A 144,179-nucleotide genomic window follows, 5' to 3' on the forward strand; every position below is an offset into this window, starting at 1 on the left:
TGATGGTCCGGTGCACGTTCGTCCACCTCGCGGGCGCTCACACTCCAATGGACTGCCCAGTTCCGCTCAACACCACACCACGGTCCCGAGCTTCTAGACGACAACTCACAGCTGTCGGCTTGAGCCCAACGCTGCCCTCGACACTTCCGGCTCTCCGGTGCACGTTGGTCCTCCGGCTCATGTCGGCACTGTGCGGCATTCACTACCAAGAACCTCTGCAGGAGGCTAGCGCGTCAAGCTAGCCCGTTCGAGCAAGACCCCCTCTTTCCCCCTCACAGCACTCTCATCGCAGCGAGAGAAGAGGCGGGCATCCTGATGAACACCAGGGCGGCATACGGTTCCAGCTTGGGCACCCAGCTCGACCTGACTGCTGAAGATGACGCGTTCATCACTTTGTTGCCTCCTCAGCCCGCCCTGCCGTCTCAACGCAGTTCTTCCGGCTGACCCGAGAAATCTTCAGCCCCAGCTGCAGCTTTGCCGTCACAGCCCGCTTAGTACATCCAGGCTAAAAGAGAAGAAAGGAACTGCCTGACCGCTCTCCTCTCCTCAAGTGAAGCAGCAGAATGTTGCCTGTCCCCCAGCTACATCTGTTCTGCTTTCATATGTGCACTCAGGGGCCCTCCACGCCCCAGTCTTCATGCTACCACAGCATGGTCCGGTGGCAGCCGGGAGAGATGGACGTTCTAAGGGAGGTTCGGCTGTTCCCCCCCCATGTCCACATGCACGCACATACACACATGTTTTATTAGAAATAACAGTGTGTCCCACTGTCGCACCCAGGCCAAAGACCGAGGGTGCAACAAATGAAAGCAAATTCTGCCCGCTGTTCACCCTCAGTGGGATGTCTCACCAGACAACCCTTCTTGCTTGGACGAGTGAGAAGAGGTGCTTATTTTGAAAGATGTGTGCCTGTCAGCCATCTCCTCTTATAGAAGGTGGGAGTGTCTCTGGCGGACAGACACATTTCACTAGCCAATCAGAATTGGCAGATTTAGAAAAAGGCTTCTGAGGGCTGCAGATGAGAGTGCATCCCATAGTGAGACATCTCACTCATATTACTCATAGAACCGGGGTTATGTAAATAACCTAAAGTTATTGCCAGCTACAGATGAACATGGATTTTTGTTTTTTTTTTTTACATAATTGAAAAGATTTGTTCTTTTTAAAACCAAAAATACAATCATATGATGGACACATTAATTTCATATTTGGGGCAAACTTCACATTTGCTTATTAACGTGAACAAAATCTGCCTCTGATGTGGAATGATGTCAGAGAACAACAAATAGTCATGTCCTGTTGCTTATGAGGTTATTTCCAATTATAAGAAAGAAAAAAAAATCAACTTTCACTAAGCAGCCAGTCATTTCGTTGTGTCTCATTAAACAGCTGACCCCTTTTCATCAAGCTGTTGTAAACATAATTTTCTGTTCTAGGTTCATGCTGGCGTGTCTAATCCGCACACAAGAATAAATTGACTTTTGGGCCTGTTCATACAAGCCTTTGCCCAATCTGACCTGAACAAATACAGCGAACCAACACAAAAATACAAGCGTATCTGCTTGACTGTTGAAAGAGATAATTCCTCAGCACTACGTGAAGATCATTTTATTGCCCCTGCATTAAAATGGACACTTTTCAGTTGACATATAACAGGCAATCACCAGAGTGATGACACAACTCATATAACCATGGCTTAGCAGAAAGGATTGTCAAACAAAGGCTTCTGTGGGCAAACACTCTCTCATTGAGGATAACTAAAGGGTATATCAGTGAAGACCTCCAGTGAAAACAAACACCAAGGACAAAGAATGTGTTGTCGATGAAAAAAAAAAAAACCTGACCACACCTGATTGTTCAACTGTCTGTAAGACAGAGCACGTAAGAACAAATTACATAAAATACATAGTCTTATGAAGTTAGAATAATATAATTAGATTTCAAGAAACTATTTGTGGTCTATTACCTTGACTTTTGCATGGAACATTAGATATTTTTGAGCTAATATATTTCAGTCTTCCACTGTTTCATAGACAGTTGCAGGACTCCCATGTAAAGGCTCACCAACAATCATATTTAGGCATGTCGGAAATGGAAATGTCACAGAGCATCCATGCACATAAAGATAGTTGCATGTGCCTCTCACACTGCATGCTGGTCCACATGTGTTATATAGCTGTCTGTTTTCTGCATCATAAATCTCCTGATGACTCTTCGCTTTTCAAAGAAGCTTCAAACTAATTAGCTCAGGGAGCTGGTTTGTCTGGAGTAATACTTTGAGAAGAACCAGGCCCGCGACTCAGTATGAAGCACTGTAAATTATTGTAACGTGTCAAAAATGTATGCAGTGACAAGAAAGAAAACAAGAAATCACCATTTTGACAGCTTCTTCTAAGAAATAGATAGTCCACAGGCCAGATATGCCCCTCGTGCACCCCCCTAGGATCTCTTGAATACAAAATCAACTGGTGACAGTAAAAATATTGGGATGCATAACAAATGACATGTTTACTAGTACTTGGAAGTATTTTCACCATGAAATGTAACAATGTGTAAGATTGTGAAAAATATGTTTTAAATAGTGAATAAGTCTTGGTGTTAACATATTTCCAAATGCCATAGTTACCCTCAGAATATGAATATTGACACCAAATGAAAGCTTAGATTCTATTTTTTCCACTTGATGCTTGCTGTAAATCTTTAGGGAAAATTGGGAACCACCTAGAAAAATTATTTGCGCTTTTTGAGTTTGCGCAATGACAAAATTTAGTTTAAGGGGTATCATCATGCACTTAAACCAGTATAACTCTTCACATATTACATGTTGAGAAATACATCAATATGTTCTTGATTTGGTATTGAATAACCTTTATTTTGGTGTATCATATGTCAGAATATGAAACATTTGGTATTCTATGACTTGATATCTTCAACATGAATCAAACATTTTCTTTTTTTAAGAGTAGGTCAACAAAAGGGTCCGATTCATATAGTGCATCCTAAGATTTTTAATGTTACCAGTTGATTTCATATTCTTGAGAACCTAGGCTTTCCAGTGACACCAATTTTATAGCGTTGTGAGAGTCTGTGGCCTAAAACATTTGTTTTTAAATACCACATTTAGAGGAAATGGAAGACAAACTTCAAGTGGTTGTAGTTTAAAACTGGCATACACCTTTTACAACCTTGCCTTTTGTTCTACAATCCAAGTTATCATTGTTGGTTTTGTACCAGTCAAAACATTGGTGTTTCTATGCCAAAATTAAACCAAGGTATATTGAGAAAAAGAAGAAGTGCAAAGAAAACAACAGAGTCAAGAGGACAATTTGAACCTAGAGGAGAACACAAACAAAGCTTGTCACTAATAGAGAGTTTTATGAGCTCCAAACTGGTTGAAATGGAGTGCCGCACGCGTGCAGCAGCTCTTATCGGCTCACTGGCAGTACAGGGCAGGGGAGGGTGAGAGCATCCACACTTGTGATCTGTAAAAAATGGTCTGATTCATTTTCCGCATGAGAGGGTCTCACAGGGGCGGCATCAGACCAGCCAGTCCGCACAGATTTATGGACCATTAAAGCAGCAGGCCTCCCCACTGCCATGCCACTATGGGTTGGCTGCAAAGACACACTGCTGCACCCTCATTCATGGATGGTCACTACCCTCCTATTCCTGTCCAGGACTGGCATCTACATTGTTCATCCCTTTATCAGTACCTCTTTTACTGCTTCACATGAACTCCTCTTACAGTCTGTAATTCTTCTATCCCTTACTCTCTTTCATTTAAAGAGAGTTTTTTTTTTTATAGTAACTGTTCCAAACCACAACACATAGAACACATTTGTCACAACTGTTTTTCATTCGCATTATATCCCCATAAAAAGGGATAATTCCTTGGGTATCTCGTCACTGGTACATTTAGAGTGTTTCATAGTCCAGAAACTACCCTATACGTCTAAAAAAAAACCTTATAATGGCCAGTTCTTTTAGTCTAACTGTTTTAAAATCAGATTAGTGCCACTGCAGGCACACAGACTAATGGGTCTGTCTTTACAAGGCATCCTCAATCAGCTGTTTCCGTGGTGATTAATGCATCTTGTTCTCCTCTGTCTTTCATTTGCTAGCTTTGCAGCTTCATCATCCCTAGGAGTGATACTGGAAGGAAAAATGGGGCAGAGCTTTGCTGCTTGCCGGCCCTAAGAATAGCTCAGTGCGCAAAACGATGCCACGGCAACCTGAGTAAAGGCACAAAAACATGAATGAATGAATAGAATGGCCTAGCGATGGCAAGATTTTTGCAATATATGGATTATAAATATGTTATTTCTTACAATAGAAGTGCATTAGTGCATTTAAAGGCTTCAAGTTTTATTTGTAGGGATCAAGCTACTACTAGTTTTGCAGAAATAAATACCTTTGGAATGTCATAGCACAGCTAAGCCTGTTTGTCCTGTTGCAAGAGAAGAAAGTAAAAGTGGCACCATGGCTGCTGTGCAAAACAACAACAACAAGTAGTGGTTGGTACTTGGGTCAGTTTACAGACAGTTAATCATGTATGCTTATGAAATGGAGTGGCTGGAATGAGTAAACTGTCATTGGTGTGTGAATGTTACACTTTGGTGTGAAGTCGGTTGACCAGTTTAACTGCACTCCACTGATAGCCAGACACACACACACACACACACACACACACACACACACACACACACACACACACACAATGTCTGACCTGCTGGGTAGCTCCAGTCACACATTTTCATCATTAATTCATCAAGATAAACATGTAAATAAATAGCAGACTTGCACAATGAGTTTCATTGGCAGCTGTAAAGGGGGTCGATAGTTCTTCTATTGTTTAATTAACCCCCAAATGTCTTGTGTTTGCTTTGTCTATATACTCAGAGGTGACCCAGAATGTGTAGGTTGAGTATGCACGAGTGTGTGTGTGTGTGTGTGTGTGTGTGTGTGTGCTGGCTCCTTCATTTATCGTTGGTTTTAGGAGGGGCCCTGCTCTGGGTCCACTATCGTCACGAGGCTGGGTGTGGTGATCCATCCTCTGTCCCCGCCCCTAGATGTTGTGCTCGTGTGGGACCCGTCCGACTTGATAATCATTGAGTCACTGGATATTATTGAGACACGTGCTTTAGCTGATTTTTAATTTGATTAATATAACAGACGCAGATATATTATAGGTCATGTTTCAATGTAAAATAAAAAAAGAAGAAGAAAAGAAAAGAGAGAGAGTGAAAAAAAGTGAAAGCACATTTTCAAGATGCGAAAACTGGAGTGCGTGCGCGCTCTCGGAGCTCCTGCGCTGCAGCAGTTGCCAGGGGAGATAGGAGGGGAGGAGTTTTGATTGGCTGAAGTGGACCTGTTGCCATGACGACGGCTAGGGGTTTGGTAGCGTTGCCGTGTGCGCTGAGCGATCTGCGCGCAGCATGCATGGAGGAAGCAGCTGCTGATCTGATCTCTGACATTGTGTGAGACACAAATCGACAGCGCGCTGACGTATCTTTTAAACTCACCAGTATCGAGGCACGCCGTGGATGATTGTGAGTGTGTTACTGAGCTTTTTTATTTTTATTTATTTGTATAGTTTGTTGTTCGGTTCGCGGTGACGGTGTCCCTCGGCCAGTGGACGGGGTTTGTGTTTCGAACAAGCTAAAAGTAAATGTGGTCAAGTGACGTTGCTCGTGAGCAGCCAGCATGGCAGAACAAGCGACAGCATGTGGCCAGCTAGCTAATGGCAACTTCTCTATTATTCGTCTCCAAAGCATAAAGGACACGGCAGTAGTTGAGTAAAAGCCTACTTCCTGTTTTTACGTTCTTTGAAATGTTTTACTTTTGTTTTAATCCTACGCGAAAGCTCGCTTTGTACAGACCCACCGACTCACTTGCTAACGCTACTAAGCTAACCTTGTTCATTTTAGTGAACTTTGTCCTGAGGGTTAACAAAGCGAAATGATAAAGTTCCCATAGATGTGTCCCGTGTGTCGGTGGATGTTGTGAAACAGTCCACGTCATGACGTGTAACTTTGTGTAGAGCCTCTGTCTGGTTGTGTGTTACATTACAAAGCAGCACACACCAGTATTTGCTTCTAAACAGCAGCACTTTCAGTTCATTTTCCTAGTCTGGCTTTAATTCCTGTGTTTTATTAAGTGGTCTGCTTACACAAGCCAACAGCGACCTCAAACCACGTATTTTGTTGGTGAAATAGTTTGACTCATATTTCCCCTTGGATCTATAAATAGATAAATATTGCATGTTATATAGCGATGGTACAGACTAGGGCTACACTGGTAGCTAAGAACATGATGTAATGAATGATCACAAAAATGACCCAGATAAAGAAAGCTTTATGGATAATATTAGTGTCCTTGTTTGCTAAAGTTGGAGTTATTCCTGTCAAATATGGGTTGGGTCTTCCTTTTGATTGTCTTGATAGGTTGTTGTTGTCTTTAGTGTGTCATTTCCTTTCTTTTTATTTACTAGCCCCCCCCCCAGTTGATAAAGCCAGACATCAAGGCTTTAAGGAGCAGAAGGGTGAATAAAACAGATGTTTGAAATATGGCATATGTGTTTTTTTTTTTTTTTAATTATTGTTTTTATCCCAATGGTTATATTGTAGGTCAAACATCTGTTGTCTTTGTGGTGCTGTGGTGAGCCTAAGCCCTTGTCCTCTCATGCAATGGCTGTATATAAAGAAGTGTCTGTAGGGTATGTACCGTTGTCTCACGGACAAGGGTATGCTAACTTTAGTGACCGCCACTACTATAAATAAGATGTGCCATGACCCAGTATTGACATGACAATGAGAAATGGAGGCAAGGAATGAGAAAAGTTTTCCATAGAGTTGAATGGGCAGCGACATATGCCACTGTTTGCTTGACCTCAATTTAAATGAGTGTAATGTAAGGATTATTCTTTGTTTTTGAAGGTGTTTTTGTTCCTAGAGCAAGCCATAACATAAAATTCAATTCAACTTTATTTATAAAGCACCAAGTACAACAATACACCCTCTCATGGCACTCAATGATTCATGTTTGATGTGAGAACACGTAAAATAAAAAGTGTGCCTCAGAGCCAGCAGCATACTGTAAATAATAATAAATAATATAAGGAAAAGTAGACACAATTATAGTATAAAATAGGGGTGGGAACCTCTGGGCACCTCACAATACGATACACGATACAAAGCTCACGATAACAATTATCAATATATTGGTCAGAAATCCATTTACGATAATCTATGACATAACAAGAAAAAAAAAGATTAAGTGAAAAAATACAATTTTTTTTATTTTATATCTCTGAAAGACAATAAATTGAAAAAGTGTCCTATGAATAGTGACACTATTTTAGTGCAACATTTCTGTAAATAAGTGTCAACATACCAATGTAAACGAATAAGTATCTACAATAGTGCTTTCTGTAAACAAAAAATAGGGTCTTTCTTACCAGTGACACCATTATAGTGCAATATTCCAGTAAACAATATATTGGTTCCTTCAAGAGTGACAAAATTTATGTGAAGACCTACCTGCACATTTTAGTGAAAAAGCAAAAAAGGTTTTTATAATAATATAATAAATCTTAAATCCCCTCCCAAAAAATCGCGCAAGCATATAAATAATCAATCGTGCGGAAAAAAATATCGCGATATATCGCCGTATCGAGATATTGTCACACTTCTAGTATAAAATATAGTTATGGTGAAAAAAGTCATCAGTTCCACAATGAAAGAATCAGTCACATGGAGGAATGGAAACTACATGTTGTGTAAATATTATGTTTTCTATTGTACAGTCAATAGTATGACATGTTTCATTGATTACTGTAGAGTAGATCTGCTCTCACTGTTGATGTCTGAATAGCTAATCATTGTTATTGTTTATGGGACTCATCATTTCTGACATGAAGCCCTGGTATTTTTGCTAACCATATCTTTAGCTTTTGTCATTATGAATGTATAACCTCCCAATTTTTAGGTTCATAATTATAGTTTTCTTTGTCTTACCCAGTCAGCAGTCCATCGAGCACAACTTTGTAAACACTGGGTTATCAACCTAAGGGGAAGTTGCTCCATTGCTGGCAGAAGAGAAATTATTATGATGAGACGAAGTCGGTAGTTCAGCATATTATTGTCTGAAAATTTAGTGTATTAAATATTTAATGTTAGAAACTGCAGACGTAAATTGCTAGACTAAATGCAGATATTGGTAGCATGTGGTCAGTATCCTATAAAAAGTGGCTGAACATTTTCATTTTAAATGAATGGTGTTGCTATGTAATGTGTGTAGTCTCATCATAGTGCTCTGAACTGGAGAAAATGAAAAGGTTGTCCTTCTATGTCCACCATCCTTTTTGTAGATAAACACATAAGTAGTGGTTATGTATTTTTATTTATTTTTTGATTTCCCTAGACAAAAGTCCTGTGCTTTAACTATTAGAATTGATTACCGGTAGATAGAAAAGCTCAAATAGTTTTCAGTTCAATTTCTGAACATTACAGACTAATGGTAAATATTTAAGGAATATTGGGATAAAAATGAAATAGGAAAGTTATTCTATATTCATTTTAGATGAGTTTTCTTTATTCATTGCATTGTTATGAGGAATATTTTTTATTTTCTCACAACCAAATGTCTTATTATTATAGTATGTATTTGGCCAAAGAAAATAGCGAGTCACAGTACAGAATTAAATTTAGTTGTTTCATATTGTTTACAGGTAGGGTACCATCTTTTTATACGTTTGAAGCCAGGACTTTCCCACCAAAATACTCTTAAGCATCGTTTGATATTTTGTCAATCCATCCTGATTTTTCTTTGTCATTAAGCTGTCTGGATTAGTGCAATCAAGCTGTTAAGAGAAATCCACCAGGGGATTGAACCCACAACTTTCTGTGAGGCTGCAATGGTATATCCTCTTTATCCAAGCAACACCAGATGTTTTCCAGTTCAGTTAAAAAGACGAAGCGTAAGGGTAGATTTTCAAGGTGTGTCATGCCATTTAGCATCTCCAGAGATTGCAGCACAACCACACTGCTTCTATTTATAAGATTTGCCCTTAACTTTTCACCGTTGTACAAATTTGGGTCAGCTGACAGTGCAGTAATTACATCACAGGTTTTACATTAAAAAAAGAGCACGAGACTCAGGTTTTAAATTTGTTTGCCTTCCATTTGTCCAGAATATTAGGATCATACACTTATCTTTTTTTGGTAGCAGATTCACAGCGGTCGTGTGCCATTTTTTTTTTTTAGTGTGGAGCTTTTTTGTGCGTCTTTTTTCTTGCTCCTCCCCGACCCTATTGACTGCTCTTATTCATGGCCTACTGAACTCAAGACATGGCCCAATAGGTCTCTGCTTACTGTGAGTAGCATCAGTTGAGGGAAGGGAGCTGTGTCATATGATTACCGTAGTTGTACTATATATTTCAGAGCAGTATAACAAGAGTACACATTTGATCAGGATTGTTTCTTTCATAATGTATCAAATTAGAAAAGTATGATTTTTTTTTTTTTTTCAACAAGCACTTGTCAAAGTGTCCCGAAACCTGACTGATTACAGAGGTTGGTAGATGAATAGAACCTCCGATTTTCCATTTAAAATTGAATCATCATTTGATTGGCTCTCCTTAATTTGATATACAGTACTGACATACCACTGGTTAACATTGTCAAATCATGCCAGACATGCTTAATGGGGATTAATTGGGTTAAATCTTGTAAATAATTTGAAATTTTTATGCTTAAGTAGCCAAAAAGGTTTGCTCAAAACCCACCAAATCTCGCGCGATCTTAAACGCCTTTGTGTTTAAATCTTCCAAACACTTGCTAGCAGCTACACGTTTAGGCACATATTTCACAGGGAAATGTGTGGATTTTCTCCAGAAACAAGTCTGTAAACGTATATTTCCATTTTTGTTTCAGGGAGTTATTCCGTTCGATTCATTTTCTAAATTATATTAACTCATAATGGCTTGTCTTGATTGCCTTTTCGAGCCTTAAGGACCATGTAATCTCACTTGGACAACATTCCTGGAAGGGTTGAAGTGGAAAACCTAGCTAATGAAAGAAAGGCTCTGAGTTTGAACAGATAAAATTCACATCACAGCTGTTTTTCTCACGATTTATCAAGAAAACACAAACATAAATGTATTTGAAAGCACCAGTGTTAGTTGTAAGTGTTGATCAAGAGTGTTTATACACTGACCACATGATCTAAGAGATAAGGTTACATTGTTGGCACAGGCAGGTTTGTACTTTGGAAGGCCTCTCCTCTAGTCAAAGTGCAGTCTCTTCTATTTCAGTAGTAATATCACTGTGTGTGCTTACCGTCACCAGTGAAAAACACTCATTATCTTTCATTTTCGTTGTTTGTTTTCCACAGACTGATTGAATTACTTAACACATTAGCTTCAAACTTGTTTTCTTCAGCTGTGTCTCATTTACATGATGATGAGAATCAGGTTCCTTGATTCCAAAGTACAGATTTGACAACTCCTGCCTCTTGATGTTCCATTTCCATTGCTTTTAGGGTAGGAATGGAGTCTATCTGCCACTGTTTCAAAAGTCTGAATTTGTTTTCTGAAAATGAACTTCCTCAACAGGCAGGAGGTGTTTCCTTCCCACCCGCTCCACTGTTTGAAACTGCGAGGTGAATACTGAGTACTTCGGAAACATGACTAGAGCAAAAACAACTGCTCCTTTGTATAAGCAGAGCGTGGGGCCAGTTTTTAAAGCTTTGTGCGAGCTCTTTCGTTTTGCTTTCACCTCAGGTGCAGAGTAGATTGTAGCTTGAGGGACTTGGGCTGAAGCTTCATTTAGAAACACATTCTTTAACAGTAGCACGATTAACCTTTTTCACTAAACCTGGATTTATTTGTTTTGACATACTTCTACCCTCCCCTTTATTTAAAAGCTATGCCACTTGGTTACCTCACAATAAAACAGCCTCTCTCTCTTGTTTTCCTTTGGTCTCATTCATATTTCCAGAGCTGCAGCCAGTGTTTTGTCGTCTAAATATCAGTTAGGGTTTCAAATTACAGCTGTCATCATCATAGGGCTTTGCAACACACCTTGTATCCGTTACAGACTAAGAGGTGTAACCGGTTTTTGTTGACTGTTTCTTTTTTTTCTCTTGTAAATGGGGTGTGGCATTAGGACATATGTCATGAAGTGTAGCTTTTTCACTTCAAAATCCAAACGATTTAATCCACAAACTGTATTTAAATTAATTTGCTACCTCAATCATTTTTGGAAACATTGGATTTGCTGTTTTACAGTATGGCTTTGTGACTGTCAGTCACAACCAGACGTGAAGGTTGGCGGTGGCCTTTTTCCCACTGCTCTTTGTCAGACAGGTTTGCGGAGAGCAGCAACAGACTGCTAGCCTCAGCAGTTTCTGCCTGTATTGATCGCTTCACATTAGTGCACTCTTCATGCACAGACATGAGCACAATTGCCTCCCTTACACTGTTGGCTGCCGTGGCAACTGGATCCTGATTGTGAGATTTTGCTCCCACAAAAAAAACAAAAACATTTCCAACCAGTACTTCCTCATTTTATCACAACTATCATCCCCTCAGCATTCCCACATACATATCTGACACATCAATGGCTTGATTTGCCACTTAAAGCTATCTCCATATGTCTTTATGTATTTTTGAATGGGCTAAGTGCTTAACAGGATAAAAGAGCAGTTTGAAAGAGGGGGAAAATGTGCCTTGGCACCTGCTGTTTGCCTGCCTGTTTGCACATGAATATGACGAGGCTGGCTGTATGAACGGCTATTTTAACTTGCAGATGAGCCATCAGGTCACCGCCGCTACAGCTTTGGTGTATTTTCAGTTATGAGCAGCAGTCAACAGGCCAGTCCGGCTTATTAGCTCCCTCTTCCCTCTCCACTTTCCAAACACTTGTGTCCCATTATATATTGTGTTCCCAGCCGCCTCTCTTTGATGCACTTTCATAAGAGCAATGATAACTGTGATCATCGCTGCAGCAGTGGTAATTGACCAGCTGCAGTCAAACACTTCCTGTATTTGGCTGGATGCAGGACCAGCTTTCTCATCCGTCCACCCGGGCTCTCTTCATATTTAAATGACGGCCATTGGAGGAGCTTCTGAAAAGAGGATAAGCTCCTTGTGGCGCTGAGGGCTCAGCTGAGGGGTTAAGTTTGTTGAGAAAGCCTTGGGTGAAGCTCTCTTGATCTTTATGAACACCTTAAGGGAGGCATACACTGTGCAATTCTTGGCCCATTTTGAGCTGATGTTTGACTCGTGCGTCTATTTTTGGGATTGTGCGAGTCTCTGCTAAGTAGTGTGTCGTGCATCGTGTAGTATACATGGGGTCACGAGAAGTGATGAACACTTCATGACCAGCTCCCGATCAGCAATCGTGTGGTCGTAAGGAAATGAAACATGTTTGAAATCCAGTCGCTCCTCGTGAGGGTATCTCATAGTTGAAGCAGTGCCACGGACCGGCTTACCGTAAACGCTCACACTGTACTGCCCACATCTTTCCAGCCAGCTCCTGGTCCATCACATCGCCGTCTTTTTTTTTTTAAAGCTCTTTTTGCGGAGATTTGCGAGTGTCTTTCCACTTCCAGGTTTTTCTTCTTCGTCTGTTTTAATGGTGACGCTTCAGAGTTCTTCTTCTAATTTGTACGTTGCATTCCCGGAAACAAGACCCCCACGTGTCTTGTATGAATGTACAGTGTGAGCAGTCAGATCGTGTCAGAGTGTCGGTCCATATAGTGTGAGAACATGCATCGTGCGCTGCGCACATTCGGGTTCTGCACATGAGTCGCACAGTTTGAGCTGGAACTGAGTACAAAGATTAAAAAAATCGCACAGTGTATCCCAGCCTTTAGCCATTAAGCTATATATATTTGTGTCTGTTTACATAATACAATGTGGAGTGTTGACTACTCACTGGAAAAACCTTTGTGATATACTGTATCATTTACAATTCCTGACACAGTTATAATAATGTATGACACACCTGTAATGGGTTGTGGTTTAATGTGATATAAACAGATCACGCCTGAATGCAACATGCACTGAAAAAACACTGACGTGTATTTTATATGCAAAAGTAAAGGCTTCTGTTATCAGAACTTTTGGTTATTTTGCAGCAGATGATTTTGTTAATCTGAATTTGTGATTTTTGTATTGTGAATTATTCTTCAGTCTGTTAGAAATAACCATGAGATCATGTCAAGGTGTCGGGTTTCTGTGTTTATGTTACATGGTTAATAATGTTCATGCGTCGTTGGGTCAAAAAGTCATCATTACCTGAATAAGTCAAATGACAGCTGGCTGGAAAACCTAGCTTTGCCGTGACTTAACTCAGCACAACAGCATTGAGGACTGTTGTAAGCCTCCAAAAATGCATCTGATAAATGACACATCAATATTCTAATATATGCCTAAAAAAACTTTTATATGTTAAGCAAAATCTTCAGCTCAGTTGGTGTTCTTTTTGTTGACATTTTGAATAATAAAAAAAAAAACATTATTGTTTAATTCAGGGAATGTAATACTTAATAATGAAAGTCTGCTGGCACTCGCCAAGCATTCCTGATGACATTTTAGCAAGTAGACTTTTTTGAGGTTTGATTCATTCGTGTCCAATACTGAGGTTTCACATTTTTTTCTGCAACCTGGCAGCTACACACATACCCACAGTAGGTCTCTGCTATAGGTCATATAGCACAGACTTGATAGGTGGGAAAACTTTCAAAGATTTTAAAGGAATTAACTATTTATTATGAATTATGATGTGATTCACTCTATGTACTCCCCTGTATTGGTTTTGACCCCCTAAAGATCCTAAACCTCTTTTCTTCACATCATCATGGAATCATCTTTCTGACTTAAATAGATCATTTACAAGGTGTCTTTTAGGAAAGAATGAATAAATTAGATTAGTGAATTTATTCAGAATAAAGAATAAAACTCAGGTATTGTCAGCAGAGTCTTTTTTTCTAAAGTAAAAATGAACATTTCCAAGCTGGTTGACATATCTATTGCCTTATTTGCAGAGAACTGGGTGATTCATCCTGCACTGAGGTTAACTTGTGTAGCCTCCCTCACTTGCACAATTACAGCTACTGCTTTTAGTCTCTTTGTTTCTTTTCTACAAGGTTTTATTAGTCTGCCAAATAAAATAATGGCGTAGTGTATTATCCCTGCAAATGGATGATTACATTAGAGGTATCTGAACAAAAGTCCCAGTTGACTGTAGTGTGCACATACACTCCCTCTCTTGTCTCAGCCATCGTGCAAACACTCGAGTTTGACCCATTTTACTGAAAAGAAATGCCTATCCACCAAATTGTGCGACTTTAACTCCACCAACCTTCAACCACTACATTGACACACACACAGCAGAATATCTAGTGTCCACACACACAAATTCTACAGGGGTATCTGCTTGGTATTCCTGGTAAAAGTGTTTATTAAAGTTAGCAATTTCAGCCAAGATTGCTCACTTATTTTTGTTTGTGGGATTTTTCCTCTATTTAATATAAGATGTGGCATCGTTGCCATGGTGACTCTTAGGACATAAAGCTTGTTGTGAGCTGCGACAGAGAGCTCACTCTTTATGCTCTTGGCATTAACAAGCAGCATGCAAAACCACTGCTCGTGTCTTCTGGTGTATAGAGCGAGTTAATGTCTGGTTAAGGTAAGCTTTTGGTAAATTGGCAGTTCAGCAGGTGTCCTTGTAGGGAGGATGATCTTTTTCTTTGCACAACTGAAAACTAAACTAAGACACTGTTACTCTATGTCCACTGTCCAAGGTTTTTTTTTTTTTACAGCCATTAAAAAACCATCATCGTTACCTGATAAAGGAGAAGTTGTTGGTTTGGACTTTTTGGAATGGTCTGCTGTGACCACATTGGATGTTTGTGTGCTATTAAGTAACTGAGTAGTAGTAGTAGTATAGTAGTTCGGCTGACATGTGCATTAATGAGCGAGATCCACTCTTTAGGATGGAGGTCCTTCACCTATTCCTACCATTACTGAATGGTCTCATGCTCATTTACACATAAGGAGTGTCTCCGTCTGGTCTGAAATGAGGTGGGCGTTTGAGTGGAGCCTTAAGTCAGCTCACTTGCTTGAGAGGATGTCCTCAAAGCTCCTCGGCTTGAAGTCAAGAGGTGTTGTAAGGGTGCGGGATGGGGCTGAGAGTCTTTCCGTTTTCACCAGGCGAGGAGGAGAGGGCAAGAAGAGGGTCTGTAAGTGCAATAGCTTCAGACAGGCTCGGCTACAGGGTTTGTGTCCCCAGGGACGCTAACAAAAACAGGTCAATGCTTGAGAGCGCATCATTCCAAAATGTCTCATCCATTTATTTCATGCTGCAAACTTCGTTTTGAATTTCACAATCAAATTCTTACCTTGATATGCATCATGTTCATACCATTGTTTTTCTGTCTCCTCACAGACCTCTGTGTGATTTAATGGGTCCAATCATTGGGATGTCACCGGATAAGAAAACGGAAATTCCGGGTATGCAAGAGGAACGGACTGGGCTGAGAGGGGTATGTGGTATGGGGACTCTGCCTGAGGCGGAGTGTGCATCCAGTCCGTTGGCGACCAGCGTGGATCGTACCAGTGGTCCCGAGGACGAGGAGCTCACCAACCTTAACTGGCTCCATGAGAACCTGCTTCAGAATTTTACTCTGGGAGGTCCTGAAGCTCAACCAAGCGGCAGTCCACTCTTTGACATAGAGGGAGACTACAAGTCCCTCCAGGGCACATCATCCTCTTCATCACATGGCAGAGTTAGGGAGAGAGACTCATTGAAGTCCAAGCCACCGTTCTCATTTTCCCTTCTCATCTATATGGCCATTGAGCAGTCTCCCAGCAAGTCTTTGCCTGTTAAAGAAATCTATGGCTGGATTCTCGAGCACTTCCCTTATTTCTCCAACGCTCCGACTGGCTGGAAGAACTCTGTCCGTCACAACTTGTCCCTCAACAAATGCTTCCGCAAGGTGGAAAAGAGTTTGGGAAAGGTTGGTTCACTACTCCCTTTCTAGTACTTTAAAACCTGTTTCAGAAATGTAGTGAAAAGCAAGCATGTGAGTCAATCTAAGTGTGAAGAGCAGCTGTCAGCCGTGACTGTTAACTCTAAACTAAAAAGATATGCTTTGACTTGTATCACACAGCTCGGCTAGGACTGTGCCAAGTATAAATGTGGAAAATCCAGTAGCCATTGCTAGACTTGGAGCTGCAGTGTGAATAACTCTGCCGTGATAACTGTGGAATTCAGGCAAGGTCACAGAAACTCCCTCAGAGGAAGTGCAAACAGCACACTGAAAGATAGGACATTTACTCCTGGAGAACTAAAAGGCAGCACAACTACTTTTACCTCAACACAATCTCAGAGCTGGAAGTTTGCAACATTCAGAAGAGACGAACTCATCGTAAGGTGTCGAGGCTTCTTCTTTGATCTGATAGAGACAGAGCATGTGTAGTTTTTGGTATTTTCCGCCTCCTCTCACTTGCTTCTTACATTCTTTTTCTTAAAGCTGATAAGCACATGTGCGTTACTAAAGGTCAAACACACAAAAACAAACACAAGCTGCATGCGCAGACTGTGCAAGAAGAGTGTGTGTGCTGACGAAGCGTTAATTTACCTGCTAGCTACTGTTAATTAGCTTTGATTGATTCTGCAAACCAAATTTTGCCACAGTAATATGAAGGTAATTTTCTGAGTTCATCTGATGTAAACAAAGCAGGGTCTGTTTACATTGCATAATTCACTCAAAGAAGTGCAGAAGAAAGAGGAGCTTTTGTTACTGCAAGTTGTTAATGTCAACCAAATAGGGGAGCCTAGTCATTGTACGTGACATACGTGACATTCCACATCCTAATGTCAGAGAGGTGTTAAAAAAAGTGAAAACATCTCAACAACTACAAGAATCGGTGCATTTTTAATGCTTTTTGTATTGATATGATATCAATCCAATGCTGCTTTCTCATGACAAAAAAACCCTCTTCTGAATCAAGAATAAGAGGAATACAATCACTAACTCTTTCACAAAGGGGATATTGGAATTATTTTTATGTTTCGATCAATCAATGAAACTTTATTTTAATCGCACCTTTCTTACAAATTCAATTGTAAATTAAAGTGCTTCACAGGAATGTGTTCATATGATTGACAAAAGTTAAACACGATAAAAAGGTTTAGAGACTAATGCACACAGAAGTAATTTATCAAAATGATTAAAAAGATTATTAATAAGGAGAGTCAGAAATAAAAACAAAGGAGAGAAGGGAACAATTTTTAAAATAGAAAATATTAAATAAAAATCATAAAGCACTACATAAAAGCCAGACGGAATAAATAGGTTTTTAGCTTAAGTTTAAAAATCGTGATACTCTCAGATCCCCACGCATTAGTCTACAAACTTTTTAGTTTTTCTCTTTGGAACAGTTAAAAGAGCAGTTCCAGAAGATCTGAGATTCCAGCTTGGTTCATAAACTAAAACATCTCTGATAAATTTTAATGTTTAATTTTGTGTTGTTGCACTTTATTCTTGGTAAATATCTGTAAACATAAGCGACAGTTTGGGTTATAAAACAATTATTCAAGGGAATCAAGCTTCACACCTATCAATCCTTTGTCTTCTATTGGTGCTGCTCACCGTGATGAGGGATCTCAGGCTTTCCAGCACATCTTGGTTAGGGTCCCAGTCGAAATATATCACAAGGTCTAACACACACACACGCACACGCACACACACACACTTCCCTTGTCAAATTTAGAAAACTTCTCTTTCGTGTTTGATGCTATGAAACTTGAGTACCCAGAGAAATTCCTTCATCCTTGGGTAGAACATGGAATGGCTTTACAAGAGATTAAACGGACTAGATGACAGGAAGAGCTGCTAACCTTTGTTCGTCTGTGTCGCCCCTCATAAAACTTGTAGTTTATGTCTCCACTACATTACTGCTGTGCACGTGTCCCGGTTTCCAGCCCGTTTTTATTTCCACCTTGGTTGGGGCTGAACTAGTAGCAGGCTGTGATGCAGGTGCACAGCATGGGCCCTTTCGTCTGCTGAGAGACCAGCACATGACACTGGCTGGTGGTTTCCGTTGCCATGGTGATGTTTCTTCCTGCATCGGGGCTGGCTGGTAATCTGAGTCAAGGTTATTCTCCTCCCTCCCTTGATTCTCCCAGACCGGGCAGGAGTAAGCACCATCAGATAAACTGGTGCACACACCTCTAGACAATGTCATCACACACACATACGGCACTGCCAAGCACATTTTTCTTTTGTTTCGAGGCTCCTATGAATTTATTATTCAGTAGTTTAGTTGTGTAAACTAATTTCCAGTCTAATTTTACTGCAGTTTAATCTACAAAATACTTTCTGTTTTGTGTAAATGAATGTATTTATCACATATTTCATTATTATAGCTACTGTGTTATTTATTTATAGATCATTTCAAGAAATGTAAAGAGAAATTACTCAAAGGTTTGGTCAGACATTTTTACTGGACAAGTGACGATGGTGTTATTTGCAGAGGTGTAAAGAGTACTGGTATATCTACTCAAGTAGAAGTACTGTTACCTGATTGAAATTGTACACAAGTACAAGCAAGTCATGCATAAAATATTCAAGTTCAAGTAAAAAGTAGCTCAATTAAATAGTACTTAAAGTAAAAGTTACTAGTTACTTCCACCCCCACTTTTACTTTTGGTAATAAATCTTGCCACAGTTCCCTTACATACGGTAAACAGTTCATTTATGAACTTAAAAAGGAAGAGATGAAATCTTTCCCTATTGGAACAAAGGCATCTGTATGAAACGAACAGTTTGTCAAAATGTACAATTTAAAAAAAAAAATTAAAAAAATAGCACCAATGAATTCATTTCAAAATTAAAAAAAAAATTCTGTGGCTCTCAGTATAGCTACATTTATGAACTCTAAAACAGTGCCAGGCTAAATGTGCCAAGTGGCTGGGCGTTGATCACAACTGGCATGTCTAAATCATCACAAAAAATAATAATTTACTCAGTAACGGTTGGGTGTAGAAATGTAACAAATTATTTACTTTACTTCTTTTAAAATGTACTTAAGTACAAGTAAAGTTACTGATTTAGAAATATGCTCAAAAAAGTACAAGTACCCACAAAAGCAACTCAGTTACAGTAACTTGAGTACTTGTACTTTGTGTGACCTTCAGTGACTCAGCAGTATAGATCACCGTTCACAGCTCACGTTTATTCTTCACAAACTTGATACAGTTTAATTTGCATCCTTCATTGGGACCTGAAGACATGTTACAGCAATATGATACGTGCCTGTATTCTGTCTTATCAGCTGAAACATGCTTGTTGGTTTCAATATGACACATGGTAGGGTAATGATTTACCTAAAGAGAGTAAAGATTATCCATATAACTATGTAAGATGAGGCCATGTGTTAACCTGGTGTTGAAGAGAGGGGAAATTGCCTTAAAGGTGTCAGTGATGGATTACACTCTGATCTGAAATGGTGAATGAAAAACCTTTCAGATGATCAATAAAGTTTTTGAATGTAGAATCTTCTCAGAGTTACAGTAACATACACAGCATGCTGTTTGTCGTCCTTAACATTCCTGCTCTCTCTCACACAGGCCAATGGAAAAGGCTCTTTGTGGTGTGTGGACCCTGAGTACCGCCCTAATCTAATCCAGGCCCTTAAGAAGCAGCACTTCCCGGCTGCACATGCCTTCTGCACACCACCCGCCTCTACACCCAGGTAAAAAGAAAAAAGAACACCATCCACTCTCTGATCCCATGAAGATGGTGGAGATCATTGTTGTCGACTGATTCAAGCACTAGTGGCTCACTATAAGTGTTCAGTAACACTTTGCTAGAAGTTTTATTCATAAGGCTGACATTATGCTGCCATTATTATGACATGATTCCTGTCATTAGCATGAATGAGTTGTCATGAAGGCTGTCATTAAGTGTCGTTTGTTACCCAAATCCTACTAAACCCCACTAGATCCTTACACCTAACCCAAAAAATGCCAACATAGCTCCAAAGTTGTCTTAAGAATCGGTGTACATTTCGTTTTTTGGTTATTCCGTTTTAAAACCAAATCAAAATAACAAATAAACAGTGTGGTTATTTTGTTTTTCTGACTTAAAACCAAAACAGAAATACAGAAAAACCAAACAAGCAGTGTTTTTCTGTTTTAAAATTAAATCTTGTTCTGTTTGTGTGATATTTGGATAATTACAGCGAAACTAAGACGAGAGCTTCATGTTTTAATCTCACCACACAGAACGACCGACAGACGGATTTTTACTCTGCTGCGTTTGATTAAAAAATGATCTTGTATCATGTTGTCCACCTCACACTAATGGCAGGGGTGTAATTTGTGTGTCGATCACGTTTCGTTAAAGAGTTACCGATGCTGGAAGTTTGAATCTGTGAATATCTGCCAACTTTACCGAACAGTGTTACAGTTAAACTGGTGACTGGGCAGACTTTTGCTCCCGGACGAAAAAGGAGCAACGCATAAGTCACATTATTGAAACATTATTACTACATTAATAAATTAAAACCAAAAAAATGGATGTTACGTAAAATATGTGGAACTTGGGGCGGTGTAATGAATCTACTAGTGTTACTCGTTTCTTGTGATCAACTTCCGCGTGTGTTGACGGCTTCTGTTAGTGGTATTTATAACGTGCAAAATTAAAAAAAAATTACTGCCCTCAAAAAAGCTGTAATTGTTTTTTGCAAAAGTGTCAAATGGTAGAAGTTCTAACATCTATTGTTCCTCACACCAGCCTCAAAAATAAATGTGAGCAGTTTTTTATGAGCTAAAACATCCACAGACTGAATGAAAACAAGAGCAGGACCAGAAAACTGCTGAAATAAATCCTAAACCGTTCTATTATGTGAGGAGACCTGATCCAGGACCTGGGGAGGGAAACCAGGTGCAGCGGATTTCAGTTCTCAGCTCGCTCTAATTTCTCCATAAATATCCAAATATCTCACAAACATAAATTAAAAAAAAAACAGAAAATCACTGCTTATCTAGTTTCTGGTTTTTCTGTATTTCTGTTTTGGTTTTGAATCAGTAAAACAAAATAACCGTTCTGTGAATTTGTGATTTTGATTTGGTTTTAAAACGGAATAACCAAAGAACGGAGGGTACACGAATTCATAAGTTAGCGAGCGACACTTAGTTCATGCTAATGACTGATAATGACAGTGTAATGTCAGCCTTATGTATAAAACTTCAAGAAAAGTATGACCGATTGTCCTAATTCAGAATGTATTTTTTTCGAACATTGTATGGTTGTTTGTTGACTTCTGATCACATTGTTTGCTTTGATTTCCACGGTGGAAATTTGACTTTTTTTTTTTTGCATGTTATTTGTAAATTCAAACTTTGTTCCTCCCTCGCTCTCTCTGCAGACATCTCTTTCTACGAGGCTGCTCACTTAAAGGTAAGAGAGCCCATCTCAGTTCTTCAATGTTTACTCATACAATAAAAGCTGCCGCCCCAGCAAGAATCTGCGGGTGTGTAGTTTTTTTTTTTTTTTTTATCTCCAGCTCGTCTTTGTGCAGTGTTTTGATTCTGTTGCCTTCGCACATTTCACTCCCAGCGCATTCAACATCTCTGTGCCGTGTTTTATCCTCAACTCTTGGTTTGATTTGTTGCGTTTCAGTCATTGATGCTTCATGTTGACCACAGTGGTAAAAAAATCTCTCAGTCAGCCTCCTCTCGCCCCTCGCCTCTTGGATTTGTAACCTTGACGACAGGCGGAGGTTTTCCCGGTGCTCAGAGTCGAGCACTCAGTCTCACTGTAATCATTAATAATTTAGACCCCCAGAAGTGAGCTATGAGGCTCTTAGACACTTTGTCAGCCCCTGAAAGGATTGGATACACCTACATTATCAGCAACTTGAATTTATCCTCTTACTTATCTCTACTCTAAGTCTTGTGTCTCTAGTTTTTTTTTTTCAAATGAAGCATCCCAGTCCAATCAGAGAAGGCGACAAAAAAGTACCAAAAAAAGCGAAGGACTGACCATCATGCATGTTCTCTCCTTTTCCAGAGTCTGACATTGATGCTGCCACTGCCATGATGCTCTTAAACTCTGCCCCAGGGCACCACGTTGACCCATGTAAGAGAATCCACAAGCAACCATACGTTCACTTTCTGTTCCAATGTTTAGTCCCACACCCCCAGACATACCACCCCATCATTGCTTGGTTTAATCATTTATCTTCATGTGTGTGCTTTTATATTTCTTGTTGAAAGCAAAACAGTGGCTGTTACACCTGATACACCTGAGGTCAGGGTTGGGGTCAATTACATTTTTCAATTACGTCTCCAATGTTCAATTACAACTCAATTATGATTATGGTGGCTGACATTTTTTACAATTAGGGCTGGTTATCGCCAGGTACCTCGCAATACGATATATCGCAATATTTATTTATTTATTTTTGATAACGATATTATCATGATACAGCAATTCTGCGATGATCGGTATATCGTGGGAGATTTAATCTACGATACTTTACGACATCTGTGTCACTGAAGAAATTCTGAATTTATTGACTGCACTGAATTGATTTCACAGGAATTACAAAACATTGTCGATCAATTTCACATGAATGACAGCCCAGTAAAACAAAGTGTATATTGCACAGTGGCTCTTCTTCACACACACTGACCACGACTAGTCACATGTGCTTGTTTTATGTTTAAGTCTTTAAGGGTAGACTGATACAAAATAATGCTTTACCAAAATATTGTTAATGATGTTTGTGCAAATTAACTTTAAATCATGAAAAACAAAATGAATGTAGAAAATACTCATTTCAGTGCTGGTATTATCAACTTCTCTGTAAACATGGACACAGATCAGTGCTGTTTAACAAGCAGAATTAACTTGTTTTGTGAAAAATGGAAAATTTCCCTGCATGTGAAAAATAAACATTTCCGTCCGTGGATTATGATATAAACAACTGGGTGGTCTATGAAAACCTGGGCTCTCATTTTAACTTACTTTAACATACCACCATGTGAAAACTTAAACCTGCACTGCAGACTGCACATGTCAGTGCTAATACTAATATCAAATTGTTCTTTATAAACTTAAAAACCTGAGAACATTTAACTTGTGCTTAGTACTTAACTTGTCTCAAAAGGATTTTAAAAAAAATAATAAAAAAATCAATATTCGGCTCCAGTGTATCAAAAACGTACCGCAAGATGAAATATTGCTATATATCGTATTGATATTTTAGCACACCTCTGCTTACAATTAAAGTTACAATTATTATTTTTCCCCTGAAAGTCGATTACAATTACGTTCTCAATTACAATGAAACACAATTATTGAGCCATCAATAAATAATAACCTTTTTCTTGTGTTTGCTTTCTGTTAGCATCTCTTATGATAACGGGTCAGTTTGACCATGTCTTAAATCAGCTAAAAAAATATTATCTATCATCTAATTTGTTTCTCATCTCTTGGTTACCTTGTTTGGCTTCCTAATCAATGAAAATATTAGTATTGCTCTGAGCATTTTTTCTGTCAGTATACCCCTCAATTTCATTTTTTTTTTTTTCAAATGGTAAAATTATCCTGAAGAGAAGTGACAGATAGTGGGGAAAGTTGATATGAAACATGTTTTAATAATTAACTACGTATGTGTAACCATAGAACTAACATGGTTCCACAGGTTGGAGTTAAATTAAATGTAATGAACAGTTTTTGTAGAATTTCCATGAAATTCCATAGAAATTTCCATAGAAGTACAAAGTTAATTATCTAAACTCAGTTACATATTAATTATGGTTACAACAGAAACAGATTTATAAATACGCCATAATTGCACAATTGTCAGATATTAATTGACCACAACGCTGCCTTAGGCAGCATTAGATTTTCATACTTTTGCAATACACTGGATAAAGTGGCAATATCAACTGAAGGTTAACTATTTAATTCATGTTGTGAAGGTACTTTTTTAAATGGGTACCTGTTGCATAAACTTTAGGTGTAAAATAATTCACTTAATGCATGTTTCTACTCATAAAAGCCATTGGAGACACTTTTGCAGTGCTTTGGCCAACACAAGTACGGCACAATTCTGTGTAAGCCTAATCTTCACTTTAACACCAAACATGGCATAAACAACATCTTAGCCAAGCTGAATCGGTAGCATGCAGCAATGGGGTCAATTACATTTTTCATTTACAATTACGTTTTCAATTATCCGTGTTTATTTACAACTCAATTACAATTAGGGTGACTGGCATTTTTCCCCAATCACAATTAAAATTACAATCATGTTCTCAATTACTAAAGTTCACTTTCAATTAATCACAATTACCGAACCTGAAATAAATGAGCTCATAAAACGTATCTTTCCTTGTGTTAGCTTTCTGTTAGCATCTCATGTTTTAAATCAGCTGTAAAATACATGGTTACCTTGTTAGACTTCCTTATTCATGTAAATATTGGTATTAATATTTTTGGTGTGGGTGTCTGAGCCTTTTTTTTTGTCAAAAATGGTAAAATGATCCTGAAGAGAACTGACAGGTAGTGGGAGTACGTATGTGTTCGCCATAGAACTCTAACATGGTTCCCCAGGTTTGCGTTTAATTAAACTGTAATTGACAGTAATTATGGAGTTGTCCATGGCAATTACAATTACAAAGTCAGTTATCTGAACCCAGTTACAATTCGATTACGATTAATACAATTAGAATTCGAATAAGATGTACTTGATTTATCTCTAGGGAATTTTTTTTGTTTTTTTTTACAGATGCTCCAGAATACTGAATGAAAAAAATAAAAAACACTAAAACATAGAAAAGAAAACATACATAATTAAATAAAATAGGGTTAAATACAAGTGCATCACCTTCAGGAAAAAAATAATACAAATATAATACCGATAAATACAGTAACAGTACAGTGAGCCATCTACCAACTCCACTGTAAAATCAAAAAGCCATTGTGCTAAAGTGTAATATATTATATTTACGTCATAATTGTAATTAGTTACAAATTACATGATTATAATTGATCCCAACCTGGGTAGCATGTTTGGTCGATCATGGAATTTAAAGTTAAGAAATAAATGTAAAATCTGGTCAGTTTCTCTGCCTTTGAAACTATATCCTTTCCCTCTGAATGTAGTTTATATCCGATGCAGTTAATCAGCTTTAAATGATCAGATTTTATTCTATCTGTTTCTCTTCCAGGTAATTCTGACGGCCCTCTGGACCTCTCTCGTCCTGACTCCGTGCTGGTGAGCAGCGACCCAAAGCAGGACCACAACTACAGCAGCGTAGCTTTACAGCGCTGCTCCTCCCGCTCCTCCTCCTCCTCCCTCTCCTCCCTCGACGAAGGCGGCTGCGAGCGCAGCCAGTCCCGCCGAGCCGGCAGCGAAGGATTTCACAGCGACGAGGACTCTGACCTCTGGGACGAGCGGGGCGTCCACCAGACCCTGCGACGCCCGCCCGCCATCAAGTGGCCTTCTGGCAAGAGAGCCCGCTGTGAGGTGAAGGTGGAGCTGGATGAGGAGCTGAAGGAAGCCGCCGGTTCCTTGCTACACCTCGCTGGTATACGCAGCTGCACAGAAGGATCCAAACGCACTATCAAGAGCACAAAACTTAACAGGAAATAGTTTTCTCTCTTTTTTTATTTGCCTCTATGAAACATTGGACCCTGTGAGTCCTGACCTCTGACCCCGAATCATTTGTCCCAGTGTGCCTCCTTCTCCTTATCTGATCATACTTTGACCATTTTGAGCCTTTTTTGTTTGTTTGGGAGGTGTCTTGTCCAACAAAACTAATGGCAATAGTATCGTTCACACAGGAGAACAAAGCCATATAAAGTAACTCGGGGTAGGTGACCACTGAGGAGGGCTGTCTGGACGTATGGACAACTTCACGACACCCATCTAAAACAACCTGCCTGCTTGGTTGGATTAGAAAATTGTAATTCAAAATCTGCTTCTTTCTAAAAAAAATTAAAAAAAAAAAAAAAAGATGAGGGGAAAAAAACCTGAAGGTTTTATACTCAAAGCGTTGCATGCTTCCTCCTCAAACCTGTATCCTCTTCCAAGTGAATCTATTTATAAAACGAATGAGTGCATGTTTGTAACAGGCAAAAAAAAACAAAAACAAAAAAAAAAAAAAACCCTTGTGGTGTTAACTCATTTTTGTGCTTAACATAAAAGAAAAAAATCACTACCATTTAGAAAGGAGCGCCAGTAATCCTCGTTTAGGAAAAAAAAGAATGCAATAACAATCCACCATCTTAACTTTCTGCTTTTGCTCCACGGCGGTATTTTCCATTAGTGGAACCTTTACTACCAAGAGACAGAACGAAGTAGTATTAGGACATATGAACAATGTAACGTGAACAGCCGCTCTATTTCAGGATTCCAAGATGTGGGACTAGTATTACTCTTCCACTGCCAAGATAAGTTGCAACCGTTGCTGTACTCCTGTGCTCAGTTTTTGCTGCCATCCCATTCTGAGCTGTTTTATTATTTTTGTATTTTTTAGGCCCACTGCATGTTCTGTTGATTTCATTATTCATGTCCAATGACAGCCTAAGCAAAGTGAACATCTGCAACGTTGGGCCACATGTTCGCCGTGTGTTCATACAGTAGGTTTGATTCAGCGTGTTCGTCATAGTCCATGGAAACCTCAGCCTAAGATGACAAGTTATGATTAATTGATGCTTCTCAACTACTGCCAAATGCAGCTCCAGTGAGTTTATGGTTTACTGACGTGACATTAAATCGCGCTACAGCTGCTCTGTGGGTGATGCAGGTTAATATTATGAAACGTGAGCAGGTAAATGACCAGTGTCCAATGTTTTAGAGGTTGCCAGAGGAACTACAGTTGTTTGGTTTGCTGTTTTTGTCACTAAAATGAGTTCCAAGAAATGAGCACTTCTGGTTCACAGAGCAAAAAAAGAGCTTATTGAGCATTAAAGAGGAGGGCAGCGTAGCCGCAGACAGAAGGAAGTGACCTGTTTATGTGCAGTCGCTCGCAGGCGAGATACTGAAGACTTGCTGCTGCTGCCATCACGGGCCCTCAGCTGGTGTTTGGTCCTTGTTCTTCCTGCTAGAACAAAATAAGGAAGTGCCCGTTGTTCTTTTCTCAAGCTGTGAAATGGAGTCTATTGTTTTTTGTTTTTTTAAATCAGTTGATTTCATACAGTTTGCTAAGAGGAAGTTGCACTTGTACAACTGTTTTCATTTGAGCTTTTATTTCAAGAAGCTGCAGAATACAAAGCAAAGAGGATAAGTGGAAATCCCTTCTCGCCACAGTGCACAATAACGTCACTGTGCCTGTTAGTATAGCAACGTGCGTGATCAGTGCCAACATTTCTTTCTCGTGCCACTGAAGTAATGTGCAAAAGAGCCATGGCCACGATGTTCTTTCACTGCCACAAACGTAATAAAAATTTGGGATTTATTTTTTTTAAATTTTTTTTACAAGTGCTCTTCCAGAGGAAATGGGAGATAATTGGTCAGTATATGACTTAACCAATCATTTGGTTTCAATAGTTGTTGCTTTACAGCGAGAACCTTCAGGTGAAAGTAATATTTGCATACACTGGTCTTGTTTAGCTGTGAAAAAGAGAACAAATTATTGTTCGTTAATCATCTTTATTTATGACTTTAATTTATGGGATGCTTCTGAAAGCAGACTCTTTCATACACTGGTCGTTTGAAGCAAACGACGAGGGTGCGTTTTAATTTTTCTCATTCTGTGACTTCTGGATACGTTTGTTGTTCTCCTTGTTTGTTTTACAGCAATACTTTGTTCTATTCATTTTGTTTTATTAATGAAGCATTTTTGCCAATGTACGCGCTTTTCCCACACATTTTAATCATCACGACTGCCATTTTTTTTTTGTTGCCCTCCTTGATGTTTTGTTTAGCTTAGGCTTGATAGAAGACAGAAAGGATTGAGGATCAAAGTTAATCCACTGTTTGCCAAAACCGATTTACTGCCGGGTTTGAAAATGAAGATAAATTACCCATACACTGTAGAACCTGATTAAATCACTTTACAGTCTTTTTATTTGTGTTTTATGTTTAGGTATTTTTGACAACAACAACAAAAAAAAAAAGTAGTCGGAAATGAATGATTAGCACTCAGCATCTCATCATCCCACTTTAGACCATTAAAGAAGAAAACTGCCACTCAGGTTTCATGCTTCCAGATGTTGAAATGTTTTGAATATCACTGGATTAAACACAGTTCCCCCTGCAGCTGTTGTTGAAACCCACGTTGGAGTGCATGGACAACTGCGGAGAAATTATGGAATGACTTGTCAAAGTTTGAATTGTATTCATTTGTTCTGTAGCACTTGAAAATGCCAAGACGCTGTTCTCGAGGTGACACTGAGTCAGAAGAAACGGAGCTAATTTGGTAACGAGCTACTACTGAAACATTTAAGGGTCAAAGTGGGGATAACGGATTTTCTTGCATTTGACAAAAGCTGCCAACCTAGTATCAGTTTGTCTGATGTGTCTATTGGACTGACACCTTTTGGTTTTTGTATGCTAACCTCTGTTGATAAAATGTTTATAAGATTTATTTTCGCCAAAGATATGCAATTGCATTATATATGGTATTACGAAATATTAATAAAAACCTGTCCTTGATGCTGGTGTGTAAATTTTTGTCCTCAATTCAATGCACTTTATCCAGATTAGTGTTGTGAGCTGCTGGAGCCTGTAGAGGACAAAGAGAACATTCTTAGTTTATCTTTGCACTTATTTCAGCTTTTTTTTTTTTTAACTTGTTTTTGGCCAGTTTCAACAAACTTCATGAATTACAGGGTCCCCACGGTCATGGAAACGTTATGGAATTTGAAAAATCGATTCTTCCAGTCTTAAACTCATGGAATAATTTAACTGTTTTGGAAATCTAGCCTATTTATTTCATTGTAATGTTTAAAATCCAACCTTCACTATTAATATGAGGCGTTAAGCAATTCCCTTAACCCTAACAGATTGTGTTGTACAATAAATGTGTCTGCAAATTGAATTTGTAATCTTATTCTCTTATAATTAAACATGGTAGCACTTAGTTGTTGTTTAATGTTACATTCAATAGCTGATGCATTGTCATTTTAAAAATATTTCAAAATGGGTGTCAAAGGCAAATTGCACCATTGTAGGATGCTATATGTTATGGACACAACTCACATTCCCTGTTCCACATTTTTGCTACTAAGCGTGGTACATTCGCACACATCTGTCACTGGAAAGGCACACTCATATTTGGTAGAATAGATCTTAGCGGTTCAGAACTGACTGATGGATATTTTTATATTTTTGAAAAGTGAAAAAAAGTGTGGGGACCCTGGAATTAACATCTGATAACTGAGAAATTATTCAAGTAAGAGTGTTCCGAGCCGATTTTGATATCGGTTCCAACCGCCTGCTCCTTTTTTCAGGGTTTTTTTTTTTTTTAATTTGGATTTATTGAGGCTGTTTTTCAGGGTCCTAAAATGTATTTATATATATAATTTTATTTTTTATTATCATTATTGAATTACAGAATATAACCCATTGGTTAATAATAAATAGATCAGTTTTTCCTCATGTACGTATGCTGTTGTTAACTATTGGACTCATTCTGAGTCATATCACTTGATTAATCATTTTCTAACATTCCACACTACAAAATAGGTAATAAAAGTGGGAAGTGTCTATTGATACGAAAACGTATCAGTTTTCCCAGGACTGTATGGGAACGTTTTCCAAACCTTTTAACACGGCAAATTCCACCTTTACATATATGAATAAAAGATCAACATTTTAGGGTATTTCCTGGGTTAGGGATAGGTTAGGATAGAGATATTGTTGGGGTTAGGGCTAAAATAAAAGGGTTAGCGGGGTTGTTAAAAATAAATATGAGCTAAAATAAAACTGACGGAACTTGAAGTCACGTGGTGCACCTGTCACATCACCGAAACTGGCCAATGAGGGGCGGAGCATATGAAAACTGGTAGTCTATTAGCCAAGGCCATAAAAGTATGTGGGATTTGTGCCGATATTGTATCTGATCGACTTTGGTATTGGCCAGTACCCAAGGATGCAATCCCTGTATCGTATCGGAAGTGAAACACATGTATCAGGTCAGCCTTAGACTCAGTAGATTGTAGGTTATTTTAGTTCATGAGTCCTGGATTAACAAATCCACTTTGTTTGTTTGTGTTGTGGCTGGCAGCCAGTTGTACATAGCACTCATTAATGTAAATTCCAGGGCGGTTCTAGTGATGGATGCGTGATCAAATGTGCTAACGACACTTCTCGATGTAAGTCAATTAGTCATGGAGGGCTCTGGGATGATCACGGTGACCCTGGACAAGGGCTCGTCTGACTAGCCTGAGGCCGACTGGCAGGGCCCTATTGTTCAATAGAGTCCTGTGTGTGTGGACTGAGAGAGGAGAGGAGGGGGTTTTACCCAAACTGACTGCCTCAATTCAGCTGGAAATCAGAGCAGCATCACCTCCCCCCCCTCCCTCCCACACGGCCCTAGCAACCACGCCACGCCGACAGTTTCCAGGCAACCAGACAATGCTGGAGCCGCTGGCTGTGGTGTGAGAGAGTTTGTGTTTTGTCTGTATATGTTTTTTTTTTTTTGTTTTTTTTTAAAGACAAGTAACAGTGAAACAGCAGCAGAGGAAGATGAGGAAAAAGTGATAGCTGAATGATGAAAATCTGCAGAGATTATTGTGGATTAGGTGAAATTAATCATGTAGGATTTGTGCTGTGATGGTTGCATTAGCAACATGTCATTTCACTTTGAGTCTAAATGAGGTCATGAGCGTTTTAGAGGAGAAAAAAAAAAATCACATGGACTATCTCTCCCTCTGCAGCTACCCCTCTGCAGGGGTTTCAAAGCTTCTTTTCTTTAGTTAGACCATCCACGAGCCAATCTATGATAGCTAGAATATGATTATGATTATTGATATTATTCAAACATATTTAGAATATTAGTTGTCATGGTTTAGATGAATTAGTTCTCCTCCAGACATCCACCAGACAGCAGCAGCTGATTCAGAAAAAAAGGACTTCACAAGCCAAGTTCCCAGATTTTTTACAAAAATAATTAATATAATCCTGCTGAGTGGTGAAGCCCTGTAGTTTCAGTCTAAAAATATTTGTGGCGTCTTATTATGCTGCTCAAATCAGCAAACGGAAATCTGTTTTTTGAGCGGCGTTACATTTTCATGAAGACATTATTAAGTTTCATAAACAATGATAAATCCAAGACAGGCTGTATGCATGGTCCTGTTATCAACTACCTCTGATTATGTTTGCTTATTCGGAGACTGGAAACTAGCCTGAAGTGTACTTTGCAACTATAGAAGTATAGATTTTATATTTTTATTTAATTTTCTGACAACTATGTAAGTAAAAAAATAAATATATATATATATATATATATATATATATATATATTTATTTTTTTTAAATTTTAGAATAAATCAGGGTCTATTTTCTTTTTCAATCATATAACAGAGACGCACATAATAACAAAACACTGAATATAGTACACAAATAAAGAAGCCGATATAAGGTAAATTTGTTTTCAAAAAAGACTGAAATCTTACAGAAATGATTTTTGTTTTGTTTGGAAAAAAAAATCAACATAAGTGAATTCATTGTTCTACAAATATAATAATAATAATAATAATAATAATAATAATAATAATAATAATAATAATAATAATAATAGTATTTGTTTTATCAGAAAATAAACACAATACAATGTAAAACCGTTTCAATCTGCTAAGAATATAATTTTGGGATGGATAAACTAATGTACCATGTATCAGTGTAGCTGCCTTCTATCTACCCACCAGTAGAGGGCGCTGTTTTCTGTCAGATGACCGCTTCTGTGTTTCCTGAACTCTGACCCTGAGCTCGTGCACAGACTCGGCTTTCTGTAATGACTGTTTTGACCATCAGCTGAGCAATGACACGATTCCTACCGATTAAATTATTTTAGGAATAATTTTTTTCGTCCTGCTGTAGCTGCTTCTTCGCGGTAGTTTGTTCGGAGCTTTCGCGACACCTGTCATATGATAACGAGCAAACGACTGTGTTCGGGATTGTTAGCTATCATCCAGACCGCTACAGAGCTAGCGGCGCTAGCCTGGTGTACAAATAATGAACAGCTAGCGTAGACCAACTAGTCCCCGAGCGTCATACCACTAATCTGGGTGTCATGGCAGTTTTTGGCGTTACAATGTGTCCGGGCTCGGAGCGGAGTTAGCAATCCGCGGCGTACCGTGACCTCCGCCTCTCTTCAGCCGAGAGTCTGTGTGAAGTCCGGGGCAAAGAGAGGCTAACCGGTGATCACAGCTAGCATTCGTGCTAACGTTACTAGCGACCATGGCTAACGTCACTGACCTGCAGGCAAAATACAGCAAGCTGGCACAGGAGTATTCAAAGGTAAAAAATACTGCTTTTATTTTGTTTATTGCACAGAACCAACAATTAGGTGATGCAACACTAAACTCAGCAGCTCCTCGGTGTTTGAACATGCATTCAAAAATACATTTAATATTTTAGATTTATTTTTATACTGTGTACTTTTATTTGTTGTTATTTTCCATCACTAAAAAGTTGGTTGTGTAACGTGCGATATTAGTATGTTTTCAACCCTCAAAACGTTTTCAAACAACCTATTAAATTATCAGATTGCCCCAATTAAAGTTATATAAATGAGATATGTATTGAATTTATTCTACAGCTCAGATCTGTGTTATAGTTTTTAACTAAAACAACTGTACAACTTAGTTTGTGCTGTGTCAGCTGACATCACATGGATTGTGGGGATGTTTCCTGTTTAACTTTGATTCCTCTGTTAGCCAACAACCATATCCTGCACAGAAAGGGCTGACTTAGCTCCCACAGGCAGTCCTAACTGGTTTAATGTAGTTAATATGTTATTAAAAAGAAAGGTGTGGTGTTGAGATAAAAAAAAAAATAAAATCATAGTATTTTATAGAATAAAACATGAATGAAAGCAGTGACTGACACAGTTAAAGTGTAGTCCGTCATGTGACTTGTTGATTTTTATCCCACTGATAATTTGCAATTTGAACTCTATTTTGTCATTTCAAATTCTGCTTTTTGCCAGATGTTTTTTTTTCTTCATGTGTATTGTTTATATCTTTCCTGCATAAGCAGCATCAATATTTCAAGAACACACCACTGCTACGTTAACCATAATCAGCCTCAGTATGATGTGAACTTCAGTTATAAAAGACATTTCAAATAATGTTATTTTCAATCAGAAAATAAAAAAAAACTAAAAAAAAACAACTTATTTCACTGTTTTTTTTCAGCTCCGTGCCCAAAACCAGGTGTTAAAGAAAGCAGTCGTGGATGAACAAGCCAACTCTAACTCTATGAAGGTAAGTCAAGCAAAAAAAAAAAAAAAGAAAATGTTTGATTGTATTTATTTTTTTGAAAATATAAAAACAAAAACAATACATATAAAAAAAGACAAAAAAACAAGATTATTTCTAAAACAAGTCAAAAACACAAAGTAAGAAGATTTCAATAAAACATTTACACGTAGTAAAAATCATGTCTGTGTACATTGTCAACACAATTAAAATCTTAACTGTATTTGGCAGCTTTATTCCATTTCCACCCTAAATATGTCAAACAGAAAAAAAAAAAAGTTTTTAGTCTAACTCATAAATCAATTGGTGAGTAAAGCATTTTATATATTTAGGATACAGAACCAGAATCTTCATTATGAAGAATGAGATGCTCGTTGAATTGCAAAGAAAATGTGTTGTCCAACCATATTTTTTTAAATGAACCTATCCAAGGTGAACAGGTCTATCAGATTTATCACTTAATAATATGATACAGTATTCATTAAGCCTGGTGTGAACTGATCTTATGATCTTAGGAGCAGTTGAAGCAGAGGGACCAGAGTCTGAGGAAACAGGAGCAGGAGATGGACAGCCTCAGCTTCAGGAACCAACAACTGGCCAAAAGAGTGGAGCTGCTACAAGAGGAACTGGCTGCTAGTGAAGCCACCAGAGGCAAAAGGGGGAAGGTGATCATGAGCTAACTTAGTGACTCACTGGCTGCACAGTCGGGTAGAGGAAACCGGGTGTAGTTAGTAGAGGCAGCTCATTTCAAAACATAATGATCCACTGTTGTAATAGAATGTTATAAACAAGTGTCTCTGTGCCTTCTGCAGAATAAAGGAGACTCTCCCTCTCAGCGTGTTTTACACACTCAGAGTGTGTTTGACGAGGATCTGCAGAAAAAAATAGAAGAAAATGAGCGACTTCATATTCAAGTAGGCAGCCTTGTTGTGATCATAGTGATGAATAGTTTTTAAATTAGAAATACAACATTTACATTTGGTACACGTTATGTGTAATTGCGTTCCTCAGTTTTACGAGGCAGACGAGCAGCACAAGAGGCAGGAAGCAGAGCTGCGCACTCGACTAGCCGAGCTGGAGAAAGACGCCACGGAGCACCAGGCTGTGGTGGACGGGATTACGTCAAAGTACGGGGAAACAATTGAGCGGCTGCAGAGCGACAAAGCACGACTCGAGGTGAGGAAATGTTTATAGTGAAGGATGTACGTGATGCAGTCAGTCAATCAGTTGTAAAAATGTGCAGTAACGTGTGTCTGACTTTCCTTTGCTTCAGGTAAAAGCACATACTCTGGAAAGGGAATCAAAAGAGTGCAGAATGCGAACAGATGAGTGGTAAATCTGCTTTTTTTAAATTAAAAAAATATGGCTACTTGTTACTGAACTTTGAAGGAACCATTATCCCTGAAAGTACCCCAAAAAAGCAACTGTTTTACAGGCTTTATATTGACCTTAATGACAGCGTTTCCCCCTTAATAATTAATTGCATAGCACCCCCCAATGGGTAGTTGCTGTATGTTTTCCTGCTTATCAGCCAATTTATAGACATGGTTGACAATTCTAGTCTACTGCAACAGCGTTACCTCTATAATACTATGTGATTTACTGAAATGTCATACAATAATGTGCAAACCACTCTTTTCTCTCTGTCTTCCTCAGTCAGCAGCAGTTGAGACGGTGTCAGTCAGAGCTTAACAGACATATGAAACAAAGCAGCAGCGTTATCCAGGAGAAAGTGCCCTTCAATGACACTAGTGAGTATCTAGAACATCTAGGGAAGTGGATTTACATTTAGGCCATGTACAATATATGAAGATAACCCAGTCAGTCACAGCAAGATTATCGCATTGATTCAAAAAAATGTCCAAATTGATTTTTTAATCATGTTTTTTTAAACAAAAAAATAATTTAATTGTGCCAACATGCATAGTACACGAACGCTCGGCCACTAGGTGTCAGTGAACCTCATCAGGCCTCGTTCAACTATCTCACTTTTTGCATTTTACCTTGGAAATTTATTGCACTTTATTTTCATAATACATTCTGGGCACTTTCATAGTACACATATTTATGTATGTGTAATATAGTAAGTATATAAGTAAATTTAAGAACTTAACAGCATCAGAATCTGTTATAGAAGCAAAAGTTCAACTTGTTTGAAAAATGTAATTTATATTTAGTTACTTTTAACTTTTCTTGCAAGTTTAAAAAAAATGAAATGAATTTTATTTCATAAGATTTTGCACTTGAATTGGTAAAATTTGTAATTATTGATATAGTGATATATCATATTTAGTATCGGGATTTATCGTATCATATCATCAGATTCATGGCAATGCACACCTCTACTGTACACGGTGTAATGCTGCACATAATTTGGACCATGTGAAACTGTTGATGGAAATCAGTGTAGAAGGAAAATGGTGAAGATTAAACTGTTCTTCTTTCTTTTCTTTCCAACTCTGCAGAATTCAGTGACTACAACAGCCTGAATGTGCCATCCCACAACAGAAGGCATCAGGTAAGTCACAGAGCAGACTTCTATCCAACAGTTTGTTGTTTATAGAAAAAAACATTGAGTTAAATACTTCATCTAAGGTTGATGTTAGTTCTGTTGCTACCAAAGATGCCAAAATGTTGTCTTTCTGTGGATTCAGCTGAAGTCTCGGGACGTGGCGGGCCAGGCTCTGAGCTTCATACAGGACTTGGTGGCTGCTCTGCTCAACTTTCATTCCTACACGGAGCAGAGAGTTCACATCTATCCACGGGATTCTTCCATTGAGCCCATCTCCCCACTCAACCAAAAGGCAAGGCTGCATTAATGAGAAAAAAAAAACTATATATTTACAATATCATTTAATATTGATAATAGGGATGCACCGGTACCACTTTTACCCCAAACTGTTACAATACTGATATTTGGGTATGAGTACCGGTTTTTATACCACAGTTTTCTTCTCTGCTCGTTACAACAAATATTTATATAATAGAAAAAAAGTAATTTTTAAATGACTATAAAACTGACTTTTCAAAGCAATTCCTGTTAAAATAGGTCCCCCTGGCGGCCAATCCCAGAAAATACAACAGAATCAATAGGCCAACATTCAAATTCATTAGATGCTATGAGTATCGGTTCCTGATATGGGTAAACTTTAACGAGTATGAGTATATTGGTGCCGTATTGGACCGATACCAGTATTGGTGCATCCCTTAATTTTACCCACCAATGAAATTACCAACTGGTTTTGCTTAAGTAGTAAACAGGCCTTTCTAATTGTTCTCAACAGTTTTCTCAGTATTTACATGAGAATGCAGCCTATGTGCGCCCCCTGGAAGACAGCTTCCTTCAACTATACCAAAGCATCACTGAAGACACCGTCACAGTACTGGTGAGTTTTGCTTAAATTCAGCTAAATATTCTTAAATACTGAATATACTAATGGTTGTTGTGTGTTTCTTTTGTTTTTTTAAAGGAGACTGTGGTCAAACTGAAGATTTTTGCCGATAATTTCTCCTCATACACCCACTTTCTACTCAGAATTCTGCCCTACCAGCTGAAAAGGTCAGTGCTTTGTGTGAGCGAGAGGGAGATAACTGTGGTGGAGGAGGCTGCGCTGATGGGTATCTCCTTTTATTCCAGCCTGGAAGAAGAGTGCGAGGCACCTCTTTGTACTGCTGCCCTTACTTTGAAAAACCAGGAGCTGCAATGTGACATCAAGAGTGTAACGTCCGTGTTTGAGAAACTGCAGAGCTACATTAACCTTTTGGCCTTACCTAGTAGGTTTAACCTGACATTTCAGCTTTTCTTTTCAAATCAATGTGTGTCTGGTATCTCAGGCTGCACAGCCGTGGGATTGTGTCCTATCCTTTGAGAGGATTTGTGATTTTCCTGATGAAACCTGTGTGTAGGTTGTGACTGACTTGTTTTACCAAAGTGTGTGATGTGTTCTAGGTGTGCGGCAGGATGCCATGCCTCAGACTAGCACCTCAGCAGTCTTCACTCAGCTGGCTGCTTGCCTACACAGTCTGCATGATGCCATTAAAGGTGAGCCTACAGCCAAACACAAGTAAGCTAAACATCTACCTCTACCAGGGTTGGGGTCAATTACATTTACAATTACAATTACATCTTCAATTATCCATGTTCAATTACAACTTAATCACAGTTACAGTGACCAGCATTTTTTCCACTTACAATTAAATTTGCAATGATTATTTCCCCTCTGAAAGTAAATTACAAATACATTCTTTATTACAATTAATCACAATTACTGAGCCTAAAATGATAATCCCATAAAACGTAACCTTCCTCTTGTGTTAGCTTTCTGTTAGCATATATTATGATAACCGGTCAGTTTTGACCCATGTCTTAAATCAGCTGTAACATGCACAAAAAATATGATCCCTATCATTTAATTTGTTTCTCGCTTGGTTACCTTGTTAGGCTTCCTAATCAATGAAAATATTGGTATTAATATTTTTCGCGTGGGCGTCTGAGCCTTTTCTCTGTCAGTATACCTCTTGATTTCAATTTATTTTTAAAGGAGACATATCATGCTTTTAAATCCTTCCTTTTTACATATAAATCATACAGTTGTGGTCTATATAAATCGGAACTGCAATGCTTTGGTCTGAATTCCTCATTATTATAGCTCCACAGGCCCCTTTTCTGATGTGCTTCTGAGAGCAACTCATTTTGGTGCGGTCTCTTTAAATGCAAATGAGACACTTCATACCCCGCCCCCTCTCCAGGTTGCAGAGGTGACACTCGGTTCAACTCCACCCTGTTCGGCCATTTTTGTAGTTTGATAGAAGAGATACGATTGTCTAGCGGCGCAGAAACTTTTTATTCAGAGGTTATTTACAAAATGTCAACAACAGAAGACTTGTCCATCCAGCCTTACATGTTCTAGCCAGAGTCGGACCCGGCGGAGCGAGATGAAAATGAAGATGATGAACCTGCAGAACCCTAACAAGTGAGCTAACACAAGCACCGAGCTAACGCTAGCGCCAAGCTAACGTCACAAAATGCATTTTAATACAGTCTTTTCTGAGACAAAAATGGCAAAATGAAATGATTAATGAAAACTTTAGACTTAAATTAAATCACGTAGGCCATATCATCAAGGATCTAAAATGAGCACACAGCGCTAACATATGAAGAAGGTGCAAATGCTAATGCTTACAAAACAATGACAGGGATGTCTTATCACACTTTTTAGCGTTATTTACAGCTTACCGCAGTGCTCTGTTCGTCGTCTCCAAAGATAGAAGGAATTGAACCCTCAATCAGACGAAGTCTTTCTGCAAATCCTTCTTTATACTGGCGAAGCAGTCATCCTTGAAGTGCTGCGTGCACACCAAAATGACCTTACCCACAGATGTGATTATATTTCCATAAAAAATAAAACTCAACCAGGCACTTCAAAAAGGTTCGGTGTAATGAAGCGTGTGGGTTACTACATCCAACAACCGAACATTTTGACTTATCCTCTCGTAGCTTTGGCATCCTTGAGCTTGGACTACAAAATAAAAGCGAGAAATAAAAATGGCGGATTGCTCGAAGTGTTGGGCCTGGAGTCGATGTCCTAATTTGGCAGTTCTGCTGCAAATACTGTGACGTCATTGTTCAAAAAACGTAATAGAGAATCGAAAAATCGAAACAGATTGAAAAATATGACCAAAACAGAATATAAAGATATCAACGGGGCACCTGAAGAGACTAATTTGAACTTTTCTGTACTTCTAAACACTCTAAATATACAACAAAAAGCATTTAAGGGCTAAAAAAGTGGATTTAGCATGATCTGTCTCCTTTAACGTTAAATTGACCCTTAAGAGAACTGACAGTTAGTGGGAAAAGTAGATATGAAACACATTTTAATAATTGTTAGCTACGTATGTGTAAACCATAGAACTGTAACACGGTTCCCCAGTTTTGCATTTTACGTTTAATTATATTGTAATGTACAGTTTTTGTAGAAATTCCATGAAATTCTATAGAATTACAATTACAAGGTAAATTATCTGAACTCAATTACATCTCAAATATATTTACAACAATAACATGTTTTTTTCAATTACTCCATAACTGTAATTGACTATCAATTACGCGATTACAATTATAAATGACCCTGATCTCTACCACAGCTGCTTTGTAGTTCATAGAAATACTGCATCACCCAAGGTAACTGGAACACTGATTAATGAAATGTAACCTATTTGGTTGTGTGTGTGTGTGTGTGTGTATGTGTGTGTAGAGATGTCTAAGCATTACAACCAGAAGGGCAACATTGAGCAGGAACTTCCCACTGTCACGGAAAAGCTCTGCACCACGACTGAGTGCCTCCTTGGATCCTTGGGTTCACTGACCATCAGCACTGGCAAAGTATGACCAACAGGGGGCGGGGTTCTCTCCATCTGTGTAGAAGCGGCTCAGGATTCTTTTGTGACATGCAGGATTAAATACCTGAGTGTTTAATACACATGGTTGCATTTTTATTATATCACTAAGCAGCTGGATTCATGTGTTCTGTAATGAGAAGTTCACCGAGATCAGTTTGTACAGCTTCTCTTTCAAACAGAGCGATAAAGGATTTTTCTTGGTAATCAATGGAATTGTTGGATGAGCTCAGTTTACTGATTGCAGCATTAAATAACACTGGTCTAGAGTTTTGAGAACAAGTGCTGAGAGATTTCCGTCTGAAAACATTTCTTTGGGTTAAAAAAAGCTTCTGAATGTATGCGTTTATTTAACCTCCAACAACATAAATGACAAAGACACAATACTCCGTTACAGATCGCCACTTTCTTCAGCAACAACTTGGACTTCTTCACATCATCGGGCTACAGTCAGAGAGGGAGCGCACTCGCCCTCAGCCCTTTGCAAGCAGAGAGTATGCTGACTAACAAAAAGAAGGCAGCAGCTTATATGAATGCTGTCAAAAAGGTTAGTGTGTTTTGAAAGTCTGCAGCTCTAAATTCTTACAATTAGAAGCACTAAGGTGTTATTATTTCCAACCATTTGGAAAACAAAAATGCACAAAGCTTTTTAAGCCCACTCATTAACTCTTTTATTTCTTCTTTTGGCTATTTTACTTTAAAAATAACTTTTAACTTAAGGTCTGTACAAATAAAGTAAATAAATGTGTCAACAAACTTCAGTTATATTTCTTTTTCTTACAGGTGAGGCCACAGTCTGTTCCCTACAAAGAAGCCCTCTCTAATCGTCGGGTACTTACCAGCTCCACTGAGAGTAGAGAAGGCCTCGCGCAGCAGGTAAACAATAGTTATTTGTAACAGAGCCATATTTAAAGGGTACCTGTAGTGAATTGGTATTGCAAGTTCTAGCAAAAGATCATATTTAATTCTAGAGGTTTAGTCATGTTATTCTCTTTAAAAGTTCTTGTAGAGCCGCCAACATTTAACAAGACCACATTTAAGCGAACGATAGATGCTACAACAAACCAGCATAGAGATGGATTTTTAATCAATCTATAAGCAACTGGAGATGAGATAAACCAGTTTGGAGCAGGAGGTCGATGTGCCCCCGAGGAAATGTGGGTCAACTGGATCAATCTATTAGGGAATAGATTTTTAACTGCTGTCACAGTCCAGACCAACTGTCATTTGACACATATTTTAAAGCAACATTACACATTCCTGATCTTTGGAATTTATAGCAGTGCCGCTTTGTTGGTTAGAAATCAAAATTCACAGTACTTACGGTAATAAATATGGAGACTGCTTACAATGAACTTAAAGTAGAGCTTAGTTTAACATTAACCCTAAACTTAGATTTATCCCATTGTAAACAAAGCAACTCAGTTTACTGGGAAGATATGTTCAAATTAATGTCATAATTAGCAAACAGACGTGTTTGGGTTGGAAAGTGAAGTGTGACATGTTTAGCTGCTCAAACATTCTCTCAATTTTGTCACAGGCTGGTCTGTCAGGGATTTTAAGGAGGGATCATGCAAATTTGTCTAAAAGCATGAAGTTTGGCACACTTATAGTTAGGTCAGGCTTCTATGTTGTAAAATAAGGACAATTTTGTCATGTTAAATATACCAAATGTTAAATATTCACAGGTGGCCATATTGGATTTTATTGGATCATTGGATCATATTTAGAATCCCTAAGGTCCCAAACCTTAGAAAAGTGTTTTTGACTTTAATTATGTGACTTTTGGTTGGTTAGTAACAGAAAAACCTGTTTTTGGTTGGCTGCCATTTTGACTTGACTAATATGGCGACCTCATTGAGAATTAGCTCCAGCTCCCAGCAGCTTTGAATTCAGCAGATCAAACACTATAAGTGTGCCACATTTGAATATTATATTTGATAGTTGCTCTTCAGGGTCTGGGTGTGAGAAAACATAATGTTTGGCGTGTGGATCAGTTTTTTTCAGGACTGTATGAAACACACTAAACTTAACTTCAGTTTGAGACTTTCACAGATAATGTTTGTCCTGTAGATTTTTTGGAAAAGCATCAAGAAAAGCCAAAACAGGAAATTTTAACTGGCTCTTCATTTCTAATTTCTGTGAATTTTAGTCGGCATTAGTGTGTAACTTCTGTCGTGTCTTCTGTTTTTGTTTCACTTATTGATTGTTGATAATCAGCCAATCTTTGCAGAGTCCTTGCTTCTTAATCCATAAATCTTTTGGCTTCTTCAGGTGCAGCAGAGCCTGGACAAGATTGGCCGTCTGGAGCAGGAAAAGGAGCACTGGCTCCTGGAGGCCCAGCTAGGGAAGGTGCGGCTGGAAAAAGAGAGTCAACGCATTGCAGACCTGGAAGCGCAGCTCGCAGCAGCTTTAGGGCAAAGTCCAAGCTCTCAGACAGCTGCTGCTGCTGCTGCTAGCATGCTAGCACAGAGCAGCGAGGAAGCAGAGAACGAGCTGAAGGCTACAGAGAAAGAGACGCTGTGCACCAGTCTGGTACGCTGACGCGATGAGCTGCTGTTCACTTTTAAACCCATGGCTCTAGTGTCTGATTTACTTCAACAAAGGGAGTATTAGCATCCTTTTTTCTGTTGCTCCCACTCTTAACAAGTTTGTGCATATCCAATGTGCTGATGCAGCAGAAAATCACAACACTGTTTCCTTCAGGCAGTGCATAGTTCACTGTTCTGTCACAACATGAACCGTCTGTTTTACTGTTGTTTTAGCCTTCATTCACTATGTTATTAAAGTCAGATGATGTCAACATTTGTATTTCTTAAACATCAGATTAATCATTGGATTTGTGTTTTTGTCAGCAGGTTGGTATGCTGTGCACTTCACCTTCAGTTGAGCATGTGAGTTTGTCACACACCTGAATACGTCACATGAAGAAGTCTTGCAATGGAATTGAAACCTAAAACACAAACTCCTAAACATTGCCCTGATGGATCTGCTGTTGTGGCTGAAGTTGTGTCTTTCTGAGCAGGCGGGGGATGAGGAGTCCCGGGAGAAGCTAATAAAGACTCACTACATGGCCAGAGTCGGAGAGCTCACCACCCAGCTGCAGATCTCAGACAGCAAAGCGGTGCACTTCCACTCAGAGGTGAAACTCTTGCTGGACAGTTTATCTCCCCAAAAAGCTTTTTGTAACAAAGAACTGACCTGACACTCACACACACACACACACACGATATGTTGGGCCGATACAGTATATGAAGTTTTTTCAAGATCGGCCATCGGCCAAAAAAAAAAAATACACCACCAGCCCTCCCTTAGGAAGGGACAGTAACACTTTATTACAGGGAGGATATAAAAATAAAGGGAAGTGTTACACCTAAGTGAGGGGGAAGGGAACAGGGAGGAGAGACTCAAGGTAGGAAATGGAAAGGGTGGGGAAGAGTTGATTATTGTAAAGTGAGAGTGAGATGTGATGATGTAGTTGTGCATATGGTGACAAGTGTGAAGCTTAGGTATAATGGCTGTGAACAGAGGGAAGGAGTGAGTGGTTATATCTAAAATAGGTATTTAGTTTAAACCCACTACTTGCACATTGTATATTGTTGTCATGCTTTACTGCTATTTACCCGTCCTGTACTTTTTGTTTTACTTGGTTGTGTACAGGTATATTTAAAGTTCAATAAATGTTGAGTTATATTGGTGTATTTAATTTAATTTCTAGTATATACATTTACATCATATGAGTGTTTCAATTGTCTTTCATAATCAATGTGCTTCCAAAATGGGCTTTAGATATCAGCTGAATTTTTTTTTTTGTTTTAATCGGTATCAGCATCGGCCTTTGAAAATCCCATAACAATCAACCTCTAATCAATTGTACCCGTCAAATTAGGAAAAGTCATGAATTATCTTTCGAATGATTAACATTGAATGGGGTCAAATTGACCCCAAGGGTAATAGGAGGTTAAAAAAAAACTATTACTAATTATCTTACAGTTCTCTACTGTGTTTGATTAGGGATGCAGTAATAATTAATTTTCCTTTCTCTGTAGTGTCGAGCGTTGGCTAAAAGGTTAACCATTGCAGAAAAATCCAGGGAGACTCTGAGTGAGGAGGTCAAACACGCTAATCAGAACGTCACACGCCTACAGGTGAGGGTTTTCTGCTGAAACGTTCGCTTCCTGCTGACTTTTCACACATTCAGATCGTGACAGTATTCTGTTCGTCTCCTTCAGGATGAATTGACTACGACTAAGAGGAGCTACGAGGACCAGCTTAGCATGATGAGCGACCATCTTTGTAGCATGAACGAGACCTTGAGCAAGCAGCGAGAGGAAATCGACACACTCAAACTAGGCAGCAAGGTGAAGCCTTTTTATAGTTTGCCTTTTACTTCTTTTATATTGGGTTTGTCTGTGTATTACAGGGTTCCTGTGGATTCTTAAGAAGGCTTAAAAGGCATTCAGGAATCTAAAAATAAGGCCTTAATTGTGATTATGATTATGATTTTATGATTTTAATTAGTCTCACATTTCAAAATAAATGGTAACATTTATTTTGAAAAGAATATATACTTTACCGTAACGTTGCACAATCTCGACTGCGGAACCAACTACTAAACAGTGACGTGGTTGCTGCGGGACTCTGCAGATGTGCATCATGCTTGTAGCAACTTTCAACAACATGAGTAAATGTAAACAAAGATTTTTTTTAATGTTTTTTATATTTGTCTTGTTTTATAGATTTCTGGCAATTTTTGTAGTGATTTTTTTTTTTTGTTTTTTTGTGTAGTTTACTGACATTTTGTGTATTTTTGTGTGTTTATATTTTGGGCCGCCAGTTGCACATCTGCACTGGACCCTGGAAAAAATTGGCCCTAACCCTATGTAATTGATGTGGCATTTTTTTCCCCCCCAATTTTTGTTTACTGTAAAGTTGGTCTTAAATTTAATTTCAAATGGCATTAAAGAGTCTTGAATTGAATTTTAGTGAAGCTGTAGGAACCCTGTATTAGTTCTCATTAAGAAGCGTGAAGCACACCCAGGCAATGCGTGCAGTAAGAGATCACGTTTCTGTCAGATAGGAGTCGACGGTGCAGGTCACCCACAGTTTTGTGGTAGCTGTTGGATTTGATGTAAAAAGCACCTGTCGCACCATCTGAAGAAGTCATTAACCGGAGGGCGCTGTAAAAGCAAATGCCTGGGTTTCAGGCGCGCATGTTCCTGCATGCACGCACACAGCCGGCTGCATGCACTGAACCTGCAGGACAAAACACGTTTTTGCCCACAATGCCAAGTACTTGCCTCGACATGATTTGCTTTTACTGCTGTTGAAAGCAGCAAAAGAAATGTTTCCTGGATGTGGATGTCTCTTCTTTATTTTTATTATATCACTGTGACTTTTATTTCTTGTTTTATAGGGGAACACCAAAAAGAACAAAGGTCGCTAAATCCCAGGCTTCAATTGGCATCATAATAAACTGGAAGCTTGTGAGGATTGTCAGCAGAAAACCAACCTGCTCACCACTGGAGTCTAAGATACGTCGGTTATCAAACTAATGTGCAGATGAACATTTTACACTCTGTGACTGATTGTGAAGTTCTCAAACAGAACTGGCTTCATTTGAAAGTTTTCACAACACAATTGTTTATTTTTTACTCTCTCCACCTTTGTGTTCACCTGCAGTTGATGAAAACTAGCTTCTCTTAAACAGAGGAAGGAGGATAAACAGGTGAAGTTTGTAATACTTGCTGATTTTCAGACTGAAAGAACAAACTGTGTGTGTGTGTGTGTGTGTGTGTGTGTGCGTGTGAGCGAAAGATAATCCGCACTCCAAGGTGTGTTTGGTGGAGGCAAACAGAGCAAACGTTGGTGTGGCTGTTTGTGTACACATGGTCGTCCCACGGTATGACTGTGGCTCTATGCTTTACAAAATCAAAGTATTGTTTATCACTTGAGCTAAAGAACCTGTATGCTCACGAGAAGCATATTTCTCTTCTAGCATGTGCCCACAGGACTTCTGAGCAGAAGGGCATTAAACCGAAAAACCTGAAAGACAAACAGAATTTGAATAGATTTCTAATTTGGGGGGGAAGGTAATTCTGATTGGAGAAAAGAAGTTAGTGTGCACTGATGGCCTGTGTCTAATGAAACATTAAGGCAAGTTGGACTTTGTTGGTTTGTGTCGTTGTTTAAGCAGTAACCTTTTTTTTTTTTTTTTTTTTAATCTCAAAAGTAACATTGCTGTTCAGTCCGAAGCCTCTGACGCAAATGGATCAAAAGGGTTAATGTAAATATACACTCATTTGAAATAATGATGTAATTGTATAGTTTCTAATATATGTGCACACATACATGCGTTTACCTAGAGTTTACACACTTTTAAAAGAAGAAAAAAAAAAGAAGTTATCTGCCACTTTGTTTGTCTTTTCTCATTGTCGCCCAAAAAGCGAGATTACTGTTATAGAGGGATGGTCTCCAAGTCTCCACTATGATATGATTGCTGAAACATGTCTGTGGGCAGGTGACGTTTACAGGGATGTACAGCCTTCTCGGCATGTAGTAACAGGAGTTTTTTTTTTTTTTTTTAAAGCTAGGCTAAAGAAGCCCAGCCATGTTTCAGACATTTTATTTGCCAGTTCCCAGCAGTCAGCTGACCTTTGATCAGAAACATTTGCCAACAAATGTACCGGAGAAAGCTTGTATACTCACCATGTAAACCTGTTTAAAAGCACATGTAATGTGAACCCAGATTTTAAAAAGTGCTCATAATTTTGATGCAAATAAATTCAGATGAACTGTTTCTACTGTGAACAGTCAACACTGAAAATGTTAATCTCACATATTGTTATTGTGGAGTTAGATTGTTGAAGCTGTTATTTAAGACACCCTTTAACACGCCCTAACCATTGGGAAAATAGGGAGCACATTGCTGACAAAACAGTTTTTTTTCCTCTATGCAGTGAAGTCAGTTGTTTGGATAATGGTAATGGTGCTTTCAAGTGCTGAGTGTAGAATATGAGGAAAGATTAAACTGTTAAATAAATGCATTTTTGATATAATGTATGAAAATAAACAATTACCATTTCATCCATGAAGTGAGTAAGGAGTAAGTAAGTTTGTTAAAGGAAAAAAAAAAAAATTTGGACAATTTGTTGTGCCCAACTTTGTGGGAATAGTTTGATGTTTTTTTTTCCTTCTGGCTTCATACAAAAATCCCATTAACACATTTCTACTCCTAATAAATATGAAAACCTTCCACTAAGAAATGAAAAACCATCTTTGATAGACTTTAGTCATTGTTTGGTGGCACAATAAAAGTGAAGATGGTTATGTAAAATCAATGCACTATAAAAAAAAAGGCAAGATTTTACTATATATGATGCAAAATTCACACAATACATATTTTTTTAAAGCCTAAAGTTATGAATTCAAGTACAAATGTACATGTATGTGTAGTGGTGGCTTATAAAGGTCATGCATCTTGTCCATGATTGTTTCAGAGTTAAATAAATAATTTAAATTCAAACAAACACAAATATGTTGCAGTTTGATATAATACAAACTATTGTAATATCACTGTTAATCACATAAGCTGCTATGAAGTAGAAGTTTGTTTTGGTTTTTCCCTGGAAAAATGAATACATAAAAAGTATATATTATCATCAGTAGTTATCTATTCTGGGCAGCTCTGAAAAAACAAAAAAAAAAACCCAAAAACTGAATTACCAAATGTCCTCCTCCTATTGTTTAATAGATGGTACAACATAGATAAGTTTGTTGAGAATTTCTGCTCCTGTCAACATTCCTGTATCCTCCGGTGTCCAAATTTCCCATGGCCATGAACGCATCAGCGCGGCGTCCCGCTGGAGGACCGCGGCTCTGAACTCAGGAAACACAACGCCGTCAAAACTCGTAGGATTTACACTCTGCCATTTTGAAGCAGCTCCACACACTCTGTCTCTCTCTCTCTCACACACATTCGTGTATTAAACATAAGTCATGGCCTGAAGTAAAGGACGTCCACTGGCGACGAGTGGTGAGTGTTTCTGCTGTGTGGTGTTTGTTTTTAGAGACAGCTGTTGTTAAGTTCGGGTCAGTTAAGAAAAACACCTGAAATGTGCCGCTGCCGGGTTGTGAACTAAGAGTGTTTGTGTGTTTGGGGCTTTAATGTGTGCAGAGCAAAGCAGAGCGATAACTGTTCCTTCATTAAGGCAGACAATAGCAGAGCAGTGATCCCGAGCTGGGCCTCTGTGTCCGGGCTGTGGGTGACAGCACTGCTGCTGTTTGTCTGTCCCTCTGACCGTAGGGACGCCAAATAATAACATATTTATCTGCAACTGGTGGCTGCTGCTGACCCACCTCTGTCTGTCTGTCTGCGGCTCTGACACACAGTTACACCGTTACACACACAGCTGTGCATGTGGCATTTGAAACACAAACGCACATTAAATAACACGGTCTAGAATATTAACGCCTATTAAGTTTTTTTTGTTTGTTTTTAAACTAAAGTCCTATCGATATGTGATTTTTTTTTTTTTTCTTTTTTTTTTCTAGAGCCGATACCAATAGTGGATGTTTTAACAGTCAGTGTCTGACATATCGGCCGATAACCGATATATCGGCCGATATATCAAATCACAACATTGATATACACTCTATGGATACGCAGCGCCCCTCATTGGCCAGTTTAGGTCACGTGATAGGCGCACCACGTGACTTAAAGTTCCATCATTTGTAGTTTAGCTCATATTTGTTTCAACCCTAGCTCTATCTCTAACCCTAAAATGTTTATTTTTTTCCAGAAATGTATTTTTAAAGGTGGAGTTTGCCGTGTTAAATATGTTAAAATGAATTTCTTTTTTTTTTTTGTCAAAGGTGGGATTCGAACCCACGTTAGCGGTGAGTTCAGCTCGACTATCCGGCATAGTAGATGGATAGGTTCAACGTACCTCCAGACACTTTCTACTGCCTGGTAGCCTCTTTTCCTTTGGTTTACATTCAAACCTTGGGATTTTTTAGATTATATCAGGGGAAATGCTTTTAGTTCATTTTCAGAAATTTGTAGTTTTTCACCACGGCAGACGTCACTAACCTTCATGGCCGTCAGATTATTACGTCACCTAGTTGAAGTGCGTCTGATTGTCAAAACAAACGTGATGGCCGTTTCCTTACTCCTCTCCTTAACCCCGTGACGTCATCCATGGGGTTAAGTAAAAGTGGATAGGAAAGGAGATAGGAGGGACTATTTGGACGCAGCCTTAGTCTTAGTCACGTGACCTAAACTGGACAATGAGGGGCGCTGCGTACGGATAGAATGTCGGTATATTGATACGGCAACCGTATGGCTAGTCACTGCCTTAAAATACCCCCAAATATGATTCAAGATAAAGAAGAAAAAAAAAAACACTACTAAATTATAAGAAGAAACTTTAATTATTAACACTAGTATCAACATTATGACTGTAAAACCACTGATAAGAAGGACAAGGCCAACCTTGTGCAAACTGTATTTCTGTAATAGAATGTAAAAAATAATAAATCACAAATTAAAAAAAATAAAGTTGCTCAAATCTCAAACAGTGAACATGGATAAATGATTGATTATCAAAAACAGATGATCTAATTTGAGGGCCACGTTATCAAACTTCATGTGAGCATTTAGAATTATGGTTAATCTGAACAGTGATGTACTATTTTGTATTCCTCTCTTGTTTTGTTAATTGATTTTGTCGTTTTGTGTATTTTTGGAATTTAGTGTGTTTTTGTAGCAATATTGAAGATTTTTTGTTGACTTTTTGTTTTATACATTTTTTTTGCATCTTTCTGTTGTTTTGGGTTTTTTTTGTTGTTGTTTTGTTGTGTATTTTTAATTTGGTTTCATGTTCCTTCTAACTTGTTGAATTTCAATTTTGGGGAGTTTGTTTTGGGGGCCACACAATATAAGACAGACGGACTCGTGTCCCCTGGACCACCACGTGACCATTTTTGCTCTACACACTTCTTTTGTCATCGTAAGGAGGAATTATACTAGTTTTTCCTTTGCACAACTTCCATGTCAACAAGACTAGAAAATCCAACTTTGGTGGTTTAAAAAAAAAAAAAATAAATAAAATGTTTTCAAAGAAACAGTCATGTTATGATCACCTAATGAACCAGGAGGGGGCACTTGCAGACCACGAGATGCCCACAGATCAACATTTATATACACATTCTGAACTAAGAGTCTGCTGTAAAGATTGATGATGAGGATGATGATGATGAAACACAACTACAGTGTTTCACTAAAGTGTGCATTTAAATCCAAAATAAGATGATTTTATATTTTAGTATTTAACTTAAAAAGTAAGTCAAAAGCAATTAATTTTACAACAAATACAATTTACTTAAATATCAAGCAAAATACCACAACGTTACTCTATTTTATAAGTGATATTGCTATTTATCTATTATTTAAACTGGAAAAACGTATGGTTTTCGATCCATATTTACAGGTATTTCTGCCTTAACTAAGAATAAAAGTGTTTTGCAAAGATACAGTAAATCATAAACCTGACCTTTGGTTATAGTCTTTGAGAGGCTGCTGCTGGGTGAAGTGCTGCTATTAAATGCTAAAACTGCTTTCCAATAAAGACAGTGATCAATGCTGTTTTTTTTTTTTCTTCAATGCGTGTTTATTCAATACTGTATTTAAAAAAAAAAAAAAAAAAAAAAAAAAACACTTTGATTTTCAACACATTTTCCACTAGATGCTGCAGGCATGGGACAGCTCTTGGAGTGGGGAGAAGTATATACTAGAAATGGGGCAGGGGTGTTTCTATAAAAGGAGTCTGGGCGGGCGGAGCGCTAAAAAACGATGCATCGACTCCCATAATTTGCTTCGACTGATTTTCTGAATCGAGTAAGAAGTCGGTTTATTCAACAAATCGTTTCATGGCCTAAATCAGTGCTTTTACTTATTATTAATACTTATTGATAAGTATGAGTGCAAAACTTTCCTGACAAGAGCTCTATCATTTTTGAATCCCTCTCTATCATTAGTGTACGCTACGTACACTGCACTGCCATTATAGCAGCCTTTTCATTTTTCAACACTATCATTGTGGTCACAACAGTCCTCAAAGTAAATGACATACTCTCCTTTTCTTTTTTTTTTTTTTAAATTTATTTGTATTTTTCCAAGGAAAACTCAGTGCACAGGAAGTATCTGAAGAATCCAGCTTAATCTCATCCTATTTTTTCGTTCGTGCAGGAAGTAGCATGTGCCAAAGTTAAAGTTCAGTCATGATTCTTTTATTCTCAGACTGCCAGAGTTTCCCCTTAGTCATCATTTATCTGTAAAAGACTGTCAGTCACGCTGGAGCGCCTCACGTCCCTGTGCGATGGTTTCACTGCTCTTCCTCTTTATTAGATTGAGTTCTCGTGACATTTGGACCAGTTTCCCATAACGTTGAAGTTATGATAGAACATGTATTTCAGCCCCTTCAGGTACAAACAGACAGTCTGATGGTCTGGTCCCTTTAAAAAGCTGCTCTGTAGAAACATATTGTGACTCACATGGACATGACAGCCTTAATTACAGGACTTAACCTCATAATTAGGGGTGAGTTTTGGCAAGGATGTTGCAATACGACACGTATCACGATACTTGGGTCATGATACAATATTATTGTGATATTCTACCCACTTAATATCAAAATTAAACGAAAAGATGAAAAATCAAGTTGCTGTATATGTTCATCAGAACATATCGATCATTCAGAGGACAAATTGAGTCAAAACTATTTGCTTCAAAACATTTATTATTTCATTATTTACAACTATTTATTATTTATTATTAGTGTTTTTGCACATTTTCACTGAAAAAGAGAAAATGCACTGAAACTACTGTGTAGAAGTCTCAAAGTAACCATGACAACATAATGACGGCATTGTAACAACTGTAAGTGAGAACATTAAGGATAAATCACCCTGAGTTACTGACAATTCACAAAAATAATAAAAAAAATTCTCCTATTGTGTCAGTTTAGTCACTGATCTGAACAGATTATATGAAAATAAAATGTCTGCGCGTACATAAATATTGCAGGCATTACACACTGCCATCATAAAATCAAGTGCACCAAGTAACCATTGCGACACATTGAAAACATTGGAACCACTGAAATATTGCACAAATGCACAAAAATATTGATTAAAAAAATAAATAAAAAATAATTTTAAAATTAAAAATAAAAAAAATCGATTTTTTAAATAATAATAAAAAAAGATTTAAAATCGGCACCCAAAAAGGAAATCAAAAGTGAAATCGATATTTTTTCACACCCCTAATTGTGATTGCGATTTCATTATGCAATTATTTTTTCAAGGGCCTCTTGTCATGTATTTTTCAATGAACACAAGCAATAAATCAGTCTGTTTCATAATAAACAATTTCAGATTTATTTAAACTTTAAATAAATATAAAATATAAATTTTAAAGCCCAGATTACAACAATAAAGCAAACAAATCTGTGGCTTTACCTCTTCAACAATATCTGACTAACTTCACGTTTCATGAAACATGTGGACTGCACTTCTTAAACACTCGTTGAACTTAACAGGACATTATAAGACAGGACAAGAAAAAAAAAATGCAACCTTTGCGATTAGAAAATCTTGTTTTATATCGCGATTATATCACAAATGCAATTAATCGTTCAGCCCTATCGAGTACCCCCTTTCTCTTATTTCTGAATCCAAGTCCCCCCTTTGTCCGACGACAATATTTTGCTGAGAAAACTATTTAAAAACCACTATAGAGCATAACGATGGAATGAATAGGTGATAAACATATTTAAGAATCTCATTTTTTACATAAGTGGAAACAAACAGTTTTTAGTGCAGTAGTTCTCTACCTTTTTTGGATCGTGTCCCCATTTTGATATGAAGAATTTCCTCAAGGACATTTTTTTTTCTAGAATTATTATTATTTTTCTTTATCATGTTTGACCTCAGATTTATTTATTTATTTTTACTGCATATTAGTTGAACTAGATTCACAAAGTGAACGTATAGAATGAAAGTTAAGATTGTGTGTTGTTTCAATAATAACAATAAAAAAAAAGAATAATCATTCAATCATTTCAAAAATCTATTTTTCAGAAATTTCAAGTGACCCCACATGGGGTCCTGACCTCAAGATTGAAAAACACTGATTTAGAGGCTCCTGAATAGATATAGTTTTTATCATTTCTGATCATATGACGCCTGGAGTGGGACCTAGTCTGACACTTTATTTGTTAATTTTTCATTTTCTCTCTCTCTCTCTCTCTACACCCTATAGTGGCATTGCGTACCCCCATTTGAGAAACACTGGTTTAGCACTTTTGTGATCAAAGATTTGTTCAAAATGCTGAAAAAAAGCACTAAATGCCTGAACTGTGTTCCCAATTTACAATCTGTGCATCTGTTGTTTTTTTTTTTTTTGACCTGTGAAATAATTATATTAAGATGTTATCTGTTGTTTGTTCACACAGCCGTATCAGGCTGGTATTTCCTGTGTGCAAAGCTGTTCGTTCCAGAGGAATGTGTGGAATGTATACTTTGTCCTCTGTAGGGTTCACCCCGTCTCTCTCTCTCTTTTTTTTTTTTAATTGCTTCGAGAGTAAACTGCAACGTCTAAAATCAAGGCCAAAGACAGTCTGTCAGCAAACGTCTCCGGCGATTGCTCGAATCAAAAGTTTAAGGGTCTAATAATCCGAGAGGCCTCTGTCATAACAAGACTTCTGCTCGTTAGGAAGATGCTCTTCAATGTTTCGCTGAGAACTTGTCAATCCTGTGTCGTGTCGTGCATAAGTGGCCCCATTTTCCTTGCTTATTTATAGCAAGAGGAACTTTCCACTCGCCTTCATACGTGTCATGGCTGTGATTTAGATGGGAGGAGGGAAGTTGTGTTAGAGGCTTTCCTCCCTTTTTTTTTTTTTTTTTTTTTTTTAATGTGGATGGATGTGAAGCTCAGAAAAAGTGACTCCTTGTCTTCGTAGCCTCTGAACTGGACGTCGGGGAGAGAACATGTCAACAAATCCAAAGGAATATGGTCAATCTGTGGTTAAAAAATTGACGGGGTGTATAAAAATTCCAGCATGTTGGTGAAATGATCCTGCGTACGCTTCTGTGCTGCAGTGTTGTCTGTAGGTCTAATGTCAGGGACACTGAATGATTGTTTTTGTAGAGATCCATCAACCAGCTGCTGCACAGCGTTATCCCCCAGTTCACACACTTTATTTAATGCTGTCCTTTCAGCTCCACTCTGTGCCGCCGTGGCTTTTTGTCACGCATGCATTCTGCAGCAGCCATGCTATTAAATATTTAGAGTATGCTCATTTCAAAGCAAAGTAAAATACACCATTCACATGAGGGTGGAAATGTTTGGAATTGCACAATAAAATTTTTTGTCTTATCCATTTGAACACATTTTTAGGTCCCGGAGGAAAAGTACTGAAAACTTCATTGAGCCTTTGAAAACTTGGGAAATTTTTTAACAGCTGAATGGAAGTGTGTATTTTGTATGTGTAATTCAACACCAGCACAAAAGGATTTTGACAATATTTCCTGAGGCTTCAGCGTGTCATCCTCTTATGTTCCTTTTGAGAGCATGTCCTAACACGCCACATCCAGCAGACGCCAGTGTAAAGCTGTAAACTGTCTGCAAACATTTTGTAAAATAATTGTGTTATTCCTGAAGATTTTTATTTTTGATTCAACTTAATTTAATCTTCTATTAGGAGAACTTTCTTGCTACTCTTAAGGGATATGCTGAAAGTTTGGTTTTCAATCCTTGAATGTGTAGTAGAGTAAGTAAGTAAATAAGAAAAGGCTCAATGTGTTGTCATTTAGAGAAAATGAGCTGCTGCAGATTTGCTGACTCGGAACTGCAGAATGCTTACTTCAGCTTTTACGTGCACTGAACCTTAGTTAATTATAGTGTGTTAACAAATCAACTTGTTTTAGGTTTACAAGGTCGTACGCTCATTAGGCTTTAATAGAGTACGTTTACATGCTTTATTTATGTTTTCTCAGGGTCTCTTTCTGCAGAAAATAATACTTTTAATTATATGAAGCCTAACTGTTAGAGAGATGTCCTCTAAAATCAAATACATTTAAATACTGGATTTATTATAATACTAAATCCTTGTGTTTTGTTACAGAGAAAAAAGGCTAAGAGTTGAACCAACAACAGTGGAACCATTGTCGGAACCTCTCATCAACCATGTTTTCCCCCAACCATTCAAACTGGGTCACATTTGAAGATGACAACACGCCGCTCTCTTCCCCTCAGAAGCCCCCGCAGTCCGCTGAGCTGATCAAGGCATCAGTGCCACGTCCCAACGGCCTAAAATTAATGCTTCCTCCTATTAAAGATACCTCCTGGAGCTTCAGTAGTTCTCTAGAGTCTCCTCAGAGCCACTCGAGTCGTAGTGGAAGTTCTTGTGTACCATGTAACACACCTTTTTGCACTCCTGAAAGTGGGGCACCACCCAATGCATCCCCGTTCCACTCCACGACGTGGGAAAGAGGTGAACTTTTTCGAAGTTTGTCCAGCACATCCACGTCTGTTTCGTCCCCTGTATCAGAAGTCTTAGATCAAACCTCAGATGGACCAAGCCCTTTCCCGTCTTTCCAGGGGAACTCAGGACACTTTAATCCTTTCTGGAATGGATCCAAATGCACTGCTGATGTGGACAGCTCATCCTCAGACTCTGATTGTGACACCAGTTTACCCCGTTTCTTTATTCGAACCAAAGATGGCAGTGAGCCTCCACGAGACCTGTTTCTGAACTCCTCGTCTCATGTTGGCGACAAACTTGAAGGCCTACAAACGGAAAGGAACAACAAAGCAGAGACCGATAACAACGTGGGGCATAAGCCCAGCTCTAAATGTGAAGTGCTGAGTGAGAGTTTGTTTAACTTTGTTCCCCGTGGTCTCTTTCATAGCCAGAAAAGAGACGGTTGGTCTGTCATGCTCAGGATTCCCGAAAAAAAGAACCGCATGTCCTCCAGACAATGGGGGACTATCTACCTCCGCTTACTTCCTGGAGGTGTTCTTCAAATGTACTATGAGAAAGGACTGGAGAAGCCGTTTAAGGAGTTCCAGCTTCTGCCTCAGTGTCGACTCTCTGAACTTAAAGTGGAAAGTTACAGCGAGCCCCGCAAAGTCCTCACTGTCAAGGTGGAAGTGTTTTCCTACACAGAGAAGAAACGCTATCACCCAAAACAAGAGGTCAGTCACGATGCAGAGGTGGAGCAGATGCTTAAGTTTGGCTCTACAACACATGACAAAATGGAGGACCTGATTGTCTCTATGGAAGAGGAGATCTTCAAACTACCTGTTCCTCACAAGCAGAGGAGGACCTATGAGGAACAAGAGCTGTCGGTGCAGGTCACGGATCACATTTGGCTGCAACTTGATAGGTTCGGCGAGGTCATCGAAAGAACGGCCTTAACACAAATTCATTGCCTTGCATTTCTAAATGGACTTGGGGAATGTTTTCTGGCCCTGAATGATATTGGGTTGCTGCACTTTAACTCTAGTTATGGTTCTGAGGAGGGCAACGAACCCTGGATGGAAATCACAGATTACCATTTTCACAAATGCATAAACGAGGCTGAGTTTCAGAGGTCTCATCTGATGAAATTCTCCCCTCCCGATGCGTACAGGGTGGAGCTGATGCGGTACAAAACAAGAGTCTTAGATTGTATCGAAATTCCGATCTCGATCAAAGCCTTGGTCACAGTTCAAGGTGCCTACGTGGAGATGCAGGCCTTCCTCAACATGTCCACTAGTTTCCCTTCTTCCACAATGTTTTCTGAGACACACTTCCCAGTGTGTGAGAATGTAGTGATCCGCGTGCCAGTGCCAGAGGACTGGGTCAAAGTGACACAGACTGTGGCTCTACTGAGACAGAGGTCTCTCAAGGCCCGAATGAACAGAACCACCTGTTTGGGAGCCATCAGTGCTGCAGATTCACAACCGGTTATGCAGGTATCAATAGGAACTGTTAAGTATGAGAGTGTGTATTCAGCCATCGTTTGGAGGATCGACAGGCTGCCAGCGAAGAACACAGGTAAATACACTATACACAGTACGACAGTATAGCTCCTTGGTGCAATTACACAACTTTAGCTTCTTTTGTTTTTCGTTTCGCAGCAGTGGATCACCCACATTCATTTTCTTGCAAACTCGAGCTGGGATCAGACCAAGAGATCCCCAATGACTGGTATCCTTTTGTCACCGTGGAATGTGAGATCATGGGCGCAGTTGTGTCACAGACCAGAATCAAATCCCTCGGTACTGTGAATGACATCCAGCCACAAAAACATGTAACCAGTTGGACACGCTATCATTATCAGGTAAGAACGTTTGTTAATTCATCAATGGTTTAACCTCTGGAAAAGTTCTTAAATGGTAAAAGTACAGCTGATATTTAATGGAGGCAAAACAATCTTATGGGAGATCCACTGTAATGCTCTTAACTTGTATTTCAGCAGGTTTTTTGTGTGTGTTCTTTCAAACAATAACAATTTGTTAATTTGTATTATTATTATTATTAGTAGTAGTATTATCTATCCTACTTTATTTTTTACTACTGTAATGTGTGTGTATCTGATCCCTATTTTTAACAGTCTTTTACTTAATTATACAATGTTTATTCTTTCTTTCGTCTTTGTTAAACATTTTTACTCTTTTATTTGCGATTTTTTTTTTTCTGGCTGTATCAAAGGCAATTTCCCCCTGGGATTAATAAAGGGATTCTGATTCTGATAACCATTTACTAAGGCTGTAACGGTATGGGTATTTGTGCCGAACCGTTCGGTACCGAATTATTGAGCACAGGATATAACTTTATACTATTTATTTTTTTATTTTCAATGAGTTTTTGAGAGCTTGACCATTTAAAATATCTATTAGTTGCCTGACAGATGAAGCTGTGGACATCAGATAAATAGATAAATGAATTTTTCTTGAAATATGAAAGTCGATGAGATGGAATTACATAAAATGTGTTTGCTGAAATGTTTTAAAATTTGGATAGCTTTGCAAGATGTTGTCATTTGCTACTACACTTGTTCCATGTTTTACTTTTCTGGAAATAAAAAGCGAAAATAAAACGCTGTGACTATTTGATTGTGAATTGTATTTACAAAACCTATTTTTGCATGTCAACAGAAATCACAAGTAGACATTCTTTTTACTTAGAAGTGTCTGTACAATTTCTGCCATAAACATTTATGTTCATCTAACATTTGACTTTAAGTGGTGCCAATATTGAAAATGTAGTATTGTGTCCAAGTAGTAAATAAATTTGGTTGGTTCAACTGCATTGAGTGAGTTAAATGTCATTCATAACTTGACCTGATATGTTGAAAGACGTCAAAACATTGTTTTCTTTTGACATCAGATCGTAAGTTAAAAATTATTTCAACTAAGGCTTGTGAGTTTAAATAACTCATACAAATTCATTAATATGGAGAAGCAATACAAGTTTACTGTTTGTACAACATAACATGCTAGGTGGTTTAAACTGAAACTGTTGAGTTGTAACAATTTCTAGCAATGATTTATGAACCATTTATAACTTGCTTGGTTCAGTTGATTGAAGGTGCCAATATTGTTTCAATGAGCTCAAATCTTTATGGCAGAACCTTAACAAAGACTTTTAAGTTGAACTACCATATTATTTATTACAGTGTGAAGAGTGAAATGAAAGGGAGAACTGTTCTGTTAAATGCTGCTCTTAAGTCTGAGATTGTCTCCTTTTAAATGAGGAAGCACGTTTTTTTTTACTGCATTTTATTTCATTTGAGTAAAAAATGTTTAAAAGCAGCATTTATACTAATCTATTTTTCACACCGTTACACCAATACCAAGTCAAAAAGATAGTGTAGAAAGTAACCGAGATTGAGTCCCACAGTCGTTTTCAAGGTTTGACTGTTTAATGTTGTCAGTAAATTCACACAGTGAGACACAGAAACACTGAATTTTTGCTCTTATCTAGACTGAACATACTATTACCAGGTAATGCATTTGAAGGACAGCAGGTAAAGCAACAATGAGCCAACCCCTAATATCCATCTTGTCTTACAAAGTAAATGACAAAGTTATTTTACTGTGTTTTTTTTTTTAGGTTGAGGTTGAAAAGAAATGGATTGAAACGGAGTCACAGAAGCAGTCCGGATGTATGACGCAGTGAAGAAGAAACCTGAGGACCGAGCACGACAATGACTTTGATCTGAGATTTTCTTGAAGATGAAATAAAACAACAACTGATGATTCCTCCAGGATGAAATATGAAATATCTTAAACAAAGCACCAAGCAAGCATGTGCAACTACAACAACAAAATACACACACGTGTAATGAGTCTTTCTGTTTTTATACATTATCAAGTTTCTTCCATTATCATCAAGCTTTTTTTTTTAAACTAAGACTGAATTTACCTTAATCTAAGTAGTCTATTAACAACTATTTTGCCTAGCACTTTATACTTAATAGTTATAAGAATTATAATAACAGTTAATATGAGTTCTGTATATAAGCTTGTATTTGCATCATCTGCACTGTCAATTACAACTTTCTAAATGAGATTTTAAGAGGGATGTACATTATGAACTCTTTAAGGAGTCACTTGTATTTATTTTGTATGTGATGAGTGTCATCAGCAGGTTCAGATTTGTTTTCAGTTGTGTGTAATTTGGCATCATCGTGGTAAGCTTATGGGTTTTTTCATTTTCTTATTTTGACAAACTCCTCAGCGCCTGCAAGGACATCAATTTTAATTATGTTTTTGTGTTTTCTTTTTCCTCTAAAGCAAATTAAGCACCAAGCACAGAATATGCATTCCCCTCTTAACGAACATGTACTTGTGCCAACTCTCACAGTTTAATTTTCATTGTGTTTTGGCGAACTATGGATTATTTGGATCATGCACTCTACTTTGGGTTGTTTATAGGGTTGGGGGAAAAAAAAAGAGGTGAAGGTTTTTTTAGAGTATTTTTTTTTTTCTTTTTCTGGTGAGTTTATTTTCAGTTAACCTGGACATTGCACATTTAAGAAATGACTGAAAACCGTATGTCTGTGCTGGTAAATCTTTGCAGCTCCAATGAGACAAAAATCAAAGCAGTGATTCTTGTGTTTTGTTCAAGGTCATTAATGCAACAAAACAAATGCTGCTCAATATTTGTGTATAATTTGAAATAAAATACACACATCAACAAAGCTCAAGTGAATTGTTATTATTATAATACATATAATTGTATTACTGGTACAATTTGAAATATCGGCCACAGAAGAATCATTCATGGAACAATTAAGAGGGGAACAACTTCAGAAGCTTAAACAGACGAATAACCTTGAAATATGTGTATATATTTATGTGTATATATATATATATATATACGTGTGTCTGTGTGTGTGTACATATTAATAGACAAAGGGGTGAGCGCTAACAAGACATGCTTCTTCATGTCATTTTCTTTTTTAGTTTTCCGTGCTTCATTACTATTTTGCTTACTCAAAATCTTAATTTCTACATTATTTTGAGCAAATAATTTGTTAAATAGCAATCAGGAAGCCTTGTACTGTTTGCGTATTTGGAATAAAATAATAATAATAAATTAAAAAATAATGTTTATATACTTACTAATCTTACCATGGTTAAAGGCTGTTATACAATGACACTTAAATAATTTCAATAAAACCAAAACATTAAAATTGGCATAAAAATACAATATTCCCATTGTAGAGAGTATCATGTGTAGAAATAAATTAGGATTTTATTTTATTATTTTTTTAAATTCAAAATGACTACTTAATTTACACAGTTTCACTGTTTTCAGTTATATTTTATATTTTATCTTCAAAATTATACCTGCACAGTTGAAACACGTTGGCTTGTACTAAATACTGCTTTAAACTGGTGGATATGTTGGTGTCAAACAAAAAAAAAAGTGTTTTTTAGGACAGCTTTGTGAAATACTATTGAAGTTGAATTTCAATAAAGCAAATATTTTATGCACCTATTTAGAATAAAAGCATGTGACTTGTTGTTGCTGTAATCAGAGCCTAATCAGTGTCACCTGTGTGTGTGTGTGTGTGACCCTTAGCTCAACACTCCCATGTCTAACGCTGTTTGTCTCACATACTACGTTTCCTGACTGAATTTAGTATTTATTACTGATAGATTTTCATTGAAACATGCTGAACAACGCAGGCCCAGTGGTAAGTAAAACTATAAAGATGTATGTTTTTTTGTTTTTCCACGCATTATTGTCATTGACTAAAAAATACATTAATATTGCGTGTCATGTTTGAGGTCTATTTTTGCAAACTGCTCAATAATTGTCTTTTTTTGTTGGCTTTGAAAACCAATTTGATGCCATTATTGTGTATATCTAAAATGTGACTGTATTGTAGATGTCAGATGTCATGGAAATGAAGCACAGTTAGTTAGTTTTGATTGATCCAACACAATATTTGCTGCAATAATCTCCTCCAAATTTAGAGGCGTGACGTCACCAGCAGGTGGTGCTGTAGAACCAGCCAAAAAACATCCACATTATGCTCCAAAACTGGTTCTGGAGACTGTATCCACATAAATACCAGCATGATCGTCTCCAAAATCAAACTCCTTCTTCCTTTTGACATTGTCTATCAGCTTAGCAAATTTAATTTAGATCCATTCAGAATGTTTTGAGATATCCTGCTAAAACACATCCAACAAATACCAGTGAAAATATCAAGTCAAATCACAAACTGTTGTCCACACATTTAATATGGGAGGAGTTCAGCAATGAAGTTTGCCTTTAGCTGAATAAACACATGATGAAAGTCTTCTATTGAATTAATAAATGATCAATATTACCTGTTATTCCACCCTACAGTCTTGGGGCCAAAGTGTACACCTAGATTCACATGTATCTTCATGTGCAGAGCAGCATTTGGGATGTTGTAAAGACGTCATAGAGCGTTCTGTCTGACAAGTGCTTTTGTAAACAACTGCAGGCCAAACTCTACCTGTCCATAATTGATGATGTGATTGACAGCATGAGAGAGCTCTTCTTGGACGAAGGGCTGGAAGACCGAGTCCTGGATGACCTAAAACACGTGAGTGGAATCCGGCTTGAAACACACGTTTGAATGCGTTCATCAGTCGCAGCGAAGGCAGTTGGGGGGTATTTTGTGCACCGTGCTTAGGAAGCCATTCGTTGTTTGCTGATGCAGCTCTGGGAGTCAAAGATGATGCAGTCCAAAGCAATGGATGACTTCAGGAATAACAATGTCAACCCAGCCAACTTTGTGCTGCAGCTTCCTGCCAGCTACCACCAGGCTGATCAGGAACCTCCAGGTATTCCAACACAACAGCTTATCCTCACTGAATTATTACTACAACACGTCAAGATTTTCTCATAAAAATGTCTATCATCACTTTTATACAGAAGATTATAGCATCAATTTCTTTATGAATAAAATGGTATAGAATTCCAGTGGAAATGTAGTCACAGACAGAGGTGTAAAGAGTGCTAATATAAACAAAAGTTACAATTTCCCCTCCTTTTATTTTTGGTAATAAATCTTGCCACGGTTTCCTTGCATACAGTAAACATCTCATGTATAAACCTAAAAAGGAAAAGACCAAAAAACTTCATTTATTTTCCACAAAGGCATCTGTATAAAAGAAAAGGTTTGTCAAAAATGAACAATTCTTTATATATATATATATATATATATATATATAAAAAAGAAAAACACAATTGAGTTCAATTTGATATAAAAATATTCTCATTTATGAGCTAAAAACTGATAAAATGACCTCCATTCAACGCTGTTTTGGCGCCGTGCATTACGTTTATTCTGGTTGGTCGGCTATGATGCTTTTGATTGTTGTCTGGTTATTTCATTTTTTTATCATTGTAAAACAAAAATAATTTACTCAGTAACAGTTGTGTGTAGAAATGTACTGAAATATTTTACTTCTTTTAAAACATGCATAAGTACAAGTAAAATTACTGATTTAGAAATATAACTAAAAAAACTAGAAATATTTATAAAAGGAACTCAATTACAGTAACGCGAGTGCTTGTAATTAGTTATTGTCACTTCTGGTCACAGAACACATTTCCCTTGGAGCAGGACTGGGACATAAAGTCAGTGAAGACATGTGGCTTTTCCTTTTTCACTATTGTTTGCCACTTTTTAGGTTACCCTTTGTCATTACATAATACATAGTTCCTCTTTATTTTCCCATTTTTTTTTGGCCACTCTTGACTGCTTTTGGCCCATTTGAGTCACTTTACATTCTTTTCCTGCCATATTTTTTTTTTTTTTTACCATTTTTGGCCACCTGTTACCATATGTCTTCACTCACTCTTAAAAAAAATCCAAAACGTAGCGCACCGAACCGGCCCACTTTGGATCCACAGCCCTCCTGGATGACGCCCAGTATACCAGATGGCCTTATAGGATGGAGCTCAAATATAGTACGTGTAATGTCTAACATTTGATGTAAAGTTGTTGTGTCATTCAAGGTTCAGTTGTGATTCCGTCACATCAAAATATCCACACGTTTCCTGTCAAGGTGAGTCATCATGTGTTTTAATATCTCATTAATTTCTCTCAAAGGGGAGAGGACGTGAACATTTGTAATATTAATATTCAATAAAACAAATGGACTATTAAAAGCTAAAAATGTCACAACAAAAAAACTCCATATGATCTATTCTATAAATCACCATTATGGTTGTAATCTGAGGAAGTGGTTCATCCAATCATCTTTTTATTGTCCATTCTTCTTTGCAGAAGAATTCAGAAACACTTGCAACCTTTTCTCTTCCCGCTGGGTTAACGTACCCTGTGCAGATACCTGCAGGAGTCACCCTACAAACAGCCTCTGGTAGCCACTGACACTAACTCTTATTGTGGCAAGTCTGTTTGTACTTGTACAAATTAAACTTTATTCCCCTGTTTTGTTCTTCTAAGGTCAACTTTACAAAGTCAATGTTCCTGTTGTGGTTACTCAGACTCTGGCGAATCAGCATCCGGCGCCTCAGCTCCCACAGAAAGTTGCTGAGCAGAGAGCAGCCTCTGCCTCTCAGCCTGCTGCTGTTCCATTAAATCCCAGTGGCCCTGAAGTGGAGATGTCCTCTGTTCCATCCTCCACTGTCACACAGCCAGCACACTGTTTACCGCCCTGTCAGGAAGTCGGCCGACCAGTGGCAGAGCCAGGGGTCACCGTGACCCCAAATGAACCGGATCCACAAAGTGAGCCCGTGGACCTCAGCATGAGCTCCTCAACCTGCTCTCAGTTATTAGACTACCACATCAGCAAACAGGAGGCGCTTTCACAGGCACCGCAGGCCAGAGACATTGATGACATCCTGAAAGAAGTGATAGAGGCGGAGAGAGAGAAAGCAGAGAGAGCATCCATGGGGGCCAAAAACCAGTCTGAAGCTGTTCTTGGGGTAACTTGTCAAAAAGTGTCCATGTGTAAGAAAATTTCAAATTAAAAGCCAACAATAGGATGATAAAGTTGATCTCCTTTATTTTTCACGATCGGTTACTGCAGTGTTTCTCAAATGGGGGTACGCAGGCATTTTTTTGGGATACTCCAGGGAGATAGTGGTAAATTGACAAATGAAAGTATTAAAAATATGGGGTTTTATAATTATTTTGTCATTTGTAATCATAATGATTGAAATGATCTTGATTAGAACATGAACTGAAAATACAAGGGTCAGTCTTGGAAACAATAAAAACTTAAGTAATTTTATTCAGGAGTTAGAAAATACTGTTTCATTTCACTTATTTACAAAATGAAATTTTTTAAAATGTGTTAAAACTCAATTATTCCATCATTATGCTCTACAGTATTTTTTTCCTATGGCAGTCTGAGCAAAATGTTGCAGTAGGACAAAGTGTACTTGGATTCAGAAATAAGAGAAAAGGGGGAAGTTGAGAACCACTGGGTTACTGTATGCTCGTGACATTTCCTCTTGATCTGCTTGTGAAGCTGGACCTGGACTACAGCTACAGCTCCCTGTCAGACATCGTTCAGCTGGATGGTCCTGCAGACAACTCGGACCGTGATGATGATGAGGGCCTTCCTTTGGAAGAGAACGACTTTCTGGGTCTGATCAATGCTGAGGCTATAAAAGCACTGCGGGATGAACATGGAAGCAGTGATGGCAGCAGCACCTCCTCCAGCAGTGATCAGGAGGAGGATGAGTACGCCAATGTGGTAGAAGAGGTTTGTGAATGATGGGATTTACAGTCATTATGTAGCGATGTTAATTATCATTCTTGATAGCTTCAGGAACATCTTAAATCATGCGAGGATTACCGTGTTAGAATAAACACATGTTTTAATAGGCCACAGGAGAGCAATTTGGAGCTTTACTGTGTGTATAGGCATGTCTGATCTTTTAAGGTGGAAAGGTCGATGGAGGCAAAGATTTAATCCTCCATGAACTCAAAGTTAGCCTAAAGAATTCTAGTATATTTTTCCAGTGTGCTGGGTGGATAGGAGTCAAACCTCAAGTATCCTACATCTTTTTTCTTTCCCTTATGTGTTCTCCAAGCAGGATCCTCTGAATTCAGGTGATGATGTTGTTGAGCAGGACATTCCAGACCTTTTTGATACAGACAACGTGATTGTCTGCCAGTATGACAAGGTGGGAAGATTTCACCAAATGATCGTCCATGAATGTAAATATTACAAACTGTCAATAGTCTTTCTCCTCCCATAGATTCACCGCAGTAAGAACCGCTGGAAGTTTCACCTGAAGGACGGAGTGCTGTGTTATCAAGGCCGGGACTACGTGTTCTCTAAAGCTGTCGGGGAAGCAGAGTGGTGATGAAAACACCAGTGAAGTTAAAGAAACAAACGTTCATTTTGAACTTGAGGAGGCTCGTCAAATACTGTGCAAAGTCATTTTTCATGATTGTCATTTACCGTCTCCATGCTATTTAGAGTTGTTGCTGAAATAGTTTTCAGGTCAATGAGCACAGATAGATTTATGTTGTATAATTCAGAAAAAAGTTTTTATTAGTAGACCAAAGCTTGGTTTGAATGATACAGTTTTGTTATGAACGTGAATCTGGGAAGATGCCTAATTCTGTTTTGATTTTCAAAGCCAATGATTGGCTTCATTATTTTTCAAATACAATGCACTGCTGCATTCAGTGAACCCCTCTGTTCAAACCGATGTACCTTTTCTAGCATATCCAATGATACTATTAGTCTAATCTACAATATTGTGCATGTTCTTCCATCTATTATGGAAACTAAGCCTTTAGTTTTTAATCACTACAAACTTATTACCAGTACAATAAACCTGAACAACACACACAGTAAGGGTATAATACAGCAGAGGATTTAAAAACAAACAAAACTTTTTGATAGTCCTTAAGGTTAAATAAAAAAAGAACGTAAATAATTGGTTCTATTTGATAATATCTTGTGAGATGTCTCACTATGGGATGTAGCCTCTGCTACATTTTTCAGAATACCTATTTCACTTTGCCAATCCTGATTGAGTGGTGAAGCATATCAGTTCGATCGGATACATAATACATAAAATGTATACGCCACTTCTCAAAAAACTCACATGCTTTACAAAAGACAGAGAAAGAGTAGGTGGGATGTTAGTGGAGGTTAAATGCTTGTTTGAAGAGGTAGGTTTTTAACTTGTTTGAAGAATTGTGGTGAGTCAGAGGCATGGATGTTTGGGGGAAGAGAGTTCCATGGGTGGGGGCAGCAATGGCGAAGGCCCAGTCCCCCAAGGTATGATACTTAGTTTTGTCGATGGGAGTGAGGAGGAGGAGGGAGTCAGAGGATCGGTGGTGGCAGTGCTGCAGAAGGTCAGAGAGGTATGGATAATTAGGAATTTGTAGGTGATGAGCAGTTAAATGGAGAGCCAGTGAAGTTATTGGAGTAAAGGGGTGCTGTGGTCTCTGGAGTGGGTGTGGGTGAGTAGCGGGGCTGCTGATTTCTTTGTTGGAATTTTTGTTGGTGAGTGGAGGGGAGACGTAGGTTATTGCAGTAGTTGAGTCTGGAGGAGATGTGGGCGTGAATCAGAGGTTTTCACTATTACTATTTTGTAAACATGTTTTTCCTTTATTATCTATGTGGTAAAGGCCACAGCCACAACTGCCATACCTGTCTGGTCTATTGTAAATGATCCTTTGTTTGGACAAATTGCCTGTATCTCCTATTGCCTGGTTGCTTCTTAGGATTTTTGTCACAGGTGTTTGTTACCATCCAGTTAGCCATGACCAGATTGCATATTTATAGGGACTGTCAATATATTAAACAAAACATACACACACAAGTTTATTGTATTTACATTAGGGCTGGGCGATATGGCCTTTTATAAATACCGCGATATTTTTAGGCCATGTCACGATACACGATATATATCTCGATATTTTGCATTACCCTTGATTTAACACTTTGATGCACAAAATCACACCAGTATGATGATTCTATATGTCTACATTAAAACATTCTTGATCATACTGCATTAATATATGCCAATTTTAAACTTTCATGCAAAAAAGGGGATATCACAACTAAGTCAAAGTTGACATAACTGTATTTATTAAACAGTGAGTGGCTCAAACATAAAATTGTCAACAGAAAGTGCACGTTCTGTGCAAAATTGTCACAGAGACATTTCAAAACAAGACATTAGTGCAGGATGCAACTCACATGGCATTTCAAAACACAAAATTAAAGTGCACTTTTTGTACATAATGCCACTACAATATTTTAAAACAAATAGTGCCCTTTTGTGCATGTTGTCATTAAGATGACATTTCAAAAAAAAAAAAAAAAAAAAGTCCGCGAGTTTAACGGTATGGTCATTTTCAACACCGCACAGACTACAAGCTGCGATATATCGAGTATATTCGATATATCGCCCAGCCCTAATTTACATTCATTTTTAATTTTATTTATCGCCAAATGTTTTATTGGTTTATAAAATATTTGCACACAATGATGTCAGTCCCAAAACGACGAGTATGCAAAGTCCACGCTTGCCAGGGTAACTACACAAGGCACTACAAGGCTGTGACAAAGTGGTAGTTTTAAACCTATCTTCACCTATATCAATTGGGTCTGAGGCTCGTTGGACATTAAACCAACAGCCTCTTTTTTTGGGCTTGGATTGAGAATAAATGCTACATATTTAGCAGAAAGGCAGACTTTGCCTCTAAGTTAAGAATCTAATTCATCAGAGTGGTCATGTGGTTCCCTTGTTTAAAAAGCAGTCCCTCACCTTAATGTGATTGCCGTTAAAGAGTAGTTTAGGTTTACTGTTGGAGGGTTTCTGAGTGGAGGTGAGGTGTGAAGCGTGAGTCTGGGACCTGTAGAAGTCTGCGTTGTTGTGGCAGAAGCCGCAGCGGGTCACCAGCAGGTACATGTCCTTTCTGAAAGCCCTGGTGAAGATGGTGTACAGGAAGGGGTTGCACAGGGAGTTGATGGGATAGAAGAGGATGAGCAGGATTTTAGAATGAGACACTGTAATGAGGGGCATGTACAAGGCTGCAGAGATGGCAAAGAAAGAGATTGGAGCCATGCACAGGAAGTCCGTGAAAATGAGCACAGCCATACGTTTAGCGATCTTTGTGTCCCCATGTCTGGTGGAGTGCTCTGGGTTATGGACACTGAGATAAATGCATATGTAACAGTAACAAACGACAAGGAAAGCAACAACATTGAGAATGAGCGTAACTACTACGTAGAGCTGAGAGCCCAGGGTGTCGATGTCCATGGGTAGACAGACGCTGACTTTGCTGTAGCTGCTGACCCCCACCAGTGGGAGCAGGGCCACCACCAGAGAGAAGCCCCAGCCTGTCCCCATCATGGCTGCCACATGGTGCATCCGCAGCCTCTTGTTGACACGCATGGCATTGGTGATAGTGTGCCAGCGTTCAAGGCTGATCACAGTCAGCGTGTACACTGATAGCTCACTGGAAAACACTGTTAGGAACCCAGCCACTCCACATCCAGGCCCCGTCTGCCAATCTGTGGCATGGTTGTAGTATTCGTGACGGGAGTGGTGGTCCATGAAGGCAATAAGCATTAGATACAACCCCATGCACAGGTCAGCGAACGCCAGGTTACACATGAGAAATCTGGAGATAGTAAGTTTGCGGTGGCTAATTAGCAGGATGACTAGCACGGCCAGGTTACCGGCCACAGCAAAGATGGTGATGATCCAGGTGAGCCAGCGCAGGAAGGAGAAACCAAGCAGGTCCTCACAGGGGTTAAAAGCATCTTGTTTTGGCTCACACTTCACAGAGGTATTCTCCAGACAGCCCATTTCCCACTCCAGGTCAGGATACTGGTCGATGATCTCGTTGAAAAGACTCATGGCATCTCCAGGGAGCTCTCTGAGGGACACATAAAGATAAAATATTCACAAGATGGACTCGGAGGCATATCTTGGTTTAGAGTGAATTTGAAACCTTTATGCACCTCCTTCTTACTGGCCAAAATGAATTTATGAATGTGGAAACAACTTCTACTTAAACATTTCATCAGTTGTGACTAAATTCAGTTGGTGGTGGATTTTTCTTCATTACTCCAGTCTGCAATAACACAGCTTGAATTTCTTGCTTTTTAAAGTCCTTTCATAGTGTGGCTATTTGAGGCTGTGGTAATGAATAGAGAGGAAGCTAAGCTTTACTGAAGGTCTGCAATGCTACTTTCACACACTTTTTGACAGAGGTGTAAAAAGTATGTCATACATAAAATACACAAGTCACAACATTTACAAACATTTAAATAGTCCTTTCATTTGCAGAGTAAACTTACATTTCCGTTGTGCGGAGATCACAAAACGTTTTGTTCTTCAATGCCGCCCTTCAGATAAAAGAAAAGGAATTAGGCTCAGCCTGTGTTTTTACTGGACAGACACTTGTAAGTGGTGTTTCCGGTACCTTTGTTTCCGCTTCCACTCGTTGAAGGCGCAGCAGTGACTGGGGTAGGTGAGCTCAGCCTCCACCAGTTCACTCAGGCTTTGTAAATCAGGGAGGCTCTTCAGTGCAAATGCAGAAATGGCCCTCAGGAACTTCACCTGCCTCAGACCTTTAGGAGGGAGCTGACTTAGAGCTGTAGAGGAAACATCCCTGAATCACAGTAGAGAAAGTACACATATATTTGAGTAATAATAATAGTAATAATACATTTTATTTGTAATACACTTTACATTTGATACCAAATCTCAAAGTGCTACAAGATTTAAACAATACAATACAACACAACATATATTAAAAGACAGGACTAAAAACAAACATTTGCTGTTAAAAAGAGACAGGACTAAAAAGAGGCATTAACTGTTAATATAAGCTTGCGTAAAAAGGCGAGTTTTAAGTAAGGGGGAAATGACTAAAAGAAAAAAACATTTTTGCAGCCCGAGCAGGGGTGACAAAGATGTCGTCGTCCTCGTCTTCCTCTAAGATGAGGAATTCCGAGGTCATGTCATCGTCGTCTCCACAGTCCAAATCCAAAATGTCCTCTCGGCGCTAAGGGACAAAAGTGATATCAGACTGTGAGCCTCAGCTGGGCCCTGCACAGGTTTCCGTCTCCATCCTCTCTTCAGCAACGGGCTCAGCGCTGAGAGGGGGGAGGAGTGGTCCCTGTTCTGCCAGGCTGTTTTCACCGTAAAGGCGACGCAGTGGAGGCAGGAGCCTGCTGGGCATGTTCCAGTGCGAGGCACTTGGAGCAGACTTGGTGTGTATCTAGGGCCGAGATTTTCTTCCCACACCTGCAGAGGTGAACCTCCATGCCTCCAGCTCTGCTAGCGTGTGGGGCTTTCCCTCCATCCTTCTCTGTGCTGGGGTGCAGTATAGGAAGGAGAAGCTAGTTAGCGCTAGCACGTGGCTGCTAGCCTCTAAGCTAGCTGAAGGCCGACAACCAGCCTCTGGAGACCGCGTGGGGTGGCAAGGGCGGTGTCGGAACTGAGCCGCCAACTCGGGTGTTGGGTCCGGTGCTCTACAGCCTTGGGGTGGCGTCGAGCGTTTGCAGTGAGCCGAGACAAAGACAGGGGTGTCAGCGGTCGGCTCTCGATGGCCACGAGGGGCGTCGAGGCAGTGTAGTTTCGAGCGTGGGAGCAGGGAAAACACTGGTTGACCTGAGGTGGTCGACAAAAAAGGATACCAACAAAAGCGTCCGGCAACGGACTCCAATAAGGGTCCACCTGGACGGTTCAGCTGCTGTGGCAAGAAGCTTCCTGAGTGAGAAGAGGAATTTGAATGGTGCTGCATTCTCCGCCCACTCTACTTATAGTAGGCAGGACTACCTGTGGCGGATAAAATGTTTCACCAGCCAATCAGGATTGGCGTGATGAGATAGAGCTTCTGAGATATGACGCGGAGGCGTATATCCCATTGTGAGACATCAAAACAAATGTTATGAAAGAGAACCACAGGTCCTGTTTGTGCATGTGTGTGATTCGGGCCTATGTGTGTGAGACGTATGTCACTAAAATACCAGTGTAATGTAATTTCCCTTCAGGGATTAATAAAGTATTTCAAATTCCATTTCACGTGCACCTTCATTAGGTGTTATTAAATATTCGTACCTCAAACAACCTTAAAAATACCACATTGTACCGACACATAATTGGAGAGAAAAAGCGTTCTATCTTTTCCAAAGAAAACCACAAACACTAATTCCTGAGCACGATAAAGACATTTGACATGGTCCACACGCTTGTTTGTTTGTCTGCAGACTTGTTCGCCCACTAATCAGTATTCAGCGGTGGCTTTCTGGCTGTTTACACAGACAGGCTGTCACCAACCTATTGTTTACACAATTTAAAAAAAAACAAGCTGAAAATGTTTTGAATATTAATCTTGTTCCATGACCCTGTTAAAAAAAAAACAATCTCTGTTTTTGGCTTTTAATAGTTGTTTAAATTAACATCACATTTTTAGCTTTTGATAAGTGAAAGGTTAGGGTGGGTTTAAACTGCAAATATTACAATTAAACAATAAAAATATTCTGTGTTATGAGCAGAACTAATTGGCCATTACTTGGTCATTTGTTGCAAATTACACACGTAAAACAAAATTATTAACATTTGGCAGCATTTTAGAAAATCTAGCTCTAAATATAAAATTTCTGGAATTTAAAGAAAAAAGATCAGCTGTCATTTTGTCCATATTGGAAGTAATACGATGACACTTTAGTTGTTAGTATTGATTCTCTTATCTGAGTCTTACAGAGAAATGGGACCTGAGGCTCCTTCAAATGCATCTTCTTCAATGACTCTCAAGTACTTGTTGTCTCTCAAAACTCTGCACAAGAGATAAAAAACACAAACTAATACATTCAGGTGTCAAAACATAATAAAACAGAATCATTCATTTTAAAATTACAGTATGTAAGAGAAGTTTAATTTGTCGTGGCCAAATTCATGCAACTGGTCTGAAGCAGCAAATGGTGAGTAAAAGTGATTGGCCGCCTCTATGATGAGCTGAGGTTCTGCATGTGTACCTGCCTTACACCCTCTATCACAGTGATTCTCAACTGGTGGTTCGGTACCCAAAAGTGGGTCGTGGACCTGTACTTGGTGGGTCACGGAAAGCTAGTAAAAAATAAATAACTATTTAATATGCCTTTTTTATTTAAAGAAACTTTTCTTTTGATAGGCATGCTGTGAAATGCATGTTGCACAGGAATATATAAGATTTATGTTTTAAAAAAGATTATATATTTGTGTTTTCAACAGCTATTTTTGAAAAACTTAATTTGGTTGGTTGAATTCTATAAAAATGAGGTCGCGATTTAATGATCGTGGCAAAATGTTGGTCCCAGGGTGAGACCAGTTGAGAACCCCTGCTCTATGATATAGAAAACGATGGACTGAATGGATAAATCTATGAATGGATGATGTCATTCGTTAGAAAATTGGACATAAATTGAAGGGTTTTCAATCCACCATAAAAAGGCTGGGATACCCTGGAGGGACTGGTCTCTTTTCATGACCATTGTGACCAAACATCCTTGAATTAGTTGCCAATTTTCCAGAGGCTTACGATGTATTTTGATATTTGATTTCCTGATATTGTTTGGGGATAGATTGCAGATTTTACATAAACTTTGATCCATAGCAAACACTTGCACAAATACAATATCTATTGATGAGCACAGACATTATCTCTCTTTACAAGCACAATAATATATATTTCACCCTCCGATGCCAAATATTATATATTGTATGTTAAAATGTGTGCTAAACATCCTAAAACATGCTTTTATTAATTGTTTTTATTTTTTTCATCCAATTTTATGTCTAAAATCAAAGCAGAAGGAGGAAAAACCTTTGAATCCACCTTTTTAAATAAGATTGAATAAAAACCTTAGGCTGATTCCATCTTCATCTAATAATGTACTGAACTTTGATCTGGTCCGTTTTCTGCTTTAATTAATTGCTAAAACCCTGTAATTCGTCTGATGGTTTAGACATCGAGTCACACGTGAGACAACACTTTGCTATACAGTTGTGCATCGGGAAAACATTATTCAATATGAGAATTTGGCCCCATCGTGTCTTTGCACACACAATGACGTTGGAGGTCAAAAATTTGAGAAAAGTGTTAAATTGTGATAATCTGATCTATTTCTTAGTTTTTCCACTAGATCATCCTGTATTTGGATGCAGTCGTATGTAAAAACACTTACAGTGTGTCGAGATTGGTCCCATTAAATGCATGAGAGTGGATTTCCTTGAAGCCGTTCCTCCACAGGTTCCTGTCAAGGACAGAAGGGGTAGGAAAATGTAGTTTGCTGTCAGAGTCTCATATCATCAAGGTCAGAGGAAGCAGCACTTAATTACAAAAGCAAATAAAACTACACCGAGAAGCTTTCAAAACAAGAGGTGATATGGAGAGTTGAGCTCCTGTACTCACATGTTAACATACTCCTCTGTGATACCATGGAAGCAGTTGGCAGGAATGGTGTCTATCCTCATGTTGTCTGCCATTTCTCTGCACACAGACGAGATAACGTTCACACAGTTAGACCAAATTATGAATGTTCCATATACAAACACAATCGTTTGTTGAACTGTGACACAGATGGAGGCTTGATGGCGTCGTGACATTGATAAAATACAAGTAAAAAGTGGGCCTATTAAAAAACAACAAAAAATTCCCTTTTGACACAGAGTTTCAGTGCTAGCTGAGACACATAATCTTCTAATGCAGTATAGGGGAAAAAAAAGATGACTTACAGGAGAAATAATGGCACCAAGGAAAAGATAGTTGTGAAGTCGGGGAAGTGTGTGACACCAGTGTTGGAGATGTGCCTGTGGAGATGATGGAGACAAGTGATGGTTAGCAAAAGAGCAAATCTATACCTACCAGTGACGTGCAGTCAGGGTAGGCAAGGTAGGCAGTGCCTACCCAAGGGTGAATTTATATTTTGAGTATTTGTTTTAATTATAATTATAAATGATTTATTTTTCAATTTCCGATAGACTACAGTACCTATAAGTTTGAAAGTGTCAGCATTTTGTGCGTTTCATAGACCAAATGACTAAACATTGCTATTTCCTGGTACGGCAGAGATGCTGCACAGTTTCACTCCGCTGTAAGGCAGGAGGAGGCCACACCCTCTTCCAAAAGCACACGGCTGCTCTGCCTCTGTTCCCATAGCGTGTTTTTATGTGTTTGTGCATGTGCAGTCAGTTCCCCAAGATGAAAACCATTTATGTAAAAAGGCAGCTCTCTACGCTGCCTTTGCACGTAACTGCGCTATGCTAAATGCTATACGTAAGTTCACAGTGCATTAGTGAATTGATCCAGGGTGGCTGCTGCTGCTGCTACGTTCTCTAGCTAGTGGGTGGGATAACACTACAGGCAGGATGACAGCACTAGAGATGATAGAGAAACTTTCTTTTGAGGAAAAACGGCAGCTTTTAAAAGATGGGAGACCAACACCTGAGCTACCAGACCTTCAGCAAAGGTAAGGTCAGAAAATGGTTAGTATTTTCTACAGTGAATGGTACAAATAGAAGGATTGGCTTTGTGGATGCACTTCACTGAGGCTGTTCTGAGTTGTTGTTGTTGTCATTTTCTCCGTGTTTCTGTGTTTCCAACACAAAACAACGGATGCGCTGCCGTGTCATGAGATATATCTTGTTAGGATAGTATGGAGGCTATATTAAATAATTGTTTATGTTTCCTTAATGGTGTTTTACGATGTTGATTTTATTTGATTAACACTTGCCAGCCGAAACATATGAAATTGTCATTGGTGGTCTCAATTTGCAACGTGTCTACCCAACCCTAGTGGTCACGGCACATCACTGGTACCTACAATGGGTCGCAGAGTTTGCTCTGAAATTTTAAACAGACAGGGATTAAACAATCTTTGACCTTTAATAGTAATTGTTTCTTTTATGCACAAAAAATACACAAAAAATTAAGAATCCAAAACGACACAATAAATTATATGCTAGAACAGCACTTCTTTAAAATGTGAACACAAAGGCAATGTACAATGGCAGGGAGTCATGCTGGGTTATATTCTACTGGACTACTTAGTATGTAAACTACACTCAAAAGATGATGTCTTCCGCAGAACATGGGAACCCTTTCTGGCACTTATTGGACTAAATGTTTCCACTATTCTTACAAGAAACTTTGTGCTATAGACCTAAATTGTCATTGCTCTTCTTTTTTCATTTTTATTTTTTCTACTGCTGATGCAGTTGTATAGTGCATGATGTACTGTATATCCTGAGCCAAGTGTATGTGTAAGAATTTCTTAGTTTTTCCTAAAATGGGCCAAGCACTGGTTCATGTAACTTTGACTGTAATACAAATGGCGTAAGCTCAGGCTTGATCACCCTATAGCTGACCACCTTTGATGGGGGTGTCTCAAAGGAACACTATTGATGATGCGTCCAAAATTTACACAGTTCCCACTCCACTCTCAAATGGTAAATGTTAGATGTTACTACCATCTTTTGGCACAAAGGACAATTTAACATCCCGTCCCTTCGTTTAATGATTCTGATTCTGGTCGCAATGGATCAGTGATACTGATGCTAGGCCCTGGTTCATCAGCTACAGATAAATGCTCAAACTGGCCGCCAATAATGAAACAATCACATCAAATGTGCTGTTTCTCTTTGTTTGTGTTCCTGTAAAGGAGAAAATGCTTGTGTGGTAATACCCAAGCAGTAAACCTGCTTATTAAGCAATATTTAAATTTCTGATGTGCTTGATGGCCTTTTTTAGTCCCAGTAATTGTGAAATAGTTTACAAAGGAGAGCTCAACAGGAAAGCCTTTTGTTTGAAGGAGCCAAAATCCATATTGTCAATATTCATTCATTTTTTTATTTATTCTAATATTCAAAGTCTTTCTCAAATACCCATTGCAGTGGACTGGCACTCTGTCTGATGATCACTCACCTTGTAACTATTCCAAAACAACATTTCACCGACATTTCTATAAGTTTGCTGTTTGAAAAAAAAAGACTTAAACATGCATTTAAAAACAGAGGCACTCACAAATTTTCCAGCCTGGGAAGGTCAGTGAAGGCACCCTTTTCAATCACCCTCAGACTCTTGATGTTCCGCACAAAGCTACGCCAATAGAAATAAAGCAACGTTTCAGTAATTGCAATATTGTTGTTGGTGACTGTCAACAAACACGAGAAAAAACAAACCCTGTTCATGTGTCACTTGGAAAATAATGGATTAAAAATGCAGACAAGTCCTTTTGAAAGTTAAATGAAATGCTAAACCTGCAGCATGCTGATCAGAGGAATAACTGCATTTCGTTGTTTGAATGTGACGTGTGGCGGAAGGTAGAGTGTCACTCACATATTTGTCACGCTGCGGAGGGAGAAGAAGGCACGTCTCCGTATACCTGTGATGCAGTCACTCTGTGAAATCTCACTGCAGCATAAAAAAAAAGTTATCTATCAGTTTAACACACCAGCCGTCAACATACTGTAATGATGACAGGTCAGGCTTTTCTATTTTGAAAGAGATGATGGAGAGATTATTTAGACACTCTGTGGGAAACAAACAGACAAGAACAAGTCAAACATGGTGGTGGTTTCATCATGCTGCAGGGCTGCTTTGTCACTTCTGGAATTGAGGTCGTTGAATATATTTAAAAGCAAACAAGTCTGATGGCTAAATATTCATTTTAGATCTAAATTTGCCACAGTGCATCAGAGAAAGAAGAATAATGACATCATGGCCGAAAACTTCAGGCCTAGGGATGATAAACATTCAATTTTTGCCAATATCTGATATGGCGTTAATGGCCAACACTATATTTCTGATTTCCAATATTAACTGATACGATATATACATAGACACCGTTCCTCAACCTAATTTTAGGTCACATGATATACTGCAGTGGTTCCCAAACGGTGTGCTGCGGCACACTGGTGTGCCGTGGAATTTTGTGACAACCATACTGTTGCGGCAATCTGCTTGAGTGCTCTGAGCGTGGTGATGTCATTTTTTGGCGTGCGCACCTATTTTTAAAATTTGCTTAAAACCTTGTTTATGTTTTTAAGTGCTAAAATAAGTTAGTATTTAAAATGTACTAAATTTCTCTTTAAAAAAATTCAGAGTGAAATTTTTTTATTTATGTATGAAAATAGTGTAATATAAAAGTATTTCTGTTGAGAAATTGTTTAATTGAAATTGTAATATCTATATTTGATATAAACATAAGGAAAAAGGTTTCAGGTTATAAAAGTAGACCTAGTTTTCTGTTTGGTTAATGCCTACTTTTACAGCTTACTTATCTGCATTGATTTAATAAAGAAAAGTTTAAAATGTACTTTTACCAAATTAAATGTACTTATCTAAAATTGTGTTTATTTATTTATTTGTTACCTAAAATTATGAACTTATTTGCGTTGTGTTTTGTGTTTTTCACCTTTCTTGTCACTGGAAAGAATAAAAGTAAGAACGAGTGAAATCCTGAGTCTGGTCAAGTTCTTCCTTTTTCAAGTGTGGGAAGCCATGACGTTATAAAGACACTTGATACATACATTATTATTGCAATATACAATTACACAACAATAATTACATTTTAATTTACTACTTTGTATGCACTCATTTCATAATACAGAGACAAACTATACGTAAAAGAGAACGCAATATTTCGCTGTTGCGCTCTTGCGCAGGTGGGAATTATAAGAGAGGGAAAATGGAGTGCTTTCTTGTACGGTCGCCCGTGATATTGTACATGATATGAGTGATAACAGGTGTTCTAAAGGCTATTTTGCACAATAGGTGTGCCTTCAGATTTTTATTGTTTATTGTCCTTTGGTGTGCCTTGGGCACCACTGCTATACTGTAAGGAAATAACAGGTTCAGCATACTTTTAATGTGATGCCCCACTGGATGTCTTTCACAGGTAAACATTATTCGTGCAAAATAAGACTTAATATTCAACTTCAATTATGGATAAAGTCATTTTTAAAATATTGTTTTTTTTTATATTAGTGGAAAACCGATGCAGATGTTACCTGATATCACTAATATTGGCAGGCTGATAATATCACTCATCTCTAACCTAAATACACACATTTTTTATTATATTATATATTAGAATAATTTAAAGGTTGTATAAAAATTAAAGAAATTCAGATACTAGCCTCAGATGAGCTGTTTGAACTACAAACTGTATGTTTAACACTGGTTTGCCTTGTTTACATGGTAACAACAAAGGTTTTTGGTTGCCACGGCCCGTCCAACAAAAATAACAGCAACAACGGCAATCACGGTTAAATCGAATGTCAGATTACATTTGATACATACGAAGACAACGTCGTTATCTTATTTACCCATTTATCCTGCACAAGGTTGTGTTTTATTTTTGGAAATAGGACACAGTTTGTGTGTATTTTTCTCAATTATTATATTAGAGTAAAAAAAAAAACAGGAAGTAGGTCAGGGGTAGATTGATACAAGAATGGAGGCTCAAAGATGCACGTACACACACGCGCACGCACACACACACACACACACACACACTGGACAAGTAGACTAAAGAGATGTTTAATGGGAAGGACTAAACAAAGACATTAGGAGATAAACAAAGTCAACAAGAATTCATGATTTGTCCTTGAACGCTTTATTTTCTGAAGGTTGAGACAGTCTCACTTGTTTATTCATCATTTTGAGTCTACTGTAATCAGAAAACACTTTTCTTGAGATAACTTTGCTTTGCTTCGAAAAAATAAAATAAAATAAATAATTTCCCCACCAGAATAAACCAAAAACAATCCATCTGCAGTGTGTCACTTTCATTTTCATGCCTTCAACTGATCACATCACATGCAAATGACTAATTAAAAAACCACAAAAAACAAAAAAACAAAATGAAAACATAATCATGTGAAAACAGTTACATTTCAGTAAGTAGTTCTCTACATTGTTCCTCTACACGGGCTTTATGGGCTCTTTTATACTTTGCAGTTTATTCAATAAACTACTGTATTTTTGAACAAAAACTGGATTTGAACCTAACAACCGTATCACATGTAGGTACAGTAAGTACCTGAGACTGATAAGCTTTGTCCCTGAGGGAAGTGCGGAGTCAAGCTCAGGCTGAAAATGGTTGCATCACAGATTAAAACAAGCACAAAAACCCCTTCACACATAATAACATAATATTATAGAAGAAAAGCTGACAATGTTTATTTGACATGATAACATTAATCAAATGACACTTTTTATTTGTGTTTATAAATTTCCTCAAACCTTTTGCATCGTAAACCTGCACATGAAGCTGAGAGGATAAACTGAGTTAGATAACGTAAAGTATGAAAGTCAACAATAACCCTACTTAGTTATATTTATTTGCCTTCACCAAATAAATGATTGGATTTGACTGAAACCAGTGGAGTGTTTGAAACTAAACAAACATTTCTATTTTATTATTATTATTTTTGTTTTTACCATAAAAATATGAATAATACAATTAGCACAACAGTGAACTCCAACGAGGTCAATAAATAATGAATAGTCATGAGCAAATGTTCACCTATATTATTGTGGCCAAGACTAACCAGGTTAAGCTACAAACATCTAGACCAGGGGTCACCAACATGGTGTCCGTGGGCACACGGTAGTCCTCGTGGACCGTGTGAGGGGTCCTCAGGAGCTCTAGTCACCAATGAGCTCCTTCTAAAATCTTGATTTAATTTCCATTATTGAAACTCACAAAGAAAAATGAGAGATGTATTTAGTACTAAAGACTGCTAATAAAGTTATAGTATTAAATCACCATCATTTTAAATGTTGCAGGTGGTATATATATATATAATATATATATATATATATATATATAAATTTCATGAAAATGAAACAATTGCACACATTAGGAGAAATAAAGTGTTTCATGTTGAAGTCTCAACATTTCCTACCTTTAATATCTTATAGTTTCATTTATTCAAACAACTGTTTTTCAGGACATTTACTTTGATCTCCTGACATGTTTCGACTGTCAACTGCCAGTCTTCTTCAGTGGCGTCTGCTGTTCGTTTTGATGTAATTCTGTTGTTTTTTTTTTTTTTTGTACATCGTAGTATGAATTAAACCTTAACCTATTATTCAAAAAGAAGACAACAAGAACTTGCACAGGAATTATGTCCTACCTTTTAAAATGACTTAGCCTTAAGGGAAACCGTGAAAATGTAGAATTTAAGAAGTTATTCTCTAACTGGTGGCCCTTAGGACTACACAGTCCCTATGGAGTAGCTCACTGTTTCAGAAAGGTTGGTGACCCCTGATCTAGACTAAGCAACATAAGTGGAGCAATGAAATATGCATTAAATGATAGAAATAAATGATGCTCATTAAGGACTCAAACTTGAGGGACTGAAAACACTATTAGTTGTTAATGAATTAACGTGCTTTTATATCAGAAACACCACTTACATTACATTAACGTTGATCAGATCCTTGAAGGAGTGTGTATGAACTTGTTTCATGGGCAGATTGGTGAGTCTGCAAGATGCATGTCACATGTTAACATTTATGTGCTTTGAGATGAAAAAAAACAAAAACAAAACAAAACCAAACACTATCAAGCTGTGAGTGAATTTTAACAAAAATGACAAGTTGGATAAAGAGTGTAAAGTGACTGTGAGTGGGGTTACTTACAGTAGAGGCACGGCTCTATTTGCTCTCTCGGAGGAGGACAGCTGTGTGTCTCGGTTGCACTCAAACCTCTCCGCGGTGCAGCGGCACACCTGTGGACAGATGTACGCCGAGCGCGAGCCCACTGACCCGGTACCGGAGAGAGCCAGCACGAGCCAAACCACCCGTAGACACATGGTACCTCCGACTGTAAACAAATACTAACTCTATATATATATATATATATATATATATCTATGTGTGTAAATACACTAGCTTTAAATGAGTAGGTTTAAACTATGCTGGTACCTTCAGGTGCTGTAGTAATTTTGACATTCCCTCTCAGATGGAAGTCGGACGGAATTTTCTTGGACAGAGTTGACGTTTGGTGGGAGGAGATAAAAAAAGAAGAAGAAGACGAAGAAAAAACGCTCTTCTGGTGTCACACAATATGTCATGTAACCCTGTGTGACTCATTAATACGCCCTAAAGAGAGGTAATGATAGGTAGCAGGGGTATGATGTGATGTGTTTTTCAATCAGAGTGTTATAATGCTCCTTATCAGAGGTGGGACGATATACAAAGTTCACTATACGATACAGGACTCACGTTAATGATACTATATAATATTTTGGTAAGGGGAAAAAAGGCCAGAAATATTGCAGTTTGGAAAAAAAAAAACAAACAAAAAAAAAAAAAAAAAACAACTACGCCCTCTGGACATGCATTAATTAAAAAATAAGAACTAGGGATGTCCCGATCCAATATCGGATATTGGTTCGAAATCAGCCTGAAAACGAATATATGATATCGGATTCAAATTCCCGATAAATCTTTTATGTATTTTATTCAATTGTGGAATACTGTAGAAGATTAGAATTCAGGTAACCAATTGGTTAATGATAAATGGGTCAGTTTTTGTCATACCTACTGTTGCTGACTATTGTTCTCTGTTTGAGTGACATCACTAGATCAAGCCTTTTCTAACATTCCACACTACAAAATAAGTAATTATCATTTTTTAGTAAAGAAAGAAATAAAAGTATGTATGATTCATGCTGATATCGGATCAATATTGGTATTGGCCGATACGCAAGGCTGCAATATCGGTATCATATCGGAAGCGAAAAAGTTGTCAGGACATCCCTAAAAAAACACATAGGACCAATTTTTCATATTTTAAGTCCAGTAAGTGCCACTTTGCAAATAGAATAATAAAAAAATTAGACTGACAATTAATGCCAGTTTAAAACTAAAACTAAATCATGTCATCATGACATTAAAAATTAAAAAAAAAAAAAAAAGTCCTATGTGTAGATAAAGTTCATGAACATAACATGTTTTTTGATGAAACTAGAACAGTCTACGCAGCCCAGATTTAAAATACGGACATGTTCTTTTTCAACAATATTAGCATGTCTACATGTTGAGACCTTTGGACATTGACTATATCGTGTGCCGTTTTAATATCGTGATAACTTGTCCCACGATTTATCGTCCCACCTTTACATCAGCATTATTTTTCTATTAATATTCATTTGGAATGAAAGTAAAGGGTTTTAATGGGTTCCAGTCGAATTTATGACCCCATTGTTTGACTGCAGACTGAGTAAACTCAAGGCCCGGGGGCCAAATCCTGACCTTTAGAGCCTGGGTTCCCAAAGTGGGGTATGGGTACCTCCGGGGTTACACAAATTGTCATGGTGGTACGTCGATAAATATTAAAAACAGTGTGACAACATTGGAAACTAGAATATGGATGGACCAGCAGTCAGGAGCCTCCATGCATTGCCACAAAATACGAATGCCGAACTTAATTATAAATAAGATGTTTTCTTGTGTGCTTACAGATTATCATTATTCTTTATTATTATTATTATATATTATTCCTCAACAGGATAGGTCAAATTCAGGAATAAATTTCACTGCATTTTTATATTGTATATGACATTATATTATTCCCCAATAATTCAGATGTAGGTTTCTCAGTTCCTCCAATTCAAACTGTCAATGAAAATCTATAGTATTTGCCTTTTTTGTGCTTTTATCACATGAATGGAGTCATTTTTTAATAGCTGTCTAATTGCAGTAGTTGAATGCTCCATTTGTCCATAATCCTGCAATTGCATCGCGGAACATAACAAGGTCGCATCGGGTCACATTGATATAGGTCTATGGGTCAGGTAAGAGCCAAATACGTATTTACCTGTTTGCTGTTGTGACGCGCGCCTTGTTTCCGTGCACACACACATTCACTTTGATTGATAGTCTCAAAAACATGAAGACTAAGTCTATTGGCTGGGCGCACTCGGCGATTGTTCCCATTTGTATAGGGGTCTATAGGGTGAAGCGGTATTTTTGAATGATACATAAACATAGATTTCTCAGAAACTCCAGATATCATCTTTAAAAGCAACCAGGGTTTGTTAGTGTAAAGCTGCCAGAGTTCATTAAATAATAGAAACATATGCAGCTTCCATCACCCCTCCAAAATCCGCCAATTTATTACTACAAAATGATTGAGCAACAATCTCTAAATTGTATCTACTCTCTTTTAAAAGCCCCCCCCCACCACCTCATCCCTTGCTGTGCTTGACCTTGTTGGTGTGAAGTGATGCACAGCGTGATGGTGAGCGTGACTACGTGGGTAGATTCAAGTCTGCTTGCATAAATTAGCTTTTCTTTGCCCTGTCAGTTGGTCTGCATTAGTTTGGCTAAATGCACATGCACACACAGCTGGGTCACAGGAGCCAGGGTAAATGGTAGTCGACAGTAACATCTTCAGGGGGTCATGTGTGTGTGTGTGTTAATGAGAGTATGTGTGTGCGTGGAGGAGCAGCAGCATGAGTAAGCTGTAAATAGGGTCAGGTCAGTGACACAGTGTCTTTTTAGGACCAAAATCCCAGACTACTTAACTCGACAAACATCTCAAATCAATAGATATGTTTACTACTCTAGCTGTATATCACACAGTAATACATTATAGTATGTTAAGGTTTTTTTTATTCACACAACTATTACTCAGAAAATCCACTTTGATGTTTCCTTGACATCCGCATAGTAATTCCAGCCAGATTCTTTGTTTTCTTTTGGAATAATATGTTAAGGTTTCATTTATTCAGACAACTATTATCTAGGTTATCCACTTTGATCTTCTGACATGTTTCGACTGTCAACTGCCAGTCTCCGTCAGAGGCGTCTGCTGATCGCTTTGATGTTACCTTTGATGTTTCCTTGACTTCCCCGTAGTAATTCCATCAAGATTATTTTTGTCTTCTTTTTGAATAGTATGTTAAGGTTTCATTTATTCAGACAACTGTTACTTAGGAAATGTACTTTGATCTTCTGACATGTTTCGAGTGCCAACGGCCAGTCTTCATCAGAGGCGTCTGATGAGCACTTTACATAACAGCTCATTCACCCAGTCACTCTCACATTCACATTCACACACACACAATTTATCCCCTCTTTACGTGCTTATATTTCAACACAAGATTGTAAAACGCACACGCTAGTTGCTTCAAGATGGCGTCGCAAAACATCCATAGAGTAAAACAATCACCCTCATTACTGACACAATTTGACATTACATAGGCAATTACTTAGATTTAGAGTCGGCTGTAGGGCCGGGACAAAAAATACGTCGACGCAAAACGTGTGCCGATGCGTCGTCTGACCAAAACAAAGATGGCGGTGCTGGAGAATAACTAACGCGATTGGCTCCTCCGTGTTTCAAAAGTGCAAAGGTAGCTGTTCCCCGTAACCCTCATCCCGGGTGTGACCGGAAGTCAGCGCGTTGACGCGACAAGGAGGAAGCACCCGCCGTGACATTAGCGGCAGCAGCAGCACACACACAAGCACACACACAATTCTTAAGGTAAACATAAAATTTATATTTTGTTGGAAAAGCACTTTCTGTATTAGCATTTGGAATTTTGAGTCTAAGAAAAATGTGAGTGGCAGAGTATTACTTTAATTTGTTATTTTCATGTGAATGAAGAATTAAAAGATACACTTTTTTCAGTAAGCTAGGCCTATGTGTTTTCAACATTAAATCTTAAATTCTGTTGGTTCAGGAACGACACCATGCCAGCCTGCCGGCTTCCATTGGCTTTTTATTTTTTATTGAATGCTACCTCTGACTCTGAATGCATTATTTTCTACATTTTTGTACATTTATGTTCCTACTACTACTAAGCGCAATAAACATATTACAATGTTCAGGAATTCATGTTTTTTTCTTGGATATGTAAATCAACATGTATAAATTACTTTTAGTCAATTAATGGGGAGCTCATGGAATCGAGTCGAATCGAATCGAACTGGAAAAATGAATCGTTAGATTAATCAATGCATCGAAAAACGAATCGCTAGATTAATCGTTTATCCCAGCCCTAGTTGGCTGCAAAAAAAATCTGACCCCTAGAAGTCGCTCAAGGACCCCCAATGGTCCATGGACCACTCTTTGAGAATGTTATACAACAAGGAGAAGTGGGAACGTAACAGTAAAATGAGCATAAAACAACCCACCCCCCCAAAAAAAACAAAGGGATTTTATTTCACAAAGTTACAGATATGAGAAAATAGATAAGCCTATATGAAACAACAATACATTGTAGTGTAGTGAATACTGTATGAGCACATTTGCAACTACAGCCGCATATTGCGCTGCAACCTAAATCTCAATGAAGCAAATCTGTATTGGCTACATCCATTAAACATAATGGCATACGGTGCAGCTGCAGTGTTTCAAAAGCTTCCTTTATTAAATAATGCTTCTAAAGATAATGCACTACCTCTCTATAAATAAACCTGCGATGTGCAGTAAAACAACATACAGTATGTGTGTGCAGGCAGTTTGAACCATCCTTCAGGATGGATGTTACACATCCTCCTGGCAATGTGAGAATTTAATGTAATGTAGAGTTACGTTTTTCTTTAAAAAAATAGCTTGATGTAACAAAAAGAGCAATTATGTGAAAGAAAGAAAAAATCCATGTAATCCATGCAAAATATCTGTCTTTAGCATAGATTCTATAATGTGAAATGAATGTAAAACCTAATCGAATAAAATATGAGGCACTGGAAACATTTTGATTGGAAAATAATGAAGTTGCATGAAATTTACATTTCAAGAATAAAATACACTATACTGAAACCCCTTCAAAGCAAAACCACGGCTTAAATCCAAAGTTTGAGGTACTCGGAAGCAATCTTAAAAAGCCGTTATTAAGGTTTGGGCTGTAGGAACATTAAATAAAATAAAGTTGTCCTAACATGGCCTTTGTCAGGTCACATATAATAGTGTGTACATATATAAATATATATATGTACACACATACCTTCATATATATGTATATATATACATTTAAAGGAGATAAATGAAGTTCATAATTTAAAAGCAGTGTCTTTTATTAAGCTAAACAGACATAGTTTAAACCAATTGTTAATTAATTATATTTTATTATTTTTTTAAAAACAGAATTCATTGTCTGAATTAATTATTTATTGAGACAATTATTGAAAATGTAGAACGTGAAACCACAAAAATAGTCAGTGTTTCAGAAAAGAGGGGTTTTGGAATAATTGATACTTGACTTGAAGTTGTGTAACTAATTGAAGGTGCGATCGCGCCCCATTTGCACCGTTAGCACTGTTCGAGATTACATTTTTGGTATACGAGGCTCTCCTTGTCCTTTGGGTAAGAAGCTGTTGACCTGTCAAAGACCTCCTGCAGGTTATCTGAGCACATGCGGGAACACGGGCTGACTTTTAACATTTCAATATGCAACAAGCAACAGCTGAGGTGATGAAAGTTCATGATTACAGAAAAGAAAAAAAGAAATAATCGAGAAACAACACAATATGGAAGAACACTATAATGGCACATCCAGGGCTGAGTCAGAGCAACCTGCAGTCATTAAAGCGGCACAGGCTGCAATCGGTGTCAAATACAGGGTTGCTGTATCCACATATAGTGACATTTTCAGGGAGAAAGTTCAAGAGGGAACATACATCAGCATGGCATTTGAGGTAATTGGCAACAGGGACGCATAGTGAGCTATCCTTTGTCTTACAGAGTTGCTACCGCTCTGCAGCACAGCACAGCTTAAGCTTACTTACTTACCTCTTTAAAACTGAAATAGGGGTTTTTTAAAGAGTGATAATAAAGTTCAGTCACACTCCACACCCTAATCTACTCACCACTTTACTCCGCTGTCACACTCACAAGGTGCTGAATCAATAGATTTCCTGGTACGTGGTTCTCTTCTTATTTTAAAATCAGCTTTATTTAAGTCAACTGTTAAATGTGCATTTATTTCCACCTTGAGTAGAAGCTTGGATACAACATAAAAAAATGTATAATCACCAGGTAACACATGGTACTGTGTTCTGGTTTGTCATATTCTACTATTTTTGATTTCAAGGTCAACTCATCTAAGTTGTAAGTAAGGATATCACGTGATCGGAAATCGGGCTCGATTACGTGGTTTCAGACTCGATCGGAATTGGATGTTTTCTCCCAATCAGGAATGGGGTATATATTAGGGATGTAACGATTAATCGTAAGGCAGTTAAAAATCGATTCATAGGTATCACGGTTCACATCGATATTCTGAAAATTGAATCACAGTACTTTTTTTAAACAGCAGAGGGCGCTATATATTTATCCTTTTGTTTAAAAGTGTTGGCGGCTGGCGGAATCTGCTACTACTTTCTTTCTGGCCGTCTTCTACTCTTAAACATGTTCATAAAGGGTTCCTTACCCCTTTAGCACCGAAAGAATATCTGTAATATTACGTGAATATCTGTAAAAGTCACGTTTTTCTATTAGCTCTGTCTGCTAGCGTAACATCTCTTCTTCACTGCTGGAATAACTGCATGCCAACCGACCACTGGGTTACCAGCGCCCTCTGCTGGTCCAAACAAATATCTGACATAAATACAATGCAGTGACTGTTTTTTTTTTTTTTTTTTTAAGTCCAATTGTTAAGGCACAAAATAAATTTTTAGTTGTACTTTTAAAAAGAAAAAGAACTATTATGCATTTTTGCATTGTTTACTATAGAACCAGAATTTAAATGAAAAGCCTTCTTCATTTGTATTATTCCTTTATTTATTTTTATTCAAGATTTATTTTTAGTTTAATTGCATTGTTTTAAATAGTTTTTCAAAGGATTCTTGTGACAATGAAAAATAAACGGAAAATAGTACATTATTTTCTAGTTTTTTTCTCAAAAAAAATAAAGGAATATTTTTCAGTCATCATTTGTCTACAGTCCCATTTTGTAAAAGAAATCGTGAGAGAATCGTATCGCGAACCCAGTATTGTGAATCGAATCGTACCGGGAGTTGAGTGAATCGTTACATCCCTAATTTATATGTATATTTATTTTCATTATAGGGGTGGGCGGTATATTGTTTCATACCAAATACCGGTATTTATTTTTGTTATGATACACATTTTTGATATACCGCCATACCGGTATATTGATTACACAACGTTCAGAATGCTACGCTGCGCCGCGTCAGACTAGAGCCTTTTCAATGTGGCTCTGCGAAGGTAAACAGTAGCGTTCTGGTTATGGTGTAAATGGATAAGAAAGCTCTGACGCTGCAGAACTAGTAGAACATGATGACACAGAAGAACTTGTGTCAAAAAGAGGAGCCCTGTCTGTTGTTTGGTTGGCAGAGCAAGTTGGATGCAGAGCGGAGGTGGAGAGTTCGATTGAAGTTCTCAGCTTGTGAATAAAGGAGTTCATCAGCAGGTAAATCCACCTTGCACGTGCATGCGTGTGTGTGCGTGCGCTCACGCCAGTGTTTGTGTGAATTGCGTGTGTGTTTGTGTGTTAGAATAGACCATCCCAAGTCAATCTACTGCAGTATTTCCGATATCAAGTGCCTACAACAGGACGTGCAGGTGTGTTCTAAATCAGCCTCTATCTGCAGACCTCACACACTTTATTTAGTAAGCAGCTAATATTTTAAATGCTTTCACCTGCAATGCCAACAAAATGAAGTTGTCATACTTTTCATCAAGAAAAACATAAATTTCAATCTGTGAAACTAAATGAGGCGAGTAAGCATTAAGAGTGCATTTTCGAGTTTACAGCACTGTGGCACTTTTATTTTTTTATTTGTTAACATGCCTGTTGGGTATTTTAAGATGAGGCACTATTCATTTTTATACTATACATTTTTTATTTAATATTATTTAATCTTGCACGAAAGTCTAAAGTGAATTTTTTTATAAATGTATTGCTGGATTGATCAAGCTACATCACAGAAGTGCTCTGTTTAGGGGTGAATGTTAAAATAAGCTGAATAAAATAAATAAGGGACATCCTGAATCTGTTTTTTTGCTCTTCTTTATCTTTTTAATGTATTATAGAAGTATCGGATCAGGACTCGATAAAGGCCATTTCTCAAAATGAAAGGACTCATTGATCGGGACATCCCCAGTTGTAAGTTAAGTATGAATAAAAACTCTTATTTACTGATGGTGGTTTAATTTTAGCTTTAAGACCTGGTTAACATTATAGCTGCACATTAGGAAGTTTTAGTTTTATTTTAGTCATTTTTTTGGTGGTATTTTTTGGTTTAGTTCAATTTCAGTTAACTTCTACTATATCTGTAGAGGATTTATTCCACCATAAATACTTATAGAACTGGTGTAATGTATTTACTTCTGACTCAAAGGTTAATCCTGAATGGCTCATTGATCATGTTCTGCCCTTTTGCGCTAATTTGTCCCTACTTCAAAATTAGCTATTGATTGAATGGAATTAGTTTCTCTTTAAGAATGCTTTTATATTTTTTATATGAAGTGCAATTTATTAATGTGTATCATAAAGCTATCTTGTGAACAGAAGTAATGTAACGTTATGTGAGTGTGTTCTCCTAACTATATTCTACTTTTAACCTTGTGCCATATTCTTTTCAATTCAGTTACTTTTCTTAAAATGTGTTATAAACAACCCTTCTTATTGTGAGCATTAACATCTATCCATTACTTACTCACAATGACAGTTTCCCCTCTCTTCTTTATAGGCGCTGGTATTGCACACCTTTGGTCTCAAATGAAGTTTTCTCGATTACACAGACAAAGTGGACTTTTTTTTTGGTAAGTTTTTGCACAGTTTTTGCACAGCTTAAGAACAGAGCAACACAAAATTAAAAGTTTGCATTCTTGTCTGGGTCACTTTGTGCAGTCGCTTTAAAAAAATAATAAAAAAATCCTATAAAATATGTAAATAAAAGCAAAGTTGAATAATTGTTCTTGAATACCTTGCTTTTTTGTTGTTGGAACAGTCCAGTCAGTGCTTAATTTGTAAATCATCAGGTCCTGGAACACACGCCGCTTGTTGTTCCGGCAGTAAGAGAGAGATAAAAATGTAACGGAATACATTTTGCCTTTTGCTAACTAAATGGGCCAACAATATCACATGAACACAAACATTTCATTAACCTAAATGTTTAATAAAATAATGATGAATCAACGTTAAAAAAGAAGCACAATCGCCCGTTACGAAGCGTATCTGTCTCTCTCTGAGTGACAGCTGTCAAATCTGACATGTTTCAGCACCAAGGACAGCACAAAATCACCGCAAATTTAGCCACTTTCATCACAAAGGTCACCACACTTTCAGAACACCAAAATCCACTAATACAAAATATTTACAAACATTTAACACCCATAAAGGTGCGTTCACACTGAAGTGACTAGATTACTGTACATTCATAATCAATGTAAATGACGCAAACCTCAAGCGAGTGCTGGATCCAATCAAATTGGGGCCGGTCAAGATTTGGGAGGTACCGGATCTTGGTCCGACAGGATCCAGCCCAATTTAATCTCTGAATCAGGTGTGATAATATTGTTGTCGACTATGCGCTCACCCACAGTTTCAACAATAACATCGCACAGTATTTTGCACAACATCTTGCAGCCTTTTGCTGTATTTAAAGATGATGTGGTTAGGTACTGTATCTGCCTTTCCTTTAACATCGGTTCACATGCTGTTCAGCAATTTATTTATTTTTCTAAATTGACCATTAACCTGCGGACAGGTTGTAGACGTTCTCTCTGAGGGGTGGAGTCACTAAGATCTGAAATAAAGGATGATAATTGATAATTCAATAAGATTGCAGCAATGATTACTGCATGTTCAGAACTGGTACAGACCACCCTTATTTAAATGAACGTTTTGTACATGTTGTGTTGAACATGGAGGGTGAACATGAGTGCGCGGAAGCGAAAATAAAAATGTGAAGCAGCAGAATTGGAGGTGTTTGTAGAGGAAACAAATAAAGAAATGGTAGAATTGCAGCAGATAGATAGATACTGTATTCTTTAGTCAAACCGCAGTGGAGAAATGTGCGTGGATGTGACTGTGTGTGACGGATGGGTGCATGCTGATTACGTGCGTGTGTGTGAAACAGTGACCTGCGGAGGAGAGATGGACACACGTCCAGCTTTTTTTTCTCTCTCACACGCACGCACGCACACACGCACGCACGCATGCACGCACACACACGCACACACACACACACACACACACACACAACTGGAGCCTTTTTTCTGTCCACATTTACTGCAGCGATTATCTCTGCATGTGTGTTTGCACCTGCTTTTCAGTCGGACTATTTTCTAGCACTAAAACTATCACCGCAAACAGTTCCAGATTTTATGAATCGCATTGCTTTCCCTGCATAAATTTATTTGCATTTCCTCCTCCCATATTTTTCCTCCCCCTGGGAGATCCACCTAATATACATATTCATTAGGGGGAAACACATTTAATGGATTGTGGGTGCATTGGGAAGCGCAGCGGCGGCCCACTCCTGATTCCCTGGGCTTTATACTCCTTATTAGCGTGTGGAGTGACGTTTGCACACGTTTTAATACCACTAAACCTTTAGTGAATCCGCCCCTGAGTGTATTGGGTTACCTGGAGTTTGTAACATGTGCTGGATCCTATTAGTGTCAGTACAGTTGGCTTCTACTCCGAGTCAGATTAGATTTATCGGGATCACAAATGAACAGTTAAACAAATCTCTCTTATCAAGTGTCTGTGCTGGTGTGGAAGTTAAAACACAGTGTATTTGTCTTTGTGACACAGTTTTTTTACTTTGTTGTTTACTCTGTTATTGCATTGATGGAAGAATGAATGCCTTGTATGACAGCACGGTCATTGAACGTTAGATTTTGTTAGACTACAGTGTAGTTGTGTTTTTCTCCAGGAATTCAGAAAAACCAGCTTGGTAAAATAGCTATATGTTTGTTTCAGTTTTATCCAATGTTTGTTGGTTTTAGAAGACAAAAATCCTCAATAAAGATTTACTCAGACTTCATGCCGAGACAAACTCATTCATCCCTTTACTGGCATGAAAAATAGAGACTAAAGAGGAACGAAGAGATCCTAGATGTCAACAAAACAAGAAAAATCAAGGCTTTGCCTCCAAGGGCGTTACAGAAGACTCGGATCATTAACAAGGAAACGACTGCCAAGGTGACAAAATGAAGGCCAGGAGAGTTCAGTATAACAGACAGGAGATAGAGAGACACACACGGACACAAATATAACCTTTAGACTTACAAATATCATATGCTATCACAGAGGAGTTCTTCCTAATAATTTATTTACGTTATCCCATTAGATGCTGTGTTGGAAGCGTTGGGGTGCTTCCACTTGAGCAGGTAGTAATCATTTCCATATGCCCTCTAATCATTCTCACTCAGGTCCAATCCTCAAACGTTTTGTAGTATGAGCGCCATGAGGCCAGCATATTAATGATCGCAGGATAAACAAGCAACCGCCAAACAGCGGGGTTATTATGATGAATTATTAGAGAGAATTTATGCAGCCTTAATTTTAATAGTATGTAACCTTGGGGTTGCATGCGCACACACACACACACACACACACACCCTGCAGCTAGAACACCTTATCAGGCCAGGAATTCACGAGTCCTTGGACATCCGAAATGCCTCAAAGAGATATCGCAATAAGAGACTTAATCCTGATCCAAATATGCCACAGTGTACACTGAGTTTGTTGTGATGTGAGGTTCAGCATAACAAAGATTTTTTATTAATGCCGTTACTTATCAATTCTGCACTAAAGATGATGGAAAAGTCTTTTATATCATCTGATATTTTCTTTCACATCGTTGAAAGCTCACAACAGTTTTATAGTAGAAATAGTTTCATCAACGGGTGTCGAAGCACCTTTGTATCATCCTGGGGAATAATCTCAGTATTCAAAAATGAAAAGCCAGCTGGTCTTTGATCACTTATTCATTCGGATCCACTGCTAAAAAAAATAGTCAGGGTTGTAAAAAAAAAAAAAAAGAAAAAAATTGACACAGGTCTGGTTTGAAGCGGATGATACAGAGCTCAAAGGGACACGTCCAAGGACCCACTGCTGTGCACAAATCTTTGGGGTCCCAAGGTCTTGTTATTGATGTTTTTCCCTTTTATAATTCAAAGTCTGGCAGAATGGATCATTTCTTATTTAAAGAAAATATATATATATGTTAGTATTTATTTATTGATATACAATGTTGTACGAGGCTGTTGTTCAAAGACTTGAATGGGTTTCTAAACCTATTCGCTCCCACAGTCTCAAAATTATCTTCAGTCCAGCAGTGAAAATATTTTTCCACTGCTGGCAAAAACTTTCACCCTGTGTGCAATTCCAGCTTATTTTTTGGCTTCCGCCGACATCAAAGCCTCTCGTTCGGTTCCAGCTGGACAGCAGCAGCAGCAGCAGCCGCCACAGCAGTGGTAGTGGTAGATTGTGTGTGTCTCTCTGAACGTGTGTGTGTGTGTGTGTGTGTTACCTTAACATTTGGAGACCTGGATTGCACCCCAGCCCTTGGCATATCTTTGCTGATAAACACATCTTAACACTCGTTTTAGAGCTGTGAAGTTTATCCAGAAGACGAGATATGATCCAGGAGTGTCCTTCTGAAGGATGGACATGAATGCAGCTCTATAGGTCCAACCACTTGACGTGACTGCTCATTTTTACATTTCTCAACACATTTTGAGCACACTGAGCTAAACTTGTCCTGAAAGTTTAACACGTTGGATTTACCTGCTGGTAGTAATGGGATAGTGGTCTCAAAGTGGTCAGAGGAGTGGGCTGAAGGACTGGAGGCTCTGTGTTGGAATCCGGCAGTGAGAAAAAAAATGGGTACCACCATTATGGGTCCCTGAGCAAGATCCCCAACCCCTGAACTTACTTTCTAAACTGGTAAACATGCAGAGACAGATTTCACTTAAGAATAATAATGGATAAGTATCGGGGTTGGGGTCAATTATAATTGCGTAATTGATAATGAATTACAATTATGGCATTTTATAATTGTATTTTCAAGATCTGTTGCTGTCATAATCATAATTAAATTGTAATTGACTTTGTAATTGGAAATTCCATGAATTATAATTCAACTCAAAACTGGTGAACCATGTTACAGTTCTATGTACAGTTCTACACGTGTGTAGTTAACAATTATTAAAATATTTTTCATATCAAGCTTCCTCACATTTTAACAATTAAAAAATTGATTAGGAAGTCTAACAAGGTAACCAATAGATAGGAAATAAATTAAATGATAGATATTAGTTTTTAGTGTATTTTACAGCTGATTTAGGACCCGTTATCATAACAGATGCTAACAGAAGAGAAAGGTTTACTTTTATTAGGTTATTTATTTCAGGCTCAGTAATTGTCATTAATTGTAATTGAAGTGCAGTAATTGAGAACATAATTGTAATTGACTTTCTGAGGACAAAAAAATAACTGGAATTTAAAGGTATTTGGAAAAAAATGCTGGGAACTGTAGTCATAATTGAATAGTAATTGAACATGGGTAATTGAAAACGTAATTGTAACTGAAAAATGTAATTGACCCCAACCCTAATAAGTAACATTAGTGAGAATGTCCAAGTTATTGGTGATCTGCTACAGTTAAAATTCTCTAAATGTTCATGTTTGGTGTTGGTGTACCAGAGGCAGCAGCTTCACACGAAATTGGGTCTTGTTAAAAAAAAATAATTGCTATTGTGAAGGTAGCACAACATATATTTGCAGGGACATTCTTTAGGTGACCTTTTTGACTTAAAAAAAAAAAAAAAAAAAATATATATATATATATATATATATGAGCCACATTATCTACCACATGATTGTTATGAGTTCTAAATTATCACAATAACTTAAGACTTGCTGTTTATAGCATGGTATCGTTTGCCTTGATCATCTGATTGCATTTTTGCTTTCCCCTGAATGGAGAGAAAAGAGAGCCATGTTTGCACTGGAACTTGTGATTTAAAAAAATAAAATAAAAATAACTGCAGTCTTGTTCTTTAGCTGTGTACATGCAATCAGCCGCTCTGGGAGATGATGATTAAAGGCTGTGACCCCTACTCCAGGAAATTATTGAGGTTCACTTAGACCTGTATGTGTATTATATTTTTAAACCACACTCCAATTTACCATTATTATTTTTATTTAGATGCTTAAACTTTCCTTCTACTTGTGTTTTAAAATGGCACATTTTTTTAATGGTTTGTGGTTTTATCAACTGTTTAGCATACCCGCAGATGACTGTGCTGTATTACGCACTGTAAATAAAGTCAAATTAAATAGTTATTTTCATCAATGAGGTGCGGAACGGATGAACTGTAGACAATGCTGTGGGATTCTGTTCAAGGCCACGACACACTGTTTTTAATCATGTGCTAAACGCGGTGTAACCTGGAGCATGTCTATTTCTTCTCTTTTATATTTATAACAGTTTCTATTTTTGTTTGAGGCAAGGCTGAACCGCAGTAGTTATTTGTTGGTCTTGTGTTGGTTATCATCAGCAGTAACTCGCTTTAGCTGTAGATACAGGTTTGATGGAAATCTTTCCCTAGTGAAGAACCTACAGTTCCATATGGGGTGGCCAATGTCCAAAAACTCAGTCACTGTTTCATAGCCAACATATTTTAAACATTTAGCTCACTTTCCTCACATTTAGCTAATATTTCTTTCATTTGAGACAAATCAATGTAAATTTAGATTTAGATTTAACATTTACATTTAGGTTTCAACATTTAGATTTACATTTATAATTTAGGTTTAACATTTAGATTTACATTTGACATCTACATTTTGATTGAATGTTTACATGTTTACATTTACACATTTTTACCAATTATATAGAACATGCTGTTTTACATGAAGAAAAATGAGTCGGCTATGAAGGAGAGACCCCATAGTTCCAGTGTGCAAGTGTGAGTTGCCAAGAGGCCCAACACATATCTCTTTAGGTGATTGATGATTGCATGATTGCATGGAAACAAATATGAATATATACTTGCGCATGTTGATATAGATCTTTTATTCAGGAAACAGGCCTTGTTGTACTCTTTTGTAGTAAATTGTGTATGTGAACAATGGTCATATAGGATGTAAAACCATAGATAGGCATTTGTGGGCTTTGGCTTGCAAAGCCCTTGACAGTCATACTAAGGCAGCAGCCTTCAGGATTAGCGACATGATCTTTTTGTCTCAATCCTTCAGATGTGTTACATCAGGATCTTCAGCCACACAGCCAGCTCTGCTTGTGGTCAGCTGCAGTTAAGTAGCTTTGGCAGCGATCAAGCGGCGCCACAAAACAATACACACAATGAATAAAAGGCTGGCAAGCCCTGTTTCAGATTCACAGTCATCTATCCAGTAAAGCTGTTCTCCCCTTTATAAGCTGAAAACTGAAAGTGAGAGGGTCATTTAGCATTTATCTATGCAGGAAGGCACTGGTACAGCACGGTAATCGTGTTATTCTCGTTGGGTCATATAATTTGCATGAACAATGATGAGCTTAGCGTCAAGCTGAGTGATGGGCAAGGTCACGGGAGGGTGCTGTAAAAATGTGCTTATTCTGTGGCACACAAACTTTGATCGTTACGTCCTCAATGGGGAGCAGCTCTGATGAATACCTGTGTTGACCTGAAAACTGCCAGGCCCATTTCGGGAGCTGCTGCTGAAGTCAGCGCTCACATAATGCTTTATAGCTGGTAATGAAAAGAGGGTAGGTGTCCTGTGAGAGGCAGTGGCACAAAGTGTGATTACATCACAAACACCAAGAAAGAGGAGAGGATTCAATTTGGGAAGAAGTGTATCACACGGGCAGAGTGGCCCTTGTGCTTGTCACAGATTGGGAGAGAGGAGCGTTAATCACGGTGCACAACCCGCATCTGCTGAGCTTAAGCTGAAATACAGTTGGTGTCGGGGAAAAGGTCAATGAGATTGTTAAGGAGCCCTGTGAGGACACCCAGCAGGTACTTGGATTTGACAAATATAAACTTTGCAACGTCTTCATGGAACTCCAGGAAACATTACCAGATTTTGAGCAAGAACGTTAACGAATTCCCAATTCATTTTGCCCTAGAATTATGTGTCTCCCTTTGATTTAACAAATTGACTTCGAGGCATTGTTCATTTTTTCTGGCGTTAACATTCAGCACCTGTTTGACTGAATATCACTTTATTCTTGCATCCACCTTTTTTTCCGAGCTGCTTCTTCGTGATAGTGAATGCAATTTCCTGTGTGATAAACAGATTAAATACAAATACAAAAGTTTGAATTAGCTGTATCAGCATTGTTAGATAATAATGTAATAACGTTAGTCTTATTTCCTCAGTGTAAACAGGAGTTGATATGTTTGAAGTGTAGGTGGTATCAGCTCTGGTTTCAGACTGAAACCCAAACATTAAACTCTTCATCCTTGCAGCAATTTGAAACTGCTTATTTAAAACTAAATCTTATTGAAGCTATAATGCATGGTAGACAGTTTATTGAAAGCTCATGTGAAAAAAAAAAGACAGTCACAAACTTATTCCCAAACAGGATTTAATTAATAAACAGCCATTTAATTAAAACTGCTGAGGGATGCTAAGCTAAGCTAGGGAAACCCCTGTTCAATTGGAAACAAAAAATAAATGAAAATGGATGGCTGGAAGATGACTGAATGTCTGTACCATTAACTGAGAGCAGGTAGGCCTTTAAACACAAATGCATTTTTTCCTTAAATATTGTTTACAAGCTAACCTGACAGGCTAGCCAGATACGAAACATAGGCCTATAAAATATAATAGCACGCTTGGTACACGGCAATGCACATACAGTAGGCTACAGTGTAAGTTTCTAGGGAAAATATCTGCTTCTTTTTGTGATCAAAACTTTTATTGAATTATTGGGGAGGGGGTACAGACATATCCAGAAAAGTACATACTGACAGGCACAAAACATAAAGCAGGCAGGTAAATTAATCAGATAAAGTTTAGTGATGGCCTAATCATTGTCTTTGGTCCAAGAGATGAACTTGGATGAGAAAGAGTTCCATGCTTGAACAGTCGCTGGTCGAGCCTTGTTAAGACGTGCAGTCGTATGTTCGAGGTTGATAATATTGATCAGGCTTTGAGACCAAAATGATTTCATGCACATACTGTACCTGGAGTAAACCAATGTTTCAATATAGTTTTTTTTAGCAGAGGTAAAACCTGCAAACACCAACTTGAGCTTAATTTGTGTTAAAGTTACATCAGAATGATCATTAAGGAGACAAAATGCGGGATTAGGAATGTAAAAAATGTCCAGTACATCTGCTAACACTGAGTTTACATGAGACCAGAATTCAGAAATAATTTGACAATCCCAAAACATGTGTAAGAATGTCCCAAGTGAAGCAGTTCCAAATATATGACAGTTTTTTGTAGATTGTAATTTAATTTGGTATCTCTTATAGGGTGTAATGTAAGCTCTATGTATGGGGAAAATATTTGCTTCTTGTAGGGATTGACATTTTGGGCTAGCTTTGCACAACTTATTAGCTGCAGACGTTGTCAGCTATGAGATGTGCTACTGTATGCTAGCATGATTTCAACTGTTGGATTTCCAACCATCCTTTGAAATTCAGAATGGTCAATATTTGAACAAAGTGCACCCTTTATTGACATAGGGCTCTTTGTCCTATCGTGGACCTAAAAATGTTTTCTCTTATTGTGACTTTGCTCTTTCCACCTCTGGAAGCAGAATTTCATTTTGAAAAACTAAGTTTGATCTTATTTTTCGGAGAGTTGGCGACCATACTTGTTTAATTGGAGCATTATAAAAAAAACAGAAAAATGTTAGATAGATATTAGTTGCTACTTCCATGACCCAAACTAAAGCAGGTATAGAAAACCAGATGGATGGACCCACATATTTACTAGCCCAGTAGATGCATTGATAGGTGGCTCACGATATTCTATGAATCATTTTTCACCTTTGAAAACCTTTAAAATATAAACTAGCTCCCAATAAATCAGCTTCATCTGTCAATATTCATATATTTTTTAGTTTGGTAGTTCTCCTCATTTTATAAAATACAACTTATGGGCACCTGCCTGTGCCGACGCCTCCAGCCTGATGTTGAGACGATGTGAAAGCCTTCACAAAATGTGCCTTTTCTTCTGACTTTATAACCTGTCACTGCTGTGAAATACACTATGCTGCAGAGGAGCTATTGACTCAGACAGAATAAATGGATTTGTGATTTCACCACACATCTGTCCCCCCCTCTTTCATTTTTTGGCATATATCCATATTCACAATGAAACACTGTAGACTCTCGGGTCCTTTCAGAGTCCTCGGTGAGTTCTCATTTTCATCTCTCTCAAATATATACACTACACGTGGAGATTCAAACAAATTCAAAGTCTCACTGGGCCTAATCTCCTCATTTGTGTATAATAACATACTTCTGGAGAGAGACGTTTGCTATCAGTGGGATTTTTCTCCGACAGATGTTTGCTCACTCGATGACGGCTCACAAGTGTCAGAGCTGACCTGATTTTCTTATACAGTTACTGGGAATATAGTGAAAGAAAAGATAGTTTACTGTAAATTCTTCCAATTAGTGCAGCAGTGGGTGTTTGACATTCCACTGAAAACAAACTGACTGATCCAATTTTGGCACAATTCTTTCATCTTCTGTTTGATTTTGGAGAATATAATGTAGCTTTACTGCAATGGCTATGCACAGGCATCATTAAGAAGTTTTTATACATGAGCACGATGACTGAATCTGATATATGCTTCACAGATTTTCATCTTTTCATTTTTAAAATGTATTCATTTATTTTTTTACCAGAATTTGATATGTGTATGCTTCATAGTAATACATGATAAATAAAATGACCTCTGCACATCATTGATTTTTTCATCTTTATTAACAAGATGGAATGTTTCTGCTTCTCTCTGCCATCTTAGGCTTCAAATCCTTCATTTTTTCTGACAAGAACTTCACATTGTGGCCAGCAGATGTCCCCAGTGGTTTTTAAAAGCTCTTGAGTACTCATTAGTGACACCTCTTTGGTGTCCTTGCATGTGATTTGCATGTTCAATCAAAGGCAGGTATAAAAACTTTTCTATTCAGACTCGGGTGAAATAATCACATATTCCAACGTGCAAAATAACATTCATGCTGTTGGCTTGGGGTGGTACCTTGACAACAATCGGTGAATGCAGAGGAAAAAGCTGCACATGCCATGCAACACTCCAGCTCTGCTTTGGAAAAAGCGACATATGTGGGAAATGATTCCGTGATGGCTGGGTTATTTGGAAAGGGAATAAGACAGAGCTGATGAAAGAAAGGAGAACCCGACAGAGGCCATCAGATGAGCAGCTGGCCAGACAAATCAAATAGCAGAGTGGGCCAATAATCACAGCTACCTGTAGTGTATGGATAGCGCCATAGCTTTGGAGATGAAAGCAGAAAACAATGCAAATAGTCCCTGCCGTCTGCGGTTACCGTGGCGACCAACTACCTGAACCTTGGAGGTGAGTCCCAGGAGAGAAAGGAAAGTACAGGAAAGGTGTATGCATTCTGGTTTTTCCAGCTTCCTAAGTCCTCAATGTATCTCCTCATTGCACACAAGTCATCCTGTTGTGCATTGGCAGCTCTTCTGGGAAACTATATCTAAGAGACACAGAAACACAACAGGCTGGAAACTCTGAACTGAAAAATTCAATATCAACCCTGCTTGGAGGTTTAATTGCTTGTCTTATCCCCCTCCCCCACCACACACACACACACACATACGCACACAAAATACTTACTTATTGAAAGTCTTGTGCCTTTGTGTTCGAAGACCTCCATGTGCTGCAATGCATTCTTTCTGATAGAAGTCCAAGTAGAGAGTTATCAGGTTTCAGACTGCATTTGAAGCCTGTCTAGTGATGGTTCATAATCTAGTTTTTTTATTTGCTTGCGTCGATGAAGACAGAGAATGGTCTATTGTCTGATACTCTTAGTTTGGTCGGAGCAGATAAAATAAATGTTGTTTTCTACCTGAAAATGTTGCATAATTAAAAGGCGTCAAACATCAGTTAGCAAGTGATGACGAATAATTGAGTTCTTTTGAACTTTTGATTGAAACTGGTCATTGCACTCATGGCTTCTAATTCATGACCAAGGATAAAATGCAGAAGTCTATACTGTATATATTGCTAGACAAAATGTATCCGATCCACCACATGTTCTGAGGATTTGGTTGATTCAGACCAATGGTTCTCAAATTTTTTTTTGCTCAAGTACCCCCTTTCTCTTATTTTGGAATCCAAGTACCCCCTTTTTATCTGGAATGAATGAACATTTTAAAGAATCTCATTTTGTAAAAAAGTGGAAAGAAACATTATTTAGTGCAGTGGTTCTCAACCATTTTTGGGTCGTGATCCCATCACGAATTTCTGGCGTCCTCAAATATATATATATATATATATATATATTTTTTTTTTTTTTTACTGCATTTTAGTTTAACTAGATACACAAAATTAAAGTATAGAAATACAGTTGTTTAAGATTGTGTGTTGTGTTGATAATAAAAAAACATCTAATAATTAAAACAGTTCAAAAATCGATTTAATCTTTTAGAAATTTTAGGTGACCCCATTTAAATCCAGGCAATCCGACTTGGGGTCCCGACCTCAAGGTTGAAAAACACCGGTTTAGTGTCTCCTGAATAGATTCGTTTCTATAGTTTTTATCATCTCATGTTTGGGGTGGGACCAAGACTAACATAGGATTTGTTTATTTTCCACTTTTTCTCTCAAGTACCCCCTGTAGTGCCATTGAGTACCCCTAGAGATACACGTACCCCCATTTGAGAAACACTGATATAGACAGGGTTGTCGACTTCAGCTGCTAGTTGCCTGTAGGTCTCCTACATAATCCTCTTTGTAGTTTTTAGCATCACATGTGCAACTTCATGTTATGTATTTTTTTAGCAACTTCATGTTATGTATTTTGAATACAAATGAATTTGTACCTCTCACTATGAAGCTACATTTTAATTAGTCATTCCAGGACAGCACAGGCTGAAGCCTCAGTACACTAAAAATAGTTTTTTGTTAATCTTGAGAAGAGGAGGATTTACAGCAGCTGTAGTGGCAAGGGCAGGCGATTTTTTGTGACAATCAACCATAATTATGTGTGGAGAAGCAGCCAAGCGCAGAAAGGCCCAGTGTCATTAACTGATGGGCCCCACCGCAGTCTGAAAGAGGCTAGGGTGTTGTCATTATTTTCTATTATTGTGAAAGGAACACAAATCCAAATGAGCATGGATAAAGAAAATGAAATGTAACTAAGCTTGATGCCAAAGGCTTAGCCGGCTGTTTGACATTCAGCAGTTAAACCTTGCTGTAGAGAAAAGAGTGAGGTCATAAGGATACAATTGCTTGAAGAACCACGTGAAATTTTATTGGGTCTTCTAATGCCCTGCTAAATCCTTTGCTGCCTGCTAATAGGGGCTAAGTAGGGAGATATCTACAGCCTGTGGTGACTGTACAATGTCCGACGGCAGGTAGTAAGGGATTTGGCTAGAATTCAGTGACGAAAAAATGCTGCTGCTTGTGTGACAGCTCCGACTTATCAGAAAACAAGACATAGAGCCAGAAACTACGGGACATTTTCTTTTTTCCTCCTTTGACTGCATCCTAAACACCCTAGAACACAACGTTCGAGAAGGAAAGCAGTTCCTTTATCTTCCATCAACATTAGTGTAGTTTACAGGTCTTTCATTAGGGATTCATGTCAGGCTGTGTTGTACAGTAGGCTTTTCATGACAGACATTCTGGAGTTATGGATAAATATTTCATGGCCTGATGGACCAGGATCCAGCCTGAGATGGTGTTGGCACAGTGAACAGCATTCATTCGATCACACACCAATTCTATGATACGTCTCCTTCCTTTAAAATGTCAATGTGAAGCTATTTGAGAATCTGTCTCCAAATGAAAACTAAGAAAATCGAAGCAGGAAGAGGCAGAGATATTGTCTTACCTATAATCAAAATCAGAATCAGAAATACTTTATTTATCCCAGGGGGAAATTAGTTGTGTTACAGAGGCTCCAGAAATATTACAAATAAAAAGGGATAAACACTAAACAAGGAAAGTAAGGAAAAAAAAAAAAAATTCTAATTCATGTTACAGACATCAAGGGCAGTGGGAGTTGGATGGGAGTGTGAGAATTAATGCCAGAGTTTCTTCCTGGTGGGCTTCTTCACACTGCAGTGGTCATTTGTGGATCTGAGGGGAAGCAATCCGCAGACATGCTTTTTCTCACCTCCCCTGCAGAGCGGCAGCGGCAGAAGTTCCTGTTTGTAGAGGTGTCTGCTATCACTGACAGGTTTCATAGTAAGTCTGTGAAGATGATGTTAACAGGCACATGGGGATTTCTCTTGTCTTCTCTCTTGTGCACTATTTTCTTATTATTTACGCCATCCTTTAAAGCTAAATCGTGTGTAAATGTTACACAATCTTTCAGGCTGGAAGGGGAAGCCCAACATATATACATACTGTATATAAGCAGAGCCGGATTATATAAATGGACTTCACTAGGCAGAATGTATTTTTTGGCCCCTCCTCCATTGATGTTATTTCTGAATTGAAATCTGAAACTTACCAAAGTTAGTATAGTAACTTATTATAATAAGAAGTTAATTCACATTTTACATAGCGTAGTCTTGTTGGATCTTTGTATACTGAAATAAATTGTGTCGGACATTTTTTTTTAATTATTATTATTTAGACGTTATTACCCAGCTCTATTAAATGCTATTAAAATATCCTTATCTTATCCATCGTGAGTGTCATTTTTAAGGCAGTAGTAGTAGTAAATCACCAATAGGTATCAGCATTGCTATGTAAACAGAGCAAATGAGATAAATGTTGTAAGCTATTGCATTTTGCAGAAAATCTTAATTAAATGTGTAGATTAAATTGAATAGTTAAATAAATAGTCAAATATACTTGATTTATTTATTTCTTTAAATGTAGTTTTACAACAAAAACAATAATTGATCAAAGTCAGTGGAAATGCCACAAAGACCCTTTTATTAATCACTAGCAGCTCAATATCAACATTTTGTGCCACTTTTGACTTTTCCGTTCATTAAGGCTGAAATGTGTGACTAAATTCTGTAGTACTTTTAAACCACATTAAGCACGCTGTCCCTTTAAGAAAGTCAGCGGAGCTGCTTGGTCCCTCTGTCTGACCCCCCTGCCAATCGGGCCCCAGGCACGTGCCTAGTTTGCCTTTGCGTTAATCCGGCTCTGTATATAAGTATATATATGTATGTCTCCTGGGGAATTTAGATTTGGCTAAATTTGATTTCCAAATCATACTGCTTCTTGCAATTTAAAAATTGTAATTCAGCAATTGTTGAAGTAACTCAAAGTTATGAGTGAGTTTTATTCAGATTTATTTTTTAGTGAAGGCAGTATACAACCTGCTATTCTCATTTGACTGAATTTACACCAGTTACCGTCGATTTTTTTTGATGCTGGCCATTTGACGTCATGACGTCTCTGCTTACTCTAGAATTTCTTTAGAAAAATCTGTAAAATCTCTTTGGTTTCATATTTTCTGCCAATTTAGCATTTAGCATTAATAAGCATTTCAAGGTTACTACAAAACCTCATTTCCATTGAATTATAGTATCAGGTTATAAAAGAGGAGTGGGTGCCCAATGGTTCCGGAAGTGGATTTGTGGTGGGTTGCTGGTTCGAACCCTACTTTGGGTCATCGTTATGGGCTCTTGAACAAGGCCATTTACCTTAACTGTTCCTTGGTGCTGCAGCCTCAAAGTTGCAGAAGGAAAGCAAAGAAGAAGATTGTATCAGGTTAAAAAGGAGCAATATTTTTCTTTTGGGTTATAATAGAAAATGTTGAGTTGGAAAAACTAAAAACTTTAAGTTTATTGGGCTTCATTTTAAGTTGGACTAATGCAAACGTTGATTTGAGAACAAATCAATGATTAAGTGCATCTGAATCAATTGTGTTAATCTAACTTATATACCTTTATTCCAAAGAACTCAACTTATTTAGGTGTTACCAATGGAAACAATGAAATTACCGGTAAGTTGGTCCAACTGTTTTCTTCTTTCTCAGTGTGCTTCCTCAGAAAGAATCATTGGATCCGAGCTTAATCTCAAACAATAATTCTTACCTCACGGCTGCAGTGGAAACATCTGTCAAGCCAAGATTGATGTTTATAGCTCAAGTGTACATATGGAATTCAGTATGGAGGTGACAAAAGTCGGTGTAGGCTTTCAAACCCACTGTGGACAAAATTACATGGTTTGAACCAGTAGTTGGTAAAACCTAGACCACCATATGTGCTCTGTGATTGAAATGAAAGGTCACTGAAGCATTAAAAATAAGCAGCCAATCAACATGCATGCCTTTATAGAATGCCAATTTCCCATCAGCTCCTTCAAATGAACATCGGGCTGAAAGTGGCTTTAACCCATTAGAAAAACTAGTTTCACAATGCATGACAGAAGACAGTGGCTCTGGACCTGCCTCGGTATCCAATCACTCCAAATAGAAAGCTTTAGGCATATTCAGAGGCATTATAACTACATATAACTGCATGAATAAAGTATAGGTTTTAAAAGCTACCATCATTCTAACCCACTATTTTGGTCCCAGAGGACGTGTTCTGCACAGTATGGTGAACACTGGAGTCAAAGCGCAGTCCGAGATGTGCTTTCTGAGGCATTAGAATTGAATTAATAAATTATGAGAGGTACGGGATGTGAGCTCCCAGTGGCACCAGCTGCAGCAGGACAGCAGTGTCTCCTTTATGTCAAAGATCTCTATTGTATTTATTTTACCATGGGGGTGAGCACTCCAGCTTGGAAGTAAAATATGGTTTCTGTCTGAGTAAAGTAGCTTCTCAGCTGCTCTGAAATAATAATTCCCTACTGTGACACTCCTGCCTGATTGCGTGGTTTGATTTTATTCAGTCGCCACGTTCAAATATCCCATGGCATCGAGGCCCATGTGAAACAAGATGCGATTCTTGATAAATCAACAGCTCGTTCTGCCATGTGATCTAAGATGGCAGAAAACCAAAACCCCAACAGACCAAAATATATTTTGGAACTGAAAATTAGCTGAAGTCCCTCAAATTTAGTCAGATTAAAGTGAAATTGGTCTTCATTCACAACAACACAAATACTTTGGTAACACTTGAAGTTTCATACATAAGGCTGACATTACGCTATCATTGTTATGGTATGACACCTGTCATTAGCATGAAAAAGGTGTCTTGAACGCTGTCATTAAGTGTCATTCGTTACCCTAAAACCTAACCCCAATCCTACCTAACCCCACTAGATCAGTGTTACCCCGAAGGGTATGCGATGACACTACAGGGGGTACTTGAGACAGAGAGAGAGGAAAATTAGTGAATGAAATCATTAAAAATATGGGGCTTTACAATGTTTTTTTCTAGTTAAAAATTATAATCACACTGAATATTACCAGTGTAGGAAGATGAGATGAGTTATTATTCATGGGTTATATAACTAAGAATATTAATTAGGATTATTAATATTACTTCAAATTTGCGGGGTGCCACTCCTTTTAACAGGAGAAATATGTCTAAGTTTTTAGACTAAACTCATCAATGTGAAACCAGGGAAAAGTGAATTCTACCAGACATCTACACCATAATCACAGCTTTAATGAATCAGAGGAATCAAATATTATGTTTAACCTTTTATTCAAAAGTCAACAATTAACACAGTCAAAATATCAATTGAAATGGGATAATTAAATCATGATAAAATGCATTTCTAGGCTAATAAAAGTGAGGATTATATGTAATAAAGTGAAATCACTAATCTAGGAGGATGCTAGTCTACTAAATATTGAATAAAAATGTAGGATACATATTCAATAATAAAATCAAAGAATAAAATAAAGAGAGCTCATAACAGAGAGAGGAGGACGGACAAAGGGGGAGACGAACAAACATGAATGAGATGTACTGTGTGTGTAGCAAGTTGTTAATGCGTGTAAGTTTGTAGTTATGGAAATATGTATGTGGTCTATTGTTTCTGAAGTTGCTGATGAAAGTTCATTCTGGTACCTTGGAGGTGAGGTCAGGCTGGACCTGGAGGTGCTGTTGAAGCAATGTAGCAGGACGTGCCACCGTTGGTTCTGTTTCGGTTCAACAGAGTGTAGCCCCTTCAGCCGATCCGGGCGGTTAGGCCTTCGCAGCTGGCTTAGAGAATGGCTCTTGGCTAACCCCAAGGGTCGCGGGCCGGGCTTCCTTACAGCTGTTACGCACGTCACTGGGTGCGGAATTCGTCCGAACCAAGCAGCTGTTGATTACAAAATCTAACTGTTTCAACTAAAAATAAAAATGAAAGACTGGAAACATGAGGGAAGACGGGTGAGCATGAACGCCCGCGTCCAAAAACTGTAGTTTCTGGTCGCGCGTCTTTTTTTAAAGGGCGTTTGGCGACGCCTTTTGGAGGAGGCGTCTTCGTTGATTATTCTGTGATCATGTCGGTGATTGGTCACTGTCACTGCTTTCAGCTTGTGGGTGTGTGTGAGTGTGAGACAGAGACAGACGACAAGGGATGATTCTAAACATAAAAGAATGCCTAATAATTAATTCCACATATTTCAAAACATCTTTTCAACATCATATCCTGAGATATCATGTATTACGAAAGAGTTTGATACCAAACACGACTAGGAAATAGCCTCGAATCACTTTAGGAACTAATTAATGCATTTTACCTGTAATTACTCATAACATAAATGTCAAAAACATGTTATGCCTCCTCTTAACTATACGGTCGCAGTAAATACCTCAAACTAACTTTTGTGATGTTTTTCTGGTATTTTTAAGCACTTTTAAATGATAAACACTTTAAAATAGCATTCTGTTGGTTATTGCATTACATGAAACGAGTGTGATCGAACAGACAATATTTGCAATTTCAATTTCTGTAGAAATCATTCCAAAAATGTTTTCATTTGTAACTTTCAAACATAATACAATTTCTTTGTTCTCCTTTCTTCCCGTGGAGATCTCTCAGCTAGGTGCCTGGACAGTGTTCTCCTGTGACGTCTCACCACAGGGGGTCAGAGGGCATTGGGACCGTTCTTTGAACTTATAGCATCCCACAGTATCTGTTTGATAAGGGGGAGAAGAGGGATGTTCTTCTTTTGATCATAAATGTCGCAGGGAGGTAATATAGGGGAAAACTGTCCTTGGATTCTCTGGTCCTTTTGTTTGGCCGGAAGGGGAGTCGTAAAAGAAGGGTTCATACTACGTACTTCAAATAGCTGGTTCAGTCTTAGCGGCTCCGGTATTGAGTTCACAGACCACATAGTGGGGTTAGTCCTGCATCTCAGAGTTACGGGGGCAGTTGTGTTTACACAGTTCGTGATAACACAAAAACAGGCTCCTTGGTTAATTCTTGCTAGCAAAGGGGGAGGCTTTACGCTTGATGTGGTTTGTTTCCTACATAATCCCCCTGTTGATAAGGTTTCAATGCTTTGAAGCTCTTATCAAATAGTTCTTTTGAGGAAACAAAAGAGGGAACGAACCTTCAAGTTGACGACAACTAGAAACAGGTAAAGGTGTGTTGAGGTCCTCACACACCCTGACGAAAGTTCAGGAGTGACAAAAGTCCAACGTCCTTGTTGGAACTTGGAGGTGTTTCCCCCTGTAGGGTAGGGAAATCACTCTCACCTTGACGTTGAGATGAGCAGCATTGCCAGGAAGTCAATACTGGAGGCAACGCTGGGAGGTTGAGGCTGGAGCCCCTAGTGGTTGAGGCTGGAGCCCCGGAGGTTGAAGACTGGAGCCCTGGCGGTTGAAGACTGGAGCCCTGGCGGTTGAAGACTGGAGCCCCTGGAGGTTGAAGCCTGGAGCCCCTGGAGGTTTGAGGCTGGAGCCCCGGGAGGTTGGTGCCCATGGACCATGGAGGTAGGAGTTGGGCGGCCATGGAGTCAATTCTAAGGTGCCGCTTGGCAGTGGGCACCCGTAGACCAGGAGGCAGACTAGGTGTGTGTACTATATGTTGCTATGTGTCCCTCAACGATGCTCGGTGCGAACATGTAATTTGGGATCAGCAGGATGGGGTAACATAAAAGTGTACACATAACACATAGACAGCGTGGTATCGGTCAGTTACTCCTGGTGCATATCAGTAAGACAAAGACAAAGCATGCAGGGTATAAAAGAATCACATCTAAACACACAAAAGAAGTCCCTAAGGGATCTTAAACTAAATGAGAGCAAAAGAAGGGCTTTCTTTTGCTCTGGCTAAATTTGGCCTGTGCCTATATAATGAGACGCGTTGTGGTCTCGGTAGCAGGGTGTTAGATATGCTAATGTCTGGGGCCTGATCAATGGGATGGCTGATTGGAAGTTTACGGATCAACCAGCACGGTTAAGTCCTGACCCTCGGGTGTGTCCTCGGTGGGACCAGATAGCGTAGTGGATTCTAGTTCCTAGGTCTGAGTTTATGTCGTCCTTGAGGTGGTAGATGTTATTGAACGTGACGACTGGTAGGTTAATTAGGAATGCTATCTCTCGGTTCGTAGGGTTTATTCAGCTCGCGGTTGATGGCTTGTCTGTTGATTTTAGTGTTCTGTATAGCTTAATTTGGTTTTGGTGGACCCATTTGAGCTTTGATTCGGTTTTTGTGCTCGGAATCCTTATTTGGTACACCACTGGAGACAGTTTATCGGTGACCAGGTAGGGTCCTGTCCATTTAGGAAGAAATTTTATTTATTTATTTATTTTTTCAGTTTGGTTGCATGATGATTGGTTTTGCCGGCGGGCGGAGCAAACCTGTAATGCCATACGTGGTCTTCCACCTGTAGTTCCTCTTGTGAGGCTTTTTGGTCGTAGTAGGTTTTACGGCCCTTCGCACTCTCTTTGAGATGTTTTTGAGCGAACGCGAACGTAGCTCGGAGGTGGTTCTCAAGATCGGTCGTGTATTGGTGGGTGGTGTAAGCGGTAGCGGTGTTGGCTTGGTTTTGATTTTGACTCCTCTGTGTCTGGCGCAGGGCATGTCATGGGCATGTGCCAATATCACCCCCCTTTGGTTCTGTGGGACAACGAACGCATGCGTTTGGGAGTCCGCAGAAACATGGACCGAGGTGCCCTTGATTGTCTGTGTTGAGCGACGGGCAGCGAACAGATGGCTGGGTGTGGAGGCAAAGTCAGAGGAGACTTTTAACGTTATTGGGTCATTGTCGATGAAAGCGGGTTTTACCGGTGCGATGACCTGCGAAGACGATGGGGCGATGGTCTCGGCAGCCGCACGAGAGCGCGTAATCGAATTCACTGATAACGGGTGGGGCTCAGCGAGCTGGGTGGGGTCAAAGGACCAGGGTGTCCCTGATAGCGCCCTTTGTTTGGCGAGAGCATCGTTGATGTGTTGGTTCTGAAACGCAAGACCATCGGTAGCGAGGGGGTTGTTGGTTAACGAGCACAGGAAGGTACTTCTGGTCGTTAGAGTACGGTCTACGGTTTTAGTAGCCGGACGCATTTGGGCCGGAGACCGGCTGGGGGTCTCCTTTAGAGCCTGAGGGTGGTTCAGTTGGTAGCACTGAACTCCGTCGGGTGAGTCATGCTGCAGCGGCAGTGGCTGCCTGACTTGGGCCCAGATTTTCCGATTTTGAAAGTCGATCAGGGGCTCAAATCGGTTGAGCAGATCGATACCTATGAGAAGAGGAACCTGGTTGTGGTCTGAGATGTAAAACGGGTGCACCAGGGTCAGGTGCCCTATGGTGACTTGTACGAGAGCCTTTTTTGTGATAACAGTGGCGTTGTCGCCATAAGGTTCAATGTCAATGTGGCAGTCTTGGAGTATCAACCTTAGGTTGGTCTCCTTGGCTAGGCTGCGCAGCTCATTGAACAGTTGGGCGGACATGAGGGATATGTCTGCTCCTGTGTCAAGTAAGGCTTCATTGGTAAGCACACCTTCAAAAGTGGCTGATATATAAAACTTTCGGGCGATTCCTCTTTCGTAGAGGTCGCACAAGAATTGGTGAATTGGTGGTTCACCCTCAATGGACTGATGTCCATTGGCAAAACGGTGGTTTGGTGCATGTGTTTGCACCAGCAAGACAGCACTAGGCGAATCATCGTCATCTTTGCATTTTGATTGTTTTTGCTTTCTATTGATTTTGTCATCTATCATTTGTTCAAACATTTTCTTGATGGATGCCATTTCTTTAGTGATTTGGTTAGATAACCTGATTTCTAAACTTTCTATTTCATTAGATTCATCGTCTGATCTTGATCTGTTTGGCTGCTGGTCGTATGACCTTTGATTATATTTGTGATACCGAGGTTTTGAGTGTTTGTTTCTGAGTGGAGGTGTTCGGCGGTCGTTGTCGTGTCTTTTCCACTGGTCAGAACGGTTGTAATCATACCACGGTGGTCGCGGTCGGCGATCTTGGTGGTGTGAGTTCGGGCGAGAATTTTGGTGCCGAAAGTTTTGTTTTGGCGCATAATCTCGATAATCGGTGTTATCTTGGTATCGTTTTGGCTTTATTTTATGGTACGGTTGCTGGTTGCACCACGGAGGGGTCTGTGGTGCTTGCGGTGGAGGCATTTGAGGACTGTCGGGTGTCCTTTTTGTGCCTTCCAATTGCAGCGAGTGAGAGTTATTCTTTATCGGGAACATTTCGCGAGGTGTGGATTTTGCCGAATTTTGTTTGTACAAGAGGAAGCCTCTGATTGCAAGATCGCGAAGTTTCTTACTGGACATGGTAGAGGGATCTGCCGCGACGCCGAGATGGGTGCTCGTGCTGTGGTGAAGGTTTCTGAGGAACAGTTTTTTGAACTGCTGTTCTTCCTCCATACCTGGGTCGTTGCGATTACCAAAGTATGCCTGTAGCAAGGTGTGGTAATATTGTTGGGGTGATTCGTTTTTCCCCTGTTTAACGGTGTGGGCATAGTCGAAACCTGTTTGGTGAAGTGCGTCAGAAAATTCATCCACCAGGAGGCGGCACAGTGTTGTGTAATCATTTCTGATCTGAGGTAGTTGACGTTCAATGAAATCATTGACAAGCCTGCTCAAGGTTGCTTTGATTAGGTAGATTTTATCTTCAACATTAGCCATTGGATAACTTTTTAGATAAAAATCAATGTCTCTCAAAAATGCTCTAGCATTTTGGGGTTCGTCGAACTTTGGTTCGAATCTCGGAATGTTTCTGGCGATTTTATCCAGGTCGCGGTTGGACGGTCGATTGCTATTAGAGGGCTTGGCGGGCGTCGGTCCGCCGTCAATAGGAGGGTCCGCGGAGGCATCCCGGGGTCTCTTTAAGCGACGCGGACGTACCGGTGGGTCGGTGGTGCGCAGGACTTGTCGAGTTGCGTCTTCACCGTCGGAGTCAGGATCGCCATCGGCCTCCGACATTGACAATGATGAGAGAGCCTGGCCGAGCTCACGTCTTGCGTCTAGGAGCTCTCTCCTGGTGAGGTTCAATTGTCGTTGAACCTTAGCAGTAGCTACTTTACCGTCAGCTACTTGTTGTAATAAGTCATTAACCCTCTCTCGTTCTGCGTCTAATTCTTTAGAAAGCAGTTTAGTTTTGGCTTTTGAGGCTTTGATCGCCCCTTCTGCTTCAAGGAGGAGTTTCTTCCCATCATTTGACTCGTGTAGTTGGGCGTCTAATTCCCGGGTGGTGGTGTCGAAATCATGTTCGAGAACGCGTATTTTATCACCGAGTAGCACTTTGGATTTCTTTATTCTCAGTGATTAATTGATTCACTTTATCTTCCGCTTCTTCTAGGTAACTCACACGCATTTGGAGCAGTCCATTTTCTTCACGTGTTTCTTCATACTGGACCGTGAGGTTCGCGCAGCGGGCTTCGCGTTCCTCGATGGCTTTGAGTTGAGCGTCGCGTTCGCTCTCGAGGGTTTTAACCCGATTCTGTTCGTATTTTAACTGGGCGGAGAATGCTGATATTACACAGCCAAGCTGTTTAACCAGTTCTTTATCTTTCAGTTTTTTGTAAACGGCTGCAGTGACGCAATCGGCCACAAGGTCTCCTAATTCTTGAGGGGGAGATTCTCGGATTTTGGCATCAATTGTGGATTTTCCGTCCCCTAAAATTTTTGTGAGGAGGAATTCTAAGTTCTCGGCTGGATGGTCTTCTGAGGAGATAGACATGTTGATTTGTTGTGGGTCAAAATCGTACGAAGAACTCTAAAGAATTTCAAAATTTCAAATAATTTTTCAAACAAAGTTTAAAAATTACAATGGGAGTAAATTGTTTTATCTTATTTTGTTTGTTCTTAGCAATTCACTGTTTGGTAAATAAAAACTGAGTGGTAAACTTGAAAAAGTTTGGTGTGGTGTGTTTAATTTAAACAATTGTTCTTACTCATTTAAGACTTGTTCTTACTGATTTAAGACTTTTATTTAAATTAACTTTACTTTAATTCAATTTCGTTGAATTAATCAACAGGTATTTTTAATCAATTAAAAAAATGTTTTTATTGAAATTAAATTCAAATCTTATTGAATTTATTTTAATCAATAAATGTTTTCCTCAATTAATTTAAACTTTAGTTTAAATTAGCTTTACCTTGATTCAGTTTCCTTAGATTAATCAGGTGATCAATCAATTGGAAAAAGAAAAAGAGAAAGAGAGAGAAAAAAAAAAAATTTTTTTTTTTTTTGAAATTAAATTCAAATTCTAATGAATTTATTGTAATCAATAAATGTTATTTTTAATTAATTAAATTCTGTTTTAATTTATCAGTTTTTATTTCAGTTGTAATTTTCTTTAGGTTGATTTTTAAGAATGGTTTGTGTTTAAATTCGGTTGTGTTGAATTTAATTACCTTAATTAAAACTGGTTTAACTTTTATTAAACTTATTTTAATTAATAAATCCTTCTTAAATTAGTTGCTTTCATTTAATTAACTTCCTATTCAATTTAATTGTTTTTAATCAAATTGATTTAATTTTAATCACACTGGATTAATCATTTAGTAAAATGTGTATTTTACTTTAATCATTACTTTATTTATTTAAACTGTTTTAGTTTAATTAATTTTTCCAAATTGGTTTAAGTCTTGTTAAACCTTGATTTTAGTCCGTCAATTGTATTTAAATGAGTTACCTTAGTTTAAATAAGATTACTTTTTAATGGCTTAACTTCTGTTTAGTTATGAGACTTGTGTGTGTGCGCGTGCGTGCGCGCGTGCGTGTGCTTGCGTGTTTCTGAGAGATGACAAAATCAGATCGAGCACATTTAAAACCACACGATTTCAGCAAAGTGACGGTAAAGACAGCTGTATCGCTGCACAGTTGTCAAGCCAAACGTGTCTAAAAGACACGCTGTAACTTAAATGTGTTTAAAGCCTCACTGGGCGCGTTGGGTTAGCCGGATGCTAACCGCTTAATAGCGAGCTTCTGCTGCTATGTTGAGGCTCTCGTTAGCCTGTTATTCGCGAGCTCGCCACGAGGGGCAGTCGCGTCTCAAAAGGGACAGGAAGGCCTGTCTTTGTGTGTGAGCAGGGGCTTGACACACTTGCTTCCGGTTTCCGGAGCTACACACGTGTTCCAACCACAATGAGCTAACATGAGCTAATACAACGATAGCTTGTCCGTTTTAAGGAACGGAAGATTCAGACGACTTACTCTTTGTTTGCGTCGGTAGATACCAGAGTTTCAGAGCTCTTCGGGGTAGCAAAGTCCTAGTTTGCACTGTCTGCGTATCTTTTCCTTTTATACGGGATTTTCCCGGTTCTGGCAACTTACTGTTTACCTCTGACGTCACAGTCACTGACGGCGCAGTGATTAATTTTAACTTTTTCTTTTGGCGCGGCGGCCTTTCATAACATTAGCGCTTTAAACACAGAGACACGGCGGTCTTATTTATTCAGTTTCTAAGCATTAGCGCGGCGGCTTTGCTTAGAATACAACATTGGTCGGGGCTCAGCGGCTTTCGACCCAATCTGGCAACACGAGTGTTCAGTTTTTAGACCGGCTTTTGATTTCAATGATTATTCATTAACGCTGTGTTCATGGCTTCAGCTGGTCCCATCTGGGGTGCCAGAAATTATGTAGGAAGATGAGATGAGTTATTATTCATGGGTTATATAACTAAGAATATTAATTATGATTATTAATATTACTTCAAATTTGCGGGGTGCCACTCCTTTTAACAGGAGAAATATGTCTAAGTTTTTAGACTAAACTCATCAATGTGAAACCAGGGAAAAGTGAATTCTACCAGACATCTACACCATAATCACAGCTTTAATGAATCAGAGGAATCAAATATTATGTTTAACCTTTTATTCAAAAGTCAACAATTAACACAGTCAAAATATCAATTGAAATGGGATAATTAAATCATGATAAAATGCATTTCTAGGCTAATAAAAGTGAGGATTATATGAAATAAAGTGAAATCACTAATCTAGGAGGATGCTAGTCTACTAAATATTGAATAAAAATGTAGGATACATATTCAATAATAAAATCAAAGAATAAAATAAAGAGAGCTCATAACAGAGAGATGAGGACGGACAAAGGGGGAGACGAACAAACATGAATGAGATGTACTGTGTGTGTAGCAAGTTGTTAATGCGTGTAAGTTTGTAGTTATGGAAATATGTATGTGGTCTATTGTTTCTGAAGTTGCTGATGAAAGTTCATTCTGGTACCTTGGAGGTGAGGTCAGGCTGGACCTGGAGGTGCTGTTGAAGCAATGTAGCAGGACGTGCCACCGTTGGTTCTGTTTCGGTTCAACAGAGTGTAGCCCCTTCAGCCGATCCGGGCGGTTAGGCCTTCGCAGCTGGCTTAGAGAATGGCTCTTGGCTAACCCCAAGGGTCGCGGGCCGGGCTTCCTTACGGCTGTTACGCACGTCACTGGGTGCGGAATTCGTCCGAACCAAGCAGCTGTTGATTACAAAATCTAACTGTTTCAACTAAAAATAAAAATGAAAGACTGGAAACATGAGGGAAGACGGGTGAGCATGAACGCCCGCGTCCAAAAACTGTAGTTTCTGGTCGCGCGTCTTTTTTTAAAGGGCGTTTGGCGACGCCTTTTGGAGGAGGCGTCTTCGTTGATTATTCTGTGATCATGTCGGTGATTGGTCACTGTCACTGCTTTCAGCTTGTGGGTGTGTGTGAGTGTGAGACAGAGACAGACGACAAGGGATGATTCTAAACATAAAAGAATGCCTAATAATTAATTCCACATATTTCAAAACATCTTTTCAACATCATATCCTGAGATATCATGTATTACGAAAGAGTTTGATACCAAACACGACTAGGAAATAGCCTCGAATCACTTTAGGAACGAATTAATGCATTTTACCTGTAATTACTCATAACATAAATGTCAAAAACATGTTATGCCTCCTCTTAACTATACGGTCGCAGTAAATACCTCAAACTAACTTTTGTGATGTTTTTCTGGTATTTTTAAGCACTTTTAAATGATAAACACTTTAAAATAGCATTCTGTTGGTTATTGCATTACATGAAACGAGTGTGATCGAACAGACAATATTTGCAATTTCAATTTCTGTAGAAATCATTCCAAAAATGTTTTCATTTGTAACTTTCAAACATAATACAATTTCTTTGTTCTCCTTTCTTCCCGTGGAGATCTCTCAGCTAGGTGCCTGGACAGTGTTCTCCTGTGACGTCTCACCACAGGGGGTCAGAGGGCATTGGGACCGTTCTTTGAACTTATAGCATCCCACAGTATCTGTTTGATAAGGGGGAGAAGAGGGATGTTCTTCTTTTGATCATAAATGTCGCAGGGAGGTAATATAGGGGAAAACTGTCCTTGGATTCTCTGGTCCTTTTGTTTGGCCGGAAGGGGAGTCGTAAAAGAAGGGTTCATACTACGTACTTCAAATAGCTGGTTCAGTCTTAGCGGCTCCGGTATTGAGTTCACAGACCACATAGTGGGGTTAGTCCTGCATCTCAGAGTTACGGGGGCAGTTGTGTTTACACAGTTCGTGATAACACAAAAACAGGCTCCTTGGTTAATTCTTGCTAGCAAAGGGGGAGGCTTTACGCTTGATGTGGTTTGTTTCCTACACCAGCAACTCACAAAGACAACAAAAACACCCAAAATAAGCGAAAATATACTGAATAATACAAACAACAGACAAACAACAACAAAATAAACAAAAAATAAATCAAAAACACACTAGGAGAGAAAGCTACCAGTACGAGCAAAACAACAACAACAAAGACACACTAAAAGAGAGAAAGATACAAAAGACCACTATAAAAATACACAAAAATAACAGACATATATAACAACATAAGAAACAACCAAAAACACACACAGATAAAATTATTTAAATAATACCAACAACACACAAAAACACACAAAATAAGAGAAAACGATCCTGAATAATAAAAAGAACAGACAACAACAAAAAACACAAAATGACACAAAAAACACACAATTAGAACATGAACTGAACAAACAAGGGTCAGTCTTGGTTCCACACCAGGAGGGAGATGACTATATAAATAAATACATTCAGGAGGCACTAAATACTGTTTCTTTCTGCTTATTTACAAAATGAGATTCTTTAAAATGTGTTATCACTCATTCATTCCATTATTATGCTCGAAAGCAGTTTTTTATCAGAATTCTGACCCAAATGTGTTAGTCGGACAAAGGGGGTACTTGGATTCAAAAGTTACCCAAAGGAGTACTGCCAAAAAAGTGTGACAACCACTCCACTAGCTCCCTCCACCTAACCCAATAATGCTAACATAGCTCCAAAGGTGTCATAATTTAGCGGAAGGTGTCATAAATTAGCGAACAACACTTAAAGACAGCCATCATGACACCTTATTCATGCTAATGACAGATAATGTCAGCGTAATGTCAGCCTTATGTATAAAACTTCAAATAAAGTCTGACCAATACTTTCAAAGCCTGAGAATAGATCCTAAAAATGTTGATAACTTTAAGAACCCAGCTCGACTTAGTACTCTGTTTCTTCAGTGAAACAGGACAACACCATTAAAACAGTTTGGCTCTGACATCAGTTTGAGACGGTCCCAAGCAGAAAATGCCCAAAGGCAACAAAGCAAAAATCAATTCCACGTGACAAGGTACTTAGACAACACCAGGAGTCTGAGGCTCATCTCGTTCAGTCGAGCATGAAGGGTGTGGGCATTAATAAGGCGCCAGAGACAGACATTAAAAAAACAAACCCATTGAAAGAATGTAAAGGATGATTTATAAAAGAGAATCCGATTGAATCTTTTCAGCGTAAACAATGCTGTCCCTGCAGCCTGGTCTGCATTTCATACAACTGTGATGAAGCTGTCATAAGCGTGCAGCGTTCGTCTAATACAAACCCCTCGGGGGCGTTCAATTTTAATGTAGTTGTCAAAAAAAACCCCTGACTTTTATTATTTGTTGCTCGTGCAGTGACAGAGCGTTTAGGTGTTTAAACCACTTCCTCTTTAATTTTCAGGTACACATTATTTCTAAAACCTCCAGTGTCAAAAATATTTACATCCAAACTATCAAGTCTTACAGGTGACAAGTATCTTGTTATACTTTTCGTTGAATTAAAAAGACAACTGTCCTTTTAAAGGACAAACTGGGGTTGTCAAGTGATGACCAATGTATTTCGTCCAACTTTACAAACATTAGGTTTTGAAATCACTCTGGAACAGTCTTGGTGGCCCCTCAGTCATGACAGGAGTTGCAGAATCAACACATAATAATTGTAAAGAAGACAGCAAACATCCTTTCTATTTTGCATTTACGTGATCACTGTTCATTTGTGAGGTGCACGACATCCTGGGTGTGCAGGAAACTTTAGAGAACATATTTACACTATCTGTCTCATTATCTTTTACGGCACTGACTAAACTAGACTCTTACACAAGGGATTGCCAGAGGCTTGGCCCTATACTAATATTGAATTATTATGACCTTTTTTTTTGCAGAGTTGATTTAAAGTGTCTTTTAAAAAGTATTCCCCATGAGGATGATTCCCTACATTATTCTATTAATGTAGTGCAATGTAGCTTCAGGCTAACATTACATTTAAGCCTTTCATAATCTTGGCCTGTTACATTGTTAAACTACAAAAGATGAAATCTTATCTAGGTGTACAGTGAAATTGTTTAGAATTTAAAACAAATACAAAAAAGCAGTAATTTTTGGCCTGATATGATGGCTGGTGGCTTTATTGAATCTGGTTTAGCTGCTGCAGCTAAACAAACAGTATTGTGGTCATAGCACTGGTCTACTATTTTTCAACTTTAGTAATGTGATAACAAGGAGAAGCACTTAACTGTTCCTGATTAATTATTGCTGTAATTTGACCTAAAACATTTACCGTTAGCGCACTGAAGTGCCTTACAGTATGTGTCAAAAACTCGGACATCAGTCCATCTTATTTTATGTCAGATATACCTTTGAACACTCGCTCTAGGCTTCCTTCAAAATAAACATCTAATTTTTAGATATTTAAATAAATTCTTGATTTATCAGTGGCTTTTGAATACATACAAGGATTTATTTTTTGGCAAGAACTTACTGTAGTTGAACAAATTTGTCAAGTTCTGAGATATTTGCTTGTTGTGCTTTGAAGGAGTTTCAGAGACCTGTTTTTTTTTTTTCTTCTGTCAAATGTTTTTAAGAGAAAATCAAAACAAGAATGCTCTTTAACTGTCTAACTTGTTGTCTTTTTATTTTTAATTTTTGGCTTGGTCTCAACTCCCAAATGTCTTGGTCTCGGTGCATTCTGGTCTTGGTCTCACATAGTGTGGTCTTGAGGTCAACACCTGTAAGATCTTTGGCTAGTAATTGCAAGAGATTGGTGTTGAAGCTTTTTAGGCCAGTGAGTCATCACATTCTAGTGATTCCGAGGAGGAAATTGCCAATAGAGATGTGTGTGACGGCAAATGGCTGTCATCTGGTGCTGATACCAGCAGCATATCGTCATGTGAACTGACATGGAGTTTTATTGTTGTTAAAAGCATGAACTCATAGCGAATGGCTTGGAAAGCTGCGCTATGACACAAAATCTGAGTGGATATGTTCTCCACCAACTGTACCTGAAAATGGCTGTAATGAACAAGATGATTTGCCACTGGTATTTTTGAAGACCGTCACCTGATGGTGACCTGAAAAAACAGATCAGTTCTTGTGCTCAGTCCAGACTAAGGACTTTCCACCAATACTTTTAATTTAACAAAAGTTTATCCTACTAAACTTTGAATTTCATATCATAGCTTGCACGACCTTTTGATATAGAGCTACATTTAAAGTTCACTACAGATACCCTTTAAAGCCGAGTACTCCAAGAGTATGTTCCCAAAAACAATTACATAGATTCGCATTGTAAGTTTAAAGACTACAATCACTACAAAATACAGGCAATTTTGGTTCAACAGAGTCCATGTAAGCTTTATGAGTAAACAACTTTGATGCAGTGTTGGTATACTCTTTTTCACCAAGCTATCTTTTATTATTTGCTTATTGCAGCGCAATAAATGCTTGGTAAAAGGAAACACTCAGAATAGCACAGTAGGAATCTGGATTCGATACACAAGCTTTTTCCAAAAGGATACACAGATGTGGCGCAAAATATATCATCATAATCATGAGATCATTATATCCTCTTGAACATGCACTAATCATGAGCATTCACTTTCAAAATAGAACAGAATTGGAATAAACAGGAATATATTTGTAAAGCGTTTGCGTATCCGTGTGTGAACAGTTTCCTGGAGGAAAGGCACAAAATAATCCTTCATAGAGCCTTTAATGTTGCTAATAGTGCTTCCCCAGAAGGCGTAAAAATATCGACGTGAGCACGAACTCCTTCACAGACCAGTGCACTTCCCTATTCTACCCCGCTAGTGCCATCAGATCAATCAACCTTTCTAATTAACTGCATCCAAATCAGGCATCGTCTTCTGTGCCTTCAGAAAGGTTCCCTTTTCCACATCACCTCCCTCACTCACATGATGTTTGGCATCCCCTGATTTTGGTGCTATTTCTGCCCACCCCCTGTTCTGCTCTACTTTAGGACATCCAAACAGCATGCTTGATCTAGTTCCTAGTTTTAATTGAAAAACTGAGATTTTGGGGACTTCATTAAAACTCTTCTTACATCAGCAAGAAAGAATAATCAATCTTACTTTAGTGATTTAGTATCTTGGAGGAGAGTAACAGAAAAACTATTTATTGAGATGCTAGGGTATCTGTTAACTGTTATGGATTTATGACAAAGTATCTCTTTGAGGGCTGATAAAACAGGAAGCCTTGCAATGAACAGCTGCTCTCAACAGTACAAATCAGACCCTGCCTGCCAGCTCCCTCTCTCTCTCTCTTTTTTTGCTGGTTTACTTGAAAGCTCGCTCTCCCCTCGCTGCCTGTGATGCCATCGGGGTGTCGAGCTCCTCGGAGCGACGCCTCCAGGGCACTTGGAAGGGCTCCAGATGTGTTTCTGCAGAACTGTGGACTGCAGCATATCAGGCATTTATTTCACTCTTCAAGCTCTTGTTTACAACATTTACATCCAGTCTGCATTGGAAACCAAGTTAAAAAAAAAAAAAAAAAACTACTTCTTGTATCTTTTAAAACCTCTCCTATGTGGGTTGTAATATTAATCCAAATCTAAAAGTTCCGTGAGATGTGCCTCTTAATCAGATCAGCTGAATCAAGCCCAGTGGTTAAGAGATAGAAAATATGAGGCACAATTCACACGGCTCTGCATGACAGCAAAGACACTGGATGAGATATTCCAGATGTGGATTTAAACCGTGTTTTCTTAGGCTTATAATTGCAAATATAGCTGGATACTAAAGATTTATAAGAGGTACTGAAGCCTATCCTAGTGCATTCAGGGCTGCAAGAAAATTGATTGTTATATTTCAGTTAAAACCTAATTTTGGTACAGATTTGAGTTAATAATCACCAGTCCACACAAAGAGAGTTATACTATTACAGATGGACATGCACTACTGTATCTCTGTGGCACTGTTTTGTCTGCAGTTTTTGTTTTTTTTACTGGAGAAGTGGTCAGGTGACCCAGTTTATGTCCTCTACTATGATGAAAGCATAGTCTAAACCTGATAAACACAAATAAACTGGAAGCAACTGGAGGCAATATTAAGCGGATTGACAGGCTGAATGATCAATCGCACACATGCCCAACGACTGCATACAAATGCTGAAAACTTCTTTTAACAACACAAACAAGTCACCACAGCAACGACATTGCCAACCACAATGACTAATACACAAAAGTTGAACCAAAATAATCTTCATAAGTAACATTGACAAAATAAATACTAAACAGAACATAAAAATAATACCAAAAATAATTCAGAGGTCACTCAAAAAAAATAAAATCAATCTGTTTTGAAATATTTTTTTAGCCTTTTTTTTTTTTTTTTTTTTTTTTAACAAACTTTACCTTGCTAAACCAATAGTACTGTATATGGTATTTTGATAGATAGAGATGGCAATTAAAATTCACAACGGGCTTCCTTTAACAATAAAACTTGTACTATGCGCTATTAAGACATTTAACAGCAATAAGACACTTGTAAAATCTTCTTGAGAACAAAACTACAACATCCCCTAGAGCTTTTTTTGTAACATACTTTTACTAGTTTGTTGATAATTCAGATGTTTATTTAATAAATGCTGGAGTCAGGGCAGATGTTGATGAATGAAATACCTGCAGGGAGGACTCCAGTTGCAAGTACAATATCTTTGGGTGCAGGCACTAATTAAAGACACTGGGATTTAAGGAGTAATGAATAAAAGAATAATTTTCCAATCTATTTTTGGCTGCTCCGTTGCACACGTGTGTCCATTGATTTGTTCTCAGAGGGTTTATTTGACCTTCTGTTAGTTGATCTAGCTTCAAACAACTTTGGAACAAAAAAATCAATTATCTTTCTATGCATTTATCAACTAAGCAATATGGTGCAACGAACTTGTATTACTATTTTAAATTTTTGATTGTAATATTATTGTTCTGTGCAAAACGATGTCCTGTGGCTATTTTGCATGACATTTGCATGTTCTCTGAGTTTTTGTTGCTGTCTGAAGATGAAAAAAATATAGACAAATAAATACATATATATATTGTTCACTGTCATTTTTCTTTCCTTAAAGCTGCAGTATGTAAGTTTTTTTGTGTGTGCATTTGGTCAAAATTCTTACAATAACCTTTCAGCATATTGTAATTCACAGTGTTCTGAAAGGACACTGGACCTTCTGCTCCTTCTCTTGGCTCTGTATATACTGTAAGCTTTAGAAATCAAGGAGTGTGATGCTCTTTTTTGGCAAATCAGAGATCTTTTTACAATCAAATGCTCCATGAGCTATGTTTTGGCTGTTACTATTGGCTTCTCGACTAAAATCACAAGAAAACTCTCCAATAACACAAGAAAAAGTAACTTGTCACTTTTGAGAAGGTTGCCAAGAAGAGGTGTAGGAAAATTGCCAGATGTAGGGAGAAAGTCACTACAAGTATCTCCACACTTGTGTATGTTTACGAGGATGCCGGTGGATTTGATACAGGGAGGGGAGGGGGCAGCCTTGTTGTTTCCATTCCAGTCTCACAGATTCTACATACTGCAGCTTTAAGTTGCAGCACAACAAGAGGCATTGCAGTGTATGCATGCAAAAGTATGTCTTTAGCACCTCACAAACAACACATTTTCTTTATTAAAAATATGTATACAGTACATGATTTTATGCTATTCAGACTGGCAGCAGGACTGATTGTCGTCCCTTTTTCCTCTTGTAGGATTGATGCAATTTAACTGTTCGCATATGCATTATTAATTTTAAAGTGAGTGAATCATGTGGCCTTTGATCCAGCCTTGTGGGGTAAGCCAGTATGTTTTTATTTGAAATAATCTCTCAGTAGGAGAAAAGTTTCCCATGTGAAAAATTGTTTTGTGGCTATGCACCAGTGTGTAGAGGAGGATTACTGAGTAATACAAGTCCCAAGAAGACATTTTTCTGGGACAATTTTGTATTTTCACACCATCAGAAATTTTAATATTTATAAATGTCAGTTCAAAACCTATGTGTACAAATATCCTTTCGACCTGATCTTCTTTTGGCACTTATATAGTGTCCCATTTTCAACCTAGCCTTTACAGTCTTCTCTAATTATTTTCCTTAATAAGCTCATTTACTCACTTCTGTCCACTTGTTTTATTCCCTTTCCATATTTCAGGTTTCGGCTCCAGTAGCTGAGTGCAGATGTGTCTTTGGGCCTCAAGTGAGGGTGTAAACAATGTGCACTACACAGTTGCCATACCTAATGTGCTTGTTAGCCATCTCGGACTCCCCTGGGGCACGTGTCTCTATCCTCGAACTTATTCATGGTGCCGTTTTAACAAGCATTGTCGATGTGAGGCCATTGAAAGCTTGCAAGATTGCAGTGAATGGCAATTTCATGTGCCACACTGAGTGCAAATGAGCTCTGCAAATATTGCTAGGGTTCTCAGTCTAAGTCACTGACAGCAGAAAGGCTAGGGCTCAATGGCCATTGGCGGTGTAGAGAAGGTTTTATTGTAGTGAGGGCAGCTAGTTCAACGTTCCATGGAAAATTAACAAGCGAGACCCGCCGCCTTCTTGGCTCACAGACGAAGCAGAATCACAGACATAACTTTACACAACTCTGGTTGTTTGTCTGTCATTCTGAACATGTATTTGTTTTTTTCACCTCTACCTCAATAATAATAATAACAAAAACACTCAGTGAATGGAAACCTTTGCCAAGTACCAAATATCGTTGTTGCAAGATATTAGCAGTTATCTGGATCAGTGATCCTGATTATGGTACCTTGATCATTCACACTTTGAAAGCTTTGAAATCCAGCCCCATTAATAACATTCATTCATTCATTCATTCATTTTTCCATGTAAATTATTTAAAGTCAATGTGGGTAAATCCTTTCAAAGACACAATGGTATTGACTGTTTAATCCTAGAAAAGCTCCTTTCCCAAATTATCCTGACTGGAGCTGCTTGGTGCTTCAAGCTTGAATTGATCATTAAAAAAGATAATTAAAGCACGTTCATAAAAAGTTTTCTAAAAAATCATTGTTAATTTAATTCGAACCATTGAAGTCCCTTGTGGTTCTTGATAAATGAACGACTAAAACTTGATGGGTTGAAGGGCAACCGTGTTAAAAAAAAGATGAATCTACTAAAATTTTTTTGTATGAACAAGTACAAATCAGTGCATGGGTACTTTCCTAAAATGCATAAAATGGCATGATAAATGTTAATTGCAACTTAATTTATTCATGATGTAGAGGTTGGCCAACTGTAGTTCTACATCAAGGTAACGCATCGCTATGCGCCATTCTGCTAGGGGGTTGTGGCTGTGTGAGGTTCAGAGGAATATTAAAAAGCCCTTGTTTATCTTCCAGTCACAGAAAACAATGTTATATGTTTTCTAACGAGTAGAAACAACTCTCGTATCGCACCGCTAAAAGTTGAAACATGGCGGTGTTGACTGGAAAAGGCAGAGGAGCACGTCAGGTTACGGGCAGAGGGTCTTCGTCTACGTAGAGCGCTACGTGCGTCTACGGTGTCGATTTGATGCGGAACCATATATCAGGCTTAAATAGTGCTTAATGGGAGAACTGTGAGAGGAGGGGGCTAGAAGAAACCCACTTCATGAATTAACAAACCCCTTGTAATGGAGTCTAAGGTCTCAATGCTATTTGTGATGGAGGCAGCCATGCATTCAGTCTCTACTTATTAGGAGGGAATGGAGAGACACAGTTCCTTTGATTAATACTCTTGCCTCTCTGGGGTTGGTGGGGAGTGGGGGAAGCAAACAGGAGGGAGAACAAAAAAGAAGAAGGAAGATAAGACGACCAGGAGAGAAACAAAACATTATAAATCTGTACCTGAAAACTGACTGACTCGCAGCGATGGGACGAATGCTGAACAATTACAGCTGGCCAGATTAGCAACACAAGGGGCACAGCGGAGCTGAACAATGATCATGAGTCATAATCACCTTTACCTAAATGCAACCTTGTGTAAAACTGGAGTGCCAGATTTCTGATGAAGCACAGAGGAAGCCATAAAAGAATCAACTCATGTTAGGTTGATCAAACCATACAAACCATACATATTTACTGAGCATCAATACTTCTCAATTCTTTTTTTTTTTATTATATATAACTCAAAGTGCAGCAAACTGTTTTCACAGCCTTACAACTTATGTAACAAGAAATGTGTAACAATGACTTGTTAAAGATGCAGACAACAATCCTCTTCAAAAACAACTATTGGTTTTCTGGGTGAAGTAGTCCCTCCATCCTTAAAGTAGTCAATACATTATTTTATTAGAAAAGTAACAAATAGAATCAGACCACTGGAGCAGCTGAAATTCTGTGAAAACTCGTACCAATCCCTCCCATTTGGTCGGAATGGAAAGAACCAATTGGATGCTTGCATGTCTCATCCTGCCCACGCCCCCTTCTGCAGTCACGTTTTTGTCAGTATGCCCCAGAGCACCTGTGGCTACAATGTAACTTACCACCACCAGTATGACTGATGTGAATTACTAGTGTAAATGAATATTGGTTTCCGCACCTTGAGTTTCATGGAAAAAAGTCCTATAAAAATCCAAGCCAGGGCCAGTTGTAGGCAGGCATATGTGAGGGGGCAGTCAGACATGTGAAGGGGGCATCATATTTACACATCATGCTCCAGCACTTTGTTTCCCCTGTGCTTATAGCAATAGTGTTTTCTTCATTGAGTTGCGTTGTTAGCTATGTGTCCAACCCTAATCTAGAGAAGTGGATTGCACTTAGTCAGGCCTCTACCTTCAGACCTGTCCAACTTGGGTGTCCCACCTGAAGACTAAGCTCCTGCTGGTATAGCTCTTAAGGTTGCTGAGACACGCAAACCCCCTGACCACAATAGGGTGGCGCTGCACCCTCATTTCTTTTCCTAATTTGGTATTGCAATTCCACAATTCATACTCAATAAAAATAAAACTGCGGTGTATTCATGGTCTTACCTTTAGTGTCTTACACACTGATAAGACTAATTTGTGTTCTCAGTTTAGTCAACAACAGCAGAAAGGCAATTTTAATGGAAGGTTATTCAAATTAAATGTAAATTTCACAGACAATGGAAATTGTATTCATCATCAAATTTGTTATAATCACATTTGAAGATGCTAGTTAACTGCAGCTTGCAGAATTAACCTTTTTTTTTTACCCCTCCAGCAAAGGTGATTCAACTCATGCAACTGTTAAAAAAGTTGGCAATACATTAAATTCTACAGTAGCACTTCCAGTGATGAGATGGCTAAAAACAGGAAACCTGGGTGTGCGGTGCTTGGTGCCTTGTGGAGCTTTCAGCCATCATTTTTACTGGCTGAAAGCTTGTCTCTCTGTAGCCATGTGTAGCACAGTGGCCCCCGGTCCGTGTGTGACGGACGTATAGGTCACACACATATAGACAGCTGTCATAAAAGCGGTCTTAGCAGTGCGGCGGCGGCCTGACGGGATACAAGAGTTTAGAGGAGGTTGTGCTAGCTGAAATCTTGCTGGCTTCTCAAATTGTGGACTTCACCTTTAACTTAATTTACTTTTTTCCAAATAATTGATTGTAATTTAGGTTTTCTTTGATGAACATGCATGAGCTTCTCAATTTTTCCAAGTTCCCCTTTACAAATTGCTTGGTTTTCAACTTGTATGCAATGCAGAAGGTTTGGTCACAACTAGAATACTAGTAGGTATTGATTGAAGCATGTTTCTCATTAAGCAGATGAAAAAGAACAGATGGTAAGATATTTTATCATTAAAGAAATAATACAAAAACAAAACTCAAAGTTGTAGTACAAGGTTGATACAAGGTCAGTTGTCTGCCTTTTGGCTACTTATAAGTTTAATATTTCAGGTTTTTGTTGGAGAAACCATAACTTATATGTGGTTATGCTTTCTCTACATTGAAAGTGATTTCTTGCTGTGTGGTCAAAGCCATCTCCTATCGATCTGTTGGATTTTTTTGTCACAAATTTGTCAAGAATATCATAATTCACTATGCAAGTATGGACTCCAAGAGTTTTGTGATCTGAACACATCTTTGCAGTTCTTTCTAGTTCTTCTCCAGCATTCTGAAGCTATTTGGAGTCTTGTCAGGTTTTGTAGCATTTGATTTTCACAGTACATTTCCTTGACTGTCTGCCTCGTCTTTATGTGTAGCCTATAAATCATAAAGCTTATTCATGATTGCAAATGTCATTGTCTATGTCGGGTCCAGTCTTCTCAGCTTTTTGTAGCGGAAAGCTTTTTTCTCTGCTTGTGTGGTTGTTCTAAACAAATAATGTTATCAAGTCACTTTCAATTGTCCAACTTTGCGTCAAAGAGACTCACAACAATAAAAATGTATTGCAGAGTCTGAGTGTGAAAGATCCAATTTGTTGCTGTGACAAAGTTTTTAAGGGTCAAGACCTGTTGTTTGTTTTGTGAGTTACACAGAAATGTTGCGACATTGTCTGAAGATTTTTTGCCGTTCTTCCTGGATACGAATAAGCGAACATAGACTGAGGTCTCGCTATGAGGTTCTTCACAAACGTCTTTATTTACATAACAGAGACTCTCGCAGTGATACTCGGGTGGTTTAACACATAAGTACTTTTGAAATATGAGGAAAAGAAAGACTCTCTATTTTATTACATCATTAGACTGAATGATACTTCACAAAGCACGGCAGTTTTATCATAAGTGATGTACTGAAAATAGAAGGCGATTTTATATAGTGGAGAAAACTCTCATAACTCAACACATGTAAGAATAAATAACAACTGCAGTTGGATAAATGTGTGTGTGTTTCAGGGAAAGATATATTATGATATATTGTGTCCTATCAGGTTTTCATGAAGACATCTTTGAATAATGTCACATAGTTTTTTACCTTGATTTGAACTGGTTAAATCCTTATTTGCAACAAGATGTCACCTTGATGCAAATCAACAAGTTAATCTAAAATTTTAACTGAATATTTTTTTAAGTAGTTAATGATAATCCTGGTCCTCTGAGACCAAAGTACTCCATCTATTTTATTCAAGAGCATTGATTGTGGGAGAACATGCAGATTTTGATGTTTAAGGTTTTGCGTGTGTGGGCTCTTAGAGTGTGTTCACACCATGGTTAAATCACTTTAGGTAAAACGTCTGCTTCATTTGGGCCAGTGTGAACATGCAAATAGTCTAAAGTGGATTAGGCAGGAAAATTATTGAGGATTTGTTTTTGGACTGGATTGTTTCTAATCGGTCAAGAGTAACGGCTCCGCTGTGGCACGTCTCTGTGCTCTGCTGCCTTTCAATCATCACTGGCTGTATCTGTGATGCACACTGTTGCGGCTCCACCAGACAGTGGGAATCATGAGAACTCAGGAGATCTCGCTAATTCACGGATAAGCTTGCGATATAACGAGTTGTTGTCCATAGAGAACCACAAAACCAGATAAACAGTTTATTGTGTCGTCTTTCGACAGGAGTAAAAATACCCTGTAGATGTTCCTCTTTTGTGAAGATTATTGTGATTTAATCATGACTAAGTGCAATATCTATATATGAAATACGATCCACTGCCGTCCTGTCTACGAGCAGATCTTTTCTGTATTTATTGCATTTATTGGTCCGTCAAACAGAGAACCTCTGCGTAATTGTTGCAAAGGCTGCCGGATTGCCGGACTCGTTCCAGAACCGTGACGCAGTGCATCCAAAGGCGGTGGACACCTGAACTAGAATGGAAACGTATTGGCTCCACCGCCAGCCGTTACGCAACCAGTGGAAATTGGGAGTGAATTAAACACAAACACTCTTGGCTTGGACCAAACACTGGAAGTATCGGAGATGACGTAGAGCGCACGGCATTGTGTGGGCAAGAGAACTGGCAACAGATCGAAACTAGAAAACAATATTCATTGAGAGTTGGAAATGGTTTGCAGACCAACTTAGAGCAAGCAAGAGGTGAAGGTACTCATCTGAGCTGACAAGCTGATCTTACAGATGCTCGTCGAGACACACAAGACAGAAATTCCACCCACTCTTACAAGCTTGGTTTGACCCTCTTCTGCTCTTTTCTGTAGTCTCTACTCCAGTAATGGCACCCAAAGCAAGTAACTCATGCAACTGCATCAGATGCTGTTCTGAGCGATTCAAAGCGTCCGCTGTGAACACAAATCGAGCCAAAACAAGATGATAAAATCATCAGCTGTTCTTTGGCCAAGGTTTTAGGTTTTCGTAAGGTTTTAGTGAAAACTAATATAGAGTGAAGATTGAACTCTGCGGTAGTTACCATTATATAACTATGACATAGTAAAAGAATAGTGACTATTCAGGATGATGTTGCTTTTTACAGCAGCCACAGGAATGGAGAATAATGTTATAGTTGCTCAGAATCTGTAAAGGTTGACTACCAATTTAATGACCGATCATCTTTTATATTTACCTTTGCAACTAAAAGCAGGTTTAACTACAGAGCTTACAACTTGTCACATTTCTCGTTTACTCTCACTTTTATGCTCTCAGTGGATTTTGCAATAAACTTAATTTTCTTTTTTCTCGCCCAACATTTCAGCAAAGCCACAGCAATTGTAAAATACTTTCTGACGGTGAAGTCATCCTTTTTTTCATCCCAAAGGCTTTGAAGAAGTAAGACTGGCTGCTCTGCAGTTCTGCACTCCACTGGTTCAACTTTTTTCTTCTGTTTTTCTTTTCCTTTTTGCCGTTTTTAACCTCAAACACAACACAATCATTTATTGTGGCACATGTCTAGGTTAGTTTGCACTGAACTTTTGAATTATAGATGGGAAGTCAACTGTACAAAAAGTTATTAACAGCTTTGCCAAAATCCCCAGAAGGTAAACAGTAGAATTGAGACAAAGCTTTCCTGGCTCACAAAGGACTGCCAAATACCTTCCTGTATCTCACCACCAACAGCTTTGGATTCTCCCCTCCTCCTACCGCCCGTCACCTACAGAACACCGGTTCAAACGTTTTTCTCACATCTTTCACAGGTCTGCGGAAAAAAAGAGATTGCAGATATGGTTTTTGTTTCAGGTTTCTTTCCCCCTTTGTTCAATTTGAACTTTGTGGTCAGACCTAAAAAAATACTTATGATAAGCAATACCTGTGCCTTAGGTTACCATGGAAACTCCTCACCTAAAAATAGACCTGGAGGAATAGAAGCTACTGGTGGTATGCTTCCTTGATGTGGCACAGGAAGATGTTTTAGTTCTGTACCAAAAAGTGCGTTGTTGTTTGGCTCTCCTTTGGAGCTCTTTTTTGAAGCACCGTAGATCGAGCAGAGCTAAAACAGAAGTCCAGCTTGTGTAAAAGTTTTTAAGATCATGTTTTTGTGAAGCTTGTTGCTGATGGAATTTTTTACAGCTGAGTGATGAAGATGTGATTGTTCTCTTTTACAGCAGATGACAACACCAAAGCTCCGGGACACGGCGTGTTCCTTTTCTTTATCATTGCTCTGGATGAAGTCTACAGAGAATCATGTTTTGACAGATATGACAAACACTGTCCCACATTTAGGGTTTACACAATTCTTACACTTTAAACTTGGGAAGACGCCTGGCAGGGAAACAATGGGAGGTATTTTTCTCTTTGTTTGAGTGGCTCCCCATGGCTAATTCAGCCTGTGCTGGCCTTCACTACAATTTTAAACTATCATTTAAGAAAAGACAGCTTAATGTCACTTTCCTGTTGAGTATTTGCAAAAATGATAATGTTAACAGTCAAAATAATTCTGCTTTTACTGGAAATTTATTCAACAACAAAGCCTAGAAACAAAAGCAGAAAGCTGAATGCAAGATGACCCAATTGTGTTATGGTATCCAGATTTTTAATCTTTAATCTGCTCAGTGTCTTGGCATTTAAAAAAAAAAAAATCATGCCTTTGGTGGTACCAAACATGTAAATCAGATTGCAAGACACAACATTGGAATATTTTTTTTTCCAAAACATAAGCGCACAAACCTTTCTTAAGCTTTGCACAGTTGCCTTCGTATTTTCAGCTCATACTGTGTACATTTATAAAACTAAATTGCATCACAGCTCTCTTAACATGATAAGCAAGTATTAAACATCATCCTTGTCTATATCATGTACAGAGTTTTTTGCATGTACTGTATCTGCGAATGGGCGTCCTATTGTGCATGAAATGGCACGTGTCGGATTCATATTTCACTTTTCCATGAAATGAATCATAAATTGCATCTCTCTGTTGTTGATCCAATTATATGTGAGTGACAGGAAGACAGACTCAGGCTCAAGTGGGTAGGAGCCCTGGGCTGTTTGCTGATTTACATTAGGCTCACTATTTTATACACAACAAAGAGGGAGCTGTAATTTGCTCATAATGAGAGGAAAACAACAACAAGCAGCAGGTACTTAAAAGGAGTTATTGAGACGAATAAGAACTGCTGGGGTGTGTGAGGGAAACCACATCTCAACCTCATTCCCTGAAAGAAGAATAAAAAAAAAAAAAAACGTTTCTAGAGTTTTTATAGAAGCAGTGGCTGTTGGTGAAAAGAAAGGAAAGCCTGTAGACATGTGTTGTACAACTGTACAAGGAATGCCTTGTGAGATCTACAAGCATCATGTGGAATCTTTGATATCAAATCTAACCTGTTTGTGTAACACTCAAGACAATTCGTATTTCACATCTAAGACTGCTTTTATCACAACAACATTTCCCCTCAATAAAAATCAGTTTGACTCCACTCGCCGTAGCATCTTTCCGTTAGCTACAGAAGCTCAATAGGGTAAACAAAGAAATCTAAGCTCTCCAATGTGTGCAAAAGAAAGTATCAATGAAGGTCTAGAAGACTACAGTATCTTGTAGTGTTAATTCATTAACACGTCCTTATCCTAATACTCTCCTTGTTCCTAAATCACAGGCTGCGTCCGAATAGTCCTTCCCATCTCCTTTCCTATCCACTTTTCCTTAACCCTGTGGATGACATCACGCGGTTAAGGAAAGGTGTTAGGAGACTTCCTAAAGGAGTTAGGGAAAGGCGATCACGTTGTTTTGACAATCAAGATGCACTTCCACTAAGTGACGTAATAATCCAAAGGCGGTGAAGGTTAGTGACGTCTGCCGTGGTGAAAAAACTAATTTCTGAAAATGGATGACTAAAAGCACATTTATAACACTTTCCCCTGTGCTTCCCCTTGTTTAGATTATTTAAAGTTGTTCAGGGCATATTATTTAATTGATAACTTACATAATCTGCGTCCCTTTTCAGTCTTGAGCGTGTCCCTTTAAATGTTGTCGCCAGAAATAATTGTGGGGCAACATTGTCTGGTCTCCTTTAGTAAAGGATGCATCAGTGTTTCCTAAGCTAAAGGAGGTTATAAAGGAAACATTGAGCCTTATTTCCTTTAAAAAGGATTTGAACGCTCCTTATCATGGCTGCCACTCAAACACTTCTGTGGGTCAAGGAAAAGTGGATAGGATGGAGTATTCGGACACACCCACAGAGTGATGAAAGAAAACATGGGCGCCATCAGAGAAGTGATGGGAGTAACACATTACAAAAGTAGCGAGTTGCTGTGCAATATCACGATTTTTGAGTAATGCAGTAATATAACGCATTACTGAAACAAAAATTTGCAATATATTACTCGTTACAATCTCAGTAGTGCAAGTTACATGTAGACTTTAATGAATTCCATGGATATTTCAATGAAAATGAAAATAAAAAGTCAAAAACATACACAACTGTGCGATTTGCTAAAAGAAACTTAAAGTACTGTAACTCAGTTACATTTTGGAGGTGGTAATATTATAATTTGCCCAACACTGAACAGTTCTTGTTATCATTTAGTAGACAGACAATATCCAACATGGAGCAATACATTGAAAAAAAATGACATCTTTTCTCCAACAGCAGTAGCTTGAATAGTTTGTTCTGCATTGCAGCATAGCCACAAGACATGAACATTTTTTTTCTGCCTAGGAAGTCATCAATCATGAATATTGCTCCATCCACCCACGCACACATAAAACCCAGCTGGATGCAGCAGGTCCAGGTGAACTGACTGCAATATAACTCACTAAAAGGCATTATGAAAGAAACCCACCAACCAATAAAAGGCTACATTTTGCAAAATGCAAGCCTTTCTGCAGAATGTGATGAACATTGTAAAGTAGAAAACATTCATTTTAAAATCATCAAATACAAATCAGACACTAAGTGCTGATTTGGAATTTGTCATTTTAGTGTTTTTTTCAGCTGAAGTGGCAAAGTGGATAAATCATAGCTCCAGTTCACTGATATTTAGTTTATCGAGAATTAAGAAATGGCCACTTAATAAAGTGGAGGACAGCATTAAAGCCTGACAGCTAAAACTGTGAGGGTTTCTATTACTCCAAGGCCTTCAGAGTAAAATTACCATGTTTTTCCAAGGTTTGGACACTATGGGTTTCTCCAGTTAGTATAGGATAATGTCTCTGTAATAGCGCTCTGAATTGCCTTTCATGCTTGATGGTATAATGATGGTAAATTGCTAAAAAAAAATGTAAAAAAGTCAAACTCTCTCTCCCAAAGAAACCACATCAGGTCTGTCATCAGGAGTGAGGGACCTTTATAAATCCCACTTGCATCCAAATGCAGCAATCATTTTTATCATCTTTATTATCTAAGTGTCAGACTCAGAGCACATTTCATTGTTTGATGGAGGGAAATCACAATCACTATGATCAAATAGCATTAAAAGGTACATTACATGACAGGACATGATGGCAGTCGCCAGTGAATTTGAAATGTGTGACAAGAACAAATTAACATGCAATTTTAATATTCCAACTTTGGAAGAACACACAGTTTGTTTGTTTTTAACTGTAGGTGTAACATGAATAATGAATTATTCATCTTTTTATTAAGCAGTTTAAAGTGAGTGTATTGTCTGTTTTGATATCAAACTATAGTTGGAATGTTTTGTGTTATTCCGAGCTGTAGCTTTGGGGTCAGTGTATCAAACCATCTATGGCTTCAACAACGTTATACATTAGCGTTGGTTTATTTCCCCATGCGTATGAACTCTGGTGATATGATCATCAAACTTGTTCTGAATGTTCTCTTTAATAAATAAACAATAAATAAAATAATATCCAGTATTAACAGTTTTTAACAGTGATAAATACAGTAGGCTAGTTAACCTAGCCTGAAGAAAAAGCATGCGTCTTTCTGAAAAAGAAAAGTAAAGCACCTTTCACCAGCTTGTTCAGTTGTCCATCATGAGGTGTGATCTTTGACAGTGCAGCTTTAAATGAAGCCTTGCCTGCAGTTACAAGCAAAATGCCTCCTGCAAGCTTCTCCCTCCTTAGAGAAGACTTTCCCACTTTCTTGGTGTCTCAGCCAATAAGATTTTTTTTGGCTGACGAAAAATCTCACTGAAGGTGTGAAGCCCCCAGAGTGAGTGTCTACGCAGCATGAGATAATACCAAAATCAGATTTCTAGCCAGCCTGCATTGTATGCAATACTATATACGACAGTTGTTATTGGTAAGCAGAAAGGTTAGTAGTGGATCTATAATGTTAAGAAACATTTGTCCTTGGGAGAATTTAATGCAACTAAAACACAAGTGCCTCGAAAGAATAAAGATGGAAAACAATGGTTCATTCATTTGCTCAAACTGTGACGAGAAGTTCAAAGAGGGGGAGCCTCATTTGTCATCAAGTATGAAAACAATAATGACAAAGTTATGTTTTTCATCTACTGCTATTTTTAGTTTTTCAATTACAAGCAGCTCTATTTCTTAATATGTCGTGAGATGTCTCACTATGGGATGCACTCATTCAAACACCTCTTCTTAGTCTTAGCATATCTTGCATCTTCTACCAGCTCAACTGTCCGCAGACAGATCTTTTTCTAGCCTCTGTCGTCGGACGCATTGACCACACCAGGTCAGCGTTTCTTCAGCTTGATGCCACACCACGGTTTCAAGCCTCTGGGCGGTTGCACACCAGCTGACGGCTCGGTTTCCAAAGCGGCCCTCAATGTCTCCCGACGGTCCGGCGTATACGTTCGCCCATACCTCGACTAGCACACCAGTTAGCCGCCACGTCGTAGCGCCAAGCTGTCTACCTGTTCTCCCTGCCTGCGTCAGCGCCAGGAATGGATGCCAGAGCCCCCCTCACCGAAGGGCTTGGAGGCTCTGAGGCACGCCTATACCAACGTGGTAATAAAATGTCAAGGAAAGACACACACCAGGTCTGCTCGAGCTGCCTCGGGCTGAAACATGCCCGACTGGCTGTCAACATCCCCGGTTCCTGTCGGCACTGTGTGGCCTCAGCTATCTCCCCACACACGAGGAGGATGTCCTTGTGTTGGACTGCGGGCTGCACTGCCTGCCGCCTCCGTGGCCTCTTGTGAGGAGAATGAGGGAAGCACACCAGCCTCTCCTCTCCCAAGTCTAGATATGGTTGAAGTGTACAAATGCACTGTGGCTCAGCTGGCCATCCCATGGCCCGCCATCGTGACAGAGACCACCAGATCCCGATATGTGGGAAAGAGACTCCCCACATCCAGGTGCACGTTTAGACAACATCTCCCCGTCTTCCCTGAGCTGCTGGTCGAGGTGGCGTGCTCTTGGCAGGATCGCCTCTTCAGCAGCAAGACTGCAGTGGGCGGTGCCTCATCCCTTGACTGCGAGGCGATGGAGATTCTCAAATTGCTCCGGATGCCTCCGGTGGAGCTCCAATCGGACCTGTCTGGCAGGGCTTACACAGCGGATGTCCTTTCTATGCTCACAGCCTACCGGGTTGAGCTGTGCGAGGACTTCGGACAGACTCAGGACCCAGCCAAGTGGGAGGGGGTGTCGGTCGTCACCGATGTGTGTTTCTGTGACCAGCGCTATGCAGTCCAGACCATGGGGAGAGTGATGGGTAGCATGGTGCTCCAGGAACGTGGCTTGACCTCACTAATCTTTCAGATGGGGTAAAAAGCGACATCCTGGACATAGTCCTGGAGAGGATCTTTGGCTCCAGGCTGGCCTCCATGCAGCAACAATATGAGACTAAAAAGAAGGACGATGAGGCCTTCTGCCTCTGTCTTCCGTGAAAATTCCTGCCCCCATCTCCACCCGTGCGATGGAAGGCGTTCTCGCAAGATGCTCCTCAGGGCCCGCAGTTCAAAACGCAGAGACTGGCCTGGAAAACCTTCGGCCTTAGCTGCAGCTGCGCTGGCACAGCCCCTAACCGCTCTCCTCTCCTCTGGTGAAGCATCTGGATGTTCCCCGTTCCCCAGCTCCACCTGTTCTGCTTTCATGCGTGCACCTGAGGGCCCTCCACACCCCAATCTCCCCGCTACCACGGCTTGGTCCGGGGATGTTCTATGGGAAGTTCAGCTGTTAGGAAATGACTAATCTCAAAAGGAGACCAGCAGTAATGGCTCCTCCCTATGGGGGGGGGGGGGCAGTATTACGTTACTCCTCTTTTGAATGTTGGTTTTTTGAACAATCATAAACAAAATTGGACTTTTACACTTCTTTAAAAATAAATAAGGGAAAACATCACATAAAACATAAAGTTCAATTGTTTCTCCACCTTTTATCATCAAATTTGATAATTTTACATTACAGTAAATAATAGTTTCATATAACTAATATACCTTTTTTAAATATGTTGATAGATTATTGATATATTATTTGTGCACACTGGCACATATTGGTGAATTTAAGCTTTTCATTTGGTTTCATTTAAACACAATTGAAATCTAGTGCAGTTAATGCACCATTAAATTTAAGTCTTACATACAGTATTTTGGATCCATTGTGACTTACTGGTCTAAAATTTCACACTGAGAAATCAGTTTAAGATTCAAACTTCAAGTGCTATGGTTTTTCTTGTAAACAGCATGGATAGTTTGTTAGTAGACTGTTAAAAACATAGTCACGGTACTAACTAAGAATATAAAATAACTAAGTATTAATAAAACACAGGCCTAGTACAAGAGTTTACCATCAGCACATATGTAAAAGTAAAATAGCCTTGGGACATACACACAATATGTGAATGCATCAACATGTAGAGCAAACACACACAGAGAGAATAGAAACACATTATGCACACAGGCTGTGGGCATTAAAGTATTTAAGCTCTGTCGCCTTTGGCTGCACTTTACTTCATCTGTCGTCAAAATTGTATTTCTCCAGGCCACGAGGCCTTTTTTCCATGGTGTTCAATTATATACATATCATGAAGAAAATTTATAGAGCACCATTAAACCATGTCACATAAACTGCATGCAGGAAACGACATGGAAGAGTGAGCAATTCCATAGAGTGAGATTGACTGGCGACTGAGTGCAGCAGTCTGTGAGGAGACAGCGTTTGCTGCCTTTTCACCTAAGCCCTCAGCTTTTGCCTCTCCACCATCTCTACTAGTGAGATCAAAGGTGATCTTTGATGGGTTGGACAATTCATTCCAGCTTGACAGGTGGGTTACAGTCACGGATGCTCATCACTCAAGCTCCCATCAAGTTGTCAAAGATGTTTCTTGATCAATCGCTTGAAGAGGAGGAGAAAACAGTCCATAGGGTAAACAATGAAGAAGAGCAGGGTCTTTGAAACCTACTTACCCATATCTACATAAGTGGAACATTAGATCCACTTAAAACCTAATTGGAATCAGATCCTCCAAGTGTTCTCCCATTACACATTGCAATAAATATAGAATTATCTCATTATATTGTTTTTGTAAATACAATCATCTGAATATACATTAATTATTCTGTAGCGCATGCGTCAAACTCAAATCCGGCCCTTTAGAGCATTTTTTCTCAAATGGGGGTACATGAACCCCTAGGGGTACACAATGGCACTACAGGAGGCACAGAGACAGAAAGAGAGAGAGAGAGTGGAAAATTAACAAAGTGTGAGTCTTGGTCCCACCACAGGCGTGAGATGACCAGAATTGATAAAAAACTATTAAAATAAATCTATTCAGGAGCCACTAAATCAGTGTTTTTCAACCTTGGGGTCGGCACCCCACAGGGACACCTGAAATGTATGAAAAAAAGGATTATTATTCTCACACAATCTTAAACTAATGTATTTCTATACTTTCACATTGTGAAATTTAAATCTAGTTCAACTTAAAATAATATTAATATCTTAGCTCAAACATGATAAAAAAAAAACTCATGCTAGAAAAAAATGTCTTTGGGATTGCCAGAAATTCTTGAAATGGGGTCACGATTCAAAAAAGGTCGAGAACCACTGCATTAAATACTGTTTCTTTTTACTTTTTTACAAAATTTGATTTTTTAATTGTGTGTTATCACTCACTCATTCATTCCATCATTATGCTCTATAGTTGTTTTTAAATAGTTTTCTGAGCGAAGTGTTGTAGTTGGACAAAGGGGGTACTTGGATTCAGAAATAAGAGAAAGGGGTACTTAAGCCAAAAAAGTTCGAGAACCACTGATTGAGAGCATCCAATTTGGCCCGCAGCAGAAAAAAAAAAAAAAAAAAAGCAGAAAAACCATAAATCATTGTGTAAATTATCAAGTAGTTGTAGATATCTAAAAAAAATGCACAAATTCTATCAATCTCCACAATATTATCTGCATAATAAATCTGCAGCCTACTTAAGATAAACTGCTCTGTATTTGGTCCCTGAACTAAAACGAGTTTGACAACCTTGTTCTATAGGAAAACACATTCACAAGATGATAAAGTAATGAGACATTTGTTAAATGATTTTTTTTAAAAACTCAATGACCAGTGAATGAAGACGTACATTGCATGTATGGTTTTCTGTTGGTTTGATCAGAGTTTATTAAATAAACCACATACTGGAAAGGTAAAGATAAGCATCGAATATAATATATTGTTCCCCATGAAATTACATTCTTTAGAAACTTTGGAGCCTATTACTGCTGCAAACAGGTTTTTCAATGAAAGCACGCAGATAAAGTCTCTCCAAACACAGCATATACGGCATATATGAATATGATGAATGCAAAGGCCATCTTTTATCTTGCTCTATGAGATGTGACCACTCTTTTGTCCTTAAAAGCAAACTCAAGTTTTCCTTTACTGATCTTGTAAAAATAAACACGTGTACAATGTATACGTCTCATTTGATAAACAGTTTATTTTAACAGCAACTGCCTTCACTTGGGTTTCCGCTAACTTAAAGCTGTGTTTGAAGGTTATTTGTGTGCTTCTGGGAGACTTAACCTTTTATGGAAACTTAGTTTTTGGTGAGGTTTTTAAAAGGTTGCTTGCAGTTGTAAATGATTTTTACTGAAGGAAACATTACCATGATTCTTTAAAAAAAAGAAGAATGCTGCTGCAAGGCTTTCATTCTTGACTGTAGATGCAATTTTGACATTTTCTGCTTGATTTAAATCAACACATTGAAATTGTTGACATAAACCCAGCCTTGTGTTTCAAAAATTAATATCCTCGCCTGATATTTACGGCCTGTTTGATATCGTTCGCAGAATGTAAATTAAAAGTCAATTGAACACGGGTGCCTGTTTATGAAGAGATTGGCATTCATTGTGAAATAACAGAAACAAGATAAATACTGACATTGTCATTACTTTAGGGCTTTTACTCTTATAAATATGCATGACCTAGAAGAGTCACAAACAATGTAGAGTAAGAAATGGCAAGCACTGCTTTAAGTGCTCATAGTGGGTTTATTCTAATGGGATAAAAATCACCAGTGTGTATCTCTCAGTTGTGACATCAGACTATTGTTTCATATTAAGGAGGCATTTGTTTGGATCTGGGTTTTACTGAGCATTACAACAAGTCATTAATACAGCTTTGTTACTTAGTAACAAAACGATAAGAAGAAGCCACTCTGTATGTCTTCATTTGGCTGCATTTTACACGTTGAATGAATGCACATTGCCAGTGCACGCATTAGCACACATTGAATATGCTCAAAGACTCATTATTACGCATTGTCACTATCTTTGACTCTTTCTACATCTAGATCCAGTGACGACTCTCAGCAACTGCAAACGAAACAAGCTTGAGATCAAAATATACAGAATCAAACCGCACCAGCTTTTGAACCAAAGAAGATTTAATTTGATTTTAATTGGGACTGCTACTCTGAAAATTGATTATATTGCACTTTATAAAATAGTTTTACAAAAGCAGTTGAGAAATGATTCTGCATATTCTAACTTTTAACTTTACTGTGTCACACTTAGACATGAAACTGAAAATAAATTGTGGTTATTATTCACATTGTTCGAAAATGAATAATCAGTATGTTGTATCCCGTGTCAATGCAATTACTGGTTTGAATTTAGTGAGAATCTGATGGTTAATAGCTGACAGCTAAATATGAATGATAGGAACATGTGTTGCACCTAATCGAGATTATTTGGCTACCTGAGAAATTAAGTAAGAAATACTGAAATACTTCATCTTGATGGGAAAAGAGGAATATTAGGCAACATAAGATTATTTTGTCTTTAAATTTAATTAGTCAGGAGGGAGAAAAAGCAATATTGAATCATAACATAACTGCTAGAGCGGACATGGGCTCGTCTGTAAACGGTCGCATTTACTGGTTCAGTAAATGGGAAGAAATTCAAATTCTGATGTAGCTGGTTATGATTTACAGTCCACATAAACAGGACTGAATCATAACATAACATAACATAACATAACATAACATAACATAACATAACATAACATAACATAACATAACATAACATAACATAACCGCTAGAGCGGACATGGGCTCGTCTGTGTCGTATTTACAGACCTTGGAGTCGCTGTTAGCTTACCAAGAAATGGGAAGAGACCTTTATAATAAGTGTTGACTAGGCCACTGGGAGTGAGGCCCAAGGCCAAGGCAGGCTGAATTGAAAATACTGTATCATGTATTTCTGCAGTCAGTGCCTTCTCCTCGTCCTTCTCTCTCTGCTCTGTTTCAGTTGTCGTGAAGCTGATGATGGCAGTTCTTGATCTGTGATCTCTCTATCCTGCTCTGTTGGTCCTTCTGTCCACTAACCCCAACCAGTCGAGGCAGATGGCTGCCACCTCTGAACCTGGTTCTGCTGGAGATTTCTTCTTTTTAAAAGGGAGTTGTTTTTTCTCACTGTCGCTAAATGCTTGTTCATGTGGATCTTGTTGGGTTTTTTCTTTCTTATTATGAATTTTATATTTTGATAAGCGCATTGAGCTCACTTTGTTGTAAATTGCGCTATACAAATAAAGTTTAATTGAATTGATATGAGGAGCAGCTGATAGTAATGATTCAAAAAGACTTGGTCCATACATCCTTTTGAGTGTTCGGGCTCCTGCAGATAAAATTGTTTAACCGTATGCAACTACACTCTGCAAACAAATTGCAACAAAATGCCACATATTAGGTGTATTGTTGTAAATACTGCCACCTAGTGACATGGAGGATTAATATATGAATTTTTCTCATCTTGCTGATCTTATTAAAACAATTCCCCAAAAATTGCAATTTGCCATTGCATCGTTATTATCATTCTTACACAAATTACTCTCAATGAGGCCTCGATACTGTGTAGCAGCTAATTGTATGATGAGTTCTGAGTTTCCTCATGGCCAATGTTCATAACAACACCTACCTACAATGGTAGTCATAGAATGGTATTCTGACAACTTCTCTCACACAACAAAACGATGAACCACAGTTACTTGTGAGGTTAGGGCACCTATTATTACTATTATTACAATATTCTGTATTTTTCAGTATGTCTTCTGTCTGCAGTGGTGGAGTAACAGTTAAGGAATTATTTTCCAGAAAGCAACCTTTGCGTGTCTCAGACATATCGTTTGCAAGCTGAGAGTTCCTCCATTGACACCATTGGGATTTCAGCAAACCCAAAACCGAATACATGGGCGGAAATGAATATTACGATGAATACGGACAAACTGAGCATTGTTTGGTATTTTTATTGCTGAACATCAGTATAATTTTTTTCATAGATTAAAATGGTGTTAAAACAGACGATTTCAAAAATGGAGTCTTACACACTGTAAGATGTCTGACTGTAAGATGTCTGACGTTTTTCTCTATTAAAACAGAGGCGTTACACTACTATGTGAATGCAGTTTGGTATCTGCAAGGTTGTAAATGAAAGCAGTGACCTCAACCCTTATTAATGTATGTGAAGAAGAAGAGTAATGGTAAACACAGTCAGGGCCAGGATTAGAGATATACAGTTATCATTTGACCGCAGAAGGGGTCATAGACAGCATAATATTTCTATACAAGGATTTGTTGACCAGATGCTACAGCCAACATGTGAAGAAAGTATTGAATTGCCATTTGAAGATGCCATTTTTCATCATAAACACAAAGGGCAAGGATCATTTCAATGATGATACCATGTTTCTCCCAGGCCCCCAGAGGAGATGGATGTTCATCGTGTCTATAATTATGAATAGTCTGAAGTATCTGAGAAGGACCTCAATGGATTACGACACTACTATACTGAAGTTGTTGGTTTTAGATTGAAGGAGACGAAAACTCAAGATGAAGGATCTGATTTGAAGATGAGCACAGGCGTTTTATTTGAGTATCTGCACAGTAGTTCATAGTCAGTACAGTTTGAATAAATGCATCTAGTGGCGTGTTTGCTGAAACAAAAACAAAAAAAAAAACTAGAAGGGCTTTGGCTTCATTTTATAATCACTGCAGTCTTTTTTTTTTTTTTTTCACTGCAGTGGATGGAGAGCAAACCTAAATGTAAACAGTGTTTAAACACAG

General features: G+C 38.5%; 4 protein-coding genes across 6 annotated transcripts; 3 read left to right on the top strand and 1 right to left on the bottom strand.

Annotated features, from left to right (window-relative positions):
* Positions 1-5,116: 5,116 nt before the first annotated feature.
* On the top strand, positions 5,117-28,687 carry foxn2a (forkhead box N2a). Of its 2 annotated transcripts, none has more exons than XM_028468642.1 (6): positions 5,117-5,549; positions 15,453-16,023; positions 19,641-19,765; positions 21,443-21,474; positions 22,087-22,155; positions 25,257-28,687. In XM_028468642.1, the coding sequence occupies exons 2-6, from the start codon at positions 15,469-15,471 to the stop codon at positions 25,679-25,681; spliced, it is 1,206 nt and encodes a 401-aa protein (XP_028324443.1). In that variant the 5' UTR covers positions 5,117-5,549; positions 15,453-15,468; the 3' UTR covers positions 25,682-28,687. The 2 variants fall into 2 exon arrangements, with proteins under 2 accessions (XP_028324443.1, XP_028324444.1); XM_028468643.1 differs by lacking the exon at positions 5,117-5,549 and adding an exon at positions 5,669-5,791.
* A 3,275-nt stretch (positions 28,688-31,962) lies between these two features.
* ppp1r21 (protein phosphatase 1, regulatory subunit 21) lies at positions 31,963-45,583 on the top strand. Of its 2 annotated transcripts, none has more exons than XM_028468405.1 (22): positions 31,963-32,494; positions 33,394-33,462; positions 33,972-34,121; positions 34,269-34,370; positions 34,468-34,632; positions 34,730-34,788; positions 35,113-35,207; positions 35,922-35,974; positions 36,111-36,260; positions 36,741-36,842; positions 36,927-37,015; positions 37,094-37,230; positions 37,406-37,498; positions 39,714-39,841; positions 40,253-40,402; positions 40,639-40,731; positions 42,130-42,390; positions 42,711-42,749; positions 42,881-42,997; positions 43,905-44,003; positions 44,088-44,216; positions 45,272-45,583. In XM_028468405.1, the coding sequence occupies exons 1-22, from the start codon at positions 32,435-32,437 to the stop codon at positions 45,299-45,301; spliced, it is 2,370 nt and encodes a 789-aa protein (XP_028324206.1). In that variant the 5' UTR covers positions 31,963-32,434; the 3' UTR covers positions 45,302-45,583. The 2 variants fall into 2 exon arrangements, with proteins under 2 accessions (XP_028324206.1, XP_028324207.1); XM_028468406.1 differs by having other exon boundaries at positions 42,714-42,749.
* A 2,113-nt stretch (positions 45,584-47,696) lies between these two features.
* Positions 47,697-65,797, top strand: ston1 (stonin 1). Its single transcript, XM_028468407.1, has 11 exons — positions 47,697-47,890; positions 55,041-56,957; positions 57,041-57,243; positions 61,894-61,995; positions 62,113-62,236; positions 63,417-63,466; positions 63,688-63,781; positions 63,868-64,349; positions 64,898-65,134; positions 65,469-65,558; positions 65,634-65,797. Exons 2-11 carry the CDS (start codon positions 55,103-55,105, stop codon positions 65,739-65,741), a joined length of 3,345 nt encoding a protein of 1,114 aa, XP_028324208.1. The 5' UTR covers positions 47,697-47,890; positions 55,041-55,102; the 3' UTR covers positions 65,742-65,797.
* A 2,335-nt stretch (positions 65,798-68,132) lies between these two features.
* lhcgr (luteinizing hormone/choriogonadotropin receptor) lies at positions 68,133-81,221 on the bottom strand. The gene is made up of 11 exons (XM_028468106.1): positions 81,049-81,221; positions 80,824-80,892; positions 76,735-76,809; positions 76,420-76,494; positions 74,133-74,207; positions 73,810-73,887; positions 73,583-73,651; positions 72,121-72,195; positions 69,835-70,023; positions 69,710-69,757; positions 68,133-69,285 (listed from the first exon to the last, which is right to left on the bottom strand). The coding sequence occupies exons 1-11, from the start codon at positions 81,219-81,221 to the stop codon at positions 68,133-68,135; spliced, it is 2,079 nt and encodes a 692-aa protein (XP_028323907.1).
* Positions 81,222-144,179: the final 62,958 nt, after the last annotated feature.

Source organism: Gouania willdenowi, chromosome 15, assembly GCF_900634775.1.
Source record: "Gouania willdenowi chromosome 15, fGouWil2.1, whole genome shotgun sequence".
NCBI lineage: Eukaryota > Metazoa > Chordata > Actinopteri > Blenniiformes > Gobiesocidae > Gouania > Gouania willdenowi.

Excerpts from the sequence above, each read along its gene's own strand:
- ston1 (XM_028468407.1), top strand. The coding sequence starts at position 55,103 with ATGTTTTCCCCCAACCATTCAAACTGGGTCACATTTGAAGATGACAAC. Across the intron at positions 64,350-64,897 it reads AGTCTGAAGCTGTTCTTGGG|CTGGACCTGGACTACAGCTA; the intron begins GTAACTTGTCAA and ends CTGCTTGTGAAG. Across the intron at positions 65,559-65,633 it reads TTGTCTGCCAGTATGACAAG|ATTCACCGCAGTAAGAACCG; the intron begins GTGGGAAGATTT and ends CTCCTCCCATAG.
- ppp1r21 (XM_028468405.1), top strand. The coding sequence starts at position 32,435 with ATGGCTAACGTCACTGACCTGCAGGCAAAATACAGCAAGCTGGCACAG. Across the intron at positions 35,975-36,110 it reads CCCACAACAGAAGGCATCAG|CTGAAGTCTCGGGACGTGGC; the intron begins GTAAGTCACAGA and ends CTGTGGATTCAG. Across the intron at positions 37,016-37,093 it reads CTGCCCTACCAGCTGAAAAG|CCTGGAAGAAGAGTGCGAGG; the intron begins GTCAGTGCTTTG and ends CTTTTATTCCAG.
- foxn2a (XM_028468642.1), top strand. The coding sequence starts at position 15,469 with ATGGGTCCAATCATTGGGATGTCACCGGATAAGAAAACGGAAATTCCG. Across the intron at positions 16,024-19,640 it reads TGGAAAAGAGTTTGGGAAAG|GCCAATGGAAAAGGCTCTTT; the intron begins GTTGGTTCACTA and ends TCTCTCACACAG. Across the intron at positions 21,475-22,086 it reads ACGAGGCTGCTCACTTAAAG|AGTCTGACATTGATGCTGCC; the intron begins GTAAGAGAGCCC and ends CTCCTTTTCCAG.
- lhcgr (XM_028468106.1), bottom strand. The coding sequence starts at position 81,221 with ATGTGTCTACGGGTGGTTTGGCTCGTGCTGGCTCTCTCCGGTACCGGG. Across the intron at positions 74,208-76,419 it reads CTTCCCAGGCTGGAAAATTT|GCACATCTCCAACACTGGTG; the intron begins GTGAGTGCCTCT and ends TCATCTCCACAG. Across the intron at positions 73,652-73,809 it reads ACAGAGGAGTATGTTAACAT|GAACCTGTGGAGGAACGGCT; the intron begins GTGAGTACAGGA and ends TGTCCTTGACAG.